Genomic DNA, 144,179 nt, shown 5'->3' on the forward strand with positions numbered 1-144,179 from the left:
CAAGAACCTTTATAATCCCTATTTATCCTGTCATATAAAGGGGCTAAATCACGAGATAAATTTTTATAAAAAGGTGAAATATAATTCAAGCTTCCAAAGAATCTCTATAATTGAGTTTTATCAGTAATAACATCTGAAAATTTAGATACAAAATCAATGGATCTTTGTATATGAGTAATCTTCCCTTGACAAATTTTGTGTCCTAAAAATCGAACATCTGTTTGAAATAAACTCATTTTTGGTTTAGATATCTCCAAACTATTTTGTATCACATTTTTCTTAAAAATATCTAGATGCTTGTATGCAATTCAAATGTCTTGGAGAATACTAATATATCATCAATATCAACTATGATGAAATCCATATAAGGATTAACGATATCATTCATAATTTTTTGAAATTCAGAAGGGGCATTTTTCAAACCAAACGACATAATATTCCATTCATATTTCCCAAAAGGAACATTGAAAGCATTTCTGTAAGTATGTTCCTTAAATACCTGAATCTGCAAATATCCAAATTTTAAATCAAATTTTGCAAATATGTTGGCATTATATAATTTTGCCAGCAAATCCTTTTTGTTTTGAATAGGATACCTAATCCATTTAAAAATTTTATTCAAAGGCTTGTAATATATTACTAATCTAGGAACACCACGTTCTTTTTTTTTTTTGCAGCATTATTAACATAAAATGCAGTACAATGCCAAGGGGATTTCGAAGGTTTAATCAAACCCTTCTGCAACAGATTATCAATCATTTTTTTTATAGAATTCAACTAATTGGCATTTATTTGGCAAGGTCATGATTTGATCGGGATATCATCCTCAAAAAAGTTATCTCCATATGTAAGAGTGACAATGTGCTTTTTCTGATTCCAAAAGGCACTAGGGTGATCAACACAAATATCAACAACTATTTTCTTAAAAATCAATTTAATTTTTTCTTGTATCTTAGCAGATTTCATTGTATCACAAATATTCAGGCTAAGGAGATCAAATTGTAAAGAATCAACATGTTTTTTCTTCATATCAATTAAAGTATTTATATCTCTAGTTACGGAATCGGCAACAAAAGAACAACATATCTCTTTATTCTTGTATGTAGCATTAAATTCTTCACAATTAAGACGAGTAAAAGGATATATAGCAGTAGTAAAAGAAATTCCAAGTATAATTAGAGGGTATAACTGATTTTTCACCAAAAAAAAGAAATGCGGAATGCATACTTTATTTTGGCAAATATAAGAATTTGGTAACTTATATTCTATATCAAGAGCATCTACAAATGCAGATTTTACCATATGAGTAATCTTTTGAAAATATTTAGGAGGGATTAGCCCTTCTTGAATACAGCTAATATATGTTACACTGCCAATCATAGCAATATTAGTTATAGAAAATTGGTTATTAATTAAAATAGTACATTTAGTGAACCATTAATGAGCAGTATAAATTTGCATCATACCTAGAAAGTAATTATTCTTTAAATCAAGAGATTATTGAAGAATATCATCTTCCTCATTTTCATTAAGAATTTTTCTTTTCCTTTGGAAATTTTCGCAGGAGAAATATTTTCCATAATTTTTGAAATCCTATGATCAGAAATCATTTAATTTTGTTTAAGAGATTTAATCTCTCTTTTTAAGTTTTCAACTTTAATTTTGTAAGACCCCGCAAAATTTTAAGCTTAACTCAGTCCGATAAAGCTTTAAAAGAGGTCCCAGACCTAGAAAAAATTTCAGTGAAGTGTTTATACTTAGGAGTATTTTATCCTTCATAAGCTGGAGATCCTATTTCACGACCCTTATGACCTTAAAATATCAATTTTTAGGTTTATTCATGATCAGGAATATCAGTAGGTCACTACGGGTGAGTTTTGGATTTTTCAAACATCTTTTGAGGTACATTTGAAAATCCAAAATAGTGGATCGATGCGATCTCAACGCGTCGCATTGCCTATAGCATCGATAAATATTTTTCTCAGCTCCCAGTGTTAAATTTCAGTGAGTCGATGCAAAATCAACACATCGCGTCGCCCGTCGCATCGATAATTAATTTTTTCCCCAGCTTTCAGTGCAATTCCAGTGAACTAATGCAAACTCAATGCGGTGTATTGGTCATCACATTGATTCCATCAATAGGGCGCATTGGTCTGCGCGTCACTGGAAAAGTTTTCAGTTATTAAAAAGCCGCGTCTAGAGAGGTATTTGGCTCATTATCCTACCCGTTTTCAGCCCTTAAAATATGAGATTAAGCTACTTTAGAGGCAAAATGCATTCTCTATTCTCAAATTACTCAAGAACAAAACCCTTGGGCTTCCAATTCAAGATTCAAACTTCAAGGAAGCATCATCAATCTTCACTAATTCAAGGTATCTTCCAATTCCTTCCACCCTTGGAGTTCAAGAAACTCTTTTAAACTATAAGTTAAATGATTTTGTGAATTCCATGTTAGATTTTGAATGTATTCATGATTTTGATGTTATTTGAATATCTAATCCATGGGTTATTATAAGTATCATGTGAAATTATTTATCATGTGTGTAATATCATGTGAATTCATGTTGAACCCTTAAAATTGTAAATTGGGATTGGAAATTATGAACCCTACATGTTGCTTAGTATCACGTGTATTGATTATGTTTCCCCAAGTTCTTGATGAATTGATCATGTGAACTAAAAGGGAAAAATCATGTCATGCTAGCTTATGTGCCAGTTCTTATCTTACAAGTATTTGATGAAATGTCTCTATGAATGAGTTAGAAACAAGTGCATATGGTTATGTTTTTCAAGTTACGGCATGCTTTACTTTTTATGTTATTGAGTCCTTGGGGTATTCAATACCCAAAAAATCTAGTTTCTTACCTAAAGTTACAGTAGTTACAAAACAGTCTCAGTATCATCATAAATAGTAGTACTGAGAAATCAATCATAGTCTCAGTTTAGTATAAAGTTTAGAACTCATTGTATTTAGTCAGATAATAGAACTTAGTAAACTCAGTTCAGTTCAGTCAATTAACACGATCAGTAACATTTTAATCCAACCTATACAGTTTATAAATTAGTTCAGTGTCTATTCAGTTTGGAGGAGGATTCAGCACCGAGTGAACCCAAGGATGGTGACTCACCTACCATTAGAGGGTATGATCCTTAGAAGCAGTCCTTGAGTTGTAGAACTATGTAGCTAGCGTAGGCTGAGACATTAACCTACCAGTTGAGGGTTTATGAGGTATTCTACCTACCAGTTGAGGGTACCACCATTCTCGTTTAGAGCACCTACCAGATGAGGGTGACTCTTCTTCTTGTCTTTACCCTTGGCACGGTACTGATACCTTTCCAGCTGGGGTTATAAGTTGGACCCCTATTTATTCGGAGAGAGGCATGTTGGTTAGATGATTATCTCCTATAGTTTCAGTTTTAGTTTAAATATAGAACTCATTTCAATTCTACAGAATTAAGACTGTCAGACAAAGTTATCCAACTTAGTATAGAACTTAATTCAGCTCTACAGAATCAGGGCTATCAGAAATAGTCACCTAGTTATTAGTAAAACAGTTATCAATACACTCAGATATGAGTTATTCAATTATCAGAACTCAGTATTTAGTGTGACTATGATCTCAGACACAATATATGTAGATATGTGCATAGTATTACATAATCAATGTTTCATTAGTTTTAGTTATACATGTACTCTCATTCAATTATATTCAAGTTACTCAGCCAGTTATTGTTCATGCATATGAACCCATACATTTAACCTTACCTCACTTAACACACCAGTACATTTAAAGTACTGACATATACCTTTCTTTTGTGTTATGATGTCTTATATCATAGGTTCAAACGCACGATCTCCTAACCACTCTTAGCAGCTCGAATTATCAGCAGTAAATTTAGTGGTGAGTCCTCATAGTTCAAGGATGATGTTATCATTTAGTATTTTAGTTATTATTTTATTAGTATTTTAGTAGTTGGAGTTAGTTGAGGGCATGTCCCATCAACTTTACATTTAGATAGTTCAGTTAGAGGCTTTTTAGACTAGAGTATTTTAGACAGATATTCAGTTTTTAGTATTCATTCATTAGTATTCAGTATTTGTTTTCAGTTATGAACCTTATGGCAACTTTAGCCTAATTTCGGCATTTATCTCAGTATTATTATTATTATTACTGTGTGATTATGTAGTGCTCACAGTAGATATCAGTCATTGGTTAGGTTGTGGTCCTTTGGGGTCATAAGCACCGTATAGCATCTGGGGTGCAGACTCAGGGCGTTACAAACTTGGTATTAGATCCTAAGGTTCAACAGAGTCCTAGGAATTCTAAAAGTTGTGCCTAGTAGAGTCTTGTGTATAGGTGTATTGCGCACCATACTTATGGATAAGAGGCTATGAGGCATTTTTAGGAAAAGTTTCCCTTTTTTCAGTATTCATATAGTGTGAGTGAGAATGAGCTCAAGTTACAGTATCGATCTAGTCCCTTTCTTACTTCCATTTACAGAACATGCCTCTCAAAAAGAATAACAGAAGGAGAACAGGAAATTAGCCAGCAACTCAGCCCGTTCAGGTAGATCCCTTGAATGAGCATGTCTCCTATGTTGAATTCAGAGTCGCTTTCACTACCCTAGCCAATTCCATTATAGCTCAAAATGAACAGACAGATGTTGTTCAGGACAACCCAATGGAGAATACTATTGCATCAAAAATTTAATACTTCACCCGAATGAATCCTCCAGTTTTTACCGGGCCTAAGTTAGAGGATGACCCACAAGAATTTCTTAATCAGGTACAGAAAGTCACAGATATTATGGGGGTGATAGCTAGTGAGAGTCTTGAGTTAGCTGTATATCAATTACAGGATGTGGCTCACCCCTGGTTCAAGCAGTCGAAGGCAGAGAGGGTTGATGATGCAGGGCCCGTATAATGGGAGGAGTTTCCCACAGCTTTCTAGATAGGTTCTTCCCACTAGAGTTGAGAAAAGTGAAGGTGTTGGATTTTATTAATCTGAAGCAGGGAAACATGATAATGAAAAAGTATCCTCTCAAGTTTACTCAATTAGCCAGATATGCTCCTCGTGTGGTAGCGGATAGCAGATCCAAGATGAGTAAGTTTATGTCGGGTATGTCTAACAGTGTGGTTAAAGAGTATAGGACCGCAATGCTGATTAAGAAGATAGATACATCCAGGCTCATAGTCTATGCTCAACAGATAAAGAAGTATGATAAAAGGGAGAAGATGAGAGAGAATAAGAAAGCTAGAATAGGTAGCTTTAACTTTGCCCAACCTAAGTTAGAAGGTGGAAATCATTCTCAATTTTGCTTAAAATCCTTAATTTCAACTTCGTCCTCAGCCAATGCTCTAGTGCCGAAATTCAGAGATGGCAATAAATATACGGCACCAGGGCCTAATCATCAGGATAGTGTTAGCAGTGCCTGAACAAACCTTCTTTGCTAGAAATACAGCAGAAACCACAAAGGTGCCTGTAGGGTTGGCGGTGATGTATGTTTTGGATGTGGCAAGCCAGGACATAGGGTTAGAGATTATCCTCAGCCAGGTTCTCAGGGTCAGTCTAATTGTCCCTTAGCTCAGTCCAGTCATCCGAATCAGCAGGGTGCTGCTTCCAGTGCCATCAGTGGACAGCGCCCAAATAGACTCTATGCTCTTCAGTCCCGACAGGATCACAAAATTTCTCCTAATATGGTTACTGGTACATTACAAGTTTATCATTTACATATTTATGCTTTGCTAGATCCAGGAGCTTTCTTGTCCTTTGTAACTCCCTATATAGTTGTTAACTTCGAAGTCAGTCCCAGAATCCTAGCATAGCCTTTCTCAGTCTCTACCCCAGTGGTTAAATCTATCATAGCCCAGTGGGTATATAGGAACTGTCCGGTTATGGTATCTTAGAAAGTCACTTCAGCATACTTATTAGAATTAGAGATAACAAATTTTAATGTCATTCTCGGCATGGATTATCTTTATTCATGTTATGCTTCTGTTGACTGCAGAAACAGAATTGTCCACTTTTAGTTTCCAAATGAACCTATGTGGGGGGTAGTACTTTGTCACTTAGGGGTAAACTTATTTCTTACCTTAGGGAGAGAAAAACGATATCTAAGAGATGTGTATATCATCTCGTTCGAGTTTAAGACTCTAGTTCAGAGGCCCCTATCTTGAATCAGTATCAGTAGCATATGAATTTTCTGATGTTTTTCCCAAAGATCTTCCTAGAGTTCCTCCCGAAAGGGAATTGACTTCGGAATCGACCTTCTTCCAGATACTCAGCCCATCTCTATCCCGCCACACAAAATGGCACCTTTAGAACTCAAAGAGTTAAAAGAATAATTAAAGGACCTCCTAGATAAAGGATTTATCAGACCCATTATTTCCCCTTGGGGACCAGTTCTATTCGTGTGTAAGAAAGATGGTTCTCTCAGAATGTGTATAGACTACCATCAGCTAAATAAAGTCACAGTCAAGAACAAGTATCCACTTCCCAGAATTGATGACTTATTGGACAAAATTCAGGGTTCCAGTTACTTTTTTAAGATAGACCTCAGATCAGGCTATCATCAGCTCAGAATCAAAGAGTGTGACATTTCGAAGAAAGCTTTTGAAACTCGACATGGTCACTTATAATTCCTAGTCATGTTATTTGGTTTTACCAATGCCTCTGCAGCTTTTATAAACTTGATGAACTAGGTGTTCAAGCAGTACCTAGACATGTTCATCATAGTCTTTATTGATGACATTCTTGTCTACTCCCACAGTGAACATGATCATGCAGACCATCTCAGAATAGTATTACAGACCCTCAGAGACTATCAGTTGTTCACCAAATTTAGTAAATGCAAATTTTGGCTAAGGTCAGTGGATTTTCTTTGCCATATGGTTTTCGGTGATGGCACTAGAGTGGATCCTCAAAAAACCAAAGTAGTGAGAAACTGGCCCATACCTATCTCTCCATCAGATATCGGGATTTTATTGGGTTTGGCTGGCCATTACCGACGGGTTGTTAAGGGATTCTCATCTATTGCATCTCTCATGTCCAGACTGACTCAGAAGAAAGTCAAATTCTAGTGGTCAGATTCTTGTGAGAAGAGTTTTCAGGAGTTAAAGACTCGAGTCACTACAGCCCCTATTTTGACTCTACCAGATGGTTCAGATGGGTTTATGGTATATTTCAATTCTTCCAGAGTTAGTTTGACATATGTTTTGATGCAGAGAGATAAGGTCATAGCCTATGTCTCTAGACAGCTTAAGCCCTATGACAAGAATTACCCACCCATAATCTTGAGTTAGTAGCTGTGGCGTTTGCCTTAAAGATTTGGAGAAATTATTTGTATGGGGTACATGTGGATATGTTCACAGACCAAAAGAGCCTAAAGTATAGTCTTTCTTAGAAAGATCTGAACTTGTGTTAGAGAAGGTGGTTGGAGTTGTTGAAAGACTATGATATGAGCATCCTGTACCATCCGGTCAAGGCCAACGTAGTGGTTGATGCTCTCAATAGGATGTCTATGTGTAGTGTTTCTCACGTAGAGGATAATAAAAAGAAGTTAGCTCGGGAAGTTCATTAGCTTTCCCAACTAGGTATCCACTTAGTCGATTCAGTAGAGGGAAGTGTATGGGTGCAGAATAGTTCAGAATTATCTCTGGTTTCTGAAGTGAAGGAAAAGCAGGATAGATATCCCAATTTAGTCAAGTAGAAAGAGTCAGTCAGAGAACAGAAAGTAGAGGTCTTCTCCCAAGGGAGAGATGGTATGTTGCATTGCCAGGGACAGTTATGTGTGCCAGGTACAGATGGCTTGAGGAAATGAATTCTTGCAGAAGCACATGGTGCACGTTAATCTTTCCATCCAGGGGCTACTAAGATGTATCATGACTTGCGGGAGATTTATTGGTTGAATGGGATGAAGAGAGATATTGGAGAGTTTATAGCTAAGTGCTCGACATATCATCGGGTTAATATTAAACACCAAAAACCTAGTGGTTCCATGCAAGAGTTCAGTATTCCTACGTGAAAGTAGGAGAAAGTGAACACGGACTTTGTGATAGGTTTTCCCTGTACTCGTCATCAGCATGATTTAATTTGGGTCATTGTGGATAGGATGACCAAATCAGCTCATTTCATAACAGTGCATACCTCTTATTCAGCCAAGGATTATGCCAAGCTCTATACTAGAGAGTTGGTCAGATTACATGGAGTTCCATTGTCCATTATCTCATATAGAGGTACCAAGTTTACCTCTTATTTCTGGAAAGCCTTCCAAAAGGATCTTGGCACCTAAGTTCACTATAGTACAGCCTTCCACCCTCAGACAGATGGTCAAGCAGAGAGGACCATTCAGACATTGGAAGATATATTAAGGGTGTGTGCCACTGACTTTAAGGGTAGTTGGGATGACCACTTTCCCTTGATTGAGTTTGCGTATAACAATAGTTACCATTTCAGTATTTAGATGGCTCCGTTTGAGGCGCTCTATGTGAGGAGATGTAGATCGCCTATTGGTTGGTTTGAAGTGGGTGAGGCCGCAGTGGTAAGGCCTGACTTGGTATTTGATACCTTAGAAAAGGTTTAGTTGATCAGGAAAAGGCTTAAGACAGCTCAGAGCAGACAAAAATCATATGTAGATATGTGAAGAAAGGATCTCGAGTTTGAGATTGGCAACTATGTGTATTTGAAAATCTCTCCTGTGAAAGGAGTGAAGAGGTTTGGCAAGGAAAGGAAGCTCAATCCCCGGTATATTAGTCCTTACCAAATTCTCAACCGTTTCGGAAAGGTAGCTTATGAGATTGAGTTACCTTCAGATTTAGCTTCAGTCCAAACTTACCATATTTGTAACACTTAATCTTAGTAAGATCTCGCTTAGATCTATTTTTCATAAATTTGGTAAACTTGCGATAAGCTTTCCTAGCTTCACGCTCTTATTTGGATCTATATGTAGATCTCCTTTTCCTATAAAGTTTATCATCCTTAGAATTCTCTGACTCTTTTTCTTAGAAAAGGTTGTTTGGGAACTCCAAACAAAGTTCATAAATCTCTTAATTGAGATTGCTCCTTTAGCTTATCAATCTTATGTTGTCTAGATAACTTTAATACATTGCATAAATTCAATCCTTTTTGTGTGAATATTTCTATCAATTTATCATAGGTATAATTTTCGCATGGAATTTTACCGTAAGAATCTCTAAGAGCCTTTTTTACCCTTTCAGAAAATAATGGGGAAAGCCCACCTATAAACTTAGTCTTCCAATAAGCATACCAATTTTTAGATAATTCCATAACCCAACTCATAAAGGTGTCGTTATACCACTTAAATTCTTCTATAGTCATACTTCTAAGACCATTTAAGAGAGATCGAACAGTTTCATATTGATTCATGAATCTACCATTAAAGTGTTATAAAATAGTAAGAACGAGAGTATAAACAACATCTTCCCTATTTACTAGTAGGGTTCTACCTAGATTATCAACCCCTGCCTCAATAGCTCTGGCATTTACAACATTAGCCTTTTGTTCAGTAGTTAGAAAATTATCCCACCAGCCATGAAGTTGGCCAGTAAAACCAGTAATTATCATTTTACAGATAATTATACCTGTGTTCCTATCAGTAGTCGCACTGCATACTATGAATACATCATCATGCGGTGCACAAGAATAGTTAATTGTCTATCAGTTAGGCTATCTAGATTATATTCATATATATCATAATCACTATTAGATGTATTAGTCTGATTCTAGTCCCCTTCCTCTATTAGAACATCTTGAGGAGTCGGTCTTGGCTAGTAATAAGTTTCCATAAGGGGTAAATCAGCATATTTCAGATTTTTACCCAGTTGTTTTCTAATCATTCCTCTGGGCTTATTAAGCTCTGATTTAGTCTGATTTTTTAAATTAGGAGTTGATTTTAATTGATCAACATAATAATTTGATAAATCTATATATTTAATACTCAAACTAGAAAACTTTTTATCAAGAAGTTTTTCTAAATCTTTTAAAGGTGAACAAATTTAAAATCCCTGAATATCAGGAGACCTTTGAATACTAGTATTAGTTATTAAATCTTCTGACTTACTTCCTGAAGAAGAGGCAATATCAACTGATTTTGAACTAGTAGTTAGATTTTTAACCAAATTAGTTAATTCATCAAGTTTTTTATCAAGAGAACTGATATGTTCTCCTAAAACTTTAACATGTAATTATTTTGAAAAATCAAATTATTAATTTCAATGATGCTTACTTTTGCAACTTCATTATCAATGAATTTTTGAAAAGCAGAAAAAGTGATACCTATATTATTAGGTAAAATGGAAGGTGCCAATGGTGGGTAAACAACTTTAACAATATTACCGCTTATATCTTTGTAAGATCATTCTAAAACCTTTACGTATAAAGTAATAAGTGGTTATAAACCAAGGAACAAAATGCATAATTTGATTATGAAAGGCACAAACTTCATAGAATTCTTGAGAAATATTATGCAATTCACAGGGACTATAAGTCACAAAAAAATAAGTTCTAAACAAATTTTATTTTTTATTAAAAAATTTGTTTTTAATATAATTCCTTGCCTGGGATCCAAGAACTAAATTAATTTAGTGTGGAATCATCAACTATCGTTTGGATTAAAGTTTATTTCAGAAGCAGTAGGGATATCTCTATCAGAGATATTATCACTATCTTGAACAATATTTGTTTGAGGATTGATCTTAATTTTTTCTACAAACTTTGTAGGAGTAGAATCAATTTTATGCAAAGAGGCAGTACGGCTACTAGCTGGACCATATGATGGTTCTATAGGAGAAATATGATGTATAGCAGGCAATAATTTAGGCATAGAAAATGAATGTCTGCTATAAATAGTAGACTTATCATAAAACTGAATACAAATCCGCCCATTTAGATCCTGTGTAACATGCGAAAGGTTGTTATTTTTCAAGTCATTTGTAACCTGACTCGGAGATATAATAGAATTTAAGGTCCAAGTAGTAGGAAAATCAATTTCATTTCATTTGATAGGTCTTCTAGTGGTGACCTTAGATTTTGCCAAATTAGTTTCGACCAATATAGTCTGATTTGATGTATCATATAATTTACATCGAGGATTTAAAGTAGACAACAATCTATAATAAATCTTGTATGACAAAAATATAAGTTCAGATCTAGGCGCATAATTATAACCATGTGTTTTTACATTTAATGTCAAAGCATCAAGTATATTCCCATCAGTCAAAGATAATTACAAATTTGGCTGAGTATTGAAATAAACTGGACCATAGGCCACAGTGGATTCAATTAAACCTTGGATATAATCCCAATAAGTAAAATTTATATGATTTTCTTTAAGGCTGATCTGTCTTTCGGTCATTGTGGTCCTCCCCAATCTTCAATGGATATAATTCGTTTGATAATGAATTTTGAGAAGTTATAAACATTCTCTTCTGTGTTGTCTCCCAAAAAATACTCAAAATCTGCAATGTCTATGAAAATAAAGATAGTCTCATAATAAGAATAGGTTTTGTATGACTCAACCGGGTAGTATAATCCATTTATCAGATATTTTTGGTGTATCTTCCATGGTTCATTTCTCCTCTGAATCTTAGAATTTTCAATAAGAAATATCATTTCTTTATTTTCTAGTTGTTCATAGGACGTGATATCATCACTTTTTCTCTCTTTAACAATAAAAGCAAATGTATCACTTTGCTTTTGGATGGCTAAATATGCATGTAATTGTTCGTATAACGGACTGTCTTTTGGAATATCTTGCAGATGAATTGAAGAAGATGAAGAAGATTAGTCTTTCTACAATACTTTAGAATTTAATGAAAAGTAAGTCAGAAGATATAACAACTAGTACTAGTATTCAAAGGCCTCTTGATATTCAGGGATTTCAAATTAGTTAGACTTTAAAAGATTTAGAAGATCTTCTTGATAAAAAGCTTTCTGGTTTGAATATCAAACCTATTGATTTATCGAATAATTTTGCTGATTAATTAGAAGCAACTCCTGATTTGAAAAATCAGACTAAATTAGAGTTCAATAAGCTCAAAGGGATGATTAGAAAACAACCGGGTAAAAATCCCAAATATGTTGATTTACCTCGTATGGAAACTTATTACTATCCAAGACCGACTCCTCAAGATGTTAAGTATAATTGGAGGGCATGATTTTTCACCAAAAAGGAGAAATGCGGAATGCATACTTTATTTTGACAAATATGAGCATTTGGTAATTTATATTCTATATCAAGAGTATGTCCAGATGCATACTTTACCATATGAGTAGTCTTTTGAAAATATTTAGTAGGGATTATCCCTTCTTGAATACAGCTAACATTTGTTCCACTATCAATCATAGCAATATTAGTTATAGCAAATCGGTTATTAAATAGTACATTTAATGTACCCTTTATTAGCAGTAACAATTTGCATCATACCTAGAAAGTAATCATTCTTTAAATCAAGAGATTTTGAAGAATATCATCTTCCTCATTTTCATTAAGAATTTTTCTTTTCCTTTGAAAATTTTTGTAGGAGAAATATTTTTCTCAATTTGTGAAATCCTGTGATCACAAATCATTTGATTTTGTTTAAGAGATTTAATCTCCCTTTTCAAGTTTTCTATTGCAGTTTTTAAATCATCAAGAGATTGATAAATGAAGAAATAAAGAAAAAAGTTCAAAAAAGGAGAAAAAAATAAATAAGTTTTCTTGAATCTAAGAGGTGCACATCAACATACTATATATATATATATATATATATATATATATATATATATATATATATATATATATATATATATGAAATATGCATACCTTGTTATCCTGCAAAAGCATTTCTAATGATATTATATTGTTGGAATTTTCATGTTCTGAAACCTGCCACAATCGCACTATACGAACCTTCAAATTTCATTGCATCTTAGTATTTTATATCTCACGTATAGAGTCAATTTTAGCAGCTATTTTCTTGATAGATATTGAATGCTCTAAAATCAACCTTGAACGTCTTGCTTGGCTATTACAGAAAATGAATACATTTGTTCTACTTTTCCTGATGATGAATTTGAAATACATCGATATATTATCATAGTAATGTTATAGTTTTTGAATTACAGAAAGACAATGATAAAGAGTTGGGATAACACTATTTTAAATTCAAATTCAAATTAAGTAATGATAAGTACAAAGAGTTGATATAAAATTAAAACTCTAAAATTATAGAGGTAGTTATAATCCGCATAAATTTTTAATTAGTATCTGGTTGAAATATATTTTTAGTTGCTCAAAGTTAGGATTAGTGAGTTATAAAGGGGTTTGTAACTTACGCGATAAAATTTTACAACCCTAAAGTTGTTGATTTAGTAGATATATTAAAGTTCAAATCTCCATTTAAAATAACGACTTGTAACTAATTTTTATAGTTTATTTATGATTATGAATAGCTAAATTCATAATTCCCAAACAATCATGATTTGATAAAATAAACTCATATTAGTTACTTTAAAACAGAAGGACTCAAAAATATATAGGAAGACTCCTATGTATAATAACTTAACTTAATCCTATTTCTATGTGGCCTTGACTTTTTTACACAATCTACCTATAAAAATTGAAACCTAGCTAAATTTTAATCTGATCAGTATAAAGTAATGTGTTTGTAAATTGTAATAAAGTTGAAAGAATTACTATAAAAACATAAATAGATTAAATTATAATCTCCTCACGAAGGCCACAAGTATTTTCCATCTAAGTAGTTTCTAGGTATGTGCGCTGCACGAATGTCCTTTGGCAATTGTACTTATGTGTAGTCACTTAATGCGTAGTTTTTTTTTTTCTTTTTGTTTAAATTATTCGTTGTCCGGTATCCGCTTTGTAGGAGTCTGATTATATCCAGATTCATTTCGTGTCGAGCCCTATTTGGGGGGGAGAGCTCCTAACAGAGTGTTTGTCCATACCCAGATTCGAACCCTCGACCTCTGGATAGGTTGGGGCAGCCCCTTTCCACTGCACCACCACTGGGCGTAGTTTAACATAGGCTCATATTGTCTAGATAACTTCTCGTTTCATACATCTAAAATAATATTCTAAAAAAGATCAGGTTAGTTAAGTTAGATTTATAGTATAGTTCCTGAAGTATACATACGTAATTCATATAGGAATATATTTGGCCCTTCTTATAAAGATTAGGGTATATTCAATCTTTCTTCTCGCAAAGTGTAGGGGTACATGCGATCATTCTCACACGTAGGGGCGGATCTAGCGGCCTGAGAGGGGGTTTCGGGAACCCAGTAACTTTCGTGCGGATATAGTATTTACATAGAGAAATCTAGTAAATATATAAAAATTATAAGTTAGGAACTCATCAATAAAGTATATTGTTAGTCTAGAGGAGTACAGAAACTAGTAATACTTTTATTGACCTCTTGGTTGTGGGTTCGAATTCCATTTGTGACTAAATTTTATTTTATTTTTATCAAACTTGGGAACCCACAAACTTTAAATCCTGGATCCGCCTTGCTCACACGTGAATATTTTTTGACTTCCTTGATTCAACAGCTACTTTAGATTTTAAAAATCTCCTTATAGATCAATTTACTTATCATTATTTGAGTTTCTTTGTTCTATTTTTTTTTTTCATTTTCTTATTTAGTGCAAAAATATATGAAATAATTTTTTATTTTTTTTAAAAAGAAGAAGTATGAACGAATAAAAGGGGGAAAAGGTAATATGAACGGAGAAAAGGAAAAAAAAAAGTAAAAAAAGAAAACTAAAACGAATTTTTGTTTCCATATAAAATAAATTACCTTACACAGTTTTCTTTTATTATATTCCCTCAATTCTTTTCCAACTTAAATTCATATTTGTTTTACAATTTTTTCGTGAAAACATGTGATGGTAAATCAATTGGATGATTGATTAGGAACCAATATTCACACAAAATATTTTATTTACAAAAAATAGTCATAAAAAATATAGTAGAATTAGTTTAATTTGGGAGAAAATAATAGAATTAGTTTGATAGCAATTAAAAAAAGAAATAAAACATTACACACGTTTTAAATTCCTATAATTTAGGTATAGAACTTTAATTCTAAATTTATAATTTTTTTCATATATTAATTATTTATATAAGGTAAAATTTTAATTGATTTATAGGTGTTACTTTAATTTTTAGTAATTAATTAATAATTAAAGGAAATAAGTCAAAAGACAACTTTTTCTATTACGAAAATTTTTAAAGAAGGCCAAAAGGTTCAAATAATATTTCTAAGCTCCTTCACACTTTTAATATAACTAGTTTAGGTGTACGCGCCATGTGCGTGTATCTCATTTTGTTGAGTTCAAATATTACATTAAACAACATATTTATTTAAATAATAAAGATGAATGTAATAATTAAATTTAATATTTTTTGAATATGTAAAGATTAAGAATTGATTTATTAAACCTAACTTTTACCAAAAATATTTTTAAAAGTTAGTCGACATTTACACACAAAAATTTTCTCAGTTGTCCGACACTCATCTACCAAAACCAATAACAAAATAATATGATAATAGAGATATCAAAATAATAAAACTAAACCTAACCTTTACATTAAAAAAATCTTCAAAACCGACCAACATTTATCTATCACCTATAATCTGCAACAAAATAATACGATAAAAGTGATACCAAAACAATACAATTAAACTTAAATTTTACACACAAAAAATTATCAAAGCCGATCGAGATTCATCTACGAACTATAAATACCACAAAATAATAAACTAATAGAGATATGACGATAATACAATTAAACCTAATCTTTACCTAAAAAAAAATTCAAAGCTGACTCACATTCATCTAGCATCTGTAAATTAAAATAAAATAATAAGATAATAAAGATATCAAAATAATACAATTAAATCTAACCTTTACACAAGAAATTCTTCAAAGTCAATTGACATTCATCTACGACCTGTAAACTATAAAAAAATATATATATAATAGTGATCACAAAGCTTCGATTTTGATCTAACTAATTCTTGTCTGAGCGAGAATTTTAATCCTAAAAAATGATTTTGAATGAAAACAAAGAAGATATATTTATATACACACATATGTTGAATTTTATTATGCTGACAAAAATGGTGAAGAAGTTGAGGGTTAGAAAATCAAGCATCCACCAATCTAGACATGCAATCGAATCAAGTTAGATGGGCATCAATCATATTCTGAGTTAATTCCTCGTATTGTCATTGAACTATTGTCAATATCCCACAAAAGTCATTTTTATTTTTTTTATGAAAAAAATGTCACTCAACTATTAGTTTATCTCTTATATTGTCATCCTAACATTTTAAGCTACTAAACTCACTTAATTTTTTAAGTAATGTTTTAAATTCAATTTTAATGACATATTCATTAAATTATACCACCTAATACAGAACAAAAAATGATTTTAGTATAAAAGCAATAAAATCCACCAAATTCTAGTATAAAAGCAATAAATCCACCAAAATAAAATAGATCTTAAATAAAGATAAATTATACATGGTGAAAATAACTTTAAAAACTTTTTAAAAAATATGAGATTTTACAAGATCATTTTTTTTAAAGTTTTATGGGGTCACTCTCTCTGCTTCATATTATTTATCCATTGTTCTCTACACCTTCCATATAAAATTATAAATAAGAAGGATAATTTTACTAATTTACCTAATAATTTTTTAATATATTCTATTAGTGTCTTAATAAATACTAAAATCTAACAATATAAGAATTTTTTTGAAACTTTATTATAGTTATACTTTGAAAAAGAATTAATATAAAGATAAATAATAATTAAATTTTGGTCTTATAAATTGACAAATAACATAGAATATATGGAGCAAAAAATAAGTTAATACTTCCCTCATTCTTAAATAAGTGAACAAAAGCAAAATATAAACTAAGATAATTTAACATGTATATTTTAAAATTGTATATCTATTTTAAAAAATTATTAAATGTGTACATACTAATAATATAGAACTATTTAATTTTTTAAAAAAAATTAAAATTCAAAATTCATAAAGTTCAAATTCTGACTAAATAAGTGAAACTGTAAAGAGAAAAGTCTATAAATAATATGAAATGGAGTGAGCGTCCACTTTTCTTTAAAATAGTTCTATAAATCTCATGTATTTTTCTAAATTTTTTTAAAACATCTCAATATGTCTAATTTTTGTTTATCTAAAGTATATATTTCATTTTAGTGGATTTTATTGCTTTTTATAGTAGACTTATTTTTTGTTATGTATTTATGTGGTTTAATTTAATAAATTTGTCATAAATTTAAACTTAATTGAGTGAGTTTAGTAGCTTAAAATGCTAGAATGACAATATAAGAGATAAACTAATAGTTGGGTGATATTATTGTCTTGAAAATAACAAAAGTGACTTTTATGGGATATTATCAATAGCTCAATGACAATATGAGGAATTAACTCTCATATTCTCCCAATAGGCAAATCGATTTGTTCTCTATGTTAACGTACGTCTCAATATTTATAGAAATATTTCTTTAATAAAGTCCTATTTTAGGAGTATTTTTCTAATTGAACAGTAGAAAGAAAAATATTAATTAATTCTCTTACCATATATTTTAGGAGTCCCATATATTTCAGAAAGTTTAGTTAATATAATAAAACATAATTAAATAATAAATTAAAATATAGTAAAAAGATAGTTTTATCTAAAGAAGAATCTTTTAATGAAAGGCAAAAAGTTCAAATCACTTTTCTAAGGGTCACACTTATAATATATTATAGATTATAGATATAGATTATAGATTATAGATATACATATAGATATAGATTATAGATATAAATACGTAGTCTTGTTCCCGTTCAATAGAATTTAGCTCAACCAATTATACTTCAATTCTATTATTGGAAAATAATAATTTATTATTTATAATTACTTAATCTTAATTTTACGACAAACATAATAGTTACTGGGCAACAATATGGCGTTCGGCCAGGTATTCTTTAAGAAATTTTACCCAAATAACACTAATGGACATAGTGGCAATAGTGGCAAATCTAACATATCAGAAATAATTCCTAATTATAAATAGTAAACTTCTAAATTAATTCAAATACTTTCCAATTGTTATGAAATATAAAATAAGAACAAGAAGAATAAAGAGAAAAGAGAGAGTGATTATTATTTCTCTTGATGGATTCTCTTGATGGGTTCAATTACAATGAAAGAAAATCTCTTTATTTATAGGAGAAAACTAACCTTGGGGTTTTTAACTTTTTCATAAATAGACATTCACTATATATGATAAAGTAGACATTCACTATATATGGTAAGTAGGCATTCACTATATATAGTAATATATTTATAACACTCTCCGTTGAATGTCTAACTGATCTATAATGCGCCTTGTTAAAACCATACTAGAAAAAATCTAGTAGAAAAAAATCTAGTGAAGGAAACAAAGAGTACACATCTCTAACAATACGCATATAGGCTGCCTCATTAAAAACCTTACAATAAAAACCTAGTGGGACAAAACCTCGTAAGAAAAAAAGATTACAGCGCATATTAACTCCCCCCTAATGAGAAAAATCTTGATCCTTCGCATTCCGATCTTGTGCACCATCTTCTAGAAAGTTACAGTTGAAAGAGACTTGGAGAATAAATCAATCACACTATCACTTGAACAAATCTATTTTACGTTAATATCACTATTCTTTTGTAGCTCGTGTGTATAGAAAAACTTTGATAGAGTGTGCTTCGATCTATCTCCTTTTATGGATCCTTCCTTAAGTTGTGCTATGCATGCTGCATTATCTTCATATAAAATTATGGGTACATTGTCATATTTGAAACCACATTATTCTCGAATGAGATGTATCATGGACCTCAATCATACACATTCTCAGCCTGTTTCAAGAATAGTTATTATCTTAGCATGGTTCAATGAAGTATCTAGATAGACTTCTTTGTATATTTTCAAGATATGGCAGTATCCCCACATGTGGACGAATTGCACATTTGAGATCGAGATTTATGTGGGTTAAATAAATATCAACATCAGCATAATTAACAAGATTGGGACTACAATCTTTAGAATAAAATAAGACCATGTGTTTGATCCCATTTTAATGTCTTCCATAGAAATAGAACTATGTCTTACTAACAAATTAATCGAAAAGGCTATATTAGGCATTGTAGTAGTTGCAAGATACATGAGTGCACCATGCACTAAGATATGATACTTCATAACCAATCCAAATTGGTATATTTTTCATTTCAGCAAATAATCTATTACTTTTGAAAACTCTCCAAGATTTTAAACAATATTTAGACAATCAATTTATCCCTTATAAGGATAATAAACAAGTTTCCTAGAAACTTTATATGCTTCAGGCATTTTGAATCCTTTAGGGATTTTCATATGGATTTTTGTCACGTAACAATATCAATATGTGTGACATCTTCAAGTGTCTGTACTGCAAATTAAATAAATGTTATGCTTACCAAGAGGCATCCTTTCATGTCACTTGATAAATGTTTCTACATCAGTATACCTAAATAAACATAGAATTCAAATCCTAGTAATCTTTTACAATATTGCACCAATATTGTATCAAAATTATTAATGATATATTATATTGTATCAGTTCATAGTGTGACATAATATTTTGAGATCTCATCACTTCATTATTTTTAGGTACCTAAACCTCTCATAAGGTTTCATGAAGTGTTATGTCGTAGATTTTTCAAGAGCACATTGCTTTCTTATTATGATTATTTGCTCCTTATCCTTTTCAAGCATAATTTTATTTGGAACCGTTTGGTCTACCACGCTTAACACATGCATAGACTTTGTCCTTTAGGAACACAAAATAGAAGCACTTGCAGCTTAAATATGAGATGCTTTTGGTATTTGACTTGAATTATCTTTTGAATAAGGATCTAGTGAAATTCCTAACATATTTCATACCTTCTTATAATCTCCCCCTTATGTTAGGAAAAACTAACATACATCTCAATTTACTTTAGAAAATCCATCTTTATACATTATGATATATTCATTAATCGTATACCACACATCAAAATTATTTGATGGGCAACACGTGGTTCTTGAATCAGAACTAACTTTGAGGGAAAATTAATCATAATTTATTGATTTAATACATACAAGTACTTTTGTATATAATATATCATATTTCAAAACAACACATGAAGCTTTGTTCTCATTAGCAATGATTCAGCTATTTATCAAAGACATTCAATGCCAAACTATCATCATCAAGATGAATTATCTTGATTACACAATCTAAAAATTATTCTCTTATCTCAATTTTATAGGGCAATAACTTTGTGAATATCAAACTGCAGATTGACAATAAACGTACAAATGATCATCTTATATCGGTGTATCTTAAGAGATCACATGACAGGTATAGGTCCATATTCACCTTTTATATTTTTCAGATTTTAAGGGGTCGAATCCCAATATCAGTTGGTTTAACAACTTATCATGAGAACAAGCAACATTAATAATTCTTGAAGAATCTTCTAGTTCTTCAATACATGTCTAATACTCAATATGCACATCTTTGAGATGTTATAATCATCATATCAACTTATGAACTCATTTATAGTAGTAAACACAAGTTTACCATGACATGTATATTTTTTGTTCTTTAGTAAATTTAAAATTTACTATTACATGAATAAATTTCAGATGTACTACTTTAGAAGTAGATTTCAAAATAACTCTTCTCAGTTATTCTCCCTCTTTCGGAGGTGAGTTGTGATACCATCATAATCAAATGCACGTTTGCATTAATAAATTCTCATTCACCAAGAATGAAATATAATCGTGCCTTAAGTCTATCAAATTATGATAGCTTATAACCTCTTTCAAGATTTTGCTACTTTAGGAGCACATTGAGGCATACATATCTTTCAAAGTATATCATATATTGCTACCACATTCACTTTAAGAATAAAGAAAATTGTCATCTTTCAAACTTATCATATATTGCTACCACATTCGCTTCAAGAATAGAGCATCTCAATGGGATATGTTTCATGACTTTTTCATCAAACACCCATTATTTTGCCTTAGCCATCATAATATCATCAATATGGTTCATTGAGATTTAAACTCAATGTCTTATCCATATAAACGCTTCTTAGGCATAATCGATGGGACTTGAACCCAATATTTTATCATGGTGCATAGGCACTCTAACCTGGTGTCTTACCCTTTATGCGATAAAATTAAATTCACCTTCTTACCTCAATCAATTAACAATAAACCAAAAGAAAAAGAAAATAAAAAAACTCATAACAAGATAATAAAAGTCTGGCAATTGATTCCTCAACTAGTTTATTAATCACAATCTACTAATTTTCTTACCATGAATGCTGGTGTATTTCTTTAAAAAATTGACATACTTGATTTTAAGTATATAATATTATTCATATGCACAGAAGTACATAATTGTACATGATAATAAATTATATTCCACCACTATTTCATTATTTTGAGCTATAATCAATATATATATACACATATATATACATATATATATACTTATATAACATACTGGGGCAGAGAACTAGAATTAGCATGCACTTTAAAATTTTAGCCTGGATTGTATAGCTTAACAGTTATATAATAGTACCCACAAGCTATCTGGGCCCAAACTCACACCCTCTGGTCGGGCCCCAATGCATGTAGACGTACAAACCAAGGAATAATATTATATATATATATATGCATGAGGGACTCGAATCTCCCAATCATATACTAAGGTGACTTAAGCACCCGATCATGTAATGTAATATGGAGGACTCGAACCTCCCAATGATAATAATAATAAGGTGGATTTAAACCATTTGGTCATAATCAAGGAGACTTGAACCCCAGGCCATTTCGACCCTGCATTATTGGTCCCTCGAGACCTCCAAAACCTTTATCATAAATTCGCATTCATTGAACCATAATACACATTTAGGCATACACTGTTGGTATCGCCATACCAACTACACTTGCAAGGTATCATAAACATGCCAAATAAATTCCATTAACTCAGGAAAACAACTCCCTTTGTTCATTAATACAAGATGGGAGAACACTGACTCCCTTTGTTCATAAATTAACCATCATGTTTCAATAACCTCTTTATATTAATAAATTATTCCAAAAATAATTCAATGCAATTTTTATTTGTACTCAAAACCGCTTTCGAAATGTTGGGTTGGATTGTTACCAATTCAATTGTCAATATTCACAAAATTTGGAGAAATCACAATCGCCTAGTTTATTCACATTACCCATGCATCAAATTGAATTCAAAAATAAAATTTACACATAAACAATGCATATATAAACATGAAACATTACATAAACAACAACCATTCAAATCCCTCAACCCATGTTCCAAAACCACCATCAAAACCTCATGGATAATTATTTAAAACACATGCTTTTACAAAGAAAAAGTTGGGGAAGAGTAACATGCCTGAAATATCAAGAGTTATGGAGCGAATTTATTCTTGCGAGCTCTAACTGATCAACTTATTGAAACTCTAGGTATCTTGATTAAGAGAATTTAGAGAGTTTGAGAGATTGTTTTGATTTTAAAAAGTATGCTAATAAAGTCCTAAAAAGTGTTTTAAGTCATGGGGCTAAGTGGGGTAGAAGGGAAATTACCTGGATGTCCTTAATTAAAAGACTGAAAATCGATACCCAGTCGCTACAGGTGATCTCACGACTCGTAAGGTCACCCTATGACTCATTTAATCCATTCGTAGTGTGGACAGTATCCAAGGTTACCCCCCACTGGTCTGGTTATGAGTCGCACCATACGACTCGTATCCGGTCCTTACGACTTTTATCATGCTAGTCACAGTCACAACAAGAACTTAGGATAGTATATTGGTTTCCCTATGATTCACACCCTGTGACTCGTTACGAGGCCCTATGACTTGTAGGGTCCAAGTCGTTGTCAAGATAGAAACTCTAGGCCAACATACTGTCCAGGCTGTGAGTCGGTCCCTAAGACCCACAATGATACCCTACGACTCACAGGGTGAGTTGTAGTAAGGATTGTAAGCTCAAAGATCAAGAAAATTTTGGGGACCAAAATCCCAAGGTGTTAAATTCCCCCTCCCCCCTAGGATCATTCGTCCCCAAATAATGAGATACGACATCCCTTAGCATGATTTAATATAGAAAAACACCTACTCTTTTAAGGAAATCACAATTTCCTTGATCAAAGTCTAACATGTTATGAATAACAAGAATGGATACTTGGATTTCATGTTCTCTTCAGCTTCGCACCTGGCCTCTTCAATATTTTGGTTCCTCCATAGAACCTTTACCGAAGACACATCCTTCGTCCAAAACCAACGGACTTGCTGATCCAAGATCTCCACGAGACTTCCTCATAAGACAAGGAATTCAAAATACCCACACTCTCCAAAGGAACTACCAGGGAAGGATCAGCCATGCACTTTCTCAACATTAAAGCATAAAAGTCCAGGCAAATAGAAACCAAACTTGAAGGCAATTCCAATTCATAAGCCACATTGCCCACTCTCTTCAAAATCAAATAAGGGCCCACATAACAGGGACTGAGCTTCTCCTTCTTTCCAAACTGCATCACTCCCTTTATAGGAGCCACCTTCAATATTATTCAATCACTAACTTCAAATTCCAACTCCCTTCGCCTCCCATCCACATAGGACTTTTGGCGACTTTGCGAGGTCTTAAGCCTTTTCCGAATCACCTTCACCTTCTCTATAGCCTGATGAACCAAATAAAGACCAAACAACCCAACCTCACTAACCTTAAACCAACTATAGGGGAACAACATCTCCTACCATACAAAGCCTCAAATGGAGCCATCCTAATACTAGAGTGGTAGCTATTATTATATGCAAACTCAATGAGGGGCAAATAATCAACCCGACTACCACCAAATCAATTATATAGGACTTGAGCATATCCACCAATGTCTAAATGGTTCTCTGCATTTGTCTATTCGTTTGATGATAGAAAAAATGATGCTAAGGTTTAGCTTAGTTCTTAAACCACTTTGAAAGGAACGCCAAAAGTGTAAGAAGAACAGAGTACCGCAATCAGACATAGTAGAAATGGGTGCACCATGCAACTTGATGATTTCCTGAATAAATAACCTTGCATATTCCTCAGCAGAGTAATTAGTTTTAACAGGTAGGAAATAGGTAGACTTGTCATCCTATCCGTGATGACCTAAATCAAATCAAACTGATGGCAAGACCTCAGATGACCAGTAATGAAATTCATATTAGTTTCTTCCCACTTCCATTTGGGAAACTCAATCTCTTATGATAACCCACCAGATCTCAAGTGCTACACCGTCACTTGTTGAAAAACCATACACTTGGCCACAAAATTCACCATATCCTGCTTCATGTTATTCCATAAATAGATCTCTTTCAAATCATGGTACATCTTTGTTGATCCAAGATAGACGATGTCCTTTGACTCATGAGCCTCAGCCAAGATTCTATGTCATACCCCATCCACGTCGAGAATATATAAGATACCTTGGCACCTAAAAATACCATCACCACTAAGCTCAGAAAACATCACTTTCTGCTAGCCCACATCACCCTTAATCTACATCAAGAAAGGATCTCAAACCTGTTCTCTTTTACTTCAGCACAAAGATATGACTTCACCACCTCTCGCAGTATCACACCATCATCCTCAATGTCCAAAAGATGAACTCTAAGATTAGAAAAATGGTGAATATCCTTTACCAATTATCAGTTTTACTCCTCCACATAATATAATCTCCCCATAGACAACCTGCTAAGAGCATCAGCAACCATATTACCTTGATCTTGATGATAGTGAAGACTCATATTGTAGTCCTTTATCAACTCAAGCCATCTCTTCTTTCTGAGATTCAACTCCATCTGCTATTATGATCAAAATAGATATCAATATGAACCCCATATAAATAGTGATGCTAGATCTTCAAAGAAAAGACCATAGCTAAAAACTCCAAATCATGAGTCGGGTAGTTCTTCTCATTCACCTATAACTTTCTAAAAGCATATGCAACCACTTTACCATGCTGCATCAACACATAACTCAGTCCCATACAGGATACATCATAATAAAACACAAGGCCATCAGTACCCTCAGATAGGGTCAAAATCAAAGCCGAAGTCAACTTGTACATCAACTTCTCAAAGCTACACACATAAACCTCAAAACATAGAAACTTCACCTTCTTTTGCATCAACTTAGTCAATGGAGCAGCAATTAAAGAAAAACTTTCCACAAACCTCCTATAGTACTCGAGTAAACACAAGAAGCTCTAAATATCGGTTAGAGTCGTGGGTCTAGGCCACTTATTAACTGCCTCAACTTTTTATGGATCCACTATGATCCACACATTAGAAACCACATAGCCTAAATAAGTCACTATATTCAACCAGAATTTGCACTTGGAGAATTTAGCATACAACCGCTGATCCTTAAGAATCTATAACACTGTGTGGAGGTAATTGACATAATCCACCTCACCCATAGAATAAACCAGGATGTCATCAATAAATACGATGATGAATAAGTTTAGAAATAGATGGAATACTTGGTTCTTAAGATACATAAATATTGTCGGTACATTAGTCAAATCGAAGGACATCACAAAAAACACAAAATGACCATACCTGGTTTGGAAAGCAGCCTTAGGGATAACTACCTTCCTAATATTCAACTGATGATAACTCAACTGAAGATCAATCTTTTAAAAATACTTAGCTCCCTGAAACTGGTCAAAAAATCATCAATCCTCGGAAGAGAGTACTTAATATTTACCATTACCTTATTTAACTAGCGATAATCTAAACATATTTGAAGGGACCCATCCTTATTATGCATGAATAACACAGGAGTACCCTACGAAGACACACTAGGATAAATAAAACCCTTATCCAAAAGGTCGTTTAATTAATCCTTAAGTTTTTTTAACTCGGCCAGAGCCATTCTATTAGGAGGGATAGAGATAGGACGAGCATCCCGAAGAAGATCAATCCAATAATCTATTCCCCTATCGAGAGGGACACTAGGAAGGTCATCAAGAAATACTTTAGGAAATTCACAAATCATGAGAATAGATTGCAATGAAGGACCGTGGAACTAGAATCTTCAACTTGAACTAAATGGTATAGACACCCCTTGGAGATCAACCTTTGGGCTCTAAGATACGAAATGAATATTCCTTTAAGAACTAGGGAACTACCTTCCCACTTAATCACAGGTTTACTTAGGAATTGGAAATTGACCTTTCGGGTCCTACAGTCAAGAGACGCATAGCACAAGTACAATCAATCCATCTCTAAAATCACATCAAAGTCTAATATATCAAACACTATTAAATCTACGAACGTCTTCCTACTATAGATAGACACCACCCAGCCCCTATAAACTCTTCTAGCCACAATAGAGTCACCTACGAGAGTGGACATAGAGAAAGGATCAAGAATACAATCAGGACCAAAACCAAATGAACAACTACATATGGAGTCACATAAGAAAGAGCAGACCCCAGATCAAGCAAACAATACACATCACGAGAAAAGAGTTGTAACATATAAATAATAACATTAGGAGAAACTTTAGATTCCTGAAGACTAGCAAGACCATAAAGGTAGTTCCGACCAGTACCAGAACAAGAAGCAGCGCCTTTTTGTGTAGGATCTAAAGATGTGGAAATTGAAACTGTAACACCCCGTATTTTTGGGACTAGAATTCAAACCATCGTTCTTATGTATATAGACACAAACCCAATGATTCCTTGTTAATATATGTGTGGTGATAAATTCTATAGTGTGGGAATGACTTTGAATATGAATTGAGGTCACAAATATCTCCAAACTTAAAGACGAGTTGAAACATTCCTATTGATTTAGTTTTAGTAAACACTTCAGCTAGTGTCAATTTTAAACCACCATTAATCTATGTACATAATGAGTTACGTGTCCTACTTTATACCAAAATAAATATCTTTGAGTTCTCTTTCCAACGCAACTAGCTTCACCTTAATCCTATATCAGAGTAGAAATTTATACCTATTTTACTTCAAAGTATCAGTTAGTAAACTAAGTGACGACTACGTTACTTAGGTGATGACTAAGCTGATGAGTCGTCAACTAAGTAATGACCTATTAGCTCTATTCGTTAGCCTAGGATAGTAAAGGGGAAATTCCAGCCTGAAAATAATGACTTAGGTGATGAACCATCACCTAAGTGATGGGTCATCAACCTTAGTCATCAATTGAAGAATTTTTGTAATTTTCTTTGGTTTATTTAGGGATATTTTAGTCTTTTACTCACTACAAAAACCTCCCCCACGAGATTAAAGCATACCCTAAGTGTTATAATCCATCTTCTATCAGTTTTTAACATTTCAAATCCTCTTCTCTCAAGAACAAAGAGAAATTATGGCTTCCTTTAAGGCAAGAATTCAAGCCTTTTAATCCAAGATTTCCCAAGAAAAGTGTTAAGATTAAGGTTTTATTCTTCAACTAAGGAACATAAGGTACATGAGGTTGTCCTAAAAACACTATGGACATAAGTTATGGTTTTATTAAGCTTTTGAAGGCATGTTATGATGTTTATAACAAGGGTTTGAACAATTGTTATGAATAGCCAAATCATGAAACCCTTTTTAACAATATATATATTGTTTTGGTCTTGAGGCCTCCCCTTAAAATTGATTTTTACTCGTGTATATGTAAGTATGTAATTTGAGTTTTGCAAAGATTAAATTGAGAGCATTAATGATGAAACCCTTCTTATGTTGTGATACCTCTTGATTTCACATGTTTGGGTTGTTCAATTGCATGTTTTGATGCATGAGATAAATGTTTTACTATTATTTTGAACTTGATATTGATTATAAAATAAAGAAAGGGTGTTTTGTTATTTATAAATGTTCAAGGTGATAATGGAAAGAGTTGCATGGATTGTTATAAAGGAATTGACCATCATATGTTGAAATATTAAAAAGGGAGAATCTTTGAATAAGTTTTTCACATGTTTTAAAATAAGGATTCCCTTGCATTAGTTAAATATTTTTGGTGGTCAAATGATTGAGTTGATTGACAAATCTAAAGAAGAACATTGTATGGCTTAGACATACAACTTATAAGTCTTGGTATGACTATACCAAACAGATGAATTCCATAGCAGATTCAGAACAGACTAAAATATAGATTTTACTCAAATTTTGAATTTAGAAAGATGCATGTTTAGAAAAGATTAAAAATGGGCTTAAAGAGAGTTAGATGGTAACCCAAAGAAAGAATGAGTTGAAAGACCCAATGTTAGAAATCGTGATTTGCCGACATGAGATTATGGTACCCTGCTTTGTTATCTTATGTACCTTGATTCATGTCGTCCCAAATTGGGACTATGGTTAGGATCCCTGTTTTGTAATCTTGTACACTACCATGAGATGTTGATTTGATAGGGGATTTTGGCACCCTATTGTGTGATCTTACGTATCCCCCTTATAGATACTCCAATCCTTGTAGCAAATTTAGATTGAGGGCTTGGGCCGCCGAGTCAAGGGCAGATTCCATATAGCCCATGGAATTACAGATTGTAGGGTGTACCATCTAACTCAAAAGAATAACAAAGAGCAGAGTCATAATTTCAAGAAAGTGTTCTAAAATTTATCAAATTAAGCCCATGTGTTTTCAAATGTTTTAAGATGATATGTTTTATGAAATGCTCTCACCTATGTTGTGTAAAAATATATTTTATTTTTTGATTGTTCTACATACCAGTACATTTGTATTAATCCCCATATTTCAAGATCTGAGGTTCAGTCCTAGGATCCCACTAAGCAGTAGATCATTTTTGGATGATTAGAGTTGGTGGGCCACCCTTATTTTGGAAGGCCTTGTCTTACATGATAATTTTATTATTTTTAGTTCATGGTTTGACTGGGGGCCTTGTCCTAATTTCAGACAGATGTTGCTTTCAGTTGTTAATAGAGATTTCGCAGACTTGTATAAATGGTTTTGAGTCTTGTTGAACTTATGTTGTGTTATTAGTTGATATAATCAAATGGCCATATTTTCGTTTGTTTTGTTTTTGCATTTTATAGTTTTTGAATTATGCATATAATTACCGGTTAGAAGGGCTCTCGGGCCTTCATAGTTCGGGATGCTCATCTAAGCTAGGGCCTCGATTCACATTATGAAAAACTTGGTATCAGAGCATGGTTCATGGTCCCAAGGTGTCTGCAAAGTTGTGTCTAGTAAAGTCTTGCTTAGGGGTATATTGTGCACCACACTTATAATCAGATGGTTATCAGGCATGTAAGAGTTGTTTTTTATTCTTTCATACCCTATTTCTTGCAATAACATCATCCATAAGAAAGTTATCCAAATTTTTTCCTTGTTCCAATTTCATGGCCATGCCTCATTATTGAGGTGATAAAAGTCTAAGAGTCTAGCTTCCCCAGTGAAGTGGTTTTCTCTGATTGGGTTACCCATAAAGTTATGAGATAGTACAAGGACTTAAGAGGATTCCATTAGTGCTTCAAGGTGTATTGATTTGAGTGTATATATTTATCCTGATAAAATCATGCTTTTTAGACTGAGGTATGAAGTGTATTCAGTCCTCCTTTCAAAATTCTTGTTCCAAATATCATGCATAAGGGTAATGATGTATAGCATAATATTGGAACTGTATTTCCACCCAAGTAGTAGTATATGTTAAAGTGTCATGACCTATTGATAGTAAGATAGTCCAGAAATTAGTGACATAAAGTCACAAGGATAGCAGTCAGAGTAAGAGTGACTTTTGTGTAAATAAGTATTTTTAGTTGTATAACCCTTTGATTGAGGGGTGGTTTTTTCTTTTATGGTGGTTGGCTAATGTTCTATCAAGATTTATATATTGTATGGTAGTTTGTAAAGGAAGTGTTTGGCTATGATTAATATTGTTCAAATTGGTGAAGGAGCCTTGAGTGGATAGTTATGGTGGTTATAGAAATCAGTTGTAGGTTGCGAATGGAAAGGGGTAGACTAGTCAATATATTATGGGTAGAGACTCATTGGTGTTTATGGAATTTAGTGATAGTGAAAATGTATGCATGGGTAAGTAGACTTAATGTGAGAAGGTATTTAGTAGACTTTGAGGTGTAGTAGTAATGTCATGGAGAGGATGTAATTGTAGGTAGTAGTTAAGTAAAATTCCCCAACTTGATGGACTAGTATAGTATGTGGCATAGTTTATCGGTGGAACATGATTGATTGTAGACTATAGGCTTGAACTTTAGACGTGGGTTGTGGTGAAAAGGATAGTAGCTTAAGATTAATGATGTACATTTTTTGGAAAAGAATTAGTAGTTTTGACGTGATTAGTGAAAGAGCATAGGTTGATAATTTATGAAAAGTTTTAGTGGCAATTGTGACGTATATGTATACATGAGAATAAGAGTAAAACGATGAATTATGATTGAATTATTAAGTGGATAAGAGGTGGGTATATAAAAATAAGTTGAACCCCCAGGTAGCATGTTGTTAGGTAAGGTTTATATATGTATAAGTGTCTTGCCTACCTAGTGCACATTCTTGAATTTTGTAGTATGGAGAAGTATGGGGAGTTGTTGCATAGTGTTCATTAGGGTTGAATTTTGGAAATATAGATAAGCAATACGCGTCTTTGGTATAGTTTTACAAATTTTATTAAGTTTTAAGTTATGTGATTAGAGGTGTAATGCTAAGAATTCTAAGGAGTTGAAGATGAAGTGTTAAGTGTTTAGAAGAATAGATATTTATGCCCATGATAATGTTAGTATCTCCCGAATTTTCTTGTGGTGTCAAGTTTCAAGTAAGAATTATGATAAATCAATTCATATTCAAGCAAACTCCTCCTACTTCAATTTGAATGAACATCTACCAATGTCTTATGTATTCAAGTCCTGCCTATGTCTAATATTTGAGCTATCCATGTAACTTATGTCATGTCTGGACCCCCAAACTAAAAGCAATAATGTCCCTCAGTGATCTAATATTCCAAGTATCCAAGTTCTATGTTATGTTGCTAATGAACCATAAATTTGTGTCCCAAATCATGCTTGGTTCTAAGAAAGTATGTTTCCATATGTTACTGATTCATTTTAGGCTGGGATTAGCCAAAATGATAAGTTGTGCGAACTCATGACTATTTTAGCTCTGAAAATGCGAAGCGATAACTTCAAGTAAAAATCCCTATCTAAATTGTAGACTTTACGAATTCCACCATCATGTTATACAACTCATGATATATGTGCTCATGTTTCACAGTATGGTCTGTCCTAAGGACTCATGCTATGTTGAGTTTATGCCAAAGCGTCTCTCTACTTACGATCTAGACACTTCATATATGAAGTACGTCGTGATTGTATCGCATCTTCACCTCATGTCCCACCTTGAGTAGATCAACAAATATGGGTTATAATTTAGCGTTTCTCCCATTCATGATGCTTATGCTCGAGTCCCTTAATAATCCTCTGTATGTTAGTATGATGGTGGTTGTGGAAGCATAGTAATGTGTTAGGTGAGGGAGTAGATGTTTTTTAAGGTGAAAATTTTGATGTGATTTCTTTAGCTTAGGTTATATGAGAAGGGGGAAGAAGGAGATAGTTAAGAAGGAGTTATATGAAAAAAAAAAGTCTTATTGAGAATGATTGAATTGGCTGGTCTTAGTGGAGAGATCCATGAAGTGGGTTTAGTAATGATAGGCTTGGATGTTCTGATTGATGAAAATTCAAACCAATGCACTATGTGGTTAGTACTCATTGATGTAAGGCATAGGGTTGTTCGATTATGGTGATGAGATGGAGAAGTAATCTTAAAGGGATATAGAATATGGGGTCCCATAGCTTAAGCTAGCATTTCTTTACTCTGGGTTAGGCTTTAACATGGAAGTACAATGTCGTTAGACTCAAGCTCTTGTAGTTATGTACTTAGTGGGGAAATTATAATATTGAGATGTTTAAATGAGGTATTCAAAGTTGAAATCATAGTGGAGAAGCGTCGCAAAAAAAAATTAAAGACTAATAGACGTATTAATTGGGGTAGGGAGTGTGTCTATTCTATTCTTATGTCCTGCGAGAATCACATCTCATGTCTTGTACCAATCTTAATCAGGTCGAGGGTTCTTAGGAAAATTCATTCCTTACAATTTTTTGATCATGTGACATAGAATAAATGCCAAGATCATATCGACATTAAGTTTCGTTAGCTAATGATTTGTGCTTATGCAATTTGCTTTCCGATGTCAAGAAGCTCTTCTTGAATGTTTAAGTATGTTCCATTGAGAAAAATAAAATTGCTAATGTGAGATTACATCCATTATTCCATACTTCTATAGCTTCAACAAAATTCTACCCATTATTTGAGGACGAATCATTCCAAGGGGGAGATAATGTAACACACCATATATTTTGGGCTAGAATTCAAACTGTTATTCCTATGCGTATAGACTAGAACCCAATGATTCCTTGTTAAACTATGTGCGATATTAAATTCTATAGTGTGGAAATACCTTTAAATATGAATTGAGGACACAAATATCTCCTAACTCAAAGACGAGTTGAGAATGTTTCTATCGATTAAGTTTTAGTGAATGCTTCAGTCTATGTCAAATTTAAACGACCATTAAATTGTATACCTTTATCCTGATGAAATCATGCTTTTTAGACTGAGGTATGAAGTGTATTCAGTCCTCCTTTCAAAATTCTTGTTCCAGATATCATGCATAAGGGTAATGATGTATAGCAGAATATTGGAACTGTATTTCCACCCGAGTAGTAGTATATGTTAAAGTGTCATGACCTATTGATAGTAAGATAGTCCAGAAATTAGTGACATAAAGTCACAAGGATAGCAGTCAGAGTAAGGGTGACTTTTGTGTAAATAAATATTTTTAGTTGTATAACCCTTTGATTGAGGGGTGGTTTTTTCTTTTATGGTGGTTGGCTAATGTTCTATCAAGATTTATATATTGTATGGTAGATTGTAAAGGAAGTGTTTGGCTATGATTAATATTGATTCAAATTGGTGAAGGATCCTTGAGTGGATAGTTATGGTGGTTATAGAAATCAGTTGTAGGTTGCGAATGGAAAGGGGTAGACTAGTCAATATATTATGGGTAGAGACTCATTGGTGTTTATGGAATTTAGTGATAGTGAAAATGTATGCATGGGTAAGTAGACTTAATGTGAGAAGGTATTTAGTAGACTTTGAGGTGTAGTAGTAATGTCATGGAGAGGATGTAATTGTAGGTAGTAGTTAAGTAAAATTCCCCAACTTGATGGACTAGTATAGTATGTGGCATGGTTTATCGGTGGAACATGATTGATTGTAGACTATAGGCTTGAACTTTAGACGTGGGTTGTGGTGAAAAGGATAGTAGCTTAAGATTAATGATGTACATTTTTTGGAAAAGAATTAGTAGTTTTGACGTGATTAGTGAAAGAGCATAGGTTGATAATTTATGAAAAGTTTTAGTGGCAATTGTGACGTATATGTATACATGAGAATAAGAGTAAAACGATGAATTATGATTGAATTATTAAGTGGATAAGAGGTGGGTATATAAAAATAAGTTGAACCCCCAGGTAGCATGTTGTTAGGTAAGGTTTATATATGTATAAGTGTCTTGCCTACCTAGTGCACATTCTTGAATTTTGTAGTATGGAGAAGTATGGGGAGTTGTTGCATAGTGTTCATTAGGGTTGAATTTTGGAAATATAGATAAGCAATACGCGTCTTTGGTATAGTTTTACAAATTTTATTAAGTTTTAAGTTATGTGATTAGAGGTGTAATGCTAAGAATTCTAAGGAGTTGAAGATGAAGTGTTAAGTGTTTAGAAGAATAGATATTTATGCCCATGATAATGTTAGTATCTCCCGAATTTTCTTGTGGTGTAAAGTTTCAAGTAAGAATTATGATAAATCAATTCATATTCAAGCAAACTCCTCCTACTTCAATTTGAATGAACATCTACCAATGTCTTATGTATTCAAGTCCTGCCTATGTCTAATATTTGAGCTCTCCATGTAACTTATGTCATGTCCGGACCTCCAAACTAAAAGCAATAATGTCCCTCAGTGATCTAATATTCCAAGTATCCAAGTTCTATGTTATGTTGCTAATGAACCATAAATTTGTGTCCCAAATCATGCTTGGTTCTAAGAAAGTATGTTTCCATATGTTACTAATTCATTTTAGGCTGGGATTAGCCAAAATGATAAGTTGTGCGAACTCATGACTATTTTAGCTCTGAAAATGCGAAGAGATAACTTCAAGTAAAAATCCCTATCTAAATTGTAGACTTTACGAATTCCACCATCATTTTATACAACTCATGATATATGTGCTCATGTTTCACAGTATGGTCTGTCCTAAGGACTCATGCTATGTTGAGTTTATGCCAGAGCGTCTCTCTACTTACGATCTAGACACCTCATATATGAAGTACGTCGTGATTGTATCGCATCTTCACCTCATGTCCCACCTTGAGTAGATCAACAAATATGGGTTATAATTTAGCGTTTCTCCCATTCATGATGCTTATGCTCGAGTCCCTTAATAATCCTCTGTATGTTAGTATGATGGTGGTTGTGGAAGCATAGTAATGTGTTAGGTGAGGGAGTAGATGTTTTTTAAGGTGAAAATTTTGATGTGATTTCTTTAGCTTAGGTTATATGAGAAGGGGGAAGAAGGAGATAGTTAAGAAGGAGTTATATGAAAAAAAAAAAGTCTTATTGAGAATGATTGAATTGGCTGGTCTTAGTGGAGAGATCCATGAAGTGGGTTTAGTAATGATAGGCTTGGATGTTCTGATTGATGAAAATTCAAACCAATGCACTATGTGGTTAGTACTCATTGATGTAAGGCATAGGGTTGTTCGATTATGGTGATGAGATGGAGAAGTAATCTTAAAGGGATGTAGAATATGGGGTCCCATAGCTTAAGCTAGCATTTCTTTATTCTGGGTTAGGCTTTAACATAGAAGTACAATGTCGTTAGACTCAAGCTCTTGTAGTTATGTACTTAGTGGGGAAATTATAATATTGAGATGTTTAAATGAGGTATTCAAAGTTGAAATCATAGTGGAGAAGCGTCGCAAAAATAAAAAATTAAAGACTAATAGACGTATTAATTAGGGAAGGGAGTGTTTCTATTCTATTCTTATGTCCCGCGAGAATCACATCTCATGTCTTGTACCAATCTTAATCAGGTCAAGGGTTCTTAGGAAAATTCATTCCTTACAATTTTTTGATCATGTGACATAGAATAAATGCCAAGATCATATCGACATCAAGTTTCGTTAGCTAATGATTTGTGCTTATGCAATTTGCTTTCCGATGTCAAGAAGCTCTTCTTGAATGTTTACGTATGTTCCATTGAGGAAAATAAAATTCCTAATTTGAGATTACATCCATTATTCCATACTTCTATAGCTTCAACAAAATTCTACCCATTATTTGAGGACGAATCATTCCAAGGGGGAGATAATGTAACACACCATATATTTCGGGCTAGAATTCAAACTGTTATTCCTATGCGTATAGACTAGAACCCAATGATTCCTTGTTAAACTATTTGCGATATTAAATTCTATAGTGTGGAAATACCTTTAAATATGAATTGAGGACACAAATATCTCCTAACTCAAAGACGAGTTGAGAACGTTTCTATCGATTTAGTTTTAGTGAATGCTTCAGCTTATGTCAAATTTAAACGACCATTAACCCATGTACATAATGAGTTACTTGGCCTACTTTCTACCAAAATAAAGATCTTCGAGTCCTCTTTCAAAGACAACTAGTTTCACCTTAAGCCAATAGCGAAGTAGAAAGTTATGGTTATTTTACTTTGAAGTATCTGTTTGTCAACTAAGTCACTATTACGCTGATAAGCCATCACTTACGTGATGACTAAGATGAGAGCCATTAACTAGGATGACAAAGAGATGACCCATCTACTTTAGCCATCAGCCTAGGACAGTAAGGGGGGAATTCCAGCCTAAAAGTGATGACTTAGGTGACGAGCCATAACCTAAGTAACGGACCATCAACCTTGATCGTCAACTGAAGAATTTCTGCAATTTTCTTTGGTTTCTTTTGGGGTATTTTGGTCTTTTCCTCACTCCAAAAACCTTCCCCACGAGTTTAAATCATACCCTAAGCATTATAATCCATCTCCTATCAGTTTTTAACATCTCAAATCCTCTCCACTCTCAAGAACAAGGATAAATTAGGGTTTTCTTTAAGGCAAAAATTCAAGCCTTTCAATCTAAGATTTTCCAAGAAAGTGTCAAGATTATGGTTCCTTTAAATTGATTTTTACTCATGTATATGTAAGTATGCATTTTGAGTTTCGCAAAGATTAAATCAAGAGCATGAATGACGAAACCCATCTCATGTTATGATACCTCTTGATTTCACATATTGTGGATTGTTTAATTGCATGTTTTGAAGCATGACATAAGTGTTTTACTATTGTTTTGAACTTGATATTAATTATGAAAGGAAGAGAGGGTGTTTTATTATTTATTAATGTTCAAGGTGATAATGGAATAAAGGAATTGACCATCATATGTTGAAATATTGAAAAGGGGGATTCTTTGAATAAGTTTTGCACATGTTTTGAAATAATGACTCCCTAGCAATGTTTAAATGTTTTTGGTGGTCAAATGACTGAGTTGATTGAAAAATCTAAAGAATAACATTGTATGACTTAGACATACAACTTACAAGTCTTGGTATGACGATACCAAATAGATGAATGCCATAGCAGATTCAGAATAGACTAAAGTACAGATTTTACTCTGATTTTGAATTCAGAAAGATGCTTGTTTAGAAAGTTTAAAAATGGGCTTAAAGAGAGTTAGATGATTACCTGAAGAAAGTACGAGTTGAAAGACTCAATGCTAGAAATCGTGATTTATCGGCACGGGACTATGGTTAGGGGCCCTACCTCATGATCTTGTGCACTACCATGACATGTTGATTTGATTAAGGATTTTGGCACCCTGCTGTGTGATCTTGCGTGTCCCCCTTATAGATACACTAATCCTTGCAGCAAATTTGGATTGGGGGCTTAGCCATCGAGTGAAGGACGGATTCCATATAGCCCGTGGAATTATAGATTGTAGGGTGTACCATCTAGCTCTGAAGAATAACAAAGAGTAGAGTCATGATTTCAAGAAAGTATTCTAAATTTTATCAAATTATGCCCATGTTTTTTCAAATATTTTAAGATGATATGTTTTATGAAATGCTCTCACCTATATTGTATAAAAATGTATTTTGTTTTTGGATTGTTCTACGTACCAGTACATTTGTATTGACCCCTTATATTTCAGGATATGAGGATCAGTCTTGGGGTCACATTAAGCAGTAGATCATTGTCAGAAGATTGTAGTTGGCGAACCTCCCTTATTTTTGAAGGCCTTGTCTTACGTTATGATTTTATTATTTTTAGTTCATGGTCCAATCGGGGGCCTTGTCCCGGTTTCAGAAAGATGTTGCTTTCAGTTGTCAGTAGAGATTTTGCAGACTTGTATAGATGATTTTAAGTCTTGTTTAACTTGTGTCGTGTTTTTAGTTGATATAATCAAATGACAATGTTTTTGTGTTTTGTTTCCGCATTTATAATTTCTAAATTATGCATATAATTGCTAGTTAGAAGGGCTCTCGGGCCTTTATAGTTCGGGATGCTCATCGCAGCTAGGGCCTCAGTTCGGGTCATGACAGAAACCTTATTAGCCCTATTAGTAACCCTGACTGGTGGATAATCTCACTGCAGGTGGCCCAACTGACTACACTTAAAGTACTTATTTCTCCCTTCCTCACAAAATCCACGATGCACCTGCCTAGAAAAATGGCAACGGGTATAAGATAGGGCTGACTTATAATACCCCGAGTTTTTATGTTCCGAACCACTTATTACATAAACTATGAAGTTAGTTTTCCAACGTTTCAAGCCTCGTCTTAATCTGAGGTCCTGGTAAAAAGCTATGGAATATTTCCTTTAAGGGCCAGATAAACTGTTATGGCTACAACTCAAGGTAACGAGTCTTAACCACTCGTGAAGAGTCATCACGAGTGAGTCATAGCCACTTCAATGAATCCCTCTATCTAAGTCCAGTTACTAAGACTACTCCCTATGACTCATACATAGTGGCTACGAGTAATATGAAAGGATTAGTTTTCACTATAGTATGTAATCCAAGAATTCAATCCAGTGGTTACAAGTCCAGCATACGTCTCGTATCTATATATTACGAGTCATTATGAAGACCCGTAGCTTGAACAATAAAGGATCCAAGAATCAATCCTCATGATTTAGTAGTGTTACAAGTGACTTAGACCTATATCAAGACCCCAAATAGCTCCTAACTTATAGACAACTCAAAACAACCCTTCATGATTAAGTTCTTAAGAAGAATATGAATATAGTTAGATTCAAACGAGATAACTTTTGTTATACATAGAATTTTTTATCTAAATACTGACCAATGTATAGATAATTGAATTATCTTTCCAATGATACCAATTTTGACTTAATCCGATATCGGGGTAACAAGTTATGATCAAAATACTGAAGCATTGTCAAAGCTGCCAGTGGTTACGACTCCTGATGATGAATCGTAAGCAGACCCTATGAGTTTTCAAAAGGAGTCATCACCTTGGTAGTACGGGTCTAAATTTGGGTTCCTAGTGATGAATTAAGACATAAACCGTACCCAGAACTTACAAGTAGTAACCAAACTAGTCGGGACGACTTTCAGACGATTTCTAAGGGAGTTTTTGGTATTTTCCAACTCTTTTAACCCCCAAAACTACGTCATTTAAGATATTTTAAGGCTTAATATAAAACCAAAAATCCCCCAAATACATTATTCAACCATAACATCACTTAGAGAAATCAAAAGGGGAGATTTTCTGTTTTATCCAATGCAACTAGGGTTCTTCAAGTTCAAGCCCAATTCCAAGAAGTTCACCCAAGACTTCTATAATCAGGTATGTGGGGTATTCATCAATGGGTTTCTTCCACCCATTAAGTCTAAAAAATCCTTTTTTTTTTCAAGAATGAATTTTTAATCTTCTTTTATGAAATTATTCTTGTAAATCATGAATCTAATCTGTCATCTTAGAAATTTGAATTCAAGCCATGTCAACATGTATTCCACATGAAAATTAGATTACTTCATGCTTTTAATTTCAACTACTCATGTCATATTCAATTGCCCCAATGTCAAATTATCAAATTATGAATTAAACCATGTGAAATTGTTATCCTCCTAAGTTTAATACATCCATATATTTAAATTCATAGACTTTATCAGTTTGGTGACACGTATTATGTTTTGGGCCTTTGAATTGGGACTTAATGTCACTGTTCCAAATGTTGTTATCAAATTTTGTAATCATTCAGTGTTGGAAGGTTATGAGCATCCTAACTATGTGGTCACTTACGCTTCAGACCTTCCAAGTAATAAGTCATTCAACTTATGATTTTATAGTTATACTCAGTTTGTTATGACCTTGATGAACATTATCAGCTTACATGTTTATGATTACTTCAGACTCTGCATGCACTATTGTTTTCAAAATATCAGGACCTAATCTTACCAGTTATTAGTGCATGTACCAGTTAGTTTTTCAGTGTCATTGAGTTGGGAGTAGAATTTAGCACCGAGAGAGAAGTGTGGGTTCAGTGCATCCTACTTCCCAGAAACTACGTGCCATCGTAGGTTTAGGGGCCTCACCAGAGAGTGTCCCCCTTCCCAATATTGGCTCAGTTTAGTGATCACTCAAATTCAGGTTCTATTCTGATGGCAAGGATAGAACATCCCTCCTCAACGTGGGTCAGGTATTAGACTCCATGATAGCTCACATGGTTTATGTTGGTTACATGATAGCTCCCACAGTTTAAGTCAGTACTCAGTCTACACCATTTTAGGTTTGCTTGACCAAGTAATTAGATTTTTAGTTATTAAGTTATTCAAGTATAAGTATTCAGTTATTCAGATCATTTTAGTACATGCTTTACTTGGTCTTGCATTCATCTTACATGTTCATGTTTTCATGCTCAGTATCTATACATGATCCTCAGTTCAGTTTGAGAGCATGTTCATCTTCATATGAGATTTACATACAGTATTCATATTTCTACCGCTTCCTAGCTTATAGAATGGTTTTTAGGTCATGATTTATAAGTCTCACTATGACTTACCATTTTTATGTATAACCATGTTTTAAATGTATGTTTCAGCAAATAACTTAAATTCTACATTTTAAAGCATGTTTTAAATATTTCCAGGATTTAGTGCATGTTTCCATGTACCCAGTACATTCCAAAGTACTGAGCATATATATGCATTTATGGCTACATTCCTTCATAATATAGGTATCAGTTGTATCTCATACACCAGGGTTAGATAGTTCTCAGCTTTCAGCTAGCATGTGATGAGTTCTCTTATTTCAAAAACTCCAGTTAGTTGTAGTTTATGTACTGTATTAATATTATTCTTATGTATTGATTTAAGGTAGTTGGAGGCATGTCCCAGCCACTTAATGTCAGTATAGTAGAGGCTTCATAGATAGTCAATCAGATTCATGATATGTAATTCCAGTTTTTCCTTAATTCTATTATATTATAAGCTTTATAGGTATTACATTCATTTAGATTTTGTTATGATTATGCTTCCGCTCAGCAAATTTATCTTATATATACATTTTAAATCAGTTGTTCAAGTATCGTGCCAATACATGGGTTTGCTTGGGATCACTTATGGTTCTAAGCATTGTGTAACGCCCAAGGGGTATTCTCGGGGCTTTGCATAAATGAGCTTCACTAGCCTAAGACTGGGCACCTTGTGCCCTAAACCCACTATTTCTCTGAAAATGGTGGTCACAAGATGGATTGGGATATAGAGCACTAGCCGTAGAATAGGAACCAAAATTTTCTCACTTCTTCTTAGACCATTTTCCACTATCTCGACCACTCTGCTGCTTACCTTTACCCTAGTCTGAATACTGAAACTTTCTGTTCTGTCCTTTGCTCATCTCTACTTGCTTTTTCTTTTTCTCTTCGGCTTGTTGCATATACACCATAAGTCTATAGATGTCCATATCCTTGTTCAATAGTGCGACCTTACTCTCTAAAATTAAATCACGAGATAACCTAGAAGCAAATTTTCTCATTCTAATCCTCATGCTAGATATCACTCGGATCATAACACGACAACTAATTAAACTTCAAGGCATACTCCTTTACAGTTATCCTATCTTACTTAAAATTCATGAATTCCTCCACCTTCTCCTCCCTTGACTCTTGAGGAAAGAAGCAATCAAGAAAAGCACTAGAGAAGTCATCCCATAAAATAGACTCAGCATCATCACCCTTTGACTGGTCCCACTCTTTATACCACTGATACGTCAAATCCTTCAACTAATAAGCTATGAACTCCACACCCTCCACATTAGTAGCATGCATCACACAAAAAACTTCTCCATCTCATCAATGAAACTTTGAGGATCCTCTTCAACCTTTGAACTAGTGAAAGTTATAGGAATCAACCTCATAAATTAGCTAACTCTAGAGACCCTAGAAGATGGAGCAATAGAAGTAACACGCTCAGTCTGACAGGCCATCAACTAGGTAAGCAAATGGATCGACTGGCAAAACTCAGCATTAGACACATCAACTTGAGGTGTTTGAGGAGGGCTGAAGGGAACCGATGGAAGTCTGCGTGGGGCAATACAATCAAAAGCTAGAGCTTTAAACTGGGTTTGAATTACATAAATAGTACGAGCTTCATCAATATCATCCTCACATGGGATAGAAGAGTTTCCATGAGCAATAAATTTTTTGGGAGGCATGATCTTAAAAGAGAACATACGGGAATTAGAGAAGATTTCATGATCTTAGACTCTATATCCCAAAATATAACAATAAGATAGGGAAATATTCCAAAATGTCACTTAGCCTCTCCCTTATTAGTGTGATGCACTACACACCCATAAAAGAGACTCTACTTCACAAAGCTTTGTGGATACCCAATGACACCAAACCTAGTCTCTGATATCATTTTTTTCATAACCCGAACTAGGTCCTACCCATGATGGACATCTCAAGTCCAACAAGGATCAGAGATCACCCCTGCTCCTAACCAAATAGGACATAATACTCCCAAAAGTGATTGAATTTTGAACATATAACAAGATAGCATAATATAAGCTCAAAGAATTTAAGATATATCTATAACCGATTACTATTATCCAACCAAAACAATCAACATCACTACCCAAGTCCACAGTAATTCACAAAGCCTTCTAAAAAACCAAAATCTATAAAGTGGTGGGACATGCCCCTTACTCTAATAATGACAGTAACAATGATAATGTTAATGTGAATTCTTGAATTATAGTTTATGAAAGAAAACAAATGGAATGATCAAGTCTTCTAGAGAATGGAAGCTCACCACATCACTACAAAAGGCCAACGAACCAAGCCGATTTACCTAACACTGCACAGAGAAAGTAGACGTATCTTTAGTGCCTACATCACCTGGGGATACAAAGTCCAAAGACGATTAGTGGGTTAAGCACTAGCATGTAACTTAGAGGTTAGGATAAAGTGATGACAATACAAAATTCAGTTTGACTCAATGTACATGTTCACATACATGTGTGCATACATATATATATATACTTATATAACATGTTGGGATAGGGAACTAAGCTTAACAAGCACTTTAAAACTTTATAGTGGATTATTTAGCTTAACCGTCATATAATAGTACCTAGGCGCTATATAGGCCCCAGCTCTCACGCCCTGGTCGGGCCCCAGTACGTATAGCCACACAAACTAGAGAATAATCTCATATATATGCACGAGGGACTCGAATCTCCCATTCATATACTTTGGTGACTTACGCACCCAATCATGTAAGGTAATATGGGGGACTCGAACCTCCCAATCATAATAAAAAGGTAGACTTGAACCACCTAGTCATAAGTGAAGGGACTCGAACCCCAGGCTATTTCAACCCCTATGCCTGCAAACATGGTTTTCAGTATTGGTCCCTCGGGACCTCTACTTTCATGACCTAGCTACACAACCCTTTCTTATGCCCCATTAAAACATTTATTAGAAATTATTATTCATTGAACCATAATACATATTTAGGCCTACATTGTCGGTATCATTATACCAATTACACTTGCAAACCATCATCAACATACCAAATCAACTCCATTAACTCGGGAGAACAACTCTCTTTATTCATTAATATAAGGTGGGGGAACATTGAATCCCTTTGGTTATTAAATCAACCATCATGTTTCAATGACCTCTTTATTATGAAATTGTTCCAAAAATAATTCAATGCAATTTTTATTTGTACTCAAAACTTCTTTTGCAATGTTGGGTTGGGGTTGTTACTAATTCAATTGTCAACATTCACAAATTTGGGGAAATCATACTCTCCTAGTTTATGTACCATACCCATGCATCAAATTGATTTCAAAATCACCATTTACATATAAACAATGCATATATAAACATGAAACATTACATAAACAAAATTCATTCAAAACCCTCAACCCATGTTCTAAAACCACCATCAAAACCACATGAATAATTATTTAAAACACATGCTTTTATAAAATAATAGTTGGGGAAGAGTAACATGCCTGCAATATCAAGAGTTATGGAGAGAATTTGTCCTTGGGAGCTCTAATTGATCAACTTATTTAAAACCTAGGTATTTTGATTAAAAGAATTTTAAGAGTTTGAGAGAGTGTTTTGATTGAAAACAGTATGCTAATAAATTTCCAAAGAGGATTTTAAGGAATGGGGGCTAAGTGAGATAGGAGAGAAATTACCATGATGCCCTTAATTAAAAGATTGAAAATCGACATCCAGTCGCTACGGGCGACCTCACAACTCAAAGAATCACCCTACGACTTATTTAGTCCAGTCATAGTCTAGACAGTGTCTAAGGTCACCCCACACTGGTCAGGTTATGAGTCATACCAAATGAATCATATACAGTCCTTACAACTCAAATTATAATAGTCGCAATCATAATAGGAACTTAGGATAGTATAGTAGTTTCCCTATGATTCACACCCTATGACTTATTACAAGACCGTATGACTTGTAGGGTCTAAGTCGTAGTCAAGAAAGAAACTCTAGGCCAACATACTGGCTAGGCTATGATTCATTCAATGAGACCCAAAAAGATACCCAATGAGTTGTAGGTCAGTCGTAGAGAGGATAGTAAGCTCAAAGATCAAGAAATTTTTAGGGACCAAAAAGCTAGGGTGTTACAAAGGTACGGTATTGAGTAGGGAGGCTAAGGAAGTCTAACTTGATTCAAATGGAGTTTTGTAGATTTGAGGCCGAATTTGTGTGCTGAGAGTGGGTGACTGGATTAGGTTGATCTTGGAGGAGGCCCATAACTCTATATATTACATCTATCCAGGTGTGACTAAGATGTATCATAATTTGAGATAACACTATTGGTGGGATGGTATGAGGTAAGATATAGTGGATTTTGTGGATCTTTACCTATGTTGTCAGTAGGCGAAGGCTCAGCAGTTGAGACCTGGTGGTTTACATCAGAGGTTACCCATTCCTGAGTGAAAGTGGGAATGGATCATTATGGACATTGTGATTGGGTTGCTTACTACTTTTTATGACTCTGACAGTGTATGGGTCATCGTGGATCAATTAACAAAGTCATATTATTTTATTCTAATTCAAGTTTACTTCAATACCGACAGGTTGGCTTGTATCTACGTCCATGAGATTGTGAGACTTCATGGTGTACCAGTGTCCATTATATTAGATCGAGGTTCTTTGTTCATATCTCACTTTTGAAAAACTTTTTAGGAAAAGTTGGTACTCAAGTTGATCTCAGTACAATGTTTCACCCCTAGACTGAGGGTCAGTCAAAGTGGACTATTCAAGTTTTGAAGGATATGTTTTATGTTTGTGTGATTGATTTTAGTGGCCTGTGTGAGCAATATTTAGCTTTAGCAGAGTTTACATATAATAATAGCTACTATTCCAGTATTGATATAGATTCTCTTGAGGTATTGTATGGTAAGCGTTATCGCTCACCAGTAGGTTGGTTTGATATTTCAGCGGTGAGACCTTGAGGTACGGACTTATTTCGTGAGTTTTAGGACAGAGTTAGACTTAAAGCGGCTTAGAGTAGACAAAAGTGCTATGCAGGCCATAGACTTCGTGCCTTGAGATTTAGTGTTAGTGATTATGTTTTCTTTGAGTTTCACCCATGAAGGGCGTGATGAAGTTTGGAAGAGGGGCATGCTTAGCCCCAGGTATATTGGTCCATTTGAGATTCTTCAGACCGTTGGTGATGTGGCCAATGAGTTAGCTTTGCCTTCAAATTTATCAGTTGTACATCAATTTTTTTGTGTTTCTATACTTTGGCATTACATTCTTGATGAATTTCATGTCATCTGTTGGGAGTCAATTTAGTTAGATGAGTGGTGGTCTTTCATTAAAGAACTGGTCTCCATTATGTCTAGGGATATTAGGTGGTTGTGCACTACATTTATATTTGTGGCTAAGGTTTAGTGGCTACATAAACATGTAGATGAGGCTACTTGAGAGGTTAAGTTTGATATACGTAGTTCTTATCCCCTGTTTATCATTGATTCAGGTATTTCTTTACCTTAGTTCAAGGACAAACTAAATTTTTAGTGGTGGATGATGTAACGACTAGCTTTTTCATGAAATATGTAAAATATGCATATCTATCTGATTATACTAGTTATCCCCTCCCCGTAGTTGCATTATGGCATTTCTTATATGTGGGAGTGATTGGCATGGTTCCCGGTGCATTTTGATACCATTTATGTGATATTGTGATTGTTGGTAGTTTCGAAAGCCTTATTTTGAACTTTTAAGGATATCTTTTGATTTGTGCAATGGATGACTGAACAGACTGCGCCGGCAGATCCAGAACATCAACTTTCGAGTGATAGCTTATTTGGTGTGATTTTACGGCTTCTAAATCTCATTTCGACACTCGATTTTAAAAAATTATGATTCAGGTTTCAGGGATCAAATCTATGAAAATGACATTTTTTCGAAAATCCAACTTTGCTAATGCATCCGGAACATCAAATTTAAAGTGCTTGCATAATTCATTTGTATATATCGAACTCCGAATGATTTCTGAACACCCTGTCGACGTCCGGGTTGGACTTAAATAAAAATTGGTTTTTTCTGCTGGTGCAAGAAGATCTGCACTATAAAAGCAGCGTTTTGGGCCCATTTTGTTAATTCTTTCACCTTGTCTCTTGAGATTTAAACCATAAAATAGTGTGAGATCTTAAAAGATAAGCTTGTGGGAGCTTGGAAAGCTAGATCAACATCTATTTTTTAATTCTATTATAGATTTAAGGTAAGAATTCACCCTTTTTCTTAGTAATTTCTTGATTAATTTCTCAAAATCTCACAAATCATAGAGTTTGATTTTCAACCTCAATTTCACTCTTTTTTACTTGAATAATATTCTTATCTTATAATTAGTACTTTTCATCAATTTAACCTTCAGAACAACTTCGATTCTTGATTTTAACTCAAATTTTAAAGATTTTAACTGGTAAAGCTCAAATAATTTTTCTTCGATTTGAACCTCAATTTTGACTTGAATTTTTATCTGTAGATTTCTAAAAATATTCGGAACACATTCTTGAAGTAGAGTTAAGATTTTTCCCTTCTTTTTAAAAATTTATTTCGGGGGTCCATTTTGACTTCAAATCAAAAGTAGTCAATATGAGTGTCGTTGACTTTATTTTGACGCATAGATTCTATATTTAATGATTTTATTTGATTTTGGAATCGTTCTTGAAAAGTAGGGTCATGGGTTCAAAATATAGTGGACTAATTTTGGCATTTGAAGTAGGTTATAGCATAACTCTTTCAGACTGGGCTGGGTAGTAAATAATTATATAAAATGCATGTTAATGGTGGAAACTAATCATGAAAAATAACTATATATATGTTGTACCTATGTGGGGGACAATATGTGACATAATTATTAAAATTGAGATATTATATGATATTTGCGTCTGTGTGGGGTTTTATGTGATATTGATAGCCCTGGATACATATAAATAATTATATTGCGTTGTTGAAATTCCGATTGTAGTACCATTGGTATATTATGATATATTCATACTTGTTGGCATATGAAATATGTCGAAATTCATGGATGGTGGAATTAATAAGTGGTTATTGGCTCGCGTGGTTGTGGAAATGTACTATTATAATTGGTTATGGAAATACCTCATGTGGTTGGTTGTGAAAATACTTATTATGATGGGTCATAAATATTGCATTATCATCCTCATGGCATCATACACAGAATTTCACTTCTTGTGTTTTTGTATACTCTTGTTGTTGTTTGTTATACTTGATTTATATCTTATGTGCTCTGGAAATAGTGGGAATGATGGAAATATTGGAAATATTAGAAACTCTAGAAATACTAGGAACATCATATTTTATATCCCTCTCCGAGGGATGTACCGGGGAGGAGATATTGATATATGGATTGTGTACGGGTTGACGAACTGAAAAACCCTGAATTTTGGCTTTGGAAAAATGTCTGAGCTTTGAGCTCACTGTCCTTGTTATGACTCACTATATAAGTCGTATAGTATGGGTACTGGTCAGGTGACCCAACTCGCATGGTGTCCAATGAGTGATGGTTAGTTTTCTATTGTGGTTACAACTTGATGGTACGGGTCGCATGGATTGGTGATGGATCGTTAGGATGATCCTTCACTTAATCTAAAACTTAGTGACTTGACATAGCTCTAAGTACCCGTGGCTCACTAAAAGCCGTAAGGATAAGATATGAGTGGTATAGTGGAGCCGTATGTTGTCCAATATTTATCCCTTAATGTTCTGCTTAAGTAACGACTAGATGGTACTAGTCGTATGGTTGGGTGACGGATTAGACAATAGAGTCGTATGTTGGATAGAATGTGGTGCCCAACTTTCTGACCTAGTGATAACTTGAGGGTACCATTCATATGTTGTGGTAATGAGTTGAAGGGTCCACTCATACCCACCTATGAGTTTTCTATAGTTTTAAGTTGGTGGTACTCTGGACATTTCCCCTCTTAACTCATTTTGACTCCACGATATAAAACACCTTTTGGGACCTCATTGACATAATATTCTAAATCAAACACTCTTAAAATCTCTCTTAAACTTTTAGTTCAAGAAAAGGCTAGGATTTCTACAAGGCAACCAATTAAGGACTCTCAAGAGTGAATCTCTCCATCTTCCTTGATGTCTAAGGCATGTTATTCCTTCCTCATTGTTAGTTCAACTAAAAACATGTTTAAATGTATGGTTTTCATGCTATTAATATGGATTTGTTTTGATTTAGAAATATATGTTGGGGTTTTTGGTTGTTTATGGTTGGATAATGTTTTTCCATGCTTTACTTATGGTTTTTCATATTATAATTGTGATTTGAACATGTGGTTGCATCGGAATGATCAATTGATACTTGATTTTGCTTTTTAAAACTATATTCCCTCAACATGTTTTTTAAAATGCCAATGAGAATAGAATGATTTTTTCACATGGTTTGACTACTCTTGATATCCTTCTATTGCATAAATGATAATGAAACTTAAATTGGTTTGGTTGGTTTTAAATGGTTTGGAAAGGACTTAATGGCCATGGTTATAGTTCAATTGGAAACTTGGGAGTCAACTTGGTTTTTGGTATGGCATAAAAAGATAGACTTACAAGCTCTAATTTTGGTATGAAGATACCTATGGTTAATACCCAAACAAAAACTCCTTGGAAAATGGTTTGTTTAGGTGAAAAGAATTTAATTGCTTAAAGTGGGTAGAGTGGCAAAGCCGTAGTAGGTGGGGGTCCATTAGGGATTGCCATTGGAAACTCACATTTGTCGATGTAAGGGTGGTCTTGGTGACTGTGTGCATTACGTCACACTTTATATTTTAGGGGATGTACTAGTCATGCCAGGCTTCTATTCTCAGGTCGTGCGGCTAACACGCATTGGGGCCCTTTTAATAGAGGATCTGAACCCATATAGCTCGTCGGTGGTTTTAGGACTGCATAGCTATACACCCAAGGTTAAGGTTTTAAATAAATGATAAATCTGGTTCCCTTTCCCGACATGATATATATGTATATGTATCTAAGTGATTACATATGGTTATTTACTTTGGCTTTGAATTACTGGCATTATTTTATCTTATTCTTGAGTACATGCTAGCATTCACTTTTCTAACCATCTTGGGGCATTATATACCCACGCGATGCAAGAACTGGCCATACTACCATTCTTCCTGCTCAGTGACTCGAATTCGGGAACCACTTTGAGTCAGACAGAAGTGATGAGCTTTTATACCTGAAATGCTCTATTTCATTCTATGGATTTATTTTATTGTTGTTATTTCGTTGGTTTGGTTTTGGCTATGGTCGGAGGTATGTCCCCACCGGATATTGTTGATTCTGGATAGAGGCATTATCAATCAACTATGGGCATGGGCGGTGTCGGTATTGGTGTCAGCCTTAGTATTGATATTGGTATTGAGGTTGACACCACTTGGATGTTTGGTCGGATATTTTGTTGGTTATGGTTATGGACTTTATTAATATGTCTTTCAATAACTATTGTTTTTTCTTGTTATATGCTTGGATTCATCCGACATAGGGCGTAAGGCGATTACGGTTTGATATTGGGGGCGGTCTCTGATACTGATTGAACTTGAGTTCCCGACACAACTAGGCCCTAGTACGGGTCATGTCACGAACACTCTGTTGGTCCCAAGTTGAGAGGCTTGCCTACGTGGGTATATGCTGAAATTGTGCGACGATCCCGCAGGTTGTACGATGACCTTGTTCAGCATCATCATCATCATCATATACGTTGCACTTTATTGTGTTTATGTTATCTTGTATTGCCATATTTACTTGTCATCTATGTATTTGTCTTATCTTTCTTTACTTTTATTTGATGATCTTGTATCTACATGTTCTCCCGTATTCAACTTATATGTGATATAATGCATATATGTATTCTATCTTGGTGTGTTGTTGCAATATATGTGATATATTAAAATTGTTAGTGCAAATGGTGTGGACTATCTTTATGGGATATTTTTTGGTTGTAGGTGACTGCCCTTAGTGTGTATCTATATGCTTTATTTTCCACTTTGCTCGATCCGCTTATGATTCCTACTGAGTACAAATTGATCATAATCATTTCTATTTCACCCTTTCGGTGCAGTTTTAGGTTCGGGTGTGCCTCAGACTGGTTGATTTTGCCTTCAGATTTTTCAAGGTAGTGGTTCGACATTCCTACATTCGGAGTTCACCTTTATATTTCTGTATTAGTTATGTCATTAATAGTATTTGGATACAGAGATTGCTTCTTGGTGGTTATTTTCCTATGTATTCGACTCATGGATTATAGTAGAAGTTCTTACACTATTGACACCTGATTTTGGGAATGTATAGTATTTGGATACGTTCTTTCTGCATTGTTATAATTACTTATGTGGTTCAGCTTCGTTCTAGAATCCCCAACTTATAGGTATTTCTATCTTTTTCCCCTTGTGCATTAGTTTGTGCGACAGACTTACTCGTCAAGGTTAACCACGATGAGTTCCGTCGTGATCGTTGGATTTTGGGACATGGAAAAATCAGAGCAATATGATCCCTTTGTAAAAATCTTGCTATCCAAGATTGCACAAACATGTGCAAAATAGTATCTCATTCAATTGAAATGCATGACAATAACATATTTTTTTCTTGAGGTACACAATAAAATATCTTTTTTGTCATGTATTCTATAAACGTACTATGTGTCTATTTTATTCTAAATTTTTTTTAAGAAAAACAATTAGAAAAAAATGTCAAATATAGTTTGAACATATAATTTTTTGTAACTATGTATATGTATTTTTCAAACATAGAGAACTATATATGTATTTTCACTTAAAGAACTGTATATGTTTATGCATTTTTCAAACATAGAGAACTGTGTATGGATTTTTCAACATGGTAATATATACTATAGGTAACTTTACATATATATATTTTTCAAAACACAGTTGCACATACATATTTGTTAAGACAAATACAAATAATATGAGATGCCAGAAGAGCGTATAGTTGATTGTATGATGCATTTGTGATCCACAATATAGCATCAGTTATGTATTCTTCATAATTTTGTTCGTATGTTAATCTTCCAGAGTGCTTCACAAGAATAGAAATGCTTCTCATTGCCAATCTCCAGCACATCAAAAAAGTTACCATAAAATACAAATTAACAAAGACATCATATTAAATCAGTCAAATAACATACAACTATAATGAGAACATACAAATAGAATCATAATGACAAAACTGCAGTCAAAATATAAAACATAACTCTAATTATACAAAAGAAGAAATAATAAACAATTACACTCTCAAAGCCACAATTGCACATAAAATATACAAATACACTTACAATATACAAATAAACTAATAACATACAATTATAATTTACATATATAAACAGAACTGTAAATATAAAAATACAATCAATATATACAAACACAAACCAAAATATACAAAAAAAAATCTAATAAAATACAATTTCACTCTTCACAATATACAGATACACTCACCGCCTATATAATTACATTATGAAAAAAATAAAATTGATAATATTCATTGAGTGCGTAGAAAAATCGAGTTTGATCAAAGAATAACTCTCTCGGTTTGAGTAATATTAAGTTCAATCAAATAATATTGTTCAATCGAATATTCAAAATACAATTCGAGATTAAAAAATAATTTGCTATCAACTATAAAAAATGATTTTGCACAGTATGATTTGGGATTTTGAACAACATGATCTTCATGATTAAGTAGTCTTAATTTGTTGAAATTCATTGGTTCAATACCTGTAACAACAATGATGTTTTATTTTGAAATTTTGAAGATCATGAAGATAATAATTTTCAGTTGATTTGAGTTTAATGTGAAAAAAGGAATCTACTACTTTAAATAAGAGTAATTTATGAAAAAAGAAGCTACTACTTTAAATAAGAGTAATTTATGAAAAAGAAGATAGGTAAAGTGTTGGAGTGAAAATAGGAGAGGTTACAAAGAAACACGCGCGTGTGGAATGTATGACTAAAAAATGCTATTTTTGCTATAAAATATAACTTGTATAAGTGTTGCTATTTGTCATAAGTATGATCTTCAGTTTATCACTTACTGTAATTTTTTCTAAATTTTATCATTCACTAGATTCTCTTATTCAAATCCTAAAATATAACGAGTATCCATTACATCCAAGAGCAATCATGGTCATCATACTATAACAAGAAGGTAAAGTTCCACCGAAAATTACATATAATTTACTTATTAGTTTGCAAGACTTCACAAAATGTTTTATGATACATTTTATAGTCTATATTTTGCCAGTTCGTCAGGATTAGTATATGAATACATGAGAATCATATTATGACATTTAATCTAGATTGTGAGTTAAATTTAAAGGGAAAAGGACATGGGCTGACCATTTCGAAATGATCAGCCCATGTAAAAGTTGGACAATTGGAGCTAGTCGGTCCAATTTATTCTGTTTTTTAGCCATTTGGCCCGTCAATCGCATGCAGTCTCTATACCCAATTGATACACTTTTATATCATATTGAATACACTTTTATACTGCATTGATACACTTTTATACATAGGGAGCAGTACAAACAACACCAAGAAATTTTAAATATTAGCGCATAATGGAACGAATTTCTAATTCTAGAACTTATTCTTACGCTTAACAACTTGAAGATGGATTCAAAATATGTCAAACCCATATCACATGAAATATTATAAGAAAAGAAGAACAAACGCTTCACACGTTTTCATATACTTAGATTCTAGACAAACATATGTATACATAATGCAAGTGAATATAAGGTGAAAAGATATTCTTAAACTTGAATGGCAAAACATCCGGTGGTACTAAGATGAGGTAAGCATATATGTACACATACTGGGACTTGTATATCAACTCCACTAAAATCAGAATCATATCTTATGCACAGGGCAGCGGAAAAAAACAATGACGTACATTTAAGACTAGAACAAAATCACATATTCACGGAATGAGAGTAGATGAAGGAGGGGTAGATAAAAGTTAAATAAAAGGATAGATTCGTACACATTGAAAATATTAGAAAACTTAGAACGGGACCACATCCGCAGATAGTGAACACCACCACCAAAAGAGACTTCAACCACATACTTATCTATTAAAAAATAGCCAAAAACAGAGGGACGAATGCCAAATAAGAAGTAACTTTCATGTATCTTAGCATAATCTGAACACAATGGTCTGAGATAAGTCCTTTAAAATCAAGCAGGGAATATAAACTTGAATTCGAAATAAGTCAAAAGTTCATGTATTTACAGGCCATATTTTTATGAAATGAATTTCAGACCCTAGATATTTTCACCAAATGCCAAAATTATTTTATCCATAAAAGCAACCAAAAGCAATGACAACAAAATTAAACACATAGAACTAGAGTACATATTGACTGAATAAGATAAGAAGATGAATGAAGAAATTAAAGGGAAGATTTGCACCTTTGTTCACGTAGCAATACTGAGGCTCCTGTGACACCCCAACTTAGGAAGGAGTCCCACATCAGCAAAACTCAGGAGGGACGTTGGGTATATAAGTAAGAAAGCCTTAATCCCTAGTGACTCATTTTAAAGCCGTGCAGGGCTAGGCCCACAGCGGATAATATCACTAGTGGGTTGGGAAGTGGCAGGGGTATCTCGAGCCTATGTGGTTCAGGATGGCCATCGTGGCCAGGGGCCTCAAACGGGTCATGACAGAATGGTATCAGAGCCGTTCTTGTGTCGTCCCTGTCGGTGTGGGCCAGAGTTCAAACTGAGTGTAGGCGAATCCCGATAAGGCGGGTTAGGCAAATCCCATTCGGTGAGGCAAATCTCAGCGAGGACACTAAGTCCGTAAGGGGGATGTATGTGACACCCTAACTTAGGAAGGAGTCCTATATCGGCAAAACTCAGGAGGGATGCTGGGTATATAAGTGAGAAAGCCTTACTCCCTAGTGACGCATTTTAAAACCGTATGGGCCTAGGCCCAGAGCGGACAATATCACTAGTGGGTTGGGGAGTGGCAGGAGTATCTCGAACCTGTGTGGTTCAGGATGCCCATCGCAGATAGGGCCTCGGGCCGGATCGTGACAGCTCCCCGTCAAGGAATTTCTGGCGACGAACTCAACCCCTAAAGATACCAAATTTAGAACAAACCAGAAAGAAACATCGACTGTTTTCTCCTATTCTTTCTTTTTTCACCTTTTTTATACCCAAATTCCCAAGAACCTTTTTTAATTTCTCTAGTCTCTTTTTTTTGGTTTTTTGCAAAATCATTATTTTTTTACTCCTCTTTTCCACTGATTTAAAGCCTTTTTTATCTCCGAAACTTTTCCTACAGAGAAGCACGCCCCTCCTTATTTATAGGTGCAAATCTGAACCTAATTAAAAATTTAAGATAAAAAAATGGGAAAAAAGGAGATTCAAATTTGGAATCACAAATCCCTTCAAAGCCATTAATAGCAGATTCAACATCAACCACTGATACTAAAACATTTGGGGGTCTGTTATCTTCTGACTTTTTGGTTCATAAACTGACAATGAGTGGTTAGGGTTCTTGCTTGGGGGTGGTAGGTGAGCGGTAAAGAGGAGAAAGGCGAGAGAGGGTCACTTTTGGGTACATTTATGGAGATGGGACATCAGTGCTTTGGGTGGAGAGAAGACACGTGATTTTGGTCTTTGGGAAAAGAGAAATACGTTTGTTGTATAGCTTTGTTGACTGAAATTTGAACCGTCTGATCGAACAAATTTTAATACAAAAAAATATAAATTCACACATATATATATGGATAAATATAAAGAGACTGATTATTTTTTATCCGTTCGGTCATTTAATCGGACGATTTAAAATCAATAATAATAAAAATAAATAAATAAATAAATAATAAAAATAACTAAACATATAGAGTACATATATTAATATAAATTATAAGGTTGAAAATTTTGAATCTATGGATTAAAAATGAGTTGACGGGCTAAATTGATTGGTATCTATTGAATGAAATAATGAAGCAGACATGGATATTGGACTGAGTTTCGTGCTAACTTTTTGGAATTTTGAAGTTTATAAGTAAGAGCTGGATTTAGGTGAAATAAAAATCGAAATAGAGTTATTGTTGGCCCGAATACTCTTTGTCTACTGAAATTAATTTTGTCGATGCTCCCTGCTACCCCAAATTTATTTTAGTACATCATATATAATTTATATAAATAATTTTGTATATGCGTCTGATTTAGTATTTTGTAATTTTAATTTTTATAACATTAACAAATATACGTATAACAGGGACAATATTAAAATATGTGCATACATGAGAGTATAATAAAATATATTATATTAATATTAATAATTATATATTACTATAAAAAAATATACATATGTGCACGGAATAAAAACATGTATATATATACATATGTATATATATATATATATATATCGTTTGAGAAAAAAAATTTGAAAAACGCGAATGTGATTATCAAAAGAGGTTTTTTTTTCTCAAAATTTTGATGATGAAATAATTATTTATATTTAATTAAAATATGTTACTATATTATAGAAAATTAAACTCTTTTTTTTATTTTTTTCAAAATTCATAGGAATAAAAATATGAATTTATTTTGAGAAATTATTTAAGGCCGGGGAGCAACGAAAAATAATTAAAGGAAATAGAGCGAGCCAAAATTGGGTGTCAACAGTTGTCCCTGATTGTTCAAAGATTAGAGTGAAAATCTTTGGGCAATCACGTTGACGTAACTAATTTTGTCTCAAGCAAAATAAAATGTTTGAAAGATTATGGTCGGGCTCTAGTTTCTGAGCTGCCTACATATCTCAGTTTTCATGAGAAGTCAGGCCATTTGTAGTTCAAACCACAGCAAAAATTGATAAATATCAAAATTTCATGAGAAGTAGCTTGTTGGAGAGGTAAAGTTGTGTTATATGCCCTATTGCTAGGGGAGAGCTTGCCCTGTCCAATTGTTTCGGGCAGACTTGACCTATCCTATTATTCGGTGCGAACTTGCCCTATCTTATTGTTCGGGGTGGACTTGTCCTGTTCTATTGTTCGTGGCAGACTCACCCTATCCTATTTTTTTGGGGCGGACTGCCCTGTCCTATTGTTCGGGACGGACTTGGCATGTCCTATTGTTCGGGGCAAACTTGCCCTGTATTTATTATGTTTGAGTTTCATGGAAAATTGGTTAGTACTTGATGGACGAAGCTTAAAAGGAAAATCCCTTTAATGTGATCTGCAAAAAAAATCAAGAAATTTCTTTTAGAGCCAAAAAGTATTAGTGATTAAATTGACAAAACCTGGCCTCCTAGTTTGTGATAGCAATGCGATGCTAAGTTTCTAATGAAATATTGTAAGATACTAGATGCATGCTTCCTTGAGTACTATCGAGACCTGCAAGATTCGAGAAGATTCCTCAGATTCTTGATATAATTATGGATAAATTGATGATACCTAGGTGTTTATATCGTGATGATAAAGCATCACTAGGGCTTCCAAGATGTTCGATCCTTTGTCGTAACATCTTTGTTCCTGCGCTCGAAGAAAGTTTCTTAGTTTGGGAAGGGTGTTGATTTTGAGTTGATTGAGAACTCAAACTAGCAGCTATCTTATCCTTCAATCTTTTGACAATTGATAATTTATTTGGTAGTTTTGGGATATGGAGTAGTAACGCTTCCTAACTCCATACGATGTATACTGGTATGCCTTCTAGTAGGGAATTTCCCCATCTTGATCTTCTCTCTCAGACTTCTGTCAAAGTGATGCAATCGATGTGGCTTGAGATGATAAATAAAATTTTTTGAAAGGCTAGAGAGAATATTCTATTGATATGACCAAGTTTGACTCAGGCTGCCTACGTATCCTATAATAGGAATCAGGTCAAAGTGTAGTTCTGTGTGAGGAGAATTAAGAAAATTTGGTCACAAGGTTGGATGGGTGGAAAATGGTAAGGTTGATAATGATGTGTTTGCCTTCAAAGCTCATTTGGTCGATTTTGAGAGGAGCATCTTATGTAAGAGTTTCAACATCTTATCATTGTTTCCTTGCGCCAATTATTAACATCAAAGAATTACTTAATTCGATCGATGCTTTTGTAAGTTGTAGGAGTCGATCAAGCGTTGAGATTTCTATCTCAATGTCGGTTTCTTTGTGTCATGGCTTTGAATGGGAGAGTGGCGAACGCACTGTGTAAGCTATCTTCATATGTTGACTCGATGACCTACATTTTGACAAAAACAAGAGGCTTGGGTACATGTGCGAGTCTTCTCCGCGTAAACTCTGAATATTTCTTGGGCGCCTCTTTGACAGTCTCCTTATCTTGTGGGCGTCTTCGTATATAAACTCTTGTTGGATCCATTAAAGTCATGGCATCAACTAATTTAGACGTCATTTCACGATTGATGTATTAGTCGTAACCCAAGCTTGAATATTGTTGGGCATATTTTGGATATCCTGCTGGAATTATAGGTATAAATTATCTTTCCTCGATACGTGGATTTTATTTATGGCTCTTTCTTAAGCATGCACCACCTGAAGATTTGGTTGACCTCTTATGACTGACGTAATGAGTGTAATTGATTATGTATTGATTGTCGACGCGATTCGAAAGCACTATGATCGATACTATGTTCCAGCAGTATTTGAAGAGAAGATCTTTGGGTTAAGTGGTGGGAGTGCCTTTGGTATTAACCCTTGATGCATTTCTCTCGATATTGTAGACAAGTTGTCCCCCGTTGATACCTTATAACTTTAGTGATGACTGGCATTATTTGGTATGAATCAACCTTGATTGTAAAATTTTTGAGTTGAACGTCCTAGCCTTCATTGAATTTTGAAGTGTTCTTCAAAATTTTGCCCCAGGCACTTGGCGAGACTTTCTCAATGATTCTTCATTGCATATCTTAGGATAGCCTTAATAGATCGTGTCGAGTTTTCTGGATATCATCGCGTTCAAGTTTCGCTCGTCGTTAGCGGAAAGTGGAATTTTGTATTATAAAGGGACCGAGCCTTATATAGGCTGCCCATGTATCCCGCCAAAGAAAATTAGGTCATACGTAGTTTCAATTACAAAAGGAGAAACGATTCTACTGAAGTACAACCAAACCCGATGAGGGTTGCTTGCGTATCTTCCCATGAGAAATCAGGTCAGAACGTAGTTTTGTTACATGATAATTAGAAGTAAATCTTATGCCTTCAAATATAGGACTCTATTGACTGCTTCTAAGTCGATCAACTTGGGTTCATCTCCACTGTATTCCTACTAAAGTTAGCGGTTCTTGTATAGTGGGTCATTAGAAGGCCTTGCCGGCTCGATGTGGAGGATGGTCTCCTACGTGTCATATACACTTTTATTTTCATGATTATGCGCTGGATGATTATTTACATTTGGTTGCACTACGGCAGGTCGGATTACCCCGGCCTTGATCAAGCACTCAATTCTATGCCTTAACCTATTATAATCTTCAATGTCATGCCCCTGAACTCCGGAGTGAAAAACACATCATTAGTTAGGAATCTTCCCCGGCTCGGGTCGCAATAAATTTACAGCTCTCAGTCTCTCAAACAAAAGTGTCAATAGTTCAACAAATTGATTGCGACTTCGATTGCGCTTACCCTTTGAATTTTATCTTAGTGCAAAAGGTGTCTGATTTTGATAAACTGACACTTGGATTGGTACACATGGTCGTGATGGATTTTGGTATGTGGGAGCTCAGGGCTGAAGGTAACTTTGTTGGACATTATAGGCATGATGTAATTTGTGATTTGATATTTGGATCAGTTCATTATCAGGATTTTGAAGTGATTGGGGTGATTTAGGTATTGACTGGTGTGGTATCAAAACAGATAGTTCTTCTTTATCCTCTACCTTAGCTCCTTCGACGGACTCCAACTGAGTAGGTTTGCTCGAGTTGTTCTTCGGCTTAATCTTTCCAAAGTTAATTGCCTCCTCAGTAAAATTTCCCATGTTGACATAATCGGCAAACTTCTGCCCCAATGTGGACATTATCTTTTTTAAATAGGCACCCTTTTGACTGCGGATAAAATACTTCATCAATTTACTTTCGTCCATTAGTAGTTGAACTTTTCCTACCTCAGACCTCCATCGTCGAGCATATTCATGAAATGATTCAGAGGGCTTCTTTTATATACAAATGAGGGAAAGTCGATCAGGTGCGATTTTTGCATTAAACTTGAAATGATTCATAAATTTTTCAGCCATGTCACTCTATTTACGCCAATGAAGAGGGTCTTGTTTGGTGTACCAAGTGTGATCCTCACTAGACAAACTTCTAATGAACAACTTCATTATGAGCTTCTCATTTTTGCCAATCCCTACCAATTTATCACAATATGATCTTAAATGAGTATAAGGATCGCCAGTTCCATCAAACAAGTCGAACTTAGGTGGCTTAAACCCAAATGGCAAATCAACATCTGGATGGATACATAAATTTTCGTAGTCCAAATGCTCACGGACTTGACTTTCTTGGAGGTTTTTCATCGCCTGCTTTAGATTATGAAGCTTGTTTATGATTATGTCGTCTTTCTCTTTCGTCCTTGAACTCATCAAAAACCTACTTTTTGCAGGTATGGTGAAAGCGGGTGTTTCATTTTCACGCATTGGAGAAATATATGATTCTTGAAAGATAGCGTGATTTGTTTGTTGAATATCATGAGAAGATGTGACGACATTGGGATGCGGGGTGCAATGAGAAAATTTATGAGATTTGATGGGTGTGAATGAGGATGATAGATTTGCAAAGACAATAGTTATTGTAGGAGGTTGTACTGACAAATAGTGTTCAGGTAGTGGAGTTTCTAGCGATGAAAAAAGAAGAGGGCGCGGTAGAGTAGTTATGGATGGATGTGTTAGGTCCCTTCCTTGGTGTAGTTCTCCTCTTAACGTCTCGAGTTGTTGCTCCAAAAGAAGAATATGTTTATCCTTATCTGCAATATCTTTTCTTTTGAAAGTCCTGGATACGTTTGCTAGTGTTGGAAAAATAAATTACATTTGTTTTGGGTTCTACCCAAATTAAAAATCCTAGGTATATAACTTAACTTTACTTTCCTTTATTGTGCTCAATTTCCATTTTGCAGCTCCTGCTCCATGTTACCTCCTTGTTGCCAGTAGAACTCCACCATGGTTTCTCTGTTGTTGCGTATTATCTGCACCCTTATTCCTTCTCTAAGCCATAATTTTCTTTTAGCACAAGATATGCCTTTTGACCAAGGTAAAGACCACCTACTTCTTTGTTGATTCTGCACCTAAAATCGAACTATTACAATGCTTGCTTATGCAGGTGGATGGGGTTGTGAAGGTTTTTCTTTGGGGTTGAAGCCATCTGAAAATCCACGCCAAGGTAAACCTTGTTCTCTACTTTTTTGTTTCACCAAGTCAGCCAAATTACTTTTTGTAAATCTACCTATTTTGTAGGTGCGTTGATACACCTAAGATTGATGTTGATCTTCTGAAATCATTGCTAAAGCTATTGTCATTTCCCTTAGGTTTTGGTGATGTATTTTGTACTAATCTTAGCTTAGCAAATCTGATTATCAGCTATAGCTTTCCTAACAAAGGAACCCTTATGATGTAAAAATATAGCAGCTTAGAATCTGCACTATCTGTGCTTTGTCTCTGTTTCCAAAATTATGTATGTGGCTTTATGTATCTAGATCTTATTCTTAGTACTGGTATCTGTGCCTTTTTTGTATTAATGATTCCTTTTCCTTTGCTTGGTATTTGTTGTACTGAGTTGAAACTCACTTTGCCAGTTGTGTCAATAGCTAGGTTAGTTATGTAATCAGCTAAGGCATTCCCTTCCCTATAAATATGCTTGACTTGTATCTCCATCTATTCCTCAGCTCTCCGTATATTCACTAGTTGCTCAATCACCTCCCATGGTACTTTTCATACATTATTGATTATCTTGACCATCAGTAAAGAATCTGATTCCACTTCCAATTTTCTGATATTATGATCCCAGCAGTACATGAGTGCTTCTTGTATGGCCCTCATTTCTACAATGACATTTGTGGTGGTCCAATATTTTCTCCTTGTGCATACAAGAGATCACCTTCTGCATTCCTCAAGCAAAAACCATAAGCTCCAATTCCAGGATTGCCTCTACATGCACCATCTGTGTTGCACTTAACACCCCCATTTTCTTGTAATTCCCATTTCACTAATCGATAATGAATCCTTAGCCTGTTGGTATTGACATACTGAATCATGTCCTCCCATTTCATAGCATTAACTCCAGTCCACTTATATCTCCTTCTCAAAATATGATGCATTATTTGTTCAACCTGATTAACCATCCCAGAGAATGTTATGTTGCCTCCATGTTTAATGGAGTTTCTTCTCTTCCATAAGATCCAAATCAACACAGCTGGAATTACTCTACAAATTTGTTGTAACTTGCTTGATCCTTGTCTATTCCACCATATTTTCACCTGATGTGCAAGTTGTCTTTCTTCATCATGAATACCTGCAAAATTAGAAAAAAAAAACCTCTACAGCCATAAAGCTATTGAGGATGTTAGAAAAAGGTGTTTCATTGTCTCTTGATAACTTTGCACACAACACCAGCATCTTGACACCACATTTAATTTTATCTTCTTAAAGTTGTCATCTATAGGAACTCTGGCCTTCCAAACTCTCCATAAGAAAAAATTAATCTTGAAAGGTAGTTCCTTATTCCAGATATATTTATACACCTTCTTTTTTGTTGCTTTAGATCTTAACAAATTCTAAGTTGTTTTAACATTAAAGCTTCCATTTGTACTACCCATCCACCATGTTTTATCCCTTACATTATCTTGTAAAATAGGATTGATGTTTTCCATTATGTACTCCACCATTTCTTCATATAGGTATAAACTGAGCATTAACTTATTCCACCTCCCATTCCTTATGAACTGCTTAACCTCAACTTCTATTGCCTCATGGTTATGATCTTCAACATAGAATAGTGCCCCTTGTTTGGTCCAATTATAAAACCAAAAACTTGCCTCCCCTGACTTAATTTGCCACCAAATATTATGTTCCACCTCCTCTCTAACTTGAATCATCTTTTTTCAAATATGTGAAGCACCTTGACCTTGAGCTAATAGTGGATGTTTCTTTTTGCAATACTTGTTCCACATGTAATTACTCCACAAAGAACCTGCTGGTGTTCGAAAGTTCCACCATAATTTTATAAATAGAGCCTCTGCAACAATGTGTAGTGATCTTAAGTCAACTCCTCCTTCATTGTTGGGCCTGCATAACTCCTCCCAAGCTATCCAGTGTTTTCCTTTTAACCTTCCTGTTTTACTCCAAAAGAACTTTGCCATTAACTTATGTATTTGATCAATGGCACCCATAGGAGAGTTCATTGCAGACATCAAATATACTGGGACTGATTGCAACACACTCTTGATTAAAGTGTATCTTCCCTCATAAGTTAATAACCTGCTATGCCATGGTAAAATTTTTCTCCTTACCTTTTGAACCAATTCTTCAAAGTGACTTTTCTTCCTCCTTCTATAGACTTCCACCAGGTATATGTACTACCTGTGAAAGTTAATTCTGACAATGCACAATTACTCAAACATTATACAAAATCAATTGTTTCATCAGAAGTGACTTCAATTCCCCCCAACTTCTCTGAATCATTAATGATGACATTAAAATCTCCTCCAACTAACCAGGGTTTATGAATCACCTTATTAAGCTTTTCCAACTCTTCCCACAATTCAAGCCTTTCTAGTGCATTATATCTGGCATAAACTGAGGTTATCCAGAGCTCTTTTTTATTGATTGAGTTAATAAGATGAATACTAGACTCCGTGTCGAAATTTGAACTTCTAATTTTGCAACTCTAAGACTCTGCAATCCTAGTAGCGATTGACCCAATTCTTAGATCGAAACAAGTTTTGAACGAAACTCCAACTCCCGAGTATTTCATGTAAAAGAAAGGAGGAAACAAAATTAGTAGCGTCCCAAATTCCAAATGAATGGATGAAGTGTAAAAAATAAACTTGAGATGTAACATCTGTATACAATTATCCTCCGAAAATGCACACACGTTACTACCACTATTTTTTCTCATAGTGGGGCAGCGATAAACCAACATAATTGCACTCTCTACTATATTTTCCTTACTGCCTAACCAACACACACATCCTAAAGGTGAGAAGCCAACATGAATTGGTTTTCTTAAACAAACAGAGCATTAATTTTAGTAGTTGCTTGGCCATGAAAATTACTTCTTTCCGGAGTTGGAGTTAAAGTTGGAGTTGTGTTTGATCATGTCTTTTAAAAAAAAAACTTTTAAAAAATCTTTTTTAACTATGATTTTATGCCCTCAACTTTTAAAAATTATCAAAATCATCCAACTATTAATTTACCTACTAAATACAACCAACTATTGAGAAAATAATTTATATGACTTCAATTGATAAAATAATTTACAACAAACAAATTATTATAATTGTTATTCTTATAAAATTTGAATAAAAATATAACAAACACGAGTAAAATAAGTTTATCTAACCATAATCGATTAAATAGAGAAAAATATATTTTGATAAATATGATTGATAGATATAAATATATTTTATATATTCTTAAATTTGTCTATTAAAATTCTTAATTATTTTCACTTGAATTAATCATTTTATTGAATTTGGTCTTTTTTAAAAAATTACGAAATTTAGTTAATAAAAAAGGTTTGTCTAAAAATTTAAAGATTGGAGTTATATATAATAATAATGGAAGTTGAAATTGGAAGTAGAAAAAGGGGAAAACAACAAAAAGTCATTTTCCATTTCCGAAATTTTATTCCGAAATTATTTTCCAAAGTTTCATGGTCAAACACCATAATTTCCAACTCCGAAAAAGGGGGAAAATATTCATGGCCAAACGGACCCTAAACAAAGCAATATCACTCAAGTTTCGACTTAGAATGACGAACGCTAATTAGAGTAGAATTACAAGTTCAATGTTTCTGTCTAAGGCAAAATGAGTTTCTCTTTTTAAAAAAAAAATTGATAAAAGGACATGCCAACAAAGGAAGCAGTACAAACAACACCAAGAAATTTTAAATATTAGCGTGTAAAGGAACGAATTTCTAATTCTAGAACTTATTCTTACGCTTAATAACAACTTGAAGACGGATTCAAAATATATCAAACCCATATCACACGAAATATGATAAGAAAAGAGAACAAACGCTTTACACGTTTTCATATACTTAGATGCTAGACAAACATATGTATACATAATGCAAGTAAAATTAAGGCAAAAAGATATTCTTGAACTCGAATTGCAAAACATCCGGTGGTACTAAGACGAGGTGAGCATATATGTACACATACTGGACTTGTATATCGACTCCACCAAAATCAGAATCGTATCTTATGCACAGGGCAACGAAAAAAACCGATGACGTACATTGAAGACTAGAACAAAATCACATATTCACAGAATGAGAGTACATGAAAGATGGGTAGATGAAAGTTAAATAAACGGATAGATTCGCACACATTGAAAACATTGGAAAACTTAGAACGGGACCGCGTCTGCAGATAGAGTACAACACCACTAAAACAAACTTCAACAACATATTTATCTATTAAAAAATAGCCGAAAACAGAGGGACAGATGCCAAATAAGAAGTAATTTTCATGTATCTTAGCATAATCTCAACACAATAGTCCGAGATAAGTCCTTTAAACTCAAGTAGGGAATATAAACCAAAACAAGTCAAAAGTTCATGTATTTACAGGCCATATTTTCATGAAACGAAATTTAGACCCCAGACAATTACACCAACACCAGAATTATTTTATCCATAAAAGCAACCAAAAGCAACGACAACAAAATTAAACACATAGAACTAGAGTACATATTGACTGAATAAGATAAGGTGAATGAAGAAATCCAAGGGCAGATTTGCACCTTTTTTCGGTAAGCTATACTGAGGCTCTCGGTCAAGGAATTTCCAGCGAAGAACTCAACCCTGTAGATACCGAATTTAGACCAAACCAGAAAGAAACATCGACTGTTTGCTCCTATTCTTTCTTTTTTTCCCCTTTGATAAATTATTAAAATTCATGAAATAATATTTTCACTTTTTAAGTGTTTTTCTTTCTTTGTAGAGAGAGTCTGATTTGTGTTGGTAATCAAACTTGCTCGCATCACAAAGACCAAAAGAAATTTGATTTCAAAGTAACTGATGATAGAACATCAGTATTTCACATAGTCTAAGTTTAATAAAGCAACTATAGACTCATCAATTTTTACCTGGGATAACAGAAGGAGTCGTTCAGCTATGGATCCTAGTTTGATCAGCACAAATACTTCATTCGAGTTAGTTCCCACCTTCTTTGTGGCAATGGACCCTAGTGCCTCGATAGAAAGATAAATATACCTAGAGATCATTGTTGGTTTGGAACAAAAAATTGTAGAGCTAAGGATTATTGTGATGCAAAGTAAAACACCTTCTCAAACTCTCCTAAATATGACTCTGCTTCCTGATGCTCGACAAAAAGGGCCTATGTTTCCTACATCAGAAGGAGTTGATCAGGGAAGTCACTTCACCACTTCTCAAAATGTTCATGCTTCTCAAAATGCTCCTTTTGTGTATGCATTTTCTCCTCTAAAGGTTCAAAGCATTTCATTGTCACACCACACTCGACCAATATACACCTATGCTACTACCCACCAATGACACAAACTCAAGGGTTATATTGCGTAGATTTTAATTATTATATTGAAATAGAAAATGATCCAAGAATCTACACTGATGAGATGGGGAATAGAAAGCTCAAGATCTTGGAAAATGCAATGAGAAGCCTCTGGGGGGTTGAGAGTAACCAAAGTGTGAAGTATTAAAAGTTGTATGTATTTATGAAGATCGAGTTACCTCCTAGTTATAAGATCCCAAAATTCAAAAATTTTGATGGTTCTAAAAATCCCTTCTTTCATATGAAAACTTATTATAAAAAGTGGATTGGTGTGGGAAAAAATGAAGGAATATGGGTCAAGCTATTTAAAAGGCTTTAGAATGGTACGCTCAGCAAGATGTGACTAAATGGCGCACTTGGGATGACTTGGAAAATGCTTTTGTGTATCATTATAAGTTTCATATTGATATTATTCTTGACAGATTCTCTATCACAAAGCTAAGGCAAAAATCAAATGAAAGTTTTCATGAGTATGCCATACAGTCTAGAGAAGAGGTGATCGGGATACATCCTCCTATAGAAGAAGCTGTAATGATTAGTTACTTTATCCATGCACTAAATCCAAAATATTTTGATTGCATGGTAATAATGGCTGAAAAAAATACTAAAATTATCAAAACTGGAGAAATGATTAAGGATGGACTCAATATAGGAAGGATAATAAATTTGACAGAACTGCAATCCACTCATAAGGGATTCTAAACTGGTTCTTTCATAAATAGAGAGTTAAAAGAGAAGAAAGTAATGGGAGTGATAACTCAAGAAAGTTTATCAAATTACAACAGATCCCCTCGATACCAATCTAATTCTAGGATATACTCACTATCGAGTCTATAATGCACAAACAACATATCATGCTTAACCTCCATTACAAAACTACCAAAATAATGCACCTTGTGCCAACCATGAAAAGAAACCTCCTAGGATCTTCACACCATTGGCAGAACCACTTACTCAACTTTATGAAAGGTTAAAATAGGCAGGGATACTTCATCCAGTGGAAGAAAAGCGTACAAAAACTTTCGATAATTGGTATAATCCAAACAAGGGATGTGCTTACTATTATGGAATTCTTGGACATGATAATGAAAAATGTATCACTCTCAAGCACAAAATTTAAGATTTGATTGAAAATAAGGTGATAACGTTTTCAGAAGCTCTAATAAATGTGAACAACAATCCATTGCCCAATTACAAGAAGTAGTCACTGACACCATCAATCACAAAGAAGAATAAAGTTTCCTCAAATATGCACTTTTTGTCCTTCAATCTTGAATTTTGAAGTTATTGTTTTCTTTTCTTGTAATAGTACTTTCTTGTTTTTAATTCCTTATAGTTGCACTTTGTCACAATATTTTCTTGTAATCGCACTTTATGGTTTAATTTCTTTAGAATCACAATTTTTAGTTGTAATAAACTACCTTCGACCTAATTTCCCTTGTAGAATACATAGGCGACCTGTATTGGCTTCGATCACATTATCAAAAATATAAAATATCCCTTTTTATTTTGTACGAACTACGTTTGACCTAAATTCTCAAGAATGGGATACTTAGGGGGGCTATGTCGGCTTGGTCAATCCTTTAGAAAATTTATCTTTTCATTGTATATTGAAACTATATTAGACTTGATTCCTACCTCAATAGGATACGTAGTGCCACACCAACTCGGTCATATCTCCCGTAGCACTTCTATAGAAATTGGGGAAGAAATTTTTGAGAACGTCTAAAAAATTTCTCAAAACCTGACATTTGCTACAACTTGGACACCTAGCGTTACTAAAGCTGAAATCGGGGAAATATTTTTGAGAAGTTATCAAAATTTCAAGCTACGGTACGTCAAAAAGAACTTAAGTATTTTGAATTTTTCCAAATGATGTCATAAGTTACAAGAAAGTTTGAGAGTTTCTATGTTCTAGATTGAAGCAGAATTTTTGAGAAGGATCTCAAAAATAATCTCTCCTACAAATCAAGTCTAATTATTCATCAAAGTATAAAACTGGGGTAGAATTTTGAGGAGGAACCTCAACATTCTACAAGGAGTAACATAAAAATTACAAGAGGTCTTCTACGTTCTACAAGGGCAGAATTTTTGAGGAAAGTCCTAAAAAATTCCACCAGGACTATTTTTTCAAAGCCAAATCAAGCTTCCAAATCAATGATCAACAAGGAGAATCAGGATAGCCAGGCAAAACTAACACAACCAGTCTCTCAAAACTAAGAATTTTTCTTTAGATGTAGGAACAGTAAAGTTGGCAACTTTAAGCATGACAAAGGGCATTACCAGACTCATCGTGGCATTGCCATACAAACAACTTCTTTTTTCACTTTTTCTCTTGATTTATGTTTCTATTATTTCATTATAGTCTCTAACACTTTGATTTTGTAGGGAAATGATCGGGCGTAGCGATTAATATATGGAAATATTATCCAAATGATTATCTCTAAATCTTCATGAGTCAAATGACTTTATCTTCAAACTCTATCTTCTGTTACACTCTTGGCTTAGTTATATTGTTATGTTATTAATGAGTGTTGTTTGAGCATGACCATCTCTAAGAAATATCATAAATGAATTCTCTCAAAGTTTGAGGATTCAATTTAGAAGATCAGGACATGCATAAGTCCTTTCAAGGACTCCCCGATTCAAAGGATGAATTTCAAGGGCAACCATTTGAAATTTTCCCATGATTTCAAAAATCTCCATTTAAATTTTAACTTCATAAACATTCCTCATCAGCAATACACTCTTTATAAGAGTTTCCATCTAAATTAGGGATACGTCTTATGCGACATCTCTAATTATTCCCAAAATCCTTATCAACACATTTGTATGGGGTTGTAAGCTTTTTATGATTACTAGATAGTTATAATCTATCCAGAGGTTTGATTATTTCAACATATTTGTTATTATATTAACAAGTTCTGTGAGTACAAGCAGGTTCGCTCATCTATTAAAGAAGATGAGTTGGAATGCACATGATTCAAAGTTGACATATCTTATTGCTTTTGGTCCATCCATCTTTTTTAAAAGACATACTGAATCATCATTCCATTTGAGGTGACATATCTGGTCCATCCACCTATTTTAAAGTCATGCTGAACTGTCACCTATCTCAGAATGACATATCATTTTGTTATGGATTGTTACCTCATTCGGTGTGATATGTTATTATGTTATGGACTCTCACCTCCTTCAGAGTGACAATTAATATGCTATAGATTGTCACCTCTTATAGAGTGGCATGTTATTATGGACTGTCACCTCTTTCAACATGATATGTTACAACCCAAAATGAAGGGTCATGATGAAACTTGTTGCGATAAGCCTTGACAAGTAAACCTATCACCCAAACTGATTTGAAAAAGAAAAACAACGCTAAAACCCAAGGTTAGGCTTCTAGAACGAAGCTAAACCACATATATACAATAATAGCAGGAAAATACATAACAACTATGCCATAAATCTCACAAAATCTGATGTCACAGTGTAAGAACCCACTAAGTACATCTCAAAGTCAAAATATACAATTGATAGTCTAACAAGAACGTAATCGGTCTCTGAATCCAAAAACAAGACAAACTAAACAAGAGGAGGTAGTAGATCAACTGTGGAAGCATAGTCCGATCGCTACTTCAAAAATACTCCAAACCCCGCCCAAAGAAGCTATTGTGTGGTTCACTCGTGCCTAGATCTAACTGAAAGGGAACACTAGGAATGAGTGCGGTCCACCTGTACTCAGTAGGTATCACAGGACAATTGAGTAAAGTAGAAAGTAAAGCATATAAATACACACTACGGGCACGTCACCTGCAATTAGAAAATGTCCCAAAATATAGCCCATACCATATCCACTAACAGCTCTATAATATACACATATGCTGAAATACAAGTACAAAAAAGAAGCATAGATAGATAGATATCAAATCAATAATGAAAACACAACATAGAATATGCACAATGTATACAAAATGCAATACAGATGATGATGATGATAATAATAATAATGATGTGATGCATGATGTTTTTGCACAACCTACGTATACACCTATCGAGCTGTTCTCCAGAGATAGGACCTAAGGGGGTTCATCAATCCATACCAATCCAATATCCATAACTCCTTCTGGCATATACATCGTCAGATGGTTTTTAAAGATATCACATTTTTTGTTAGAAAAGTTAGTATTTACATAGTGGTACCAATGTTTTATGAATGTCTATAGTATGAGAATATAATGCTCATAACCAACCAGAATAAGAATAATCCAACCAATATATCAACCATGTGATCCAAAAGCCATTTAATAAGCCAACCATCTATGATCCAATATAATCCATATTATAAAAGAGTAAGATATACAAATATGCCATTAATACCACATACATTCATCTTAGACAATTTCCACCAAGAAGAAATCAACCAAATATATAAATACTAGGACAACAACATCATACAAGACCCACACGATCACACATAGCAAATAATGTCTCAAAACCACTAAATAACAACAATATAGGCCCCCACATGGGCACAAAACAATAATAATGCTTTTATATCAATATTAACCACCCAACCCAGTTTGAAGAAAGTTAAGCCAGAACCTACCTCAAATAAGAAAAACCGAGTTTGAAAGCCTTTAACATGGAGCCTTCCGCTCACGAATGGACTTGAAATCAACTAAAATATACAAATGTAGAATCTACACATCAAAATAAAGTCAACGATACCTATATTGTCTATTGTCAGATCGGGGTCAAAATGGACCCCCCAAAATGAGTTCTTTAAAAAAAGGGAAAACCTAAAATTTAAGTTCAAAAATATATTACCCATGATTAAAGGAACCCTTAGAAGAAAAACCAAATGAAAATAGGTTGAACTTGGGGTTTGAATCAAAAAATTACTAATTTAGGCCTTCTAGGCCAAAATCCCCAAATTCTACTTTTGGAATCGAGTTTTAACAAGCTTTAAATGACGAGAATTGAAGAAAAATAATTAAAGTAGGGATTTGGAGCTTACCCAAGCTTGAAAATTGAAGAAATTGCCCAAAAACTCTAAATCCTAAGCTCGAAGTGTCAAAATGGTGGAAAAATCGAGAAAGGGGTATATATATTATCCAAGTATCACTTAAGTATAATTGTCCGCTTAAGCGGCCATCGCTTATGAAGCCAAGTATCATTTTTGTGACACCTACTCCATTTACGTGCGTTCACTTAAGAAAGATGGTCATCGCTTAAGCTATTCTCACCGGTCAGGCCAGGTCATTTAAGCGACCGACTTGTCACTTAATCGGATGTACTAGTTGAGTTGTGCGTCAGTTGTTGACAAGTCTCCGCAGACCCCTCAGAATTCATTCAAAATCTCGAGAACACAAATGAACTATGCTACCCTATCACTCTGGACTCAACGTAGATATCAATTTTATCTAAAATTTCGTTGTCACAAAATTGACTCCCGAAACCCAATTTCACAATTTTCCAAACCGAGGGTCAAAATGAGATTCAAAAGCCGTAAAACCATACTAACCATGTTACTAACCTTAAATCGACGTTCCAAATCTACTGGCATAGTCCATTTTGCCATTCAAAGCACAAAACAACAAATATTAACCGAAGTCAACTATAAAGCCTTTTTAACCACCAAAAATCACAAACTCACACAAATTACACCAAAATATATTGGGATCAATGACAGTCATTGCCATACGTCAAAAATACCACAAAGCAATCACGAGAAGGGATAAAATGGTCAAATTACATATATGTGAGTTATTCACAAAAATCACCAAAAATCAAGTCATTACATCATCCACCACTACAAATCTAGTTTGTCCTCAAACATAGGTAAGGAAAATACCTGAATCAACAAAAAGTTAGGGATAACTGTCATGCATATCAGACTCGACCTCCCAAGTAGCCTCATCTATAGGTCAATGTCTCCACAAGACCTTAGCTACTTGAATATCTCTAGAGCGCAACTGTCTTACATCATTGGCTAGAAAGGAGATAGGCTCCTTAACAAAGGACAACCCTGCATCTAACTGCACTGAATCCCAACGAATGACATGAGACTCATCCGAAATGTACGTTGAAGCATGAAAACATGAAGAATTGAAGGAATAACTGATAAATCTGGGGAAATGCTAACTCATAAGCCACATCCCTAATAGTTCAAAAAATCTCAAAAGGTCTAATATACTTGGGGCTATGTTTTCCCCTCTTCGCAAACCTCATCACACCCTTCATTAGAGACACCTGAAGAAAGACTCAATCACCAACACTAAATCTCAAGGCACAAAGTCTATGATCCGTATAACGCTTTTACCTACTTTGAGCCACTCAAAGTCTATCCTGAATAACCCAAAACTCTATCTAAAGACTCACGAAGCAAGTACGTACCCCAGGGTCTTATCTTAAAAACCTCAAACCAACCAACTAAAAAGCGACAATATCTACCATAAAAAGCCTCAAAGGGATTCATCTCAATGCTGGAATGGTAGCTGTTATTATATGCAAACTCCGCCAAAGCTAGATATTGCTCCCATTGACCTCCAGAGTCTATGACACAAGCTCGAAGCAAATCCTTCAAAACTTGAATAGTCCACACCGACTGACCATCGGTTTGGGGGTGAAAATCTATGTAAAGATTAACCAAGGTAACCAACTCCTCTTGAAAAGTCTTACAAATGTGAGATGTGTACACTAAACCTTTATCTAAGATAATAAACACTAGCATACCATGAAGACAAACTATATCACTTATATAGATATGGGCCAACCTCTCAGCACTGATAGAAAATTAAATTGGAATAAAATAAGTAGATTTGGCCAATTGATCCACGATGGCCAAAACACTACAGAACCACATGAAGTACGAGGAAACCTATTCACAAAGTCTATAGTGATCTATTTCTATTTTCACTTGAGAATGGGTAACCTCTGAAGCAAACCACCATCCTTAAATACTCGGCCTTCACCTAATGGCAACATAGACAATGAGCTACAAAATTTGCTATATCCCTTCTCATACCACCCCACCAGTATTGTTGTCTAAAATCAAGGTATATCTTATCACTTCTAGATAGATGAAAAACCTACAACAATGACCCTTCTCCATAATCAATCTCACCCAATCACCTACTCTTTGCACACAAACTCGGCCTCCAATACTCAAAATACTATTCAAATCAAGCAAGGCTTCCTTAGCCTTACTACTCAATACCTTATCCCAAATCAGTCTCAATCCAGCATCGTCAAATTAATGAGCTCGAATCTGCTCCATCAAGGAAGACCTAACCTTCACAAATACTAAAATATATCTAGGTGTTGAAATATCAATACTAACCATCTGGTTATCCAAAGACTAAACCTCTAAGGCTAAAGGCCTCTTTTGGGTCAAAAGATGTGCCAAGCTACCCATACTAGTCGACTTTTAACTTAAGGTATCTGCAATCGTATTAGCCTTATTGGATAATAGAGAATAGTAAGGTCATAATACTCAAGCAATTTAAGCCAACAAAGATGCCTTCTATTAATATCTCACTGAGTGAAGAAATATTGAAGGGTGTGATGATTCGAGAAAATCTCACAATGGACTCCATATAGTAGTCCCTCCACAACTTCTAAACAAATACAACCATGCATAACTCTAAATTGTGGGTAGGGTAATTCTTCTCATGGGGATGCAAATGTCGAGAAACATACTTAATCACCTTACCCTCCTGCATCAATACAACAACTAACCTAACACCAGAAGCATCACCAAAGATGGTAAAACCCACGTCCTCCTTGGGCAAAGTCAAGATAAGAGATAATGTCAACAAATCCTTGACATTTTGAAAGCTCACCTCACAAGCATCAGATCATTGAAGGGAAATCTTCTTCTGAGTCAATATGGTGAATGGAGCTGTAATAGATTTTTCACATATACAATAATAGCAGGAAAATACATAATAAAGATTCCATAAATCTCCCAAAATCTAGTGTCACGATGTAAGAACCAACTAAGTACATCTTAAAGTAAAAATATATAATTGATAGTCCAACAAATAAATAATCTATCTTTGAATACAAAAACAAGACATAAACTTAACAAGAGGTGGTAGTAGAATAACTCTGGAAGCATAGACCAACCTCTACTTGAAAAATACTCCAAATCCCACCCAAATAAGCTATTGTGTGATGCACTCGTACCTAGATCTACATCAAAAGGGAACAGTAGGAATGAGTGAGGTCCACTTGTACTCAGTAGGTATCATAGGCCAACCGAGTAAAGTAGAAAATAAAGCATATAAAATACACACTATGGCCATGTCACCTAGTATTAGAAAGTATTCAAAATAATAACTAACACTGTATCCACTACCATTTCTAAAACATACATATATATGGAAATGCAAGTACAAGAAGGAGGCACACATAGATAGATATCAAATTAAGAATGAAAACATAACATAGAATGTACGCAATGTATACAAATGAAATGAAGATGATGATGATGTAATGTACGATGTTGTTGCACAACATCCATATGTACTACCAAGTTGTGCTCTCGAGGTGGACCCATATAGAATCTACGCGTCAAAAGAATGCCTACGATACCCGCATTGCCCATTTTTGAGTTGGCATCAAAACGGACCCCTAAAATGGGTTCTAAAAAAAAGAGTAAAACTAGAATTTTAGTTCAAAAATATATTACCTTTGATTAAAGAAACCAATAGAACAGAACCCTAGTAAAAATAGGTTAAAATTGGGTTTAAATCAAAGAATTACTAATTTAGGCCTTCTGGGCCAAAATCCCCAAAATTTACTTTTGAAATCAAGTTTTAACAAGCTTTAAATGAAAGAGTCACAGAAAAATAATTAAAATAGGGATTCAGAGCTTACCCAAGCTTGAAAATGGAAAAAATCATCCAAAAACTCTAAACTCAAAGTTCCAAGTGTTAAAATGGTGAAAAATCGAGAAAGGGGTATATATGTATTACCTAGGTGTCACTTAAGCGGCCAAGTGTCACTTTCGCGACACACACCCTATATGCACAGAGCAACACTCGATTAAGAGAGCTGGTCATCGCTTAAGTGACACTCAACTATCAAGCTAGGTCGCTTAAGCGACCAACTGGACACTTAAGTGGATGCACCAGCTGAGTAGTGCATTAGTAGCTGGTGCATCCACTGAAGACTTGGAGGATTCCAAGTCTCTATGGACCCCTCGAGATTCATAAAAAATCCTAGAATGCAAATGAACAATGTTACCATATCGAACTCGATGCTCCAAACTCAATGGCAATATCAAATTTTTGAAAAAAAAATCATTTTCATAAAGTTATCCCTCAAAATCCAATGTCACAACTTTCTCAACCGAGGGTCAAAATGAGATACAAAAATTGTGAAGCCACATAACCATGTTACCAACCTAAAATCAATATTTTGGATCTACTGGCATAGTTCATTTTTCCATCCGACGCGTAGAATAACAAATGTTGACTGAAGTCAACTATAAAACCTTTTTACCCACCAAAAATCATAAACTCACATAAATAACACCAAAATATATTAGTAACCTTGTCAATCATCCCCATAACCCAGAAATACCACAAAGCAACCATGAGGAGGGGTGAAATTATAAAATCACACAAACGTAAATCATTCATAATAATCACTAAAAATCAAGCCATTACACTATATTATGGATTATTACCTCCTTCAGTGTGGCATATTAAAACACGGTCATCCACCTTTCAATAAGACATGTTGGGATGTCACCCCATTCAAAATGGCATGTTAAATTCAAGATAGGTCATCTTCCTTTTAATGAGACACGTTGGGACATCACCCTGTTCAATGTGGCACATAATATTAAGACAATGTCATCCATATTTTAATGAGATACATTGTGATGTCACCCATTCAAATTGGTATGTTACATTCAAGATCGGTCGCGCCCCTTTCAATAAGACACGTTGGGAAGTCACTCCATTTAATGTGGCATGTAATATTCAAGATAGATCATCCTCCATTCATTGAGACACGTTGGGACATGACCCCATTCAATTTGGCATAAAACATTTATGATAGGTTACCCTTCATTTAATAAGAGACGTTGGGTCTCCATCCCATTCAAAATAGCATAAACTATTCAAGATGAGTCACCTATCTTTTATTAGTACACGTTGGGTTGTCACCTCATTCAAAGTGGCATGATATTTTTAAAATAGGTTGTACAAATTGGTTCATCAACTATCTTAGCATAAAATGCTCAAATAGCTATGTATGAAATTATGTTTGTGTCATAATACATTACAACTAACCATTTTTCTTGAGATATTATCGAACGCATCTGAAAGGATGAAATTCTCAAATCAAAATCACAGATGTGAATGACTTAAAAAAGGATTCAACACAATGTGAAACTTTTTCTTTGTAACAAATTGGGACATAGTCCGAAAAGGAACATCAAACTCTTTGGACGCGAGCTTAAGGACGCCTTCCACCACTATCAAACCAAACCTTTATCAGAAGGCATATGGGTATTTTAGGATGTTTCAATTGAAGTTTCAACTCCAGGGCATTTATAAACTCTCACCATAGGTAACCTTCCATTTTAAAAAAAATTTGGGTGACAAAACACCTAGAGCTTTGAAAATTATATCCATGTAGCTCTCAGTTAAGGGTGTAAGGGGCTCTATGTTTGTAATTGAGATAATTGCAAGCCACTATTCCATAACACAATGTATTTGTATTGTATTTCAATGTAAAGGTTGTCTAAAATAAGAGACTATTTTTTTACCAATCGAGTCGAACTATAGGTAGTCTGATTCCCTAAGTCTCAGGGATATATAGGTTGAGTTCTATGTAGAAAACTCAACTGTATTCCAACCTCCCCAATTTTTTTTTAATTTCCATCTTTCCAGTTTCACTAAAATTTGAAAATCGGGATAGCTTGTGAATTATTGAAATTGTGCTTACAAAATCAAGCATTCTGCACTACAAGTGGCCTGACTTCTCATGCAACCTGAGATATGTAGAAAACTCGATACCGGGGTCCGAACATGATTTTCCAAAATTCGTGTGAAAACAACCTCTATAGGAAGTGAATATGTGGTCGGACAAAATTTAAAACGTCAAACTCCCTTTGCCCAGGTTACTTGCATTCACCCTACCACATGGAGGGGGTTGTTTTTGAATTTTCTCCCTCCCCTTCTCAGTTTAATCCCAAGTTGCTTCAGTTTTAAATAAAATTAAGATATTTATAGTTTTTGAATACAAACTTTTTAAAATATGTATAAAGGTTAATTCTATCATTTTAAGTATCAATTTTACATCTCTATATTCGTATATATGAGATCATGTAATTTTTGTTACTTAAATAATGATTTTATCAAAACCCAAATTTTAATCAAGGACCATCTTTAAAATTAATTCAAATGGGTAAAATCTTGAATTAAATGTAATTTGTTCTTGAAAATAATTTATATAGAATATATTTATTTGATTTGGTAAAACCAAGAAACTTGATATTAAATTGGTTATTAATTTGTTTCAAATTTTTATTCAATGTTGATCGATTAAATTTGTCCTTAATCAAAATTAAATTGACCATAATTGCAATGCAATTGACTAATTAATTTTTTATTTGGTTTGAAGCTTAAAAAATCAGCTAAAACTCTAATCGATGGCTATTTCCTTGTCACGACACAAACTAGGGCCTGCCTGTGATGGGTATCTTAAGTCCTACATGGATTAGAGATTACCCCTTGCACTTAACCAAACCAAATAAAGCATCCCCCAAAGTCGGATAGTATGCAATAAACTTCAAGAAAATCAAAACATGTCTATAACCAACGACCAATGATCGGTCAAACAACCTACCAACATTACCCAATATCCACAGTAATCCAAATAAAGCCTTCAAAACAAAGAACTAAAACCTTTATTGGTCGAGACATGTCCCCAACTCTGATAGATTACAATGATAATGAAAATGATAATGTTAAAGATAATAAAAGTATCCATCAACTCAAATCCAAGAATGAAAGCTAATAAAAGGACTAAACTTTTTGAGGGATGTAAACTCACCGCTTCACCACAATGCAATGAGCTGAGCCGACCAACCTAAATCAGTACAGGAAAAGTAGAAGTAGCTCCAGTACTGGCATCGCATGGGGATACAGCGTCCGAAGATAGTTAGTGGGGTGAACACTAGTATGATACTCAAGGATAAGGATAACATAATTCCATGATTAATAGTTCAAAATCATTCAAAACCAAAGCACCTAATCAAATGCATATACATATAGATATATCACATATCGGGAAAGAGAACAAGGCTTAACATGTGCTTTAAAAATTTAGCCTAGGTTGTGTAGCTCAATTATCATAACATAAAAAGGCACCCACGGGCTATATGAGCCCAGCTCTTCCTCAGCTGGTAGGTCCCCAGTGTTTATGGATGCATGAACCAGAGGTTATAAATATGCAGTATGAGAGACTCAAACCTTCCTATATATACAGGTAACAATATTACCAAGTCATGTAATAAGATGTGGGGGACTTAAACCTCCTTATAAAATGATAGTAATAAAGGGGACTCGAACCACCCAGTCATATAGACCCCCACATTGGCAATTACGACTTCTAGTAAGGGTCCCTTGAGGCCACCACTTTCATGATTCAGCTACACATCCCTCATTAAAGCCCAATTAAAATATTTATGACATAATCCCATTTATTGAACCACAATACACATTTTGGCATATATTTTTGGTATCGTCATACCAACTATACTTATAAGGTAACATCAACATGCCAAAGCAATTATCATCACTTGGGGAATTCACTAACCCCTTGGTTAAATTTTATGAATTCTCATATTTCTCATAATTAAAAACCAATTTCACACTTTGGGGTTAGGGTCATAACTACTTCAAAAGTCACAAATTTGAGAAAATCATAATTCCCTAGGTCATTCATCATACTCATGCACCCACAAGTTCAAAATCATAATTAAAGCATGATTAATCACATTTAAACCATGAGAAACATTGTTAAATCCACAAATATTCAAAACCCTCAATCGCTGTTTAAAACCAATCATCAATATTTCATGAACAATACTTTAAAACATATGCTTTTAATAAATTAACCATAACGGAAGAGTAACATGCCTGAAATAACAATTTTCATGAAAAAAATCCTACCCTTAAGTCCATGGATAACCTATTTCTTGGAAACGCTAAGTGTGGTTGCTTGAGTGATACAAGCCAAATTACCTCTGGACCTTTCGATGAGATACGTATGATGCTTGAGGTGCTTGATTACTCCTTAGTGCTTTTAAAAGATGCCACATAGAGGAAGATTACCATTAAGAAGGGTCAAAGGACCTTTTCAAGGTCGAAGAAGTGCAAAAAAGGGATCAAAATCCCCTTGGAAGGGTCATGCACCCAAGGCTCTTTAGATCCACTCTAGCATTTCAAAAGTGGGTCAAAATAACCTCTAGTGGGTGTTTTCTTACATTTGGATCACTTTTGGGCCCTAATTATGTAATATTTAGCCAAACTGTAAATTCTTAATAGCTAGGCTTACTTCTTTAGTTTTTTATGATGATTTCTACATGATGTATTCATGAGAACTCCATGGGAGTGTTTGAGTGCTTGAAAAAGCATTTGTTGAACCTTGATTAGAAACGTTGGTTATAAGGCAAATCAAATTCCTTTTGCAGTCACCGTAAGAGTTAGGTGCTTATTGATAGTCATTAAGGAAGGTTTTAAAATTTGATACATCTTTTGATTACCCTTTCGGTATCAATTTTGTGTCTATCTTTCTATCATCTTTATCCTATCCTTCTATCTTTACTTTTTGCATCTTAGATTCAAGTTCTCGAGGTTTGGATTATATCATTTGGTATTAGATCCGAGATTAGGATCATTCCCACTATTCTAGTCTTGGGTTTGTTATCTTGAAAATCTATAAAAAAAAGTGTCAAAAATTACAAATCCCAAAAAAAGTTACTATTCATGCTTATGGTCTTAGGTCAAAATTTGAGCCTTAGATTTTATGTTTTTCTTGTGTTTTGTGTGTTATATTTTCATTCCCTAACACTATTTGAGTCCATACATCAAATTCGAGCTAAATCGAAGTGAAATTGAGCCTTATATAATCATTGGAAGCTTGGATTTGAAAAGAAGAAGTTTAAGGTATGTTGCAAGATTTTTAAGGTGTGTTTATAGATTTGAAGTGTTGGGTGAAGAATCTGAGAAAAATATTATTTGGAATGAGTTAAGAATGTTGAAAATTTCTTAGGTTCAAAATTTCAACTCATTCCGAACTAAGGAGAAAAAGTTGAAAAAGTTCGTGTCCTTGGCATTCTTGAAGAAATTGTTATCTTCCAGAAGAATTTTCAACTAACATTGGTTGTTTGATCTATAAAATAAAGAAAAGGTGTGTAAATTTTTTTTTACTAAAGTATTTGCAAAGAATTCCAAGTATATTCCAAAAGAAAGGACAAAGGGGGACCAAAAGAGGGGCAAAAATGCCATTCCAAGAGGGCTGGGAGCTGATCTGCGCCCCATCTTCCCTTGACCTACATTGGAACTACTGAATCAGCCCAAAAACATTTCAAACCATTAGGGGGACATCCATCTACATCCAAGGTACGTTGGGGATGCGCCCAACCTACTAGAGCAGGTCCCCAAACGCAGATTAACCCCTTCCAACGCAAATCAAGACTCCAAACTCATCTCAAGCTTTTTGATTCCACTTTGCGCAAGGTTTTATTCCTAAATTTCATATTTTTGGTTCCTAGACTCTTTTATTCCTAAACTACTCATCAACTAGTAATTTATCTACTAAGTTGATTGATTAGTTCTTGAGTCCTATTTCTTTCATCGTCCAATTTCTTTTAAGATTTTCTCTTTTTTAATTCTTTGTGATTTCTTGATTCAAATCCTTAAATAGTTTTATTTCTTTGGGTTGATAAAAAAATAATCCACACTGACCGCAAAGTAGAGATTGACACCTTATTGGCCATTGGAGTATAAGCAACTTTCAACGTTCACTGCTCCAATTGTGAGGATCAAAAAAGTGAGTTCATACGAGTGTTGGTGAGGAGATTTACTACTAATATTATTTGTTCATTCTGCAGGTACAAGGATATATAAGGGGAACATGTCTTCGATAGCCTCGTATGATTTTGACTATGACATAGAAAACTATGATCGTAGTGAAGAATGTTATGGCTATAAAGAAGATGGGGATTATAGGGGATATAAATATAGCCATGATCAAATTGTGGAAGCAGGAACCAAGGTATGAATGGAAGTTATAGTAGGATTCAATTTCTTCCTACTCTATCTATCTTTAAAAGAGAATGAGATCTCAAAGTTTACCTTGATTGGGAATGGCAATGTGAAAGGATCTTCGAGGATATGCTATGAGCAAAGCTGAACAAGACATATATGTCCTTAAGTACATTCAAGGTCCGACCTTAGAATGGTGTAAAATTTCAAGGAATCCTACTCAAACTTGGGGTGCCTTGAAATATTTTTTGAGGCTAATCTATGTGCCGAAGGGTTATACAAAGCTTTATAATAGTGATCCAAGAAGACAACCTTGTTCCATATGGGTAGAGATTTGTGGAGTTCTGAGATGTGTTCTTATACTTGATGATTGGTTTCATTCAAACTACATAACTTCTCTTATGGTTGATTATCAAGGGATACCTCGAGTGTCCATGCATTTCCCATACATCTTGGAAGGCTATAGAGTCTTCGAGAGCATAAATGTTTCTTTCACTCAAGATGGGTACTTTAAGGAGGTGTGGTGTGACATAATATCCTTAGAACATAGACACTTATGCTTGGGTACCGATTGGTTTGCAGAACATAAGATTCCAAATGTGCAAAATTAGCCTCAAATTGTATTAGACCTATGGGGAAACCATTTTTTTCCACCTACCCTTCCCAAATCTCAAGGCAATGTGGTCACTTACTCCAAGCCAAAAGAAATTGAGAGATAAAAGATTGAGATAAGTAAGGGAGTGCAAGGTGGCAACCTAAGAGAGGAAAAAAGTGAGGTTGTGAGAAGTGAAGTGAGTGGGTTACCACTAAATGAAGATAACATTATTTGTCCATCTTTTTATAAGGACATGTGTGTTGGTACTAACATGGAAAGAGGAAAAGAACAAGTGCTAAAAGAGAAGATTCCCTTTGAAGACTTGACGAGAGAAATCTTAATTGAATCGAAAGCTTGTATAGGACCTTCACACCAAGGTAAATAATAATATGCTTAGGAACTTCAAGGTAAAATAGCTAACTCTTACACTCTTATGCATGAAAATGATTATTGTGTGGCCAGTAGCCCATTAAGTGTGATTAGTAGCTTACTTACATGTGAGTCTAATGATTTTTTACCTCTTGATGATGATGTACATATTGTGAGTGTGGATACACTAGTTGATCCAATTGATGACCGAATTAACTCTTTTTGTAGGTTTAATTTGTGTCCACCTAGTGTTGAAGCCATTGTGTTAGATGATAGTACATTATCTTGTGTAAATTGTGTTTATCAAATTATATGTAAAACTAGTCCATCACTTGAGAATATGTGTAATGTGATTAGAGAACCTCAAGTGAGTGATGAAATTGAGAATGTTGGTCAAGAAAATAGGAGTGACCCTTTGAGCTTGTCTTTTAGTGAAGATCCTAATGCTTGCTTGGTTCATAGGGATGATCATGTGCTTGAAACATCTTTGACACTTGATAATGGTATTTTAGAGAATGGACTTAGATGTTATACATCACCTCCATGGATAGATCCTTCTCTCTTTAATAACAATATCTTGTTTGAAGATGATGAGCTTAATCCTAGTGAATAACCTAGTGGTGTGGATATCATTGTTGATATAGCTCATCTTGAGGGCTATATTCCATATAACAACCCACTATGGTGTGACAATATTTCTCCTAAAGATGAAAATCTCTTCTTAGAAGATGGAAGTACTTTTAAGAGAAAGGAATGTAAAGTCTTGGAAAGGAATAATAAATTGGGTAATGAGAACTTTGATTTTCTTGAATCTTTAAGAAACCCATTAAGTGATTGTTCCTTAGAAAATGATTGTGGATGTGATCCTTTATATGACACCCTACCCTTGTTTGATATTTATAAGGATGAATTGTTTACTTTTTGTGAAGGCCTAAGTAATAACCGCTTTGATATTAGTGGTAGTATGTGTCTACTTAAAGATTCCTCCATTGAAACGGAGAGTATCAATTGTTTGGAAATTGCTTCCTCTTCTACTTTGTGTGACCTTATTGTTGAGAATACTCATGGTGATGATTTTGAATCTAATAGTGAGTATGTGCATGAGGGCACCTTAGTTGAAATTGACTTGAGTGATACCTTTCTCTACTCTCCCTTTTCTTTGGATGATATTTATGCTAATAAGAAGAGTATAGCTTTTAGTTTGGGTGAAGCTAGTAGGGAAAAAGAGTGTTGTCTAGACCTATGTCTATGGCCAATCTTTCCATTTTACCCCGGTGCCAAATTTGGATATGGTGATTGTGGCATACCTAACTTATTGTTTGGTCCACATGACATGCAAAGTTTGAATGAGGGTGTTGGTATCCTTCCCTATGATAAGAAGTCTTTCTCAGGGATCCAAAATCCACTTAATGGACCAACATTGTGTAAGGGAAAGAACTCCAACAAAGATGAAAGATTTTTAAAGAAGGGGAGCCATGAAAAACTCCAAGAGAGTTCACCATTGTGTGTTTACCTTTTTGACCAAGGTTTCACCACTTGTAGGTCAAGGAGAGATTCTTCCATTGAAACTACATCGGATGAAATCTATTTGTGTGATACCCTTCCTCATTATGTGAGTAGAGATGATGACCTCCTTCTCAAAGGTGGTATCATTCTTAAGAACCCGAGGGTAAATGTGTCATTGTCTCATTTGGATGTTTCTTATAAGTTTACATTCTTATTTGACACACTTATGCTTAAGTTGCATAAATCCCAACTTGTGGATTCCCAGTTGATGATTTACTTGAAAGAAAGAAGCCATATATGCTTAAATGTCTTGATTCCATCCTTGTGTGCCTTATGTGCTATGTATTTTGAGCTAAATATCCTTCTTATAGATAATATCACCTTGGATGATGCTTTTACAATTGATTCCTTCCTATACTACCTTTTTTCTTATGATGATATCCATGCTATTCTTGGATTTGTTTTACTGTAGAGGTAGGAAACTTATTGATTGGTCCACTTATTTGAATGACAATGCTATATGGGTCTTGTGGACTTTAAAACCGATTAAGGCACCACTCTTGATGTGGTCTCTTGAAGAGGTAAAGAAACAATTGTGTCTTATGGCTCCTAGGTTAAAGGTAGTTTTACTTTTTGAACTATTTGATGCCATTATGACCTTTGTTATTTCCTTATATCTTGATGAAACCCATAACCAACCTCTTTGTGAATTTTTCGATAAGTTTCTAATGTTCAAAACAAAGGATCCTGGGTTATATCTTAAGTGTGTCAACCTTGGAATGATGCTTTGACTATTTATGATAACCCTAACCCTCATATCATGAGGATGTTGTATTTTTTTATCCTTCTTTTGGTTTGCAAGGTTTGGATTCGAGGTTGAATCCTTTTTAAGAAGGGGAGGATGATACAAGTCAAATTACCTTCGGACCTTTTGATGAGATACGTATGATGCTCGAGGTGCTTGCTTACTCCTTAGTGCTCTTAAAAGATGCCACATGGAGGAAGATTACCATTAAGGAGAGTCAAAGTATTTTGGCAAGGTCGAAGGAGTGCAAAATGAGGCTCGAAAGACCCTTGGAAGGTTCAAGCGCCTAAGACGCTTTAAATCCGCTCTAGCATTTCAAGAGCGGGTCAAAATTGCCCCTAGTAGGTATTTTCTTACATTTGGGTCACTTTTGGGCCCTAATTATGTATATTTAGCCAAACTATAAATGCTTGGTATCTAGGCTTAGTTCCTTAGTTTTTTTTATGAAGATTTTTACATGATGTATTCATGAGAACTCCGTGGGAGTGTTTGAGTGCTTGGAAAAGCATTTGTTGAACCTTGCTTAGAAATATTGGTTGTATAGTGGATCAAATCCCCATTGAGGTCACCATAAGAGTTAGGGGCTTATTTATAGTCATTATGGGAGGTTTTACGATTTGATACATCCTTCTATTGCCCTTTTGGTATCAATTTTCTGTCTATCTTTCTATCATCTTTATCCTATTCTTCTATCTCTACTTTCTGCATCTTAGATTTGAGTTCTCGAGGCTTGGATTGTATCATTAAGAGAATGTGAAAGAGCTTGAGAGTGTAATTATGTTGAGCTATGGTTGATAATAGGGTCCCAAATAAGATTCTAAGTCGTGGGTTGTCAGTGGGATAGGAGGGAAATGTCTAAAGTACCCTTATTAAAAGTTAGAAAAATAACTCGGCGATCGCTCCAGGTGACCTTATGACTCGTAAGGTCACCCTACGACTTGGACTATCCAGTCGTATCCTAACCAGAACCCCCTTGGGCTCTTCACTATGAACCTTACGACTGACACCCTACATCTTATAATGAGACACTATAATTCGTAGGGTCAGTTCATAGTCTCAACAGTTTCAACAGGGGCACTACATTGGATATACTATGAAATACCCTCCTTATGAATTGTAGCCACTTTTTGTACTCAAGAGAACAATAATTTGGGATGACACACTGGACACCCTACGATTTGGACATAGTGACTTGTCATGAGTCTTTACGACTCATGACCTCAAGTCGTAATGAAGATAGTGTCTTGAGTCAAACTTTCTCGACACCTTACGCTTGGTCCTTATGACCCGTAAGAAACTTGGCAACTAGTTGAGAGCCACTCATACTCAAAGAAAAATACTAATCCACTTGTTCTAATTAAGTTATGAACAAGTACCTACGACCCGTCATGACTCCCTATGACTCGTCAGGGGAGTCATAATAAGGACAGTATGGATAAAATTTCAGAAATATTCAAGGACAAAAACCCGAGGTGTTACATGCTCCCCCTTCCCCAAGATCATTCATCCTCAAATGATAGGACAAGGTATTTATTAGCATGATTTGAATCCACATACCACTACTCTTACCTTTAACAAAGACATAAAACAAAGATACCAAGGAAATTACTATTTCCTTTAACAAAGTCAGGAAATAAAGGTGTTAAGGAATAAAAATATCTCAAGCACTATTGTACAGAACAGGAAACAAAAATGGAAACTTGTACTTCATGTCTTCCTCGGCTTCCCAAGTAGCTTTCTCAACCTTTTGGTTCCTCCAAAGAACCTTTATCGAAGTCACGTCCTTTGTTCGCAACCGACGGACTTGCCGATACAAAATCTCAACCGGACCTCCTTGTAGGGAAAGGAATCAGAAATACCCACCTTCTCCAAGGGAACAACTATCAAAGTATCACCCATACACTTCTTCAACATCAAAACATGAAACACCGAATGAATGGAGCTCAATCTAGAAGGCAACTCCAATTCATAAGCGACATTACCAACCTTTTTCAAAACCAAGTATGGACCAACATAACAGATACTAATCTTCCCCTTCTTACCAAACTATATCACTCTTTTAATGAGGGATACCTTCAAAAACACCCTATCACCAACACTGAACTCCAACTCCCTTCGCCTCATATATGTATAGGGCTTTTGGTGACTTTGGCAAACCTTAAGTCTATCCCAAATCACCTTCACCTTCTCCATGGATTGGAGAACCAGATCCAAACCAAATAACTTATTTTTACCAACCTCATACCATGCAATAGGTGATCTACACCTCCTACTATACAAGTCCTCAAATGAAGTCGTACCAAGGCTAGAGTGATAATTGTTGTTGTAAAAAATTCTATAAGAGGCAAGTGGTCAACCCAAATACCACCAAAATAAAAAACATAAGCACAAAGCATATTTTCCAAGGCCTAAATTATCCTTTCCACTTTCCTATCTGTATGCGGGTGAAAAATGATGCTAAGGATAACCTTAGTCTCTAAAATTCGCTGGAAAAATCTCCAAAAGTTAGATGAGAACTAGGTACCCCGATCAGATATGACGAAGAATGGAGTACATGCAACTTCACGATCCCTTCAATGAACAACTTCGCATAATCCTCAGAAGAGAAATCAGTCTTCACTGACAACAAGTGAGTAGACTTAGTCATCTTATCCACGATGACCCAAATAACAAAATTCATATTAATTACCTCTTATTTCCACATCGACAGTTCAATCTCTTGAGTAAACCCACCGGGCCTCATGTGCTCTACATTAACTTATGACACATCATGCACTTAGCCAGAAAATTGGCCACATCTAGCTTCATGTTATTCCACCAATAAATATACTTAAGCTCATGAAACATATTCATCGAACCAGGATGAATAATATATCATAACTTATGAGCTTTGGTCAAAATTCTTCCCTGCAACCCATCAACATCGGGGACACATAATCTACCTTAGTACCTCAAGATACCATTACCCCAATCTCAAAAAATTACTTTCTGCCTACCTATATCATTCTTGATTTGCATCAGAATAGGATCCAACATTTTTTCTCCTTTACTTCAGCACCAAGAAATGACCTTGCCATATCTTAAACAATTACACCACTATTCTCAAAATCTAGGAGATGAACTTTGAGATTAGCCAAATGATGAATATCCTTCACTAAATACCATCTTTTATCATCCACATGAGACAAGCTCCCCATGGACAACCTGCTAAGAGCATCGGTAACTAGGTTAGATTTACCTGGGTGATAGTGAAGACTTATGTCATAGTCCTTGCACAACTCAGGCCATTTTCTTTGACTGAGATTAAATTCTTTCTTAGTGAATACGTATTGCAGGATCTTATGATTAGAATAAATATCAACGTGGATACCATACAAATAATGGTGCCAAATTTTTAATGCAAACACCACAACTAACAATTTCAAATCATGGGTTAGATAATTCTTCTCATAAACTTTTAACTGTCTAGAAGCATAAAAAACTACCTTTTCATGATGCATCAACACACAACCCAGTCCCACCCAAGACACATCAAAATAGACAACAAAACCATCAGTGCCTTCAGGCAAAGTCAAATTTATTTTATCCTTCAGTTTCTCAAAACTACCCTCACAAGTATCAGACTGTGAGAATTTTACTTTTTTTTGAGTCAACTAAAACACCTTGGCTTTGACCCTTATAAAATTCTTGAACATTAAGCTTCTAGATATCATACAACTTAGAGTACTAGTCGTATGATGTTGTATGGGTTAGGGTCCCTCCTCTCATATATAAATTAGTGTGATTTGGTTGGTTTATGTCCAAGGTATTAATGGACATATTACCTCTCATATGTTAGCATACGAGTTGTACATGGTGAGGTTGCTTGATACCCTAAACATAGCATAGTGTATTTCTCTAAGATATAGGTTAGAAGGTACTTCTTGTATGGTAGGATATGAGTTAGACCTTATTATTCATATGTTGGTCAGTATGAAGGTCTAAGATGATGCTAGGTATAAGATAAGTGTACCACTGATACCCTAGGTTATAGTTTAGGGGGATGGATCATAACCTCCTACGACCAAGTTTTTAGTTTTTAAGCTAAGGGTATTTTTGATATTTACCACCCAAAAAACCTTAAGTACCTACATCTTAAAACATCTTGTGGACCCTTATAACCCATTATCAAAAGATTAAACTCTCCAGAAACACTCCCTTTTGAAGATTGAGGCTAGGGTTCTTCAAAGGTATTCATCTTGAGGCTTGAGAGTCAAGCTTCTTCCATGAATCTTCTTGAATAAGGCATGTGACTCTTCCCTCATTGTTAGTTTATAAATATCATGTGTTTTAAAGTATGATTATGATTCTTAAATGGTGGTTTTAAAAATTAAAATTGAGGGTTTGTTGCATATGGTTGAGTATTGTTTACTCTTAGTTTAACTTGTGCTTATTCATGATTTTGGTGATGGTTTGCACATGTGGGTTCTTGGTAATTGTGGTTTAAAAATGGATCATGGGTAACCCTAAAACTGATGGTATTTACCTTGATTTTTGTCTTGATAATAGCATGCCCTCAAAGTGTTTGTGAAAATATCTAAGAGAATAAAATAGTCACATGATAATGGTTTTTTGAACTAAGGCTTGGCCTAATGAATATGGATAGTTAGTAAATAGTTTTGTGAAGGCCTTGTTGGCCATGTAATGATTTAAATGGTAACCTTTATGGTTTAATTAGTTAAATGGGTTTGAGTCCCTAAGTACTAAATTGATTTATATCCTTGTAAGACAATGGGTTTTAGTCCCTAAACATTAAATTAAATAAATTTATTTGTTAGACGATGGGTTCGAGTCCCAAAGTTAAATGAATGAATGGTTGATTAATAATGGTAATGGCATGTGGTATACTTGCAAGTAGTATTGGTATGACAATGCCAACAAAGTTTTTTTGGTTGAGTAATTAGCTTAATGGTTGTGTATGTAAAAGGTTGGTTTTAAATTGGGTTTAATAGTGGGACGTGTAGTCGAGCCAAGAAAGTGGAGTCCGATGGACTAACATAGGAAACTACACTAGCTGGTGCGGGTATCTTATGACCAGGTGGTTTGAATCTCTCGAATAAACATATGAAAGGGAGGTTTGAGTCCCCCTTACTACATATATTGGTGCTTAAGTCACCTTAATTATGCCTGGAGATTTGAGTCACCCATATAGGTATAGACGGATTTACATAATCTCTAGATCATGCGGCTACACGCACTCGGGCCCTTATAGCTAGGGAAGAGTTGGGCCTACATAGCTCGTGGGTGCCTTATTCTCTGATGGTGATGCTACACATACTAGGTTAATAGTTTAAAATTTCATGTTAATCTTGTTCCCTATCCCGGTATGGCATAAATATATATATGTATATGTTTGTATTACATTGGTATATATTTTGATTGATTGGTTTTGAACTGTTGGCACTATTCTATTCTTATCCTTGAGTTACATGCTAGCGCTCTAATGGCTAACTATCTTTTATGTTGTATCCCCATGCCTTGTAGGTGTTGGCCATACTATACCTTCTATTTAGTGACTGAACTTCGGGACCAACTTGTATTGACTTGAGGTGGTGAGCTTCCATACTTCGAAATGCTCTTTTTTCTAGTTTTAGTTTCTTATATTTTTATTGGTTAGTCTTGGACATTGGTTTTGGTTATGGTCGCGGGTATGTCCTAACCGGATGTTGTTTTGATTTTAGATAGAGGCTTTGTAAGACTACTATAGGTTGGTATATGCTCTGTTGATAATGCTATCACCATTGGAATTATTATTGGTATTGGGGTTGATACCGTATGACTTTATTTGATTTATGATTGTTCCATTTTATTATGGTGTGGATATGGACTTGGTTATTACTTTGATTTTGGTTATGGTTGTTGGTTGGCATTAGATGGTTAGAATTTTTTGGGTTTTCTATGGTCATGGACCTATCCAAGGTATTTGAGTTGATAATTACTTTATCTTGGTATATATTTGGAATCCATCCGACTCAGTGCATATAATTGGAGGTTGGATTGGGTATCAGGGTTGGTCTCTGATCCTTGTTGGACTTGGGATGCCCATCATGATACGTCCCTAGTTTAGGTCGTGTCAAGTTGGTATCAGAGCCTTAATTTAATGGTCAATTGGGAGTACACAAGGCCATGTCGAGTAGAGTTTGTTTTAAGGGTGTGTATCGCACTACACTTATAAGGGAGAGGCTACTAGGCATTCAAAAATATTTTACTTTCTTGTTGTCTTATTCGAGCTATAGAGTCTAAGGTCTTGGATTCTTCTTATTTCCATTTGCTTATCTTTTAGATCATGCCTCATTGATCTAAAGCCAACGTAAAATCTTTAGTCCCAACTTAGGACAATGTTGATGGAACACGCTCTACTCATGGGATCCATACTTGATCTAGGGGTCCAGTTCCTAGTTATCTTGGAGTTTTGCCAGTTCCCTCTAGTCCTTCTCAGGCGGATGTAGCAAATGTGGAGTTTCTTCATTCGATTCATATGATTGTTCAGTTGGTAGATTCTCAGGCTGATCATGGTGCATCTGCTACTCTATCTTTTGAGGCAACAAGGGTTGTCCAGTGTATAAGGTTGAATCCTCTAACTTTTATGAGTGTTAAGGTAGAGAAGGATCCTCAGGGTTTTTAGATAAGATAGAAAATTTTTTAAGGTGATGCATGCCATAAATGTGGAATGGGTGGATTTTACTACCTACTAGTTAAAGGATGTGCGTACCAATGGTACGAGTAATGGGATCAGGAAAGGGGTGACATTGATAAGTCATCTCTGTAGGGGAATTTCTCTAATATATTTCTGGACCGCTTCTTTCCTCAGGAGTTGAGGGAAGAAAAAGAGGAGGAGTTTGTTAATATAAAACAAGAAAAGATGTCAGTCAAGCAATATGTCTTGAAATTTCACCAGTTGTCTCAGTATGCTCTGAAGATGGTGTCTCATATGAGGGCACGAATAAGGAAATTTCCTTTAGGACTGTTTTGTGAGTTGAACCTTGAAAGTAAGGCTGCCTTGATGACCAAGGGCATGGATATCTCTAGTTTGTTTTAGTGAGAGGCTGAGAAAGAATTTTAGGCCTTCTGAGCAGAGTAGTAGTGATGGTGGTAAGTGTCCAAAGAAGAAGTGGGGGAGTTCTGGTTCTTTTTCCACAGCTAGTTCTTCTTACCCAAAGCCATTGGGTGATCGTCGATCTTAGTATAATGGTGGGTCCTGGGCATAGGGTGCCCAATCTCAGGCTAGTAGGGCTTAGTCAATTCTTTTCCACCCTCCTTGTAGATTTTGTGGGCAATCGCATCATGGGTTTTGTGAGGAAGGGAAGAACAAATATTTCTATTGTGGTCATATTGGTCATATGCAACATTACTTTCGTGCTAGAATGTCATCTGGGGCTAAAATGGTTCTATTTGTCTTTTCATCTACTTACACCAAAGAGTGCTGCTTCTATATCTGTTTCTGCTTTTTATACCAGCACTGGCTGAAATTGATTATTTGTTCTTACATCTGCCAGGATTTTGAGGCATCTCTTGAGATTTTTATGGGTATGTTAAAACTTTTCTCCCGTGATATGTATTATTTACTTGATCAAGGGTCTATTTTTTCTTATGCGACCCCATTTATGGCTGTGCATTTTGGTTTTAGTCCTAAATTTATTTCTAAACTTTTTTCTGTGTCTACCCTAGTTGGTGACTCTGTAATTGCTAAAAGAGTCTATAGGGAGTGTGTGGTATCTTTTAGTGGTACAGAAACTCTTGTGGATTTGATAGAGTTAAATATGGTTAACTTTGATGTCATATTGGGGATGGATTGGTTGCACTCATGTTATGCTTTCTTAGATTGTCGGACCTATAAGGTCATGTTCAAATTCCCTAATGAGCCGATCATTGTATGGGAATGGGGTTCTTTAGTGCCTAAAGAAAGGTTTATCATATATCTTAGAGCCCAAAAATTGATCTCTAAAGGGTGTTTGTATCATTTGGTTCGAGTTAAAGATTCTAACTCGGAAGGTCCTTTTCTAGAATCTATTCCTTTGGTTAATGACATTCCAAGGTTTTCCCTGATGATCTTTCTGGTGTACCTCCCGATAGGGAAATTGATTTTGGGATTGATCTTGTTTCGGACACTTCTCCAATTTCTATCCCTCCATATAGAATGGCTTCGGCTGAGTTGAGGGAGCTTAAGGCACAATTGAAGGATCTCTTTGATAAAGGTTTTATCCATCCTATTATGTCTTCTTGGGGTGATCCTATGTTATTTATACGTAAGAAGGATGGTTCCCTTTAGATATCTATTGACTATCATTAATTGAATAAGGTAACCATAAAGAATAAGTATCATTTTCCTAGGATCGATGACTTATTTGATTAGATTCAAGGTGCGAAGTGTTTTTCTAAGATTGATCTTAGGTCGGGTTATCATCAGCTTAAGATTAGGGAAGTGATATCCCTAAGACTGCCTTCAGAACCCGTAATTGTCACTTTAAGTTCCTAGTCATGACCTTTGGGTTAAACAATGCTCCAAAATTATTTATGGATTTGATGAATAGGGTTTTCCATAATTTTCTAGATTTATATTTCATTGTCTTAATTAATGACATCTTGGTCTATTCTAAGAGTGAGGCAGATTATGTCAATCACCTCCGTGTTGTGTTGCAAACCTTGAAGGATCAGCATTTGTATGCCAAGTTCTCCAAGTGTGAGTTTTGGTTGAAGGTTGTGACTTTTCAAGGTCATGTTATCTCTAGTGAGGGGATCATGGTAGACCCACAAAAAGTAGCAGTGATTAAGAAATGGCCTAGACCTGCGACTCCAATCGATATTTAGAGCTTCTTAGGTTTAGCCGATTACTATAGGAGATTTGTGAAAAGTTTTTTGACTATAGCTTCCCCATTAACTAATTTGACCTAGAAGAAGGTCAAGTTCTTATGTTCAGATGCGTGTGAGGATAGTTTTGAGAAGTAGAAGGATAAGTTTACTTCAGCTCCAGTTTTGACCTTGCCCAAAGGTAATGATGGTTTCGCAGTGTATTATGATGCTTCTCATATTAGGCTGGGTTGTGTGTTAATGCAGCATGGTAGGGTGGTGGCTTATGCTTCTAGTCAGTTGAAAGTTCATGAGAAGAACTACCCTACTTATGACTTGGAGTTGTTAGCGGTAGTATTTGCGTTGAAGGTTTGGTATCACTATCTCTATGAGGTTCATGTTGACATCTTTTTTGAGTATGTATTTACTCAGAAAGAGTTAAATCTCAGGCAAAAGAGGTGGCTTTAGTTGCTGAAGGACTGGAATATGAGTCTTCACTATCATCCAGGTAAGTTTAATGTTATTTCTAATGCTCTTAGTAGGTTATCCATGAGGAGTCTGGCTTATGTATATGAGGATAAGTTGGAGTTGGTGAAGGACATTCACCATTTGGCTAGTGTTTGAGTTCATCAAGGACTCTGGGGATGGTGGTGTGGTTATGCATCCATATCGCAGTCATTTCTTGTTGTTGAGATAAAAGAAAAACAAATGTTAGATCCTGATTTGATGAAGAAAAAGAGTAATATGGGTCAGCAAAAGGTTATTGAGTTTGTGATTGGTAGTGATGGACGTGGCTAGCTATGTGGCTAAGTGTATTATATGTCAACAAGTGAAAGTTGAGCACATGAGACCCGGGGGTTTGGACCAAGAGATTTAGTTGCTCAAATGGAAGTGGGAGGTAATAATTATGGATTTTTTAATCGGTCTTCCTCAGTCTCGGAATCAATGTGATTCAATGTGGGTCATTATAGTTAGGATGACCAAGTCCCACTCACATCTTGCCGGTAAGGACTAGTTATTCCGTGGAGGATTATGCTAAGTTATATATTTCGGAGATTGTGAAGTTGCATGGTTCTTAAGTTTATATCATTTCGGATCATGGTACTACGTTCTTATCTCATTTTTGGAAGTCATTTCAGAAAGGTTTGGAAACTAAAGTGAGCCTTAGTACCGCTTTCCACCAGCAGTCAGATGGACAAGTGGAGACGACCATTCAGACATTGAAAGATATGTTTCATGCTTGAGTAATCGACTATGGTGGTAGTTGGTTCAACCATTTGCCTTTGATTCAATATTCTTATAATAATAGTTATCACTCTAGCATTGGTATGGCTCATTTTAAGACATTGTATGGTAGGAGATATCATTCTCCTATTGGGCGGTGTGAAGTTGGTGAGGGTAAGTTGTTTGGCCCTGATTTGGTCCACCAAGCCTTGGAAAAGGAGAAGTTGATTCGTGATAGATTGAAACTCGCGCTCAAAGTTGCGAAAAGTCCTTTGCAGATGTAAGACATAAGGATTTGGAGTTTAATATTGGCGATTGGGCATTCTTGGAGGTATCTCCCATAAAGGGAGTGATGTAGATGGTAAGAAGGGGAGGTTAAATCCATGGACTGTTGATCCCTACTTGATTTTGAAGAGGGTTAGAAATGTTGCCTATGAATTTGAGTTGCCTTCTAGTTTTAGCTCCATTCATCCGATTTTCCACGTCTCTATATTGAGAAAGTGTGTGGGTGATCATTCATTGGTTTTTCTTTGGAAAGGTTGGGTATTTCGAACTCCTTATCTTATGAGGTGGTCTTAGTTGAGATCTGGGATTGTCAAGTTCATCGATTCTAAACAAAGGATGTGGCTTTGGTAAAGGTTCTTTGGAGGAACCATAAGGTTTAAGAGACTACTTGGGAAGTGGAAGAAGATATGAAGTTCAAGTATGCATTCCTATTTTCTGCTCTCGAAATTCGATCGGAAGGTATGTGTTCTTCATCAAACTTTGTTAAAGAAAAGGTTGATTTCCTTGCATCTTTGTTTTCTAACTTAGTTAAAGGTTAGTTTGATGTGTAATGGTACGTTAAATCATGCTTGTGCTTGCCTTACTCGTCATTCGAGGACGAATGATCCAAGTGGGGGAGAATTGAAATACCTTGGTTTTAACCCTTAGAAAAGTCTTAAACATTGAGCTTCTGGACATTACACGACTTGTGGGTACCAATCATATGATATTGTACGGGTTAGGATCCCTCCTTTTGTATATAAATTAGTGTGGTTTATTTGGTTTCTATCAAAGGTACAAATAGATAACTCACCTCTCGTATGTTAGGGTATGAGGTGTACATTGTGAGATCATATAATGCCCTATACTTAGCCTAGTGCATTTTGTCTAAGGTACGGGTTAAAGGGTACTTCTCGTATGCTAGGATACGATTTAGACCTTTGTGTTAGTATTTTGGTAAATACGGAGGTCCAAGATAATTCTAGAGTACGAGATAAGGGTATTTAGTAAGATGGGTCGTACCCTCCTGCGACCAAGTTTTCAGCTTTTAAGCTGAGGGTATTTCGAACATTTCTATAAGATCCCACAAAATTCTCTCATAGTCTAAGCCTTAGAGCATGTTCAGTGAAGTGTTAATCTAACCCTAAAAGGTTGAGAAGTGTCTTCCCTAGTGAGAAGTACTTTGAACCATGTAAAATTTCCCCAATATCGACTTTTTGTCATATAGAGAATTGAATAAGTTTTCCCTCGATACAAAATTCTCCCAAATCCAACACTCGGGCAAAGAGTTCGAGCTATTTTAGTGAGAGAGTGTGCCAGCTGGAACTTTAGCGAGTCGCGGAGGCAGCCAAAATGGCAATAATCAAAATCCAGTGAGCCTCCATGATTTTGGCGTGTTGCGCCAAGTCTTAATTTTAGAATTGTCAATTTTCAGTGCACCAACGCGATTCCACCGAGTCGAGGTGCCTTTCCTTTTCGTAACAAAGGTGGCAACGCGATTCCACCGCATCACGCCATCAAGAAGTTTTCTGATTGTATAATTTCCAGTGAGCAGGTGTGATTATGGCGCATCGCTCCAGCATGTAAAATCAAGACTTTTCAATTTTTTCCCAGAGGTGAAAAGGGTCATTTTCTACCCCAATATATACTCCTTAACACGGGATTTGGCCTCATTCTAACCTAAAATCCTAGTTTTCTCTCAAGTTGTTCAACGACAAGAGCTAAGGTTTCTACAAAATCAAAACCCTTCCTTCTTCTTCAAGAGAAATCAAGAAATTAAGAATCTCTCCAAGGGCTTCCAAGAAAGAGTTTCTCTAAGGTATGCAGATGTTGATTCTTAGGTACCTTTCATCCAAGAAGCTCAAGAACCCTTTTCTAAATTTCAAAGCTTTTATGTTTATGAGGTTGGACCCCACCAGTTGAGATTTGGGGCATGTCGGTTAAGTGACTACTTCCCACAGTTGCAGTTTCACTATCAATCTTCAGAAATTAGGACTATCAGATACAGTCATCTATGTCAGTGAGGAACTCAGATAGTTCTATTGATTCATGGACAACCCGTCAGATAGGCTAGGTCCCATATAAAGTTATTTAGTATCAAATCCCGAGATCACCCGTTAGATAGGCCTGATCTCAATCTCAGATTCAATTGAGTAATCTTATTATCAGATCTCGAGATTACCTATTAGATAGGCTTGATCTCAGTTTCAGATTCAGTTGAGTAATATCATTATCAGATTCTGAGATCACCCATCAAATAGGCTTGATCTCAGTCTCAAATTTAGTTGAGTAATCTCATTATCAAATCCTGAGATCACCCGTCAGATAGGCTTAATCTCAGTCTCAGATTTAGTTGAGTATTCTTGTTATCAGACCAAGAGATCACCCATAAGATAGGCTTGATCTCAGTCTCAAATTCAGTTGAGTAATCTCATCATCAGAACTAGAGATCACCCATCAAATAGGCTTGATCTCAGTCTCAGATTCAGTTGAGTATTCTTGTTATTAGATGTAGAGATCACCCATCAGATAGGCTTGATCTGAGTCTCAGATTCAGTTAGTATTCTTGTTATCTGATCTAGAGATCACCCATCAGATAGGCTTGATCTCAGTCTCAGATTCAATTGAGTATTTTTATTATCAGATCTAGAGATCACCCTCAGATAAGCTTGATCTTAGTCTCAAATTCAGTTGAATATTCTTGTTGTCAATTTCAGACATAATCTTTACTTATCATTCATAGTAGATTCTCGAATCATCCGCTAGAGAGGTTCCATCTCCGATGTAGTCAGTCGAGAGTAGAAAACTCAAAATTCAGTATTGATATGAGTAGATTTAGTTAATCAGTTTCAGTATCATCAGTTTTCTAAATCACTTGCTAGATAAGACTGATCTCAACTCTAGTACTCAGTTATTAGTATCAGATGATTAAGTTGTTCAGTATCTCAACCATTAGTAGTAAGTTCGAATGAAAGTAAACTAGTATCTGAGTTTTAGCATTTCGAGTCACGATGATTTCGGTTATGGTTTATACATTCATGCATGTGTTCTCATTCTGTACTCTCATGATTATTCAGTTAAGTAATTGTTTATGCATAAGCCCTTGCATTTAGCCTTACAGAAGCTTCATACTCGGTTCATTCTCGTACTGACGTATTTACGCTATGGTGTTTTATTTGACACCATAGGTTTAGAGGCACAAGATCTAAAGTACCCTTACCAGCTCAATCCCAGTCAATATAGCAGTGAGTCCTCTTCATTCAAAGATGATTCTTTCATCATTTGTATCAGATTTTATTTATTTTTGGCAGATAGAGTTAGGTGGGGACATGTCCCATCAACTCTATAGTTCAGACAATTTAAAGACTTTTCAGACAGATATATCAGTATTCAGTTTTAAATTTTGATTATTTTAAGATGTTTTGAACCTTATGGCCAGTTTTTGCATTTATTATCTATATTATATAGTGTTCAGGTAGAAATATCAGTAGAGGATTGGCTTGTGGTCCTTCGAGATTATGAGCATCGTTTGATGTTCTGGTTCAAGAAAATTAGGTCGTTACAAACTTGGTGTCAGAACCTAAGGTTCAATAATGTCCTAGGGAGTCTAAAAGGCCGCAACTAGTAGAGTCTTGTGCATGGGTGTATTGCGCGTCACATTTATGTACAGAAGGCTATAAGATGTTTTTAGGAGCATTTTTCCTTCTTTCAGTATTCATGTCGTGCGAGTAAGCATGAGCTCAAGTTGATCCTCAGTCTAATACAGCTCTTTCTTCTAGTTACAAAGTATGGCTCCTCGTAGAGATTATGTTCGTAGGGTTGATGACCAGCCCCCTTGGCCAGTAGATCCTAAGAACGAGAGTGTCACATGTTGAGTTTCGAGTAGTTTTTCCGGCACTAGCCCAAGCTATGACTAATGTTCAGGGTAATCGTCAGGTTATGTCCCCACCTTAGCAAAATGGGGGTTCAGCCGCACCTAAAATTAGAGATTTCATGAGAATGAGCCCGCTAGATTTCTTTGTGTCAGTAGTAGGTGAGGACCTACTTCTTTATCTAGTGAAGGTGGGTAAGATTACCCAAAATATGCATGTTTTTTAGGAGGAGAGTGTAGATTTAACATCATATAGCCTGAAGGATATTGCTCATGATTGGGTAGTGGTGTAAAAGAAGGGTAGAGGGGATGATGCAGCTCCCGTGACTTGGCAAGTATTTCAGAATGCCTTTTTAGATAAGTTTTTCCCACTAGAGATTAGGGAAGTTAAGTTAGAAGAGTTCATGAACCTAAGGCAAGGCTCCATGACAGTGAAAAAGTATTGTCTTAATTTTAACCTATTAGCTAAGTATGCTCCTGACTTAATAGCTGACCCTAGAGCGAGTATAAGTAAGTTTGTGACTGGTGTATTTGGGTTAGTGTTCAAATAGTGTAGAACTGCAATGCTCAAAATAGATATGGACCTTGCTAGGCAGACGATGCATGCATAGTAGATTGAGGCAGATAAGACAAAAAAAAAAAGAGAATGAGTAAGAGAGCCAGAATAGGTAGTCATGGTTTCTCTCAGGCAGGGTCCCAAGGTGGTAGCCGTTTTTAGCATAGCCTGATAATTTTAGTCCCAGCTCTATCCTTAGCTAGTGTACCCATACCAAAGTTTGGGGATGTCAGTTATGATAGGGCACCAGGCTCCAAAGCCCTGAGTAGTGCTAAAAGTGTTCATACCAATATGCTTTGTGAAGAGTGTGGCAAGAGCCACTTAAGTGTGTGTAGAGTCGGTAGTGATGTGTGATTTGGTTAAGGTGAGCCAGAACACAGAATGCTAGAGTGTAGACTACTAGCTTAGAGGGGTAGAGAGTTTCTTCAGTAGAGTGCCCCTTCCGATGCTAATAGTGAACAGCGTCAGAATAGTCTCTATGCATTTCAGGCTCTCCATGATCAGTCCCCTAATATAGATTCGGGTATGTTATGAGTCCTTCATCTTTATGATATGCATTGTTAGATCCTTTGCTCCCATTTTAATCTTATATGTCATTATGAGTTATGCATGAGTTTCAGATCTTAGTCGGTCAATATGACCCAGTTCGTAGGTGCCCCGTGTACTGCCCTAATATTTCAGCGAAGTGTGTTTAAAGGGACATAGAGTCCCAAGGGGGAGATACCCCATGATATTGCAATGCTTTCATGTCCTTAGACTCATTCAGTTGCCTGTTTAGACTCTCCTTACGAAGTTAACATCAGTTATTATTGCATAGCCATTCATGCTATTGAGAGTCAGTACTGCCAGACATTCATGCATCAGATATGCATGTTCAGTAGAAAGAGTTTAGCTTTTTAGTGTGTTTAGTCATGCATTTATGAGATTAGCTCAGTTATACATCCATGCATCAGATATGCATGTCTATTATGAGAATCATCTTATGAGTAGCTTCAGTTGAGTATTCCATGCATTAGATATGCATGTCCAGTATGAGAGTTCAGAATATCAGTAGTTCCAATTGCATAGTCTTGTTTCAGATTCTCTCGTTCCTTGAGTAAGTTCAGTTGATCAATACTCTTAGCCTATCAAGCGACATTTGAGGAAAAATATTTCCAAGGGGGAGATATTGTAAGACCCCACAAAATTCTCTCGTAGTCTAAGCCTTAGAGCGTGTTCAGTGAAGTGTTAATCCAGCCCTAAAATTTAGAGAATTGAATAAGCTTTCCATCGATACCAAATTCGCCCAAATTTGACCCTCGGGCAAAGAGTTAGAGCTATATTAGTGAGAAAGTGTGCCACTTGGAACTTTAGCGCATCGCGGAGCCAGCCAAAATGGCAATCGTCAAAATCCAGTGTACCTCTACAATTTTGGCATGTTACACTAAGACTTAATTTTAGAATTGTCAATTTCTAGTGCACCAACGCGATTCCACCGCGTCGCGGTGCCTTTTCAGTTCGCAACCAAGGTGGCAACGTGATTCCATTACGTCCCGCCATCAAGTAGTTTCCCGATTGTCTAATTTTTGGTGAGCTGACACGATTATGGCGCATTGCGCAAGCATTTAAAATCAGGATTTTTTATTTTAATTCCAGAGACAAAAAGGGTCATTTTGCTACCCCTATATATATTCCTTAACACGGGATTTGGCCTCATTCTAACCTAAAATCCTAGTTTTCTCTCAAGTTGTTCAAGGACAAGAGCTAGAGTTTCTACAAAATCAAAACCCTTCCTTCTTCTTTAAGAGAAATCAAGCAATCAAGAATCTCTCCAAGGGCTTTCAAGAAGGAGTTTCTCTAAGGTATGCAAATATTGATTCTTGGGTCCCTTTCATCCAAGAAGCTTAAGAACCCTTTTTCTAAATTTCAAAGCTTTTATGTTTATAAGTTTCCATGATTCATGTGAGTTGAAATTGATGTTGATGCTATTATTAAGTTTTGATTCATAGTTGTTTGTAAGGTTTTCAAGCTTTAACCCTAGTATGTTATACCCATGTGATGTTCATGAAAAACCCTCTTCAAGTTGCTTGTTAAGTGATGTGTTCATGTCAATTCAGTGTAGAAATTGTTATATAAGCAAAGCATGCTCCCCATATATTTGATAAAATGCTTATGTGAATGAATTAGAGCCATTATAGCATGTTGACTATAAATCCCCAATTGTGTGTAAGCCCATGCATGCCAAGTGTTTGTTGAAAAGACTTAGTGAATGAATTGTGGCATGATAGCATGAAATTCCCCAATTATGTGTTCCTTGATATATGCTAAGACTTTAAAACATGCTAAGTGTTTGATGAATGAATTGTAACATGCTAGCATGAAGTTCCCCAATTATGTATTCTTCGGTACATTCCAAGACTTAAATATGTATGAAGTGCTTGATGCTAGGACTTGTTGAATAGAGTATGATCCAATAGCATGTCTCCCTATACTATCACATGATTATAATTCCTAAATTCTTGAAGTGATGCCTTAGTGATTGTGATGATGAATGATTGTCCATGGTCTTGATTATTCAAGAATGGTTATGTTTTACTTTTATGTAATCGAGTCCTGGGGGTATCTATACCCGACAATTTAGCTGCTGTTTGGAACCTGCATCAGTTTTCACAATAATATTCATCAAGCCATGATTCTCAGAACTCAGTGAGTCATAGAACTCTATACTCTCAGATAGATACAAAACTTAAGTAATCTCCGTAATCTCAGTATCGCTAGTAATCTAGCCTCAGTTCTGTACTCAACTTAGATCTAATTGTATTCAAGTATTCAGTTTAGCCCTCAGTAGTATTCGAGTAATCTATTTCAAGATCAGTTTCATTCAGTTAGATAACAAGATTTAGTAGTATTCCATCAGATACAGAGCCAAGTGAATTCAACTTAACTCAGTCAGATCATTTGAGAAACATGATCAGTATCAGATTTAGCTTAGTTTGTGTTCAGTTAAGAATCAGTTTAGAGTCATTTAGTTTGGAATAAGAGCTTGCACCGAGCGAGGGCAGGGATGGCGGCTCCCCATCAGAGAGGCAGAGTCGTTAGGAGCAATCCCTGAACTCCAAAACTGCATAGTCAGTGCAGGATGCAGGAGTCATCTGTCAGAAAAGGCTGGTCACCCATCAGATAGGCTTGACTATTATATTGCCTTAGGCTTGACTTTTTCCGAGGGTCACCCATCAGATAGGCTTGACAAAAGAGGTCTTTACCCATAGCATGGTATTGACACCTTTCCAGCTGGGTTATAGGTTGGACCTCACCAGTTGAGATTCGGGACATATCGGTTAAGTGACTACTTCCCATAATTTCAGTTTTACTATCAATCTTCAGAAATCTGGACTATCAGATACAGACATCTGTCTCAGTGAGGAACTCAGATAGTTCTATTGATTCATGGACCACCCATAAGAAAGTCTTGGTCCCATATAAATTTATTCAGTATCAAATCCCAAGATCACCCGTCAGATAGGCTTTGTCTCAGTCTCAGATTTAATTGAGTAATCTCATTATCAGATCCTGAGATCACCTATCAAATAGGCTTGACCTCAGTCTCAGATTCAGTTGAGTAATCTCATTATCAGATCTCGAGATCACCCGTCAGATAGGCTTGATCTCAGTCTCAAATTAAGTTAAGTATTCTAGTTATCAGATCTAGAGATCACCCATCAGATAGGCTTGATCCCAGTCTCAGATTAAGTTGAGTAATCTCATTATCATATCTAGAGATCACCCATCAGATAGGCTTGATCTCAGTCTCAGATTTAGTTGAGTATTCTTGTTATCAGATCTAGAGATCCCTCATCAGATAGGCTTGATCTCAGTCTCAGATTCAGTTGAGTATTCTTATTATCAAATTTAGAGATCACCCATCAGATAGGCTTGATCTCAGTCTCAGATTTAGTTTTTTTGTTATCATATCTAGAGATCACCCATCAGATAGGCTTGATGTCAGTCTCAGATTCAGTTGAGTATTTTTGTTGTCAAATTCGGACATGATCTTTTCTTATCATTGATAGTAGATTCCAAAATCATCTGCTAGAGAGGTTTGATTTCTAATGCAGTCAGTTGAGAGTAGAACACTCTGAATTCAGTCATTGATATGAGTAGATTTTATTAATCAGTTTCAGTATCATCAGTTTTTGAGATCACTCGCTAGATAATATTGATCAGTATTAGATGATTCAGTTGTTTAGTATCTCAGGCATTACTAGTAAAGTTGGATGACAGTAAACCAGTATCCGGGTTTTAGTATTTCGAGTCACGATAATTTCGGTTATGGTTTGTGCATTCATGCATGTGTTCTCATTCTGTACTCTCATAATTATTTAGTTAAGTAATTGTTCATGCATAAGCCCTTGCATTTAGCCTTACCTCATCTTCATACTCGGTACATTCTCGTATTGATGTATTTATGCTATGGTGTTTTATTTGACACCATAGGTTTAGAGGTACGAGATCCAGAGTATCCTTAGTAGCTCAGTCCCAGTCAGCAGCAATAGACATAGCAGTGAGTACTCTTCATTCAAGGATGATCCTTTTATTATTTTATATTAGATTTTGTTTATTTTTAGTAGACAAATTTAAATGGGGACATATCCCATCAACTTTACAATTCAGATAGTTTAGAGGTTTTTCGGATAGATGTATCAGTATTCAGTTTTAAATTTTGATTATTTTTAGATGTTTTGAACCTTATGGCCAATTTTTGCATTTATTATCTATATTATGCAGTGTTCGGGTATAGATATCAGTAGAGGTTTTGCATAAGGTTCTTCGGCACCATGAACATCGTGTGATGTTTCGATTCCAGAAAATTAGGTCATTACAAACTTGGTATAAGAGCCTAAGGTTCAATAATGTCCTAGGGAGTCTGAAAAGCCGTATCTAGTAGAGTCTTATGCATGGGTGTGTTGCACGCCACATTTATATACAAGAGACAATAAGATGTTTTTAGGAGCAGTTTCCCTTCTTTCAGTATTCATGTCATGCGAGTGAGCATGAGCTCAAGTTGATCCTCATCTAATAAACCTCTTTCTTCTATTTATGGAGTATGCCTCCTCGCAGAGATTATGTCTATAAAGTTCATGACTAGCCCCCTCTGCCAGTAGATCCTGAGAATGAGAGTGTGTCACATGCCTAGTTTTAGGTAGCTTTTCAGGTGCCAGCCCAAGTTGTGACTAATGTTCAGGGTAGCTGCCAGGCTGTGGTCCTACCTCATCAAGATGGGGGTTCAGCTATAGCTAAAATTAGAGATTTTATGAGAATGAGCCCGCCAGAATTCTTTGGTTCAGTAGCAGGTGAGGACCCACAACTTTATCTAGAGAAGGTGGGGAAGATTACCCAAATTATGCATGTTTTTTAGGAGAGTATAGAGTTAGCATCATAGAGGCTAAAAGATATTGCTCATGATTAGGTAGTGGTATGGAAAAAGGGTAAAGGGGAGGATGCAGCTCCCATAACTTGGCAAGAGTTTCAGGATACCTTTTTAGATAAGTTTTTCCTGCTAGAGATAAGGGATGCTAAGGTAGAAGAGTTCATGTACCTAAGGCTAGGCTCTATGGCAGTGAAAGAGTATTGTCTTAAGTTTAACCAGTTAGCTAAGTATGCTCCTGACTTAATAGCTAACCCTAGAGCGAGTATAAGTAAGTTTGTGACTGGTGTATCCGGGTTAGTGTTGAAACAGTGTAGAACCGCTATGCTCAATAGAGATATGGACCTTGCTAGGCTGATGATGCATGCGCAGCAGATTGAGGCAGATAAGATGAAAGAAAAAGAGAGAGTGAGTAACAGAGCCAGAATAGGTAGTCATGGTTTCTCTCAGGCAGGGTCCCAGGGTGGTAGCCGTTTTCAGCATAGTTAGAGATTTTCAGTCCCAACTCCATCCTCAGTTAGTGTACCCGCACCAAAGTTTAGGGATGTTAGTTATGATGGGGCGCCATGCTCTAAAGCCCTGAGTAGTGCTAGTGGTGTTTGTACCAATCTGCTTTGGGAAGAGTATGGCAAAATCCACCTAGGAGTGTGTAGAGTCGGTAGTGATGTGTGCTTTGGGTGGGTGAGCCAGGCCATAAAATGTGAGAGGTAGAGTACTAGATCAGAAAGGTAGAGAGTTTCTTCAGTAGAGTGCCCCTTTTGGTGCCAATAGTGGTCAGCATCAGAATAGTCTCTATGCATTTCAGGCTCTCCATGATCAGGAAAGGTTCCCTGATATAGATTCGGGTATGTTATGAGTCCTTCATCTTTATGATATGCATTTTAGATCCTTCATTCCCATTTTGAGTTTATATGTCAGCATGAGTCATGCATGAGTTTCAGATCTCAGTCGGTCAATCATGACCCAGTTCGTAGGTGCCCCGTGCACCTCCCTAGTATTTCAACAAAGTGTGTTTAGAGGGACATAGAGTCCCAAGGGGGAGATACCCTATGATATTACAATGCTTTCATGTCCATAGACTCATTCAGTTGCATGTTTATACTCTCCTTACGAAGTTAACATCAGTTATTATTGCATAGCTATTCATGTTATTGAGAGTCAGTACAGTCAGATATTCATGTGCCAGATATGCATGTTTAGTAGAAAGAGTTCATCTTTTCAGTGTGTTTAGTCATGAATTCATGAGATTAGCTCAATTACACATCCATGCATCAATAGTACATGTTTTTTATGAGAATTCAGCTTATGAGTAGCTTCATTTGAGTATTCCATGCATCAGATATGCATGTCCAGTATGAGAGTTCAGAATATCAGTAGTTCAAGTTGCATAGTCATGTTTCAGATGCTCCCGTTCCTTGAGTAAGTTCAGTTGATCAGTACTCTTATCCTATCAAGCAACATTCAAGGGAAAATATTTCCAAGGAAGAGATATTGTAAGACCCTGCAAAATTCTCTCATAGTTTGAGCCTTAGAGCGTGTTCAGTGAAGTGTTAATTTTGCCTTAAAAAGTTGAGAAGTGTCTTCCCTAGTGCCCAATATTGACTTTTTGTCATGTAGAGAATTGAATAAGATTTCCATTGAGACCAAATTCACCCAGATCTAACACTCGGGCAAAGAGTTAGAGCTATTTTATTGAGATAGTGTGCCACCTGGCACTTTAGCGCATCGCAGAGCCAGCCAAAATGGCAATCGTCAAAATCCAGTGAGCCTCCGCAATTTTGGCACATTGCACCAAGGCTTAATTTCATAATTGTCAATTTTCAATGCACCAACGTGATTCCACCGCGTCATGGTGCCTTTTCAGTTCGTAACCAAGGTGGCAACACGATTCCACTACATCGGGCCATCAAGCAGTTTCTCGATTGTCCAATTTCCAGTGAGCTGGCGCGATTATGGAGCATCGCGCCAACATGTAAAATTGGGATTTTTCAGTTTAATTCTAGAGGCAAAAAGGGTCATTTTGCTACCCCTATATATATTCCTTAACACGGGATTTGGCCTCATTCTAACCTAAAATCCTAGTTTTCTCTCAAGTTATTCAAGGACAAGAACTAGGGTTTCTAGAAAATCAAAACCTTTTCTTCTTCTTCTTCAAGAAAAATCAAGAAATCAAGAATCTCTCCAAGGGCTTTCAAGAAAGAGTTTCACTAAGGTATGCAGATGTTGATTCTTGAGTCCCTTTCATCCAAGAAGCTCAAGCACCCTTTTCTAAATTTCAAAACTTTTATGTTTATGAGTTTCCATGATTCATATGAGTTGGAATTAATGTTGATGCTATTATTAAGTTTTGATTTATGGTTGTTTGTAAGGTTTTCAAGCTTTAACCCTAGTATGTAATACCCATGTGATATTCATGATAAACCCTCTTCAAGTTGCTCTTTAAGTGATGTGTTCATGTCAATTAAGTGTAGAAATTATTTAATAAGCAAAGCATGCTCCCCATATGTTTGATAGAATGCTTATGTGAATGAATTAGAGTCATTATTGTATGTGACTAGAAATCCCCAATTATGTGTAAGCCCATGCATGCCAAGTGTTTATTGAAAAGCCATAGTGAATGAATTGTAGCATGATAGCATGAAATTCCCCAATAATGTGGTCATTGATACATGCTAAGTGTTTGATGAATGAATTGTAACATGATAGCATGAAGTTCCCCACTTATGTGTTCTCCGGTACATGCCAAGACTTAAATATGTACGAAGTGCTTGATGCACGGCCTTGTTGAATGGAGAATGATCCAATAGCATGTCTCCCTATACTATCACATGTTTATGATTCCTAAATGCTTGAAATGATGCCTTAGTGATTGTGATGGTGAATGATTGTCCATGGTCTTGATTATTTAAGAATGGTTATGTTTTACTTTTATGTTATTGAGTCCTGGGGGTATTTATACCCGAACATTTAGCTGTAGTTTAGAGCCCATGTTAGTTTTCACGATAATCTCAGTCAAGCCACGATTCTTAGAACTCAGTGAGTTATAAAACTCTGTACTCTCAGATAGATACAAAACTTAAGTAATCTCAGTAATCTTCGTAGTCTCAGTATCGCTAGTAATCTAGCCTCAATTCTGTACTCAATTTAGATCTAGTAGTATTTAAGTGTTCAGTTCAGTCCTTAGTAGTATTCGAGTAATCTATTCTGAGCTCAGTATCATTCAAACATATAACGAGATTCAGTAGTATTTTGTCAGATACGGAACCAAGTGAATTCAACTTAACTCAGTCAGATCATTTGAGAAATATGATGAGTATCACATTTAGCTTAGTTTGTGTTCAGTTAAGAATCAGTTTAGATATTTTTAGTTGGGAGTAGGAGCTAGCACCGAGTGAGGGTAGGGATGGCGGCTCCCCGTCATAGAGACAGAGTCATTAGGAGCAATCCCTGAACTCCAGAACTTCATAGCCAGTGCAGGATGTAGGAGTCACCCATCAGGAAAGGCTGGTCACCCGTCAGATAGGCTTGACTATTATATTGCCTTAGGTTGGACTTTCTACGAGGGTCACCCATCAGATAGGCTTGACCAGAGAGGTCTTTACCAGTGGCACAGTATTGATACCCTTCCAGCTGGGGTTACAGGTTGGACCCCACCAATTGAGATTTGGGGCATGTCAGTTAAGTAACTACTCCCCAGATTTGTAGTATCACTATCAATCTTCAAAAATCAGGACTGTCAGATACAGTCCTCTATCTCAGTAAGGAACTCAGATAGTTTCATTAATTCATGGACCACCCGTCAGATAGGCTTGGTCCCATATAAAGTTATTCAGTATCAGATCTCGAGATCACCCATCAGATAGGCTTGATATCAGTCTCAGATTCAATTGATTAATCTCATTATCAGATCCTGAGATTACCCATCAAATAGGCTTGATCTCAATCTCAAATTCAGTTGAGCAATCTCATTATCAGATCTCAAGATCACCCGTCAGATAGGATTGATCTCAGTCTCAGATTTAGTTGTGTAATCTCATTATTAGATCTCGAGATCACGTGTCAGATAGGCTTGATCTCAGTCTCAGATTTAGTTGAGTATTTTTGTTATCAGATCAAGAGATCACTCGTCAGATAGGCTTGATCTCAGTCTTAGATTCAATTGAGTAATCTCATCATCAGATCTAGAGATGACCCATCAGATAGGCTTGATCTCAGTCTCAGATTCAGTTGAGTATTCTTGTTATTAAATATAGAGATCACCTGTCAGATAGGCTTGATCTTAGTCTCAGATTCAGTTGAGTATTCGTGTTATCAGATCTAGAGATCACCCGTCAGATAGGATTGATCTCAGTCTCAGATTCAGTTGAGTATTCTTATTATTAGATATAGAGATCACCCATCAGATAGGCTTGATCTCAATCTTAGATTCAGTTGAGTATTCTTATTGTCAGATTCAGATATGATCTTTTCTTATTATTAATAGTAGATTTCAAAATCATCTGCTAGAGAGGTTTAATCTCTGATGCAGTCAGTCGAAATTAGAAAACTCAGAATTCAGTCATTGATATGAGTAGATTTAGTTAATCAGTTTCAGTATCATCAGTTTTCAAGATTACTCGCTAGATAAGACTGATCTCAACTCTAGTACTCAGTTATCTATATCAGATAATTCATTTGTTCAGTATCTAAGGCATTAGTAGTAAGTTTGGATGATAGTAAACCAGTATCTGAGTTTTTGTATTTTGAGTCACGATGATTTTGGTTATGGTTTATGAATTCATGCATGTTTCTCATTCTGTACTCTCATGATTATTTAGTTAAGTAATTGTTCATGTATAAGCCCTTGCACTTAGCCTTACCTCATCTTTATACTCAGTACATTCCCATACTGACACATTTGCGCTATGGTGTTTTATTTGACACCATAGGTTCAGAGGCACGAGATCTAGAGTACCCTTAGCAGCTCAGTCCCAGTCATCAGCAGTAGATATAGTAGTGAGTCCTCTTCATTCAAGGATGATTCTTTTATTATTTTATATCAGATTTTGTTTATATCCAGTTGACAGAGTTAGATGGGGACATATCCCATCAACTTCACAGTTCAGGCAGTTTAGAGGCTTTCCGAACAGATGTATCAGTATTTAGTTTTTAATTTTGAGTATTGTTAGATGTTTTGAACCTTATGGCTAGTTTTTGCATTTATTATCTATATTATACAGTGTTCAGGTACATATATCAGTAAAGGGTTGGCTTGTGATCCTTCAAGATCATAAACACCGTGTGACGTTTTGGTTCTACAAAATTAGATCATTACAATTTGCCACCCTAAATCCCTTAAGTACCTACGTATTAAAGAATGTTGTGGCCCCTTATAACCCACTATCGAAAGATCAAACACTCCAAAAGCACTCTCTAAACTCTTTCTTGAAGGATGGGGTTAGGGTTCTTCAAAGGTGTTCATCTTGAGGCTTAAGAGTCAAGCTTCTTCCGTGAATCTTCTTGAATAAGGCATGTAACTCTTTCCTCATTGTTAGTTTATAAATATCATGTGTTTTAAAGTATGATTATGATTCTTAAATGGTGGTTTTGAAAATCAAAATTGAGGGTTTATTTCATATGGTTGAGTATTGTTTACTCTTAGTTTAACTTGTGCTTATTCATGCTTTTGGTGATTGTTTTCACATATGGGTGCTTGATAATTATGGTTTAAAAATGGGTCATGGGTAACCTTAAACTTGATGGTATTCACCTTGATTTTTTGTCTTGATAATAGCATGCCCTCAAAGTGTTTGTGAAAATTTCTAAGAGAATAAAATAGACACATGTATATCATGTGTTTTAAAGTGTCATTATGATTCTGAAATGGATGTTTTGAAAGTTTAAATTGATTGTTTTGTTGTATATGATTGAGTATTTTTGACTCTTGGTTTAACTTGTGCTTATATATGTTTTGGTGATGGTTTGCACATGTGGTGCTTGATAATTGTAGTTTAACAAATGGGCCGTGGGTAACCCTAAGCTTGATGGTTTTTATCTTAATTTTGGTCTTGATAATAGTATGCCCTCAAAGTGTTTGTGAAAATATATAAGAGAATAAAATAGTCACATGACAATGGTCTTTTGAACTAGGATTGGCCTAATAAAGATGGATGGTTGATAAATGGTTTGTAAAGGCCTTGTTGGCCATGTAATGGTTTGAATGGTAACCTTGGTATTTTAATTAGTTAAATGGGTTTGAGCCCCTAAACATTAACTTGATTTTTGTCTTTGTAACACAATGGGTTCGAGTCCCTAAACTTTAAATTGAACAAGTGTCTTTGTTAGACGATGGGTTCGAGTCCCAAATTCAAATGAATGGATGGTTGAATGATAATGGTAATGGCATATGGTATACTTAAAAGTAGTATTGGTATGACGATTCCAACAAAGTGTCTTTGGTTGAGTAATTGGTTTAATGGTTGTGTATGTGAAAGGATGGTTTTAAATTAGGTTTAATAGCGGGATGTGTAGGCAGGCCGTGAAAGTGGAATCCGAAGGACTAACACTAGAAACAACACTAGCCGATGCAAGTATCTTATGATCGGGTGGTTTGAGTCCCTTGAATAAATATATAAAATAGAGGTTCAAGTCCCCCTTACTGCATGTATTGGTGCTTAAGTCACCTTGATTATGCCGGGAGGTTCGACTTTCCTATATAGGCATATACAAATTTGGATATTCTCTAGTTCGTACAGCTACATGCACTGGTGCCCTTCCAGCTAGGGGGGAAGTAGGATCATAAAGCCCGTGGGTGCCTTGTTCTCTGATGCTCATGATACACAACCCAGTTTAATGATTTTAATATTTATGTTAATCTTGTTCCCTATCTCGGCATGGTATAAATATATGTGTATATGTATGTATTGCATTGGTATATATATTGATTGATTGGTTTTGAACTGTTGGCACTATTCTATCCTTATCCTTGAGTTACATGCTAGCACTCCAACTGCTAACTGCCTTCTATATGGTATCCTTACACAATACAGGTGTTGGTCATACAAAACTTCCTACTCAGTGATTGGACTTCGAGAACAACTTGTGTTAACTTGAAGTGGTGAGCTTTATACTTCGGAAGGCTCCATTTCTGGTTTTAGCTTCTTATGCTTTCATTGGTTAGTCTTGGATAATGGTTTTGGATATGGTAGAGGGCATGTCCTGATCGAATGTTGTTTTGATTTTAGATAGAGGCTTGAGAGACTACTATGTGTTGGTATGGGCAGTTTCGGTAGTGGTGTCATCTTTGGCATTGGTAGTGGTATTGAGGCTGATACCATATGACTTTATTTGATTTGTGATTATTCATTTTATTATGGAATAGATATAGACTTGGTTAATTTTTCTGTTTTGGTTTTGGTTGTTTGTTGGAATTGGATTTTTAGACTTGTTTGGGTTGGCCATGGTCATGGACCTATCCCAAAGTATTTGAGTTGATAATTACTTTATCTTGGTATATGTTTGGAATCCATCCGACTCAAGGTATATGATTAGAATTTGCATTGGGTATCGGGGGTAGTCGTTGTTCCTTGTTGGACTTGGGATTCCCATTATGTCAAGGCTCTGGTTCAGGTCATGTCATCAACTTAGTCAACAGGGAAGAAATAGAAGAGAAACTCTCCACAAACCTTCTATAGTAGCCGGCTAAACCCAAGAAGCTCAAATTTTGGATGGGTCATGGGTATCGGACACTTCTTAACCGCCGCAACCTTCTGTGGATACACCATGATCCCTTCACTAGAAACAAGATGACCCAGATAAGTCACAGCATTCAACCAGAACTCACACTTAGAGAACTGTGCGTATAAATGTTGATCCCTTAGGGTATGCAACACAAGGCAGAGATGATCGGTATGATCTGCCTCGCTCTTAGAATACACCAAAATATCACTAATAAAGACAATCATGAACAAATCCAAGAAATGACGAAAAACCCGATACATAAGGTCCATAAATGCAACTGGGGCATTAGTTAAACCCAAAGATATCACTAAAAACTCAAAATGACCATACTGAGTTCGGAAAGCAATATTAGGGATATCCATCTCCCTAATCTTCAACAAATAGTAACCCGACCAAAGTTTAATCTAAGAAAATAACTTAGCACCCTGAAGCTAATCAAACAGATCATCAATCCTCGTAAAGGGATACTTATTCTTCACAGCTACTTTATTCAGATGACGTTAATCAGTACACATTCAAAGGGAACCATCCTTATTATGCACGAAAAGAACAGAAGCACCCCACAGAGACACATTAGAGCGGATAAAACCCTTGTTAAGAAGATCTTTCAAATGCTCCTTGAGTTTCTTCAACTCAGCTGGATCCATCCTATAAGGAGCGGTGGAAATAGGATGAGTGTCCAAAATAAGATCAATCCCAAAATCAATTTCCCTATAGGGAGGGACATCAGGAAGATCATCAGGGAATCCTTAACATGCACTAAGTGATAGAGGCACCCTTTGGAAAAAAAAATTGGGCTCTAGCATATGAAATAAACTTTTCCTTAGGTACTAGGTAACTACCTTCCCACTCTATTAGTGGCTCATTTGGGAAATGGAAACTGACCTTTCGGGTCCGACAATCAAGAAACGCATAGCACAAATACAACCAATCCATTCCCAAAATCACATCAAAGTCTAACATGTACAACTCTATTATATCAACCCAGGTCTCCCTACCATGGACTAACATCACACAATCCCTATAGACTCTTTTAGCTAATATGGGGTCAACCACTGGGGTGGTCACAAAAAGGGATTTGAAATACACTCATGATCAAAACCAAAATAAATAGCCACATAAGGGGTCACATAAGAGAGAGTAGACATGAGATCAAGTAGACAATATACATCACAAAAAAAGAGTTTGAGCATACTAGTAACAACATCAGGGGACACCTCAGAATCCTTGCGAGTGGCAAGATCATACAGATGGTTTTGTCCAACGCTAGAGACAGAAGCAAAAGTAGCATCTTTTGGTGCGGGAGCTAATGAAGTAGCAACAGGAATCTTATTTGCTCTAGAAGCAACCTTAGAAGGGAAATCCCTTTCCATATGACCAATTTGACAAAATTTTAAAGCACTTGTTCTTCCCTTCTTCACAAACACCATTGTGCACTTGACCATAAAATCTACAAGGAGGATACAATAGAGACGACTGGGCCCTGCTAGCCTATGACTGGGTTCCTGGTGCTCTAAACCTAGTATAATACTTAGAATGATGATTACCTAATGACTTCAGATAAGGTGCACTAGCCATAGAGTAGGAACCAGAATTTCCCAACTTCTTCTTAGGCCACTTTTCACCATCTCTACCACTCTGCTGCTAACCTCCACCCTGATTCAAATAGCGAAACTTCTTACTCTGCTTTCACTAATTTCTGCTTGCTTCCTTTTTTCTTTTTCCACTTATTTCATTAACACCATAAGTCTAGAGATGTCTATATCCTTGTTCAACAAGGCAAACCTACTCTCCAAGATCAACTCACGGGATAACCCAGAGGCAAATTTCCTCAATCTAGCCCTTATGCTAGACACCAACTCTAGAGTATAATGCGACAGCTGATGAAACTTCAAGGCATATTCCTTCACTGACATCCTGCCTTGCTTCAGATTCACAAATTCCTCATCCTTTGGCTTTCTCAACTCCTTAGTAAATAAGCGATCAAGGAAAGCACTAGAGAAATCATCTTATAAAGCGGACTCAGCATCGTCACCCCTAGACTGGTCCCACTTCTCACATCATTAGTATACCATATACTTCAACTAATAAAGAGAATACTCTACAACCTCAGCATCAGTAGCATGCATCATATGAAGGATCTGTTCTATCTCATCAATAAAATTTTGAGGATCTTCCTCAACTCTAGAACCAGTGAAAATAGGAGGACTTGACCTCATGAATTGTCCAACCCTAGTGACCTTAGATGATGGACCAATAAAAGCAACACGCTTAGTCTGTGAGGCCACCAATTGGGTAAGACAATACATCAACTGGCAAAACTTAGCATTAGGCACTCCAGCCTGGCGTGCCTGGGGAGGGATAGGGGGAATCGGTGGAGATCCCTCGAGGCAATCAGAAGCAGCGACCCTAGACCAATTCTGAACTCCTAGAGTAGGATAAGCTCAATCCATACTGTCCTCAGATAGGACAGAAGAGTTTCCACAAATATCAGATCTTCTGGGAGGCATGATCTAGAAAGAAAACATACAAAAATTGAAGGAGATTCAAGACCTTAGACTCTATAGCTTGAAAGAGAACAACAAGAAAAGAAAACATTCCTAAATGCCTCGTAGCCTCTGCCTAATAAATGTGGTGCGCTACACACTCATAAATGAGTCTCTACTTGACACAGCTATGTTAGATACCCAATGATACCAAACCTAGGCTCTGATACCATCTTTGTCATGACCCGAACCAGGGCCTAGAAGTAACGGTTATCTCAAGTCCTATTTGGACCGGAGATCACCCCCTTGAACCTAACCAAAACAAATACAACATCCCTCAAAGTCGAATGAATTTTGAATATATGACAAGATAGCATGTAGCAAGCTTAAAGAAAATTAAAATATCTCTATAATCGATGAATGATGACCAGCTAAACAACCTACCAACATCACCCAATATCCACAGTAATCCAAATAAAGCCTTATAAACAAGGAACCATAATCATTCTTGGTTCACACATTTCACAGGCTCTGACAGATGACAATGAGAATGAAAATGATGGTTTTAATGATAATGAAAGTATCCATCAACTCAAATATAAGAATAAAGGCTGGTGAAATGCCTAATCCTTCTGGTGGATGAAAGCTCACCACTTTACCACAATACAACAAACAAGGCCGACCGACCTAACTCTGTGCAGGAAAAATAGAAGTAGCTTTGGTGCCTGCATCACATGGGGATACAGTGTTCGAAGACGTTTAGTGGGGTGAACACTAGCATGATACTCAGGGATAAGAATAACATAAAGCCACGATCAACAGTTTAAAATCATTTAAAACTTATGCAACTAATCATATGCATATACATATAGATACATCACATACCGGGATAGGGAACAAGGCTTAACATGCACTTTAAAACTTTAGCCTGGATTATATAGCTCAACCGTCATAACATACAAAGGCACCCATGGGCTATATGGTCCCAGCTCTCCCCCACTTGGTAGGGCCCTAGTGTGTGTAGCCGTACAAACCAAAGGGTCTACATATGTATAATGGGGGACTCGAACCTCCCTGCATATCAAGATAACACAAGCACCAAATCATGTAATAAGATTTGGAGGACTCGAACCTCCCAATTAAATGATAGTAATAAGGGAGACTTAAACCACCTGGTCATATAGACCTCTGCATTGGCAATTGCGATTTCCAGTGTGGGTTTCTCGGGACCACCGCATTCACAACTCAACTACACAACCCTCATTAAATCCCAATTAAAATATTTATCACATAATCCCATTCATTGAAGCACAATACACATTTAGGCATACATTGTTGGTATCATTATTCCAACTATACTTGCAAGGTAACATCAATATGTCAAAACGATTATCATAACTTGGGGGATTCACAGCCCCCTTGGTTTAATTTACAAATTCCCATATTTCTCATAATTAAAAACCAATTTTACAATTTGGGGTTGGGGTCATAACCACTTCAAAAGTCACAAGTTCGAAAAAATCACAATCCCCTAGTTCCTTCACCAAACCCATGCACCCACAAATTCAAAACCATAATTAAAGCATGATTAATCATATGTAAACCATGAGAAACATTATTTAATCTATAAACATTCAAAACCCTCAAATATTATTTCAAACTGATCATCAATATCTCATTAACAATACTTAAAAACATATGATTTTAACAAATTAACAATAAGGGAAGAGTAACATGCCTGAAATAATAAGTTTCATAGAAGGAATTCAACCCTTAAGCCCTTGGATGACCTACTTCTTGAAAACCCTAAGTATGGTTGCTTGAGTGAATTTAAAAGAGCTTAAAAGGGTAATTATATTGAGTAATGATTGAGAATAGGGTTCTAAATAAGATTATATGTCATGGGTTATCAGTGGGATATGAGGGAAATATCTAAAATACCCTTTTTAAAAGTTGGAAAAATAACACCTTACGACTTGGACCATCCAATCATAGACAAACCAGAAACCCCCTTAGGTTTTTCACTGTGAACCTTATGACTGACACCCTACATCTCGTAATGAGACGCTACGACTCTTAGGGTCAGGTCGTAGTATCAATAGTTTCAATAGGGACACTACACTGGACATACTTTAAAATACCCTCCTTACGACTCGTAACTACTTCCAGTACTCAAACAGCAATAAATTGGGATGACACACTAGACACCCTACGATTGAGATATAATGACTCATCATGAGTCTTTACGACTCGTGGCCTTAAGTCATAATAAAGATACCATCTTGGGACAAACTTTCTGGAGACCTTACGACTTAGTCCTTACAACCTGTAAGAAGTCTTGACGACTAGTTGATATCCACTCGTACTCAGAGCTGAATACTAAGCAACTTGTTTTGATTAAGTTAAGACCAAGTCCCTACAACCCATCATAATTCCCTACGACTCGTCAAGGAAGTCGTAATCAGGAAAGTGAGGATAAAATTTCAAAAATTTTCAAGGACCAAAAACTATGGGTGTTACATTCCAAAACTAGCATAAATTTCTACCCTTCCACTTTCAATGTTTAATCTAGCCTCTTTTCCTTTAAAAATTGACCCATCCTAAGCCCAATAACCCCTTAAACACCAGCAACCTATTTCCACTATTGAATTAAACCACCACCAGTCCAGTAATAACACTATCCACTCTAGCCCACTCTCAACAGCCTAAACCCAACCAACCTCATTTCCCCTTTCCTTTTAACCTGTACAACACAACAATAACAGTCAGAAGCTATCAAACAACAACAAAAAATAACATCAACCTCTAAAACCCTAGTTGCCCCTTCATTTAATGTTTTACCCTATTTGTAAATATATCTATGTCTAAAAAATCAAATGCTTTCATCATGTTCAACCTTAGATTCACCATTTTGGAATAAGAATTAACTCACCCCTTTGACCAACAAAGCTAATGTCTATTTTCTCTATCTCTCTCTATTGATTTTTGAGTATAAATATCATTAATAGTATTTTTCAAACTATGGATGTCAAAATTTTTAAGAAATTCTTCCAAAATTTGAATTTGAACCCATTCTTTTAATCCTAAAACCCTAATCCCCAATATTCCCCAAATTTCCCTTATAAATAGATATTGAGGGATAGAGGTTGGAGAGAGGAGATTTTTTGGGAAAAACTTAGGTTTCTGGAGGTGCAAGCTTCTAATCTCACACAATCAAAATTCTTGAAGAACATTTAAAAAATCAACAAATTCGACAACCTCATTTAAACTCCATCGAATCATAATTGAGTTGCAGTGGCGGAAACTTCACCGTGATAACCTCAAGGTTCCTAGTTCGCTGCTCATAAAAAGGTAAAAACCTCATTTTTTCCCTTTTGTTCTTTGAAATAGTAAATTCTATTGATTGAATGAATTTCATCACGATTAGGATTGATTGAATCTGTGTGAACTTTTATTTATTTTGATGGAGTGATAACGTGAACTGTTCAAAGTTGTGTTAATAATATTAAGCTGTTCGGAATACTTTTTATATTAATTATGAGAATATATTGTGTTTGTACATAATTGTTGTTTGATATAGCTTGGTTTACCTTTAATATTCTTCTTCGTAACAATGCTCAACGAGTACGTTTGTGGGTTGATTTCAAGTTTGCTCCTATGTTGTTTTACTCGACTGTTTGAATTGTTAAAGATGGGACTGGAGCCTTTTTTAGCTAGGGATCCCTCGAGTATTTCCTTACAAGCAAATAGAGGATAAGGTTATTTCCTTGAGGATTGCTTCATCTTCTTTTTCTCTAGATGGTTTCTCTGCAGTTTTTCTTTGCGGACATGGAGTATATACTATTGTTTTAGCTGATTGTTTGAATATTTTCTTTGGTCTAGCATGCCAAAAGACCTATAAGATGTGATCTGGGGCTGCTCTATATCAAATCTCCAGAAACTAGAACTTTTAAAAATGATCATTATAGCTTATAGTATCTCAAAGTTTACTATCTTAGCCTAGATAAGTTATTTTTCCTCTAAAAAAATATGTTACTTTACTCTACATCTCATTTGAAGTTTGAAAGAAATAAAGTAATTTCTATTCTTTGATGATTACCCCCTAACTTTTTCAAAAGATTCAAAATTGGGAATGTGATGGAAATCATGAATGTTTTTTATTCTGTATTAATAAATTTTCTTCCCTTCTTTTTTTTGATTGATAAATCATCCCGATGGTAGCTTGTTTTCTTTGGCCAATCAATAGAAGTATCTTTGATTAGTCCCCATTATTTTGTTTCAAAATTAAGGACTATTTTCTCTGTTAAGAATCAACAATTTGAATGTTGTCGAATGGTTGTTTGCTTGCTCTAATGATCAAAAGTTTTCTTCCCTTTTTAAAATGTTTAAAGTTGTTGCATTATTTTCTCCCGACTTCTTTCCCTTTTAAAAAAGTTCTTGTATTTATTTTTGCATTTTCTTTATCTCTTTGAGTCTATAGCTCTACGAATAAGAAAAATATGTAGATGAGTCATATCCTAGATGCCTTTTATTTCTTTTTATGAGCATGATTTGATAATTTGTTCATTATTGTGTGCTTTACAGATTTGAATGCATGTCTATGTTACTCCTACTGGAAAATAGTATTGACTTTATTTTTCTTGCTTTTCAAAGTTACAAATTTGCTCTTGTTTGATTTCATTGACTTACAAGCTCCTGCTTAATGAGTAAAAGTAATAAAAGATAAATATTTTTGTATTGTTAACTATCCATCATATTTGTCTAAAGCATGTTTATTTACCACTAACTGTAAATCTCATTTGATAGTTGATGCATTCGAGTGCTTCCTCTTTGTTGTAGCTTATTAAACCCAACATATGTTAACTCTTTATTTCTTTCTTGTTTGACACGTGAAAAATATCTCGGGTCCAAATGGACTCCCATCCTTGCATGATCTATGGGACTGTCTTTGTAACTCCCCAAATCTGGTACTTGGAATGCTATACGGTGCTCATGATCCCGAATGACCACAAGCTAACCCATTACTGATATTTGTATCTGTACACTGCATAATATGATATAATAATGAGGAAACATGCACTGAAAGGACATAAGGTTCAATACTAAACATGATCTGAATGATATAACATCTGTGTGGAGTAATAGAATACCCAAAACAAAATTGAATATACTAAATTCTGAAACATGATAGTCTAGAAAACCTCTAACTGACTGAACTGTCTGAGTAAGGAGTTGATGGGACATGTCCCCAACTAACTCCAACTAATAAACTAATTAATGAGATAATATAGAAATAATCATGTCCTTAGGGGATGGGGACTCACTGCTAACTCTGACTGCTGATATTTCGAATCTACTGATGCTCTAGAGCTCATGTCTCTGAACCTATGGTATAAGACACCATAGTGCAAATGCGTCAGTACTTTGAATGTACTGGTATGCATGTGAGGTAGGCTGAATGCATCGGGTTCATATGCATGAACAATACTGGCTAACTGACTAATATGAACGTGAGAATACATGCATCCATACATAGTAACTATATCTGAAATCATAATAACATGAGTATGCAGATGACTAACATGACTAATGACTGAATTCTGATAATTGATAACATGAGTGACTGTATTTGACAGTCCTGAATCTGATGAAACTAGTTGAGTTCCATACTGTATCTGAGTTGACTGTATTTGACAGTCCTGAATTCTGAAGAACTATCTAAATTCTCTTAATAAGATTGATACTGAGATTGTGGGAGGTATTCATCTAATCGACATACCCCAAATGATGTATTAAAGCTGAATTGGGGTCCAATCTGTGCCCTGATTGGAAGGGTGCCAATACTGCGCCACTGGTAAGGACAACATGTGAGTGACCGTAATATAATAGGTAACTCTAATGAGAACGGTGGGAACCCTCATATAGCAGGTTAAGCTACCTCATCTACCCTCATATAGCAGGCTATGATGTCTCAACCTATGCTAGCTACATAGTTCTGGAATGCAAGGATTGCTTCTAAGAATTACACCCTCATATAACAGGTGAGTTCCCATCCTTGGGTTCACTCGGTGCTAATTTCTACTCCTATCTGAATAGACACTAAACATGATTTACTGAACTGAACATGGACTGAGTTACTGACTTCTGTTGACTGACAGAATAGTACTGATATCTGACAACTGAATAAGTTCATGAGATCATGGAGATTTCCTGAGTCACAAGACTGTCTGAAGTCCAAGGATCATAGATTGACTGAGAGTATCTTGGAAACATGACATGGCTCTAGGCACATAACTAATATTTCGGATACAAGTACCCCCAGGACTTGATGGAAGAAAACTGACCAAGAATAACTTACTTGAACATATAACTAACATCATAATCTATAATACATTTGTGGAAGCATTCCATCAAAACATGTGATAGGCATAACTTGTACATACATGGGGATTTCATGGTATCATGCTGGTTAGGCACTTTTCCTTCATCTAGGCATTTAATCAAACATATTGTAGGCATGGTACATGTAAACATCATTGTACAATAATTAAACATCATGGTTCAATTCTAGTTCCATCATTCAAGGGTTTAGTCATAGGTTTGCATGAATCTATATCTATAATAATTTAATCTACATAGAATTTATCACCCAACATGGAGTAGAATTAAATCTCTCCATATCCACATGAATAAGAGTAGCCCAATCATGAAATTCATAAGGAAATCCATAAACTTGAATTTAGAAAAGGGATTCTTGGGCTTCATGGACGAAAGGAGTCCATGAATGAACACTATGCATAACTTGGTTCGTGATTTCGTAAAGATTGACGAAGGAAACTCTTGATTCTGAATCTTCTATGAAAAGTCCTAGGTTGTTCTTGAGAGGTTTTTGAGAGAAGAGTGTGTATTTTGGGTGAAAAGAGGCTGAATCACGTATTAAAGTGATTAAATAGGGGTGGAAAATTGACCCTTTTAACCCTGAACGCGTCTTGTAATTTCAATAAAAATTTCCCGAATTGGACCCCTGGCGCGACGCGGTACTATCGTGCCGTGTCACTAGAATTTGACAATTGGGAAACTGAGGGATGGTGCAATGCGGAGCCATCGCGTTTCCCCTTCTTTTCCGACCTGAAACTTCGGTGCAACACGGAGGAAATCGCACTGAGACACTAGAAAAGCACAATTCTGAATTTGGTCCCTGGCCCGACGCGTCATAATCATGGACCCCTACTAGAATTTGCCAAATGCCATTTTCTCTTGTGGCGCGGCGCACCACTAACTGTTATGGCGCTGTTTTACGATGAGAACTTGAAATAGTCATAACTTCTAATTCGGTTATTGAATTTAGGCTAATCTTATATCGATGGAAAGCTTATTGAATTTCCCACATGAAAAAAGTGAAAATCTTGAAAATTCCTCATAGAATAACCATCATTCAATTTAGAAGCTAATACTAGACATTCTTGATATGAAATTAGCTAGGAAAATGTACGGGGTATTACAGTCTTATTTCTCCAAGTTAAAATCCCAGGTCAAAGTGCCAAAATAACATTGATGTGAAGCGATATACAGATTATATATAAGAGATATATTGATATATAGGCCGCAAAGATGAAAATGGGTTACAAACTAGTAAATATTGACGTTAAGGCTCACATTAGGCTGATATACGCCCCAATATACATTGGATATACAGGAAAAACGAGTGGAAAAAAGCTGTGATATACAATTGATATACCAGATATTAAAATGGACCAAAGTCCATAAGAATGGACCAAAGTCCAAAAGCTTGACAACTTTCTAATGGGCCTAAACTTTTGCGGGAAAAGGACATGGGCTAACCTTTTTTTAAAAAAATGGCCCATAATTGAAAAGGTGGACAATCTTAGCCAGTCGGCCCAATTTAATTCTCCTTTTTAGCCATTTGGCCCAATTGGGCACATGTAGTATCTATACTCAATTGATACACTTTTATACCACATTGATACACTTTTATATTATATTGATACTCTTTTTAAAAAAAAAGAAAGAAAATTCTATGCAAGTATATGCAGTCCCTATACCCAATTGATACTCTTTTATAACATATTGATTCACTTTGATACCACACTGACACTTTTATACTAGATTGATACACTTTTATACCACGTTGATACAGTATATATACCACATAAATGCACCTTTTACAGAGAAAATTTGTGCAAGCATATATAGTAATTCGTTATTCGTGAATTTGTTAACTTCACCTAAAATTTTGTGAAAATTTATGCAAGAATATACAAAATTTATTAAACCATGTACCCTTACTGTCCAAACATTTCATAATTTTTTTAAATTAAAAAGAGAGAGAGAGCAGAAAAAAAATAAGTCAAAGTGTCACTATAGTGTTAACTCATATGAAAAGAGATAGAATAATTATTGGTGGACTTGTATTTTATATTTTTATTTTCGTGATCGCATCTGAAAAAATAAATAGGTGGACAGAGTGAACTTTTCTCAAAAAAAAAATAAATTAACAACATTAAAAGAGAAAAGAAAAAAATAGTTAAACAGAAACAAAAAAATAGGAAGAAAGAGAATGTAACCTATAAAATAATTGATATTGAAATTAAATAATAAATAAGAAAAAGACAAAAAAAAAAAGGGATAGTATTGGCGACAAAAAAATCTAAATGGCTATCTATTGAAATTGCCAAATCAATGGCTATTTCAGTGGAAATATTTTAGGTGAGGTGACATTTATGTCCTTTCCCCAACTTTTGCTCCTTTGTTCTTATATTTATTCTTATTTATTTGTATTGTAATTTTATTTAATTAAATTAAGTGATCCCCTAAGTTGTTGTCATTCTATTTTATCTTGACTTTCTCACCTATTCTATAATTTTCTGACCTAATTTATCTTGTAAAAATGGATTAAATTGGTTCCTTCGATTTTTCTCCTAAAAACAAGTCTTTTAAAATTAAGTATTTTATACCAAAATGACATTTCTTTTATTCATATAACTAATAGTCTATTTGGATTAAAGTAATTTTCTTCAAACTAAAAAAACTATTTTATTTTGGAATAAGATACTTTTAATTTGATACGCTCTTTAACATAATCTTCCAATGGTATTATTAATGAAAACACTGACTTTCCCCCTAAAATTAATAACAATAATACAATTATTATTATTATTATTATTATTAATAATAATAATAATAATAATAAAATAATAATAATAATAATAATAATAATAATAATAAAGGTAATTATATAATCTTCTTTTCCAAAAAGTATAAATTTATTTTTCTTTTAAATCTCAAAATTTGCAATTTAGTTTAAACGGGTTTTTTTTTTTAATTCAAGTAGAATATTTCTCATTTGAATATATAAATTCATTTTAGGTCTGTAAATAATAATTTTGATATTTTCTATAAAATCAAATCTTCGCAAATTAGCCACATTTTAAGTTAGTCATTACTCATATATTTTTGGTAAATCGATTTAAACGGACGTTCCTAGGTATCTTAAAAATCTGCTTTGGGTGTTAATTGAACCTTTACTCAGTTTTTCTTATTTCAAAAATTTATTTCTGTCTTTGAATCTTTGAAATTCCTCTAAGTTTTCTTGATATTTTCTATAAAAATCAAGCGGCAACTCTGTAATTTTCTTAAAATTATTTCATAATTTTCTTAAAATTGTTTCAAAATTTTCTTGAACATTTTTAAAATAGTTTTAAAAATGGGGTCAAAATCATTTTCTTTTTAGTGAAATCCAAAAATGGATAAAACAGCAACAGATAGCCCTTTGACATACATACTCTCTTCAGGCAATTTCTGGTTTTGGATCTCCAGCTGCTCCTCCACCTCAACACGTTTCACTACTTTCTTGCGGAGTTCTTCAATCTCCCTTGCCTAACAGGAGCAAAAGCAACAATTCAGTTGATATATTGTAATGGATGAGGACAGTGGATTCATAACACGAGTGTTAACTCGAACTTAATATGTATGAGGTACTTGTTGGTACCTCACGTATTTCTAACATTTTATTAAGTTTTTTGAACATTTTGCGTAATACAAACATGTATGTAAATATCAATACACAATCATTTCCATCTTATAATTCTAAACATATCAAACTCTAATACTTAATAGGTAATTCAAGAATCATATCATATATAGGCTTTAAAAAATTTCCACCACATTGGATATTAGTTAAACTGTTTTTTTCTAATTAAAGACATACCTAAGGGAACAAAAAAAAAATAGACGAGAGTAAAATTAACCTTACAGACCAAAAGAAAAATTACTCTATATAATTTTAATGAAATCGTGGATAAGAACTAAGTAGAGCCTAATCGTCTTATTATAATTGAGAGATATTTTTGTTTATGTATACTGACATTTGAAGTTCATATCTCATTTAGACGTCATAAAAACTATGTAAAATTAGAAAAAACATTAATATAGCAAAGACAAACTTTAGTACCATTTTCCTTATGAAGTTATGAAATAACTTATTAGTACCATTTAAATATAATTTTTTTCTTTTAAATTAGATATTTGTACTTAAAATTTATTGTTGTATGACATTAATAATGACTACCATAAATATTTTGGTATTTTATTTGGTACATAATATATTACTTACAAAATATTTACATAATATTTGAGTATGTTGTTACAGAGAAGTAATTTTACAACCGCTATAATAAACATCATAATTGTTATTTATAGAATGCCGTTACAGAAAAGTAAAATATAACATAAAAAATTGGTTCCACAAAAATTAGGCCGCTATAGTAAAATATTGTTATAACAAAGTGACGTTATAGAGAAGTCTCACTATATGATGCCAGAACTCATATTTTAAAAAATTAAGAAATCCTCAAATATATGATAAGAGGAAAGTATATGGCATGAGGTATGAGGAGAATTAAGAATTAAGTAGTCCTAAAATATATGGTGAGAGGAATATATATTTTAAAATTAAAAAGTCCTAAAATATATGATATGAAAAAATTAAGTTAAGAGTTTGAGCTTTTCTCTCATCAACATGTATGTATAAAAATGGGTAACCAACAACCATATTTTTTTCATATTTTATTTCTTCAAAGAAATAAAGTGCGAGCATGTGAAGGGCAAAATCTACAACTTGATGCAATTCTTGCGTTCAATTGTGGTCAGCACCCTTTCTTAAAAGGATTATATATACGAAAACAAGGACGAGCCTATTGTTCGTGCGAAATATTTGAGTAAGACGAAGTACTTGAAGCAATGACTAAAATAAAAAATCTGCTTGGCAGAAAAGTAATGAAGATGAAGATACGACATGTCACTAAATAACCAAATATTCAAGTACATGATCAATAGCATTGGAGTTTCTAAGCCAAAAGCAAAAATGCAATGCAAGTGTTTTCTGAATTTGGATCTCTATTACGTCATAGATATAGTCTTTTGGACAGACAAAATATGAGTTTTATATTGTCTATATCTATGAAAAATTAAAAAAATTCAGTAATATCACATTTGATAATGTAATAATTTACTCGTGGTCATAATCTTGAAAGTCTCTTTATCTGATCTCTATGAGGTAAGGTAAAGATTACGTTAGAAAAAGGACACTATAAATTGGTTTTATACCGTGTTACTAATAATTATAGGCATCTGATTTGTGTATGAAGATGATCATTTATGTAATAAATAATGATCTTTGTCATTTTATGATTATCTGTGAATTTGTTCATATGAAATCGGAGATTATTATTAAGTATTGTCAGACAACAGACAACTTCGAAATTAAATGTGAAGGAAATAATCAGAATTTTTTCACCTTTTACAGGTAGAAAAATTGAAACTCTACTCAATTTCGAAATGTACTTTGATATATATATATATATATAATACTTCTATAGTTAAGGTTTTCCTGCTCTTGGGTCCATGATTTTAACAAAAAAAATAACTTCATAAAAATCATTTCCTAATGAAGCACACTAAATAATGGAAAGTAAGTAAGTGATTTAATCGTTCTCTAAGACTTGAGTCTACTTAAGTTAGGCTGGATTAACTCGACCAATTACACGAGACATGCAGTCATTTGAAGAACAAAGTACTTATTAAACTTTGAAGAAACTGGATTGAATCAACCAAGTTAAAGTGCATATTTGCGATTCAAGTTCAAATCATTTAATAAATTAATTTATAGCCTGTGTATGAAACTAATAAAAAGATGACTTAGAGGGTTTAACACCTAAAAACTTATAGTTTAGGAAGGTAATATAAACTAAGTGTTATGGAATGAAAGAGACAAGAAAGAAAATTAAATAGAGAATGAATTATAACTCTTGGTATTGATTCTTTTCATTGATTCAAATGGAAGAGTATATCTCTATTTATAAAAACTAAATAAAATAATAAGGAGAATAAGATATTTTTCTTATAGGTATTAAATTAAATATTCTGCAATTAATAAATCCTAAACTTAAAAGGAAGTAAATAATGTAAAATATTCTTAGACTAAAAAGAGAAAATAAAAATATTCTACCATTAATGAAAATCGTAGAATAGAATGAGGTAAATCTCAACATTTCCTCTCAAACTCAAATTAGTGTATCCAACTTGAGTGTGAACACTTAATTTTTCATAAAAAAAAAAAGGTATTTTTCCTTGATTTTGTTGTAACAATCTAAAAAAGTTGGTCTTCCTCATGTTCTCCTTCCACAAGTAGTGCTTTTGAATTATCTTGAGTGTCTTTGAACTTGTATACTTTTGTAACACAACTTTTTTATTTGCAACTTCCACATAATGAATCAGATCTCCACCAACAAAAAAATTTTAAGTGTGTTTTCTTTTTGTAATATTTGCAAGGAGGATAATCAACTATTCTTTTTTAATGGTTCACATAAAAAATGTTTTCAGCAACTTTTTCTTCCCTATAAGCTCTTCTTTGCCCTTGTTCTTGAAGAGCGATTATCAATTCAACAAGATAGATGGCAGAGAGATCTTTAGACTCTTTCAAAGCGGAAATTTTGGACTCAAATTTCTAGGAAATAGTCACCAGAATTTTTTCAATTATTCTATTATCTTTAAAATTGTCAGGACACAAAAACGAGGGTCATGATGGCCCTTTTCGCGGTGTACCTTGACAAGTAAGTCTATCACCCAAACTAATACAAAATAAGAAAAAAACAAAAATACTCCAAGGTAAGACTTTTAGAACGAAGCCTAACTATATAAGTAATCATAACAATATGGAAAGAACTTATCCAAAATGTCAATCGTGCCCAAACCTGAGTATCAATAGTGTAAGAACTACTAATACAATTCAAGAGTCAAATACATCAGAAAAATAACCACAAAGGAATAATATTTGTCCACTACTAAAAAAATTATAAAAAGAGACCTAAAATAAGAGACCTCAAAAGTAGGTCGAAAATAAGAGACCTCATGAGGTCCCTTATCCCCTTAATTTATTTTTTAATTTATTTTAAAAGAAAGAGACCTCATGAAGTCGGTAAATTATTTTTAAAAAAAAATTCTACATAATATAGGGACTTCAAGTGATCGAAAATAAAATGCAAAAAAAATTTAGCATCAAATTAATTAATTTTTTAAAAAAAATTATAAAATATAAAGTGGATCAAATTTTTTTAAAACATGGCAACCTCGTGAGGTCACTATTATTTTAATAAATTTATATTTATCATTAAAAATAATTATTTATCACTATTATATAAAGTGTGAAGTAAAAATATTTATTTACTTTTTAATATTTATTATTATATTTTAAGAAAAGATGCAAAACCCACGATGCATCTCTCTCAAAACTCCCTACCTGATCTCAAATTCGATCGGCTTTCTCTCAAAACTCCCCTGCTCAAATCCGACCCTCTCTCTCAAAGCTCTCTCGTCCAAATCCTAAATCTGCCAACTCTTTCATTCCAAGATTTTTTTTTATTTATTTATAGAATAGAATAGAATGTGAATCTATGAATTTCTTGAGTCTCCTTTAATTTCTCTAAAATGTAGAATAAAATAATTTTGAAATTACCTAATACCTCAAACTAAACATGGGGTAAAGTTAATCCTGAATTTTATTTTGGAATTAGTGTCCTTATCCCACGTACTAGGCGCTAAGGTGAATTGTGTATGCTTGGTAAAACTTACAATGTTTTTAATGAAGAGTATTTTTTGTAAAGAATTATTTTTTACCGGTGTTTTGTTGGATATAGAAATAGGTGATATTTGGCAATTGTATAAGGTGTTAGATAGGGTATCCAGATAGTATTTTAGTGATATTTTTGAGTAATAGAGGTTGAGTGAATGTTGAATATTTATGAAACAAGTAATATGGAGTAAGATTTAGAATATTTGCAAAGGAAAATGATATATGGTTGCAGGTAATAGAAGTCATTTTCTCATTTTACTGAAAGATTCTCTCTTTTTGAGAGTATTTTCTATAATTCAAGGTTAGTACATTATGACTTAGGATCGTTTAGTACACGAGATGGGAGAAGCAAGGAAGTCCTCAAGGTAAGTTGTCACTGGTATTTCCCAAAAATGAATACTTTCAAGATCAACTTTTTTTGGTGGGGTATAACAGTTGATGTTGTATTCCAATAGCGCAGGAATGTTGTAGTGGTGCTTCGTGACAATAACAAGTAATTAGAGGAAAATAATTTTTGATATATTGGTGATAATTTATAGATAGCTTAGGTGGTGGTCTGCAGTAGACAAGAAGTAGCACATGACCACTGTGTGATGGTGTTGGCACTTGGCAGCACTTTTGATAGTTATTAGTTTTTTTAGTATTTGCATGTGGGTTGCTCATGAGCAGCTGCTGTGTCAGTGGCTAATATGATGGGTTCTTTTGTAGTTTGTGCACTATGGAAGAGTCTCTAAGTGGTGAGGGTTATTAACAAGGACATGTGTGAAAGATGGTGAGGGCTGCAATTAGGTGGTATACTGCTGGGATCATGGTGTTGGAGACTTGGAGTAGGTTTTCTTTTTGTGGGTAATGTATGTGGAACATGCTAGTAAATTGTTGAGTTGTTTTTGCTTTTGGGGATTACTAAGCTCTTGCCTTTTTATGAATCCCAAATTCCTGGGAGAGTTACGGGAAATAAAATTGTAGGTATCAATTAAAGTAAGCATCACTTATCTTTGGAATATCATTAGATCCAACGGATCTCTGTTATGTTACAGTTGATGGATTACTTAATTCTTGTACTGTGTGACCACTGAACCAATTGTTTCCTTTACTAACAATTCATTTGATGTCGCAAATAGATAAGAGCTTCACATTAAGGACCTATTTACTTTTCTTTGGGCGACTTTGTGTTCAACTATTTGCTGTTATATGAAAGTTTGATATATTATTGTTGATGCTCATGCTCTCATTTTTATGAAAGAAAACTACTCAGTAAATAGCATAGCAGTGTGCACCCTTCTCACTCATGCATACTATTTGTAAGAAAATGGATAGAATATCATCACTTGGGATCTGGTGCGTTTGATCAATTTACACCATTCTCATATCCATTATCGGAACTAGCTTTTCTTTTCGTTAGCTTCTTGTTAGCAATACTAGTTTGTAGCCTGCATCTACCTAGAATACCAGCTTTGCCAGTGAACCCAATCTGAGCTTCCTTTGTTGTTTTGGTGTTTTTTTCTTTTCTTTTTTCAAGACATCAATTTTTGACATGATAATATGAAATGTTTTGCACTAAGTAATTTGTTGTAGCTGGGATTCTCCAAGTACCACCATCCGTCATTAGACAAGTCATAGTCTTTCTTAAGTTGTCATAATTGTATTTCTTGTGCGTGCCTTTCTAATCCAAAAAATAAGGAAATAAAGTGTGCAGGATTCAGGAGATGGGTCAGATAAATTGATGTTTTAGATTCTAAAAATATGTGACACTATGTTTGACAAATTTTAGATGTGGGACGAGATGGCCCATTATTTATGGTGTTTGATATTCTGTTTGAATGAAACTGTTTGTTAGATTTTGATTTTTGTGTATGCCATTGGAATTCTTATTTTTAAATATTGTGGTGCACTTCATGCTCCTTCACAAGGTAAGGATAAGTTTGCATACATACCACCTTCCCCAGACCACACTTGTGAAATTACTCTGGTATGATGTTGTTGTGGTGGTACACTTAATGATGCCACAATTTCTTTCATGTTTCTTCTACATTATGTTTTCCATGTAGTGTTGAGTTGTGCTTAATTTATTATTATGATTTGATAACATGTCTTCTAAATATTTTGCCACAGAATGAAGTGTTTTTTCACTTATCCATTGTCAAATGTTAGGATATAGTCCGGAGAGAGCAAACCAAGAAATAGCAAAGCAACATAAGTTGGAAAAGATGAAACTTCCGCCTTTGCAATCACCTGAAAGTATTGATGGCATGAAAATGTTTGATTTTACTACACCAGCAATTACACATGTCCTTTCACATATGTTTTTGAAATTAATATTAGATCCAGGATGAGGATGAGGATCATGTTGCAAACACATCGTCATATTATTGAAGTTTAGCTGTTGAATTTGATAAGCTCAATTATATACTTTATGATGATGTATAAGAATTAACGAGTGTTTTTGTAAGTGTATGAGAACTTTGGAGTAGTTTGAAATAGAATTGTGTAACTTATGACTTTGTCTTTATTTGATTTTGAAGTAAATTAAAGATGATTTTGATGTAGTATGGATTGAAGGATATTATTTAGAATATGTGTTTATTGTAATTTGATTGATCGTTGGTTAACATAGCAAGTGGCTAGCTGCAAAAGCAGTAATATTGCTAGTGTTCTTTGTAGAAAAGAGACCTTACGAGGTCACTTTTTTGCATTTTTATTTTTTTAGAAAATTCATAAAAGCAACCTCATGAGGTCTCTTTTCTACAATTTTATTTTTTTTTAAAATGCAAAAAGCAACCTCATGAGGTCTTCTTATGTAAAAAAAGAAAATAGATAAAAAAATAAATATAACGACCTAATGAGATCTCTTTTTGCACAATTTAGAAAATAATTTGGCAACCTTGTGAGGTCACATTTTGGCGACCTTATGAGGTCACTTATAAAAAGCGACCTATGTTTTAGCGATCTAACGTTGAGGTCGCTTTTGAGATCTCTTTTTCATGAAAAGACACCTCATGAGATCTCTTTTTTAGGTCTCTTTTAATAGTTTTTTTAGTAGTGGTCTCTGAATACTAATAAACACATAACTACTATAAAAAGATAGAGGTGAACTTCGAAGGCATGAATGTCCAACCGCAACCGTGAAAGCTCCAACAATCGCTCGAGTCAAGCAAGTTAAGGCGCACTCGAGTTTGGACTTGCACAGAAAGGGTGCAGTAGGCATAGGTACGATCCACTTGTACTCAGTAGGTATCATAGGCCGACCAAGCAAAGTAGTACATAAAGCATACAAAATATACACTAAGGGCATGTCACGTGCAATCAGAAAATGCTCCACAACGCTTGCTCTAACATTTCTAATATATCACATATATTGCAATATCACAACAAGATAGAACACAAGTATACATCATATCACATATAAGTAGAACAAGAGGGAACATACATATACAATATCATCAAATACAAGTAAAAGAAGATAAGACAATTACATAAATGGCAAGTTAATGTGGAAAATTTCTCAGATGTTGCCACAATGGTACCAAGCAAAGTAGTAAATCAAGCATATAAAATATACACTAAGGGCACGTCACCTGCAATAAAAAATATCCCACACCGGTAGCCCACAATGCTTGCACTAACATTTCTAATATATCACATATTGCAACATCACAATAAGATAGATAACAAGTATGCATCATTTCACATATAAGTAAAACAAAAGGGAACATGCATATAAAAGATCATCAAATACAAGTAAAGAAGATAAGACAATTACATAAATGAAAAGTAAATATGACAATACAACACAATATAAACACAATAAAGTAAGTGCAATGTATATGATAATGATGATGATGATGATGATGCACGAGGTCATCGCATAACCTCCGGGATCGTCTCACAATCTTCGTATACACCTACGGAGGCAAGCCTCCCAACGCAGGATCCATGGGGGGTTCGTCAACCCATATACAATCCACATATATCATAATTTGTTTCTGGCACATCCTTCGAAAAGGTGTTATCAGGTGTTGTCAGTCTTTCTCAAATATTGCCATGGTGGTACCAATGTTTCATGAATGAGTATGATAAGAAGATGTAATGCTTAGAACCAGTCACAATGAGTATTTTCACAACCAACCACATGATATATTTTCACAACCAACCACAGGATATATTTCCACAACCAACCACAATGATACATATCCACAACCACATGAGACAATATCCACTTATTATTTTCGTTTCATCCATGAATTTCCACATGTCTCATATGTCAATAACGTATGAATATAATCACAATACACTAATGGTACCACATTAAGCATTTTAATAACATAATACAATTATTCACATGTATTCAAGGCTATCAATATCACATAAGACCCCACACGGTCACACATATTACATAATATCTCAATTTCGATAATTACATAACATATATGCCCCCACACGATCACAACACATGGATAGTCATTTTTCATGATTAGTTTCCACCATTAACATGCATTTTGTACCATAATTTACTATCCAGCCCAGTCTAAAAGAGTTAAGCCATAAACTACCTCAAAAGTTGAAATCGGTCTGTTACACTTCAAATCCATGACCTTACTTTTCACGAATAATCTCGAACTCCACTAAAAATATCAAATACGGAATCTATGCGTCAAAGTAAAACCAATAACATTCATATTGACTACTTTTATTTCGGGATCAAAACAGACCCCCAAAATGAATTTTCAAAAAAAAGGGCAAAATCGTAATTTTACTTAAAAAATATATTACCCTTATTTTAAGAAATCTACATCTGAAAACCCAAGTCAAATCAAGTCAAAAATAAGGTTCAAATTGAAGAAAAACTATTTTTATATTTTACCGGGTAAATCTTTGAAATCCGGGTTAAAATCAAGAATCAGAGTTGTTTTGAATGTTCAATTGATGAAAAACTAGTAATGATAAGATAAAAACATTATTCAAGTGAAAAAGGAGTTAAATTTGGGTTTAAAGTCAAACCCTAAGATTTTTGGTGTTTTGAGAAATTAATCAAGAAATTACTAAGAAAATGATGAATTCTTACAATAAATTCGTAATAGAATCAAGAAATAGATGTTAATCTAGCTATCCAAACTCCCACAAGCTTCACTTTTAAGCACCCACACTATTTTAGAATTTAACTCTCAAGGGACAAGATGAAAAATGAGCAAAATAGGCCAAAAACTATTATTTATTATTGTAGATTTTTCTGCACAGCTTTTGCTAAAAAGCTGATTTTTTAAGTCAATCTAGACTTCAATGGGGTGTTCGAGATTTGTTTGGAGTCTGATATATACAAATAAACTATGCAACCACACTAAATTTGACGTTACGAACGCGTTGGCGAAGTTAGATTTTCAAAAAAATATCATTTTCACAAAGTTGACCCCCAAAATTCGAAATCACAATTTTCCAATCAAGGGTTGAAATGATATTTAAAAGCCGTAAAACTACACCAAATACATTACGACCCTAAAATCGATATTTTGTGTCTGCTGGCGAATTTGGATTTTTCATCCGAGGTCGTTTCGATCAAATGTGGGTCTCACACCTAATTTCTGATTTTCTAACTTTTCGACCAATAGGTCGAAATGAGCTCGGGTGCACCGGGACCCGAACCAAAGGTCTACCTAGCCTAAAATTGATATTTCGGAGCTATTGACGTAGTCTGTTTAGCCATCCATTGCATGGATCAAAAGATATCTGTATAAGTCTAAAATAAGACTCTCGAAGCCATCAAAACCCACAATATCGCATAAATGGTACCAAAATTCATCGAAAATCATGTCAATCACCCCTATACCCTAGAAATATCATAATCCAACTATGGGAAAGTAAAATAGTCAAATCACACAAAATCACAAATTTCACATATTTAATCAAACTTTTAGGTTGTTACATCATCCACCATTAAAAATCTAGTTCGTCCTCGAACTAAGGCAAAAAAATACCCGAATCAATGAATAGTTGAGGATAAGAACTACACATACCAAATTCAACCTCCCAAGTAGCCTCATCTACATGCCGATGTCTCCAGTGAACCTTAACCACAGGGATAACTCTAGAGCGCAACCATCTAACATCCTTAGCCAAAATGGAAACCAGCTTCTCAACAAAGGACAACCACTCATCTAACTGAACCGACTCCCAACGAATAACATGAGACTTATTATAAATATAGTGATGAAACATAGAAACATGAAAAATTGGATGAACAGTTGATAAATCAAGGGGCAAAGTCAACTCATAATCCACATCACCAACAGTCCGAATAATCTCAAATAGACCAATATACCTAGGGCTAAGCTTGACCCTCTTCCCAAACCTAATCACACTATTCATGGGTGAAACTCGAAGAAAAACATGATCACCAACACTAAATCTCAAGGCACAAAGTTTACGATCAACATAGCATACTATGAGCCACTCTAAGTCTATCCTGAATGACCCAAACTCTATCCAAAGACTCACGAAGCAAGTCCGTACCTCGAGGTCTCACCTTTGAAACATCAAACCAACCCACTGGGGAGCGACAACGCCTACCATACAACACCTCAAAATGAGCTATATCAATACTGGAATGGCAGCTATTATTATATGCAAACTCTGTAAAAGCCAAATGTTGCTCCCACTGGCCACCAAAATCCATCAAACGCGCGCGGAGCATATCCTCTAAAACCTGAACAGTCCGTTCTAACTGGCCATCAATATGGGATGAAATGTTGCACTAAGATTAACCTGAGTACCCAACTCATCCTGAAAAGTCTTCCAAAAGTGAGATGTGAACACAGGACCTCGATCTGAAATAATAGACACAACACATCAATGAAGACGCACAATCTCACAAATATAGATACGGGCCAACCTCTCAGCATTGAATGAGACCTGAACCAGAATAAAATGAGCTGACTTGGTCAATCGATCCATGATGACCCAAACACTGTCAGAACTATGAGATGTACGAGGAAAATCAATCACAAAGTCTATAGTGATCCGTTCCCACTTCCACTCAGGAATGGGCAACCTCTAAAGCAATCTACTAGGTCTCATATGCTCAAAATTCACCTGCTGGCAACATAGGAAACGAACCACAAGATCCTCCATATCTCGCCTCATACCACCCCACTAGTAGTGCTCTCAAAACATAATATATCTTAGTCACACCTGGATGGATGGAATATCTGAAATAATGGGTTTCCTCTAAGATCAACCTAATTTAGTCAGCCACTTAGGCATACAAACTCGGCCCCCAATCCTCAAAACTCCATCTGAATCAAGTGAGGCTTCCTTAGCCTCTCCACTCAACACCTTATCTCGAATTAACCTCAATCCAACAACAATAAACCGATGAGCTCGAATCTACTCCATCAAAGAAGATCTAGTCTCCACAAATGCCAAAATATGCCCAGGTATTGAAATATCAAGTCTAACCATCTGGTTAGCTAAAGACTGAACCTCTAAGGTCAAAGGCTTCTCCTGGATCAAAAGATATGCCAAGCTACCCATGCTAGTCGACTTCCGGCTGAAGGCATCTATAACCATATTAGCCTTGCCCGAATAATAGAGAATAGTCAAGTCATAATGCTTAAGTAACTCAAGACAACGACGCTACCTTATACTAAGATCTCGATGGGTGAAGAAGTACTAAAGGCTACGATGATCAGAGAAGATCTCACAACGAATTTCATACGAGTAGTGGCTCCACAACTTTAAGGCAAACACGACTGCGTACAACTCTAAATCATGGGTAGGATAATTCCTCTCATGAGGTTTCAACTGATGAGACACATATGCAATTATCTTGCCCTTATACATCAATATACCACCCAATCCTATACCAGAAGTATCACAAAACACAGTGAAGCCTACGCCCTCCTTGGGCAAAGCCAATATAGGAGTTGAAGTCAACAAATTCTTGAGCTTTTGAAAGCTCGCCTCACAAGCATCAGACCACTGAAGAAAAATCTTTCTCTGAGTCAACTTAGTCAATGGAGCTACAATGAATGAAAAGCCTTAAATAATATCGATAATAACCTGTTAAGCTAATAAAACTCTGAATCTTGATGGGCGAAATAGGTCTATCCCAATCACGAACCATGATAATATTGGTTGAATAAAACATAATACCTTCCTTAGTCATCATATGATCTAAGAAAAAAAGAGACTCTAACCAAAACTCGCACTTAGAGAATTTCACATACAACTTTTCATCCCTCAATCTCTGAAGCACAGTTCGTAAATGCTCCTCATGCTTAACTCACTCTTGGAATAAACCAAGATATTATTTATAAACATAATAACAAAGGAGTCGAGATACGATCGAAATACTCGGTTCATAAAATCCATGAATGCGGCAAGGGCATTGGTCAACCTAAAAGACATGACCAAGAACTCATAATGACAATATCAAGTCCAAAAAGCTATCTTCAAAATATCCGAAGCTCTAATCCTCAACTGGTGATAACCGAACCTCAAATCAATCTTTGAAAATACTGCAACACCCTGAAGCTGATCAAATAAATCATCAATGCGAAGAAGAGGATACTCTTTCTTAATCGTCACCTTATTCAACTGCTGATAATCAATACACATTAGCATAGACCCATCCTTTTTTCTTCACAAAAAAGACAGGCGCACCATAAGGTGAAACACTAGGTTGGATAAATCCCTTATCCAATAACTCCTACAACTGATCCTTTAATTTCTTTAACTCTATTAGAGCCATCCTATAGGGAGGAAAAGAAATGGGCTTGGTTCCCGCTCAACATCAATAGTAAATCAATATCTTGATCTGGAGGCATACCAGACAAGTTCGTAGGGAACACATCCATAAACACACGGACAATACAAAAAAAATCTAGGAAAGAAAGCGAAACAATACTAGTGTCACAAATATAAGGAAAATAAGATAAACATCCCCTCTCAACCAATTTATGAGCATGAACATAAGATATAATCTTCTTAGGATTCGAATAAAGTGCAACCTTTCAAGCTATCCTTGTCACACCATCCAAAGCTAAAGTCACAGTCTTAGCAAAATAATATAAGACAGCACGATAAGGTGCCAACCGATCCTTACCCAAAATAACAATAAAATCGACCATACCTAATAAAAGCAAGTCTACCAAAGTCTGATGTCCAGCAAAAGACACAATATAAGATCGATACACCCGATCCACCACTAAAGAATTACCTACTGGGGTATATACAAGAATAGGCATGGAAAGAGCTCACTAATATAAGCAAAACCCAAAGCAAAATATACAGACACGTAGGATAAAGCCGATCCGAAATCAAATAATACATATGCAGGTCTAAAATAAATAAGGATGATAACTGCAATCACAACATCAGAAGCCTCTGCCTCAGGTCTGACTGGTATAATATAACACTGACTACGACCATCAGCTGCCTGGTAGCCCCATGACCATCAATTGCCTGAGTAGGCCACGGCCACCTTCATGAGCTCCACTACCTCTGCTCATTGCACCTCTGGTATCACCCCTACCCCTCATAGATAAATAAGAGTATTCCAAATTATCTGATGGGGATATTCCTTGGCTACATGTCTAATCTCATCACACACATAGCAACCTGTATGACCAGTTTCAATGGGAGAAGGTATAACTGGGACCAAACAGTCACCCTAAACTGTTGAGCTAGAAGATCCACCACCTGAACTCTATAAATCCACCTGCATTGTCCTACCATGGTACCTCTATAACAAGAATCCTAACTTCTAAACTCACCAAAATGGCTCACCTTCTTGGTGATTCCTTATGATACCCAAAGAATGCCCTCTGTCATCTTAGCATGATCCACAATACTCTAAAAATAAACCCCAAAAACAGCCATCTGAGACGTAGCCAACTGAAAGAAGACATTCAAACCCTTTACAAACTTTCGTATCTGCTTAGACTCGGTGGAAATGCTATCATAGGAATATCTGAGCAAGGCATGAAAGCGTACCTCATACTCAAAAACTGTCATAGAGCCTTGATCAAAATGATCAAACTCATCTCGCATATGGTCTCTTAAACTGAAAGTCACAAATCTCTCTAGTAAAGCTTCGATGAACTAATCCCAAGTTATCTCGAGAGAATCACAGGGTCTACAACTGATAAGAAACCTCCACAATCTCTCACTGCATCTCTCAACTGATAAGATGTAGTCTAAGCCACACCATCTTTGCAAAAATAGTGAAACACAACTCAGAACACAAGGTATGGAAGAACTTCGCATGATAAAAAATAAAATAAAGGATGTTTTCTAAAGACGTCCTATAACCTCTCAAAGATAGATACGGATGTCTACGTACCGATCCACGAGACTCTATTAGACATCTCATTCTTACACAGTTGAGATCAATAAAACCTGGCTCTGATACCAATTTGTCACGACCCAAAAATGAGGGTCATGATGGCACTTGTCGCGACATACCTTGACAAGTAAGCCTATCACCCAAACTGATACAAAAAAAATACAAAAATACCCCTATGTAAGGCTTCTAGAATGAATTCAAACTATCAAGTAATCATAATAATACAGAAAGAATTTATCTAAAATACCAATCATGCCCAAAATCAGGTGTCAATAGTGTAAGAACAACTAATACAATTTAAGAGTCAAATAGATCAAAAATAACCACAAAGAAATAATATATTTCTTCGAATACTAACAAAGACATAACAACTATAGAAAGATAGAGGTGAACTTTGAACATATGAATGTCCAACTGCTACCTTGAAAGCTCCAATAATCGCTCGAGTCAAGCAAGCTGAGGTACACTGGAGCTAGGACCTGCACCGAAAGGATGCAGTAGGCATGAGTACGGTCCACTTGTACTCAATAGGTATCATTGGCTAATAAAAAAATTAGTAAATAAAGCATACAAAATATACACTAGGGCATGCTACCTGCAATAAAAAAATATCCCACAACGGTACCCACAACGTTTGCACTAACATTTTTAATATATCATATATATTGAAACATCATAACAAGATAGAACATAAGTATGCATCATATCACATATCAGTATAACAAGGGAGAATATGCATATAAAGGATCATCAAATACAAGTAAAAAAAGATAAGACAATTACATAAATGGCAAGTTAATATGGCAATACAACACAATATAAACACAATAAAGTAAGTACAATGTATATGATGATAATGATGATAATGATGATAATGATGATGCACGAGGTCACCACACAACCTCCGGGAACGTCGCACAATCCCCGTAGACACCTACGGATGCAAGCCTCCTAACGCAGGACCCATGGAGGGTTTGTCAACCCATATACAATCCACATATATCATATCTTCTTTCTGACATATTCCTTGGAAAGGTGTTATCAGGTATTACCAGTGTTTCTCAGATGTTGGCAAAGTGGTACCAATGTTTCATGAATGAGTATGATAAGAAAATATAATGCTTACAACCAATCACAATGAGTATTTCTACAACCAACCACATGATATATTTCCACAACCAACCACAGTGATACATTTCCACAAGAACATGAGTCAATATTCACTTATTATTTTCATTTTATTCATGAATTTTCACGTCTCATATGCTAATAAAGTATGAATATAATCATAATACACCAATGGTACCACATTAAGCATTTTAATAATACAATATAATTATTTACATGTATTCAAGGCTATCAATATCACATAGGACCCCACACAGTCACACATATCACATAATATCTCAATTTTGATAATTACATCACATATAGGCCCCCACACGAGCACAACACATAGATAGACATTTTTCATGGTTAGTTCCCACCCTTACATGCATTTTGTTCCATCATTTACTACCCTACCCATTCTGAAAGAGTTAAACCATAACCTACCTCAAAATTTAAAACTGGTTCACAATACTTTGAATCCGCGATCTTACTTTTCACAAACAATCCTGAACTCTACTAAAAATATAAAATATGATATCTACGCATCAAAACAAAACCAACGACATTTATATTGATTATTTTTTATTCGAAGTCAAAATGGACCCCAAAATGAGTTTTCAAAAAAGAAGAAAAAAATTTTAACTTTACTTCAAAAATGTATTTCCCATATTTTTAGAAATCTACAGCTGAAACCCAAGTCAAATCGAGTAAAAAATGAGGTTCGGATAAAATCTTTAAATTTCGGGTTAAAATCAAGAATCAGAGTTGTTTTGAAGGTTAAATTGATGAAAAACTAGTAATTATAAGATAAAAATACTATTCAAGTTAAAAGGAGTGAAGTTTGGGTTTAAAATCAAGCCCTAAGATTTTTAGAGTTTTGAAAAATTAATTAAGAAATTACTATGAAAAAGGTGAATTCTTACCTTAAATCTATAATAGAATCAAGAAATAGATGTTAATCTAGCTATCCAAGCTCCCATAAACTTCACTTTTAAACTTCCGCACTATTTTAGGATTTAACTCTCAAGAAATAAGATGAAAAACGAGCAAAATAGGCCAAAAAATGTTATTTATTATTGCAGGTTTTCCTGCACAGCTTTTGCTAAAAAGCTATTATTTTTAAGTAAATCCAGATTTGACGGGGTGTCGAGATTCGTTCGAAGTCTGATATACACATACGAACTATGCAACCATACTAAATTTGATATTTTGAACGCGTTAGCAAAGTCAAATTTTCGAAAAAAATATTATTTTCACAAAGTTGACCCCTAAAATTCGAAATCACAATTTTCCAAACCGAGGGTCGAAATGAGATTTAAAAGCCATAAAACTACACCAAATACGTTACCACCCTAAAATCAATATTTCAGATCTACTGGCAAAGTCAGATTTTCTATTCAAGGTTGTTTCGATCAATTATGGGTCCCACACCCATATTTCTAATTTTCCAACTTTCCAACTAATAGGTCGAAATGAGCTCGGGTGCACTGAGACCCAAACCAAAGGTCTATCTAGCCAAAAATTGATATTCCTGAGCTGTTGGCATAGTTCGTTCATCCATTTATCACACGGATTATAAGATATCCATATAAGTTTAAAATAAAACTCTCGAAGCCATCAAAAACCACAATATCACATAAATCATACCAAAATACATCAAAAACCATGTTAATCACCCTTACACCCCACAAATACCATAATGCAACTACGGGGAGGAGTAAAATAGTTAATTCACATAAAATCATAAATTTCACATATTTTATCAAAATTTTATGTCGTTACAAAAATTTTCGCCAAGCATCCTGATTCTATTGACAAATAAAGAAATTTTGTAAGAATACTTAGTAATTATTTTATCTTCTTACCTCCTAAGAGATTTAAAATCTCTTTTTAAATTCAGAATTTGATTTTGCCTACCTCGTTCACTTAGTTGGTACTCTTTTTCAAGCTTTTCCTAAACTTCTTTTGTTGTTACACTTGCAATGATTTCAGAGAAAATTGAATCAGCAACTGAATTTTGAATTAAAATTTTTGTTTTATATTTTTTTGATATCTCTTTTGCGTGAAGTTTAATTTCCGCAATAGAAAGATTTGCAGGGAGTGGTTGTATAGGTTTGTCTTCCTTTACAACTTTCCACAAATCACAAGCTTCAAGATAAGATTTCATTTTAACTGCCTAAATTTGATAATTTTCACTAGTGAAGGTTTGTGGAGCATTGAAAGAGAGAGTGTTGCCTGTCATAGTTTGAAAAACAAGATCTAAAATAATATAGATAAAAATCAATTAAACATTGCCCAATGTTAAAAATATAAAGGGTTAAAAATAGTCCTACGTTAAAAATAAAAGTAAGGATTAAAGGTAGGTTGAAAATAGGTATGGATTAAAAAGTTATAGAAAATTTTTCTTCAATAAATTCACAGATCCATGATGATCGATGAATACTCTTGATACCACTGTTATGGAATGGAAGAGAGTTAAACAGAAGGCGTCACACGAAAGCTAATATTGTGCAAACCATAGAGGCCATAATTCATATGACACAAAACATACTAAAATATAATATTATTTATATGATTTGACCAACTGAACTATTTATAAAAACTAAATAAAAAAGAATAAGAACTATTTGAGAGAAAATCTTCACCTAAACAAAACTCTCTACTCGACTACATTGTGGATAATATTGTGTTATGGCATGAGAAGAGGGTTTTTTATTTATAGAGGTCCAAAATCTTTCCTTTTAAAAAGAGGTTAGCCAACTATGAAAGAGTTTTATATTTTTTTAAGAAGAAGTAAAATTAATTATGGTATTACTTTTATTTTTTTTTCAAGAAAAAGTAGAACTTAATTTTGGTAAGAAAATCAGGACAAAAACCCCAATAAATCTCCCTTTTTAGCTTCATTTTCTTCACTGATCCTCCTTCTTCACATAATCTTCATCACTGTTGCTTGTCATACTTAAAAATAAGATTTAAAATATTATGGTTAAAAGTGGATTAAAAATTAAATTTTAGTTTTATTTTTAAAAATACAGCAACAAGTTTGTCGAAATATGCTTAAAACTTCTTCTCCACGTGTAGCTAGACAAAATCATCATTATCATCAAATTGGATGCTAATTAATTTAAATCTCCTTGAACTTATTTTCAACCTCGTTTCACCAAATCACTGGACCTTTGACCCGTAGGCTCTGATACCACTTGTTATGGAATGGAAGAGATATGAAAGAAAATTAAACAGAGAATGCATGATAACTCTTGGTATTGATTCTTTTCATTGATTCAATAGAAGAGTACATCTCTATTTATAAGAAACTAAATAAAATAAATAAGGAGAATATGATATTTTTTTATAGGTATTAGACTAAATATTCTGCAATTAATAAACTCTAAACTTAAAAGAAAGTAAATAATGTAAAATATTCTTAGACTAAAAAGAAAAAATAAAAATATTATACCATTAATGAAAATCCTAGAATAGAAGAAATGTAAATCTCAACACTAAAAACATTTTATATGAAGCTAATCATAATGTAATAGTTTAGGAGGATTTTAATTTGATTATGTAGGAACTCATAAAACTCTCTTGAAACAAAAAAATGGATAGA

Source organism: Capsicum annuum, chromosome 12 (genome assembly GCF_002878395.1).
Source record: "Capsicum annuum cultivar UCD-10X-F1 chromosome 12, UCD10Xv1.1, whole genome shotgun sequence".
Taxonomy (NCBI): Eukaryota; Viridiplantae; Streptophyta; class Magnoliopsida; order Solanales; family Solanaceae; genus Capsicum; species Capsicum annuum.